Below are 142,214 nucleotides of genomic sequence, written 5' to 3'. Positions count from 1 at the left end.
GGTCATCTAGTCTAGGAGAGAGACTGATGCACATAATTCATATATATGAATATTCAATTCCACCCTATCGTGCCTTCAGACATACTTGAAAGAAGCAAGCTATATGTATATATCCTCTACTATAACCTTTCTGAGGAGTTAAATTTTGTTAGCGACATTCAGACAGAAGAGGAATGCAGACATGATAAATTAGCAACTATAATACAGCACTGTCAAATGAATGTGTAAAGCAGTAGGATCTTTATATTTGTTTCTGTCTTGAACTACTATAAAGTGCCAGGCTGTACAAGTCCTGTATAGCCAGTATGCTTATATAAAGATCATGCTTTTGAGGTCAGCATGAACCTAGTTTTCTTCCCGTAATTTATAGAAATTGCTAAAGTTATTTGTCTTTCAGAATCCAGCCTCTTATATAGGTGCTAATGCTGGAGGCTGAAGTTTGTCTTTGTCATATTAAACCCCACCAAGGTTTTTAGTGACCATGCATGTGAATAAACACACACGTCCACATATTTCTCTCACTTTCCTTTCTGTATACAAATTAACATTTATAGATTATTGTAAGAATATAAGTTTATACACCTACACTAAAATAACCCTAAAAATTCACTGAATGCCACAGTGTTGCTCTCTGTGCATTCTGTTGAACTGGAAGTCAATCAAGCAAACTGCAAAAAATAAAATTTAAAAGATACTGAACAATACAACAAGGTGCTCTGAAATAAAAACATATTTTAAGCGCAAAGAATAACTGTTTTAGAAGTCTCCTGAAAACCAACACATAAATTTTACACATAATAAAACAGAGCAGAATACATACACACAGGTGAGAAGTTTTTGTAGAGAATATCATGCAAATATCCTGACCTTAAAGATACCAAGCATAAGACAATAATTATTATTTTTTTAAGTTTAGGTACAAGCAAGAGCAAATATAGTGGAAAGGTAAATTTTCCTAGAGAAGCGCTTACCGTTTGAGCTTCAGCACCAAAGGTAATACAGCTTTCCAGCTGTATGTTGAGAGACTGGCTGAGCCCTGGAGAATTTATACAGTCTGAATTTGGACCCACCCGCTGGTGCCTTTCAGAAGTTTGACCTTTGACACCATAAAATCATTTGATGGAATTGGGTCAGATTTACTTTCAATGGGTCCATTCTGGGTTGAAGGGAGAGCAAATATTAGTTTTTTATTCTGGGTAACAAAGTGTTTCCTGCCAGTTCTGCTAATCCATCAGGACTGTTGAGTAGGACAGAAGACTGGGAGATACTGGTCACCTTCCTTTAAGTCTTAGTTACAACTAGGTAGCTGGATGTTAATGAAAACAAGAAAAAGAAAAAAAATAAAAGTGAAAAACTTTGCAATGGAAAACATTATTAGCAATTATTAGTTAACCTGCTTGTTATTAGGTTATAGTAACAGAACAGAACTCTATTTCAGTTGGTCTTTCTTGAATGTACAACACACATTTGAGCCATGCTAGACAGGAGATAAGTGAGAACAGGACTTAGCCTAATTTTCTCCTAACAAAACGAAATGAAGTAGTGTGCATGTGAGAAAACCAACTGAGATGAGAATGAAAAGCAGACACATTTTTTTTGGAGAGTTGGAATATTTAGAAAAAGATATTTTGATGGGTGTGAAGGCCTTATAAACAATTTTTATTCTCAGGGAGTAATAGAAAAATATAGCTCCATAGAAAGCAAAAAGTATTCAATTCCAAATGTGTTTACGGTATGCATTTCTCATGTTTCTCATGAATAACTTAATGGCTTGGCAGATGACGGAAGAAGTGTAAAATTTAGCTAAAGGAGTGTTCATGGGCCAAGGGACAATCATAATATACAATAGCAAATATATTTCAGTTATAGAAGCTATTGTCTTCTAAATAATAGAAGACAAACAGTAAAGAAACCATTCTGACCTCTGAAAAGCATTGTGTGATTTAAAAAGAGAAAAAAAAAAAAGTTAGTACAACATAATTCATCAGAATGTATGTGGGGATTGCTGTAATCTCTGTTAAGGAGAAGAGTTAGGTTCCTATACCACTAGCAAAAGTTTAGACCATGCAGTTTTCTTTTCTTTAGTCTGCTTCCTTTTGTCAAAATAAACATACTGTAGAAATCTACATTTTCTTTGCCAAGTCTTAGGACTTAAGCAAGAAAAGATTTTAGTGGAAATGTTATTTTTTGCTAGATATCTACAAGTGCCATCTGAAGCTTTTGTTTCATTTAGTTTGTAAGCAAGACTGCTGCTTCTATTTAAGCCCCTAAGAAAGTCTAAAACCCTTGTCTGTTTTTTCTAATGATAGACCTGCTTCTTAAAGTGTTAACTCTAACTATAAAATATGTATTAGTCTGCTGATAGAGAAAGGAGATTGGGAATAAGTCTCCCCAGATGCACTTTTAATCCAAAATCTCCTCCATCTGGTGTCAATCAAACACCAATAATGAATTGTGTATAGGTATCCTGCTACCATATACCCTACTCTTGCTATGTGTTTCTTAATAGAAAGACATAGACCAAGTAGCCCTGTCACAATAAAACATCCTGGTGAAATAACAAGGAAAAGAGGGTCTGTTTTGTCTCTTACTGAGGCAAGGAACTCAGTAAGGCTGATGCTGGAGAGGACATCCATCTTCAAAAAGATGCTTCCACATTCTTGGAGATACTGGGACAGTGCTACCATAGTTGAGAAGAATGGCTGAAGATCTCCTGAAGAAGGAGGCAGTAAAGAGGCCGTTTTAGTGGGAAAATTTCTTTCTGTTCGGAGGCATGTCATGTAGATATATCCAGAGAAGCAGGCAGCTAAGCCAGTACCTTAGCTGCCAGCTCACCATCCACTGTGTTCAAAGGGAGATCAGCTGTAAGAATTAACAAGCCTTGTGAGACAAGGAGGATAAAGTGCTTTTTAATGAAAACTCTCTAGGAGAAGCTCTATTCTTGACTGAGTTGTCAGGCAGGATCCTTAATAACTTCTGTTTAGAGAAGTTTCTGCTACAGAAAAGGAACCAGGTACCTACCATGGCCAGAACTGTCATCCATTTTGTCTGAGCAAACAGCAGATCAGGTCAGAAAGGGTGAGGTGTTTCCAAAGTAATGCTGGTGTATATAATAAACTGTATGTATTTATATATTTATTTATAATACGTAAAAGTTTTGTGAATAAAAAATGGTATGAATAAATGTGTTTATTAAGGCTTTGCCATAACTTGTCTTAAGAGTAGTGAATAACAGGGTGCTGTTTACCCAGCGGTTTGGTATACTGGGAGCCAGGGCACTGAACGCAAGTAGGCACATTCACTCTTTCGTATCCAATAGCAGAGAGGGTACAGAACTTCATTTCTGTAGCTCAGGAGGTTGTATTGGGTCTGTGTAGCAAGTTTTTGAGAGTGGGAGGGCTGCCTCTATGAGCAGAGACCAGAAGCTGCCCCTACTTAGACAAGTGCAACTCCCATTCCCCACTCCTATGTGCCATGCAGGGAGAGGAGATAGAAGAAGCCAGTGGTGGGAGGACGGCACTCTGTTATCAATAGGCAATCAATAATATTAATCTTCCTTATGCTGAGTCTGCTTTGTCCATGACAGTAACTGGTGAGTGATCTCCCTGTCCTTATCTCAACCCCCAAACTTTTTGCATTATTTTTTCTCCTTGTGTCCTTCTGAGGAGAGAGAGTGAAAGAGTGTGGTGGTGCTTAGCTTCCCATTGTCGCTAAACCACCACAGAGGTGAGGTGATACCCCAAGCATCAGTAAAGGCAGAAGTGATTTCCAGTACTAGGTGTCCAAATGAAAAATTGGCACATAGTAAAATACTGGGACATATGCCTGGACAGTGAGTGTCAGAAGAAGTATATCAGACCTTGCTTTCCTTTTAAGCTATGTGTCCACAAAATTCTGGTCATCGGGAGGCCTTCAAAGCTGAAGATTAGAAGTCTGAAGAGGACATATCAAAGTGGGCAGATGTGTCTACAGCTAATAAGGTGGTGTCTCATATTGTTCATACTGAACCTCAGATCTGTACCACTGTTTTAGCTTCCTATCCCTTTTCTGTTCAGGACCACTTGGTGTTCACAGGTATTTATATTTCCACATATTTGTCTTCCATTTCTTCATATAAGACTTGGCCTGTACATTTTACTCAGTCAAATCTTCCTTCAAACTGTCCCTGAAGCCTCTTTCTTAGATAACCATGATTCCCCTAAGGAAGAACTTAAAAAGTTCTGCCTTGATAGTGGGTGAGAAAGATACTCTACACGTATTCCCAGATGTCTGTTTTGGTTTGCTGTGCTCAAACTGATAGTTAAGTTTGGAAGGCCAGTTGACAGAAGGCCAGTTACAAGCAGCAAAAACTGTCCATGAGCAAATGAAGATAGTGATCAGAACAGGCCATCAGCATAGCATTACCAACACACAACGGGTCTTGCATAGTCTTCTTGGCATGTGGTCTAGAGAGAGTAAGCAAACCTCATAGCAGTTGGAAGGCTACCTGGGGCAGCTGGCAATGGTTTGCCATGTCCAGCACAGCTGTGCAAAGCAGTACAAATAGTTTTGTCACACATCCTTCCCTGACAATGCTTGTACCAAGTAAAAGGTCATCTAAGGCTCTGCTGCCCCTTCCACTGCCAAGCATTTCATTGTGGACCTGTCCCTAAACCAACAGACTCTTGAGTAAGTAAGCCTTGGACACCTGGAAGTATAAAAGACACTTTCTGTGCAAATGCAGAGGAAGTCCAGGTCAGCTCACAGATCAAAGCCTCCTATCCAATCACAAAAACCTATGCAGAACTTGAGATTTTGTTCTCTTTGCTACTGAAATTTTGCCAGCAGGCAGAAACATGTTAATTTATTTATTATTATTTTTTTTTTGTCTTCATCCCACATTATGAATATGGAAACTGCCTTTCCATGAGGGACAGAAGCAGCCATTCACAGAGGGAAATCATCTTGTCCAGATTACAGATGACTGTCTAAGTGGTTGCCATTGCAAATCTTGGTGCTGTAGCTATCAATGATGGTTTCTCTTTCAGTTGTTCTGTGGGATTATGTTGTTTCTCCAAACCACAGAAAATGACATGTCTGGTAATTTTCCTTTGAACAGGAAGTCTCCAGGAAGAGATGGGGAGAAAATACAATGAAAAAGCTTTTCTGAGTTGAGATAAGGACTGGGAGATCACTCACCATGGACAAAACAGACTCAGGATAAGGGAGATTAATATTATTTATTACCTATTGGTAACAGACTAGAGCAGTAAGAACTAAAAGCAAACTACAAGCAACTTCCCCTCATTCACAGATTCACAGAATCATTTAGGCTGGAAGAGACCTCCAAGATCACCAAGTCCAACCTCTGACCTAAAGCTAACAAGTCCTCCACTACCATATCACTAAGCTTTACATCTAAAAGTCTTTTAAAGACCTCCAGGGATGGTGACTCAACCAGTTCCCTGGGCAGCCCATTCCAATGCCTAACAACCCTTTCAGTAAAGAAGGTCTTCCTAATATCCAACCTAAACCTCCCCTGGCACACCTTTATCCCATTCCCCCTTCTCCTGTCACTGGGCACCTGGGAGAACAGACCAATCCCGATCATAGAAGGAGATCAGGTTCGTCAAGCAGGACCTTCCTTTCATAAACCCATGCTGACTGGGCCTGATCGCCTGCTTGCCCTGCAAGTGCCGCGTGATGACACTTAGGATAATCTGCTCCATGAGCTTCCCCAGCACCGAAATCAGACTGACAGGCCTATAGGATTCATGGGACCACCCCCCAGCCCTTGTAGACTGGCATCACGTTTGCTAACCACCAGTCAACTGGGACCTCCCCTGATAGCCAGGTCTGCTGATAAATGATGGAAAGCGGCTTGGTCAGCTCTTCCGCCAGTTCTCTCAATACCCTTGGTACCCACCTTCTACCTCCTCCCTCTGTGTGGCACAGAGGAGTGGGGAATGGGGCTTGAAGTTAGTCCATAATGCTTCATTCCTGGCACTCCTTCCTCACTCTCTTCCCCTGCTCCTGCATGTGGTCCCTCCCACAGGAGGCCATTCTTCCCAAACTGATCCTGTGGGGGCTTCCCACAGACTGCACTTCTTTGAGAACTGCTCCAATATGGGTCTGTACTACAGGGTCCATCCTTCAGGAGTGGACTGCTCCAGCGTGGGTTCCCCAAGAGCAGCAGCTCTCACCAAACCTCATATTCCACCCTGTACTCCTCTCCATGGTCTGCAGCCTCCTTCAGGCCAGATCCACCTTCTCCACCGTGGGCTCCTCCATGGGCTGCAGTGTGGAGATCTGCTCCATGTGGTACACCACGGGATACAGAGGAACAGCCTGCTCCACCAGGGACCGGTCCATGGGCTGTGGGGGATCTTCTGCTCTGGTGCCTGGAGCACGTCTTGCACTTCTTCTGCACTGGCCTTGGGGTCTGCAGGGATTTTCCTCTCACATTTGCCCACACCTCTCTCCCAGATGCTGTGGTGCAGCAGGTTTTTTTTCCTTTCTTAAATGTGCATTCACAGTGACACAACCAGCATCACTTACTGGCTCAGCTCTGGCCAGTGGCACATTCCTTTTGGAGCCAGCAGGAGCTGGCTCTAATCTAACATGGGGCAGCTTCTGATCTCTTCTCACTTCTGATCTCTTCTCACAAAGGCCACACATGCAGCCTCCCTGCTTCCAGAATCCTGCCACGGGAATGTAATGCAACCAGACAGATCCATTGTGACAGGGCAGGGCTGAGGAAATAAGCAGGGAAATAAGTCTGCAAGCTGGGATCAACAGGCCCCACGGACGAGCAGGACAGGGATGTGGGGGTCTGGACACCAGTCCTGCTACCACCTTACTGTGTCAGGGGCTGCCTGACAGGACCGGGGAGGCTGAAGTGGGGTTCTGGGCCATGGGCAGGGGGCAGAACTGACTTTTTGGGTAAAGGATACCCTCTGGGAGGTCAGCACCAGAAGGAGTTGTCAGTGCCCTCAGGGCTCAGACACATCATCCTCCCTTCTCTCTGAGCAAGGTGCATCCTCCCTCCTCACAGAGACCTGTGCCCAGGAGGGGCGTAGTGTAGAGTGATGCTTTGTTTGTGGGTGTTAGCAGGTTATTTAAGGGGACATAGAGCCAAAGCAGAGACAGCAAGCTGTACGGGGACATGGCATGAGTGGCCTTGGGCTGAGTGAGGGAGTCATGCTGTCCTGTGGGGCCCTGCTGGCTGTGGAAAGGAGGACCTGGCAGGGTGGAAGGGGGCTTAATTAGGATCCTGGGCTGAGTAAAGGGTGAGTGCTGTGGGGATGTCACAGCCCACAGCTAGGCCAGTCCCACAGGAAATTTTATAGGAATAAGGCCCTGTATGGCCAGAGACAAATCCTCAGAACTCAGCACAGGGCTCAGAGAGGGAGCAGTGATGGCTAGCTTCTCCCCAGGGCACAACAAGCCAGGAGGCAACAGGGATCACACAGCCAGCAGGGCAGAAGGCTCACCAGACAGGGCCCAGTCCCACAGAAACCTCAGCAAGATCTAGAAAAGAACGGTTGGAGCTAGCTCAGAGAACATGGCCAGCTTCAACCATGAGTCCAAATTATAAGGCAGTATCATGGAACTGGGGCACATCCAAAGTCAAGCCAAGAAGTCCATTCACAGATCAGAGTTAGGATTGAATCCAGTGATGACTGGCAGGTTCTTACTGGCAAGTCATGGCCCAGGTCACACTAGGAGTCCTTGGCCAGCTATTGGCACAGCTGTGTTTGAACTGCAGACTAGTAAACACTGTACTAGAACATCTAACGTAACACAGGGAAGAACCAAAGGCCCAGGGCAGAGTTTAAGTCATAGAATCCTTTAGGTTGGAAAAGACCTCCAAGACCATCAAGTCCGACTGTTAACCTAGCGCTGCCAACTCTACCACCAAACCATGTCCCTATGTACCACATGTATATGTCTTTTAAATACCTCTGGGGATGGTGATTCAACTACTTCCCAGGGGAGTCTGTTCAATGCTTCACGCTGCTAGCTCATATTCAGCTACCTATTGACAAATACCCCCAGGTCCTTTTCCTCCGGACAGCTTTCCACTCTTCCACCAGCCTGTAGCACTCTGTGGGGTTGTTGTGCCCCGCGATGTGCAGGACTCAAAACTCAGGCTTGTTGAACCTCATACAACTGGCCTCAGCCCAGTGATCCAGCCTGTCTGATTCCTCTGTAGGGCCTTACTGCTCTCAAGCAGGTCAACACTCCTACCCAAACACTCTCACCCATCATCTGCAAACTTACTGAGGATGCACAAGATCCCCTCACCCAGATCAGATAGAGCTCCTGGGTGCATAGGTATGGGTAAAGGCTCCACGTGTGACAGACAGCCATTAAAGGCTTGTTAGTGCACGCAGGGCTTTGTCACCCATTCAGGAACAAAGGAGATGGTACTGGAGACATGGCAAGAGCTTGGGGCTGAGGTCCATCAGGAGGCAGGCCTGGAGACAGGCACACCTAGAGTGTACCTGAGGCAGGAGCCTAAGGACTAAGGCTCAGAAGTGGGCTTCTGTTGTAGGCAACGGTCTTGACTGGGGGAGTTTTCACCTAATTTCTTGCTATTTAGCATAATTTTAATTTCTAATTCAGGAATGGACCCCAAAAAATTATCAATGCAACAAGCGATGAAATCGACATTCAAACCTTTCTTCGCCCTTCTTCACAGTCAACTTCAGTTCATCACCTTTCCTTCCTTGCTTCCTAGGTTTTACCCTCCTTCTTTGCACTCTCTTCAGTGAAGCAATGTAAGATGTTGGGGTTAGTATATAATCTTTTCTGTCTGCCAGTAGTTGCTGGTTACTTGTTTATACAGTTTTTCAGTGGCGTCCCTACCCCAGTGTCAGTCACCTGCAGGCTGCTGTCCCTCCAGGGTGTCACTGGCCTAACATGTGTTGCCCATGGCCACAGTGCCTCAGAGGTATGTCTGCCCTCTGTCATGGAGTACCTCCTCCCAAGAGTGTGTCTCTACCTGTGCTCCCAACATCTCCTTCCACGTGTCTCCTCTGTTTTGTTTCTCCAAAATCATCTCACATTTCTCCCCATGTGTCCCCTTTTTCTGACTCTTCAGTCTTCCTTTTTTGTGTCTCTTCATGTCTCCTGTCCCTGGCAGCTACCACCTTTCCTTAGCTATGTTTGAGCAGAGATGCCATATGCTTTTCTGACTGGCAGGGAGTTATTTTCATGAGTTACAGAGACACCTGCTACCGGCTGTGACTGGCCCAGGGCAGTCCATGGCCTCCTCTCACAAAGATCACTTAGTACAGGGTGCATACGTCACAGTCTATGTTCCCCTCACTTGGAAGAAGCATTTAAACTGCACCTTTTGATTGTGCTTCTTGCCCAAGCTACCTTGCATGTCTGTGCCTGGCCATGAACCTCGCTGAGCTGGACTCTGTAATGTACCACTGCAAGAGTTCCTTTTGGGTACCAGTAGGAAAGACACTCAGACTTCATAAGGTATTGATTAAAATACTTTTAGATGAGATTAAACTACTTCTAGCTAATACTTTTAGCTAAGGTGAGGAAAATGGAGATAGTACAGATAACTTCACATCCTTCAGATGCTGGAACTCTAAGCTTTGCAGCACTGGAGGAACCTTTAGTCAGGGCACAGCACATTGTGCAGATCCCATTGATAGAAAGGTTCACTGTCACTGTAAAGAGACAGGGGTTTTTTTTAGGGTGTTCTTAGAAGTAAGCAACATTGTTGATCATTTCTACTGCTGAGCAAGAATGTATTTTGGATGGACACATGCTGTTTCACTTCAGGATGAAGACAAAGATATTCCAGTAGCATCATCAACAGGTGCCAGTCTGGGGACATCTACAGGATCCTCCATTATGATTAGTAGGCTAAAAGTTTATCCTGCAGCCACATGATACTTTCAGCAGAGTATATGCCTGGAGGACAAGCAATGAGGGCAGCATAACACAGCATAGTATAGCACAGGTCTGTGCTTGATCAGGTCAACTTTTATGTGAGCCTCTAACTCTTAAGCATATAACACTTCAGGTTAGGACCACTACAGACCCTGACCCATGGTCTTAACCTTCTGGCTTGATCTTTGACCTACCTCACCATTACAGACTTGATTGGGGATCCCTGACTTGTGGTTGTAGTGTCTCTATGCTTTCTCAAGTATCTTTTGGGAGCCCAGAAGAGCTTTCTCACTTGAGTTCAAGGTGTTCTCTGAGTGCCCTTCTTCTGGTGACTATGACTAGAGCATACTGCCTGCAAAGTCTTGATTTCACCTGTGGATTTGGTTTGCTTACAAGAAGACAGTGAAACGTGCAGAGATGTGGAATGTTCATGGATGGTCTCCAAATGATTTTGTGATGGTCCCTTCTCTAAATGATGTGAGAAGGAAAGGTACACTCAGTCCACAGAGTGCTTCTCATGAGACATTACAAGGAGTGTGATTGCACCTGGCTATTTTCATTCCATTTAGTACTGCATATCTAAAACAACACAGCAAGGAGAGAAAATGGGGTGTTGTGGCACTTGCTGTGCCAGCTCCTTTACAGGATGTCCTGCTGGCCCAGACCAGCAAAGCACAGGTATAGTTCTGGGCCCAGACATTGATACAATGGATAGATTTCTTTCATCTTTTCTGAATCTGTATTTTTACCTCGTTTTAGCCTCAAGAGAGAGAGAGGAAGTTTTCTCTTTCATAATTCTCTCTTCTATATTATTCTACTCTGACGCTCACAGGCTTGTCATCTTAAAATGCCCCTGGACTTTCATCAAATAATACCTCTGACTTCTCCCAAGAAAATCACTTGGTTCCAAGCACAGTTCCACTGATCTACATTTTCAATATACAGACCAATATACAGACCAGAATCACCCACTTGCACAAAAATGAAAATAAGAACAAAATTGGAACCTATATTAAGCACCCAAAAATAGCTTTCAACGGATGTCTGTCTTTCAGAAGTTTGATAAACATTACTTTGTATCCATAATGACACCTAATGGGCCATTTTTAAACAATAGCCAATGCTTCTGTTTCACAGTGAGGGTATTAGGTGGACCGTGTCTTGAAAATCTCTCTTGGGTGTAGTTTTATGAAGCCACTTATCATTTCTGTCATGATGTTCTTTTCCAGGACAATATTTTATGAGTCTTGATTTTTTTGTTTGGTTGTTTTTTGTTTGGAGTATAGCAAAAATGTGTTGTCTGCAGTTATAAGTGAAGAAAAACATAACGTACAAATTAAAACTTAAGAATTCATATCTCTTGAGATACCTTTTGCTTGTTTGTTTGCTTGTTTGTTTTGCTTTAATACTTGTGTTAACCATAGCTAATCCTTTATGACTGTCTTGGGAAGACCAATAATTACAATTCTCCCATAGACTTTGCTAGTGGTTATAAAAATGTGTTTTCCTGCTACTTTTCTCATGATTTTTAAGTTGTATCTTGCAGGCATCTCCTTGATATATTTATTGACACCCTTATGGACTTTCTGTAAAAATTATGCAGAAATAAAATGGTAAATTCAAAGAATTTAGTTACCTGATGTGCTATCTGGAGAGAAGCTCAAAGTAAGACTAGGAGCTGTAGGATTTACCTTGCTTAAGCTCAAAATTAGAAAAGTACCACTCTAAACTACTTCCGTCAATAATCATTACCCACTATAACACATTTTTCAAGTTGTGTGGTGCAGTAACCCAAAATAGGTAATGACATGCTTAGTTTGCAAAGCTTTTATTAGAATAAATAGAAGGACAACCCACGTACATTCAAAAAATCAATGATATGTCACTGAAATGAAAAAGGACAATAATATCAATCAGGAAGATGTTTTGGTTGGAGATTATTTAAGAAGAAATGGTAGACTGTCTGTATGCTCCCTCAGAAAAAGTGGCATGGCCTTACAGTATGTGCAGCACAAAGAAACACAAATGCTGGAAGAAGAATGATCTGCTGAAGTTCAGAATTTCATCTGAAAGTTGTCCAGGCATCAATTCAAGGATGGTTGCCCAGCAAGTTCAACAGAAAGGACAAGGATTATACTGCAAGCAGTGTTTATTTCTCAAAGCTCCTATAGAGAAATCAGATCTCAGTAACAATGGCAGGATTTCTCACAAAAAGTCAAAACATTGGCCCTGTTTCCCAAGTTAGTCAAGGACATTGGGAAATCTTCCTAAGTTACCTGCTGAAATTTTCATTCAGCTCTGGATGTAAGTCCTGAATCCAAGCTGATCAGAAATATCTGCACATAAAGATCTGAAAATTCACATGCTTCTTCAAGAATATCTCCCTAGATATTAAAGGCTTTCCACTTTGATAAAATATTGAGATGAAATTATCCTACCATACTACAGTAAAAGGGTTCAAATTCTGAGGGAGGGGAAGGCATGTGTTATTTCCAACTCTTTCTCTTGTTAGGGGGAACAATATCTACCAAAGACGAGAATAGTGTTGGTTGGGTTGTGTTTGATCAAGAAGAGGAATGGGTGATCAGCCCTAAACTCTTCGAACTCAGGGGAAGTCTTGATGTCTCCCATCACCCCTGTTGAGCCTGCCACCTCTGTGCCTTCTTCATTGACTACCATGTACGCCCCATGCACAGCCTCAGACATCTTCAGGCTCTCTGCGGAAGAGATACCAGACAGGTTGGCTGAAGGGCTGAACAGGTCGGTCATTCCCAAGGCCATGAAAACAGATGTGAGGTTATATTTCTCCTCCATCTTCATGCGAGGGAGGTACACTTTCACTCTCCTCTCTTCCATCATAGTAGGACTGGTCCACTGTGCGAGTTTTTCAAAGCTGATTGTGTTCTCAATCTACAAAAAAAAAAAAAAAAAAAAAAAAAAAGCAGAAAGTGAGATGCCTAAGGTAAGAGTACAATGGACATTATAGCTGTTTTAATACCATTTGATGCTATTTTTTTCATTTATTTTGTGTACAAAATAGAACTGACAATCTTAAATGTATTTGTTTGTCCTGTATGCTTCCTCCTGACTATTGGCTAAATGACATCTGTCTTGATGAAGTTTTCCAAAACTTTGTCATCTGAAAATTTCTCAATGAGATCAAATGTTTTTGTGTAAAAGCAGTTCTTGAAAATATTAAATCAGATATATGACCATTTGAAGATTTATACAGCTAACCTTTCAGTGAGACAAGATCTTTTATAATATCCCTCACGTTTACAAAAATCCAATTCTAAATCTAATCCTTTCACTGTTTTATGAAAAAATCTGGTAATGATTATTAACAGGACAAATGGTCCCTATGACTTGTTAACAGCGTTTGAGCTCTACTTTATCAGTGGAAATTGAAATCTTTCTCAAAAATAAATATATGTTAAAAAAAAATCCTGATAGCATACCTGTCTCTGGTACTTGGTGGAGATCACTGCATGTCCCAACATCCCCTTCTGCAGGGCTACAGCAGCACTGCACTCTGTTTTACCAGATTGAGTATCAGGCCCCTGCTAGCACCTGGGCAGCTGGTGTGCTCCCCTCATGGTGTCAGAGGACAGCACAAGCTCTGATGGCAGCCAGCTGCCACTGCACTGATAACTCCTGTGCTTCCCCTGACAGGGCCATACCTGCTCCAGGCCAGAAACCTCATCAGGCAACAGCACCAACATGCTCAGCTCTCCGCTGGCGTACGGAAGCTCCAGGATCTTCATTTTCTCTGCAGCCACCATGGCCACCTTAAACGTGCTGTTCTGAATCATCATTTGCACAGGCTTGCTGTCTTGCTGCAAAACAGAAGAAGCATAAGATGATGTGAGCAGGGAGCAATTTTCTCTTTAATTGAGTGCAAGCCTTCAAAGGATGTGGGCTCAATCCTCAGGCCGTGCCTCCATTTCATCTCTTGATGGCCGATGGCCGCAGTGCATGGGGCCTGTGGCACGCAGCCTGCTGGCCGTGCGAGCTGACAGCTGTCCTGGCCACACGCTGTGCCTGTGCCCCTACCTTTGTCATGCTGAAGGGCATTTCCTGAGTGTCTTCTTCCTTGAAGGCTCTCTTCCACGTGCCTTTGAAGTAAATGGCATTAACGAGGACCAGCGCAGTATTGAGATCAACGGAGCTTGGTACCAGGAAGTCTTGGATGCGTCCTGTAAGAAGGAAGCAAGGCAGAGAGTGCTGAGACACACCTCTGGTTTTCATGGGTGCTCTGGGGGATTTTGCTTTCATAGCATCCGTCAACCTGGTGTTGCTTGATCTGCTTTTTCTCATTATGAGGAGAGGAAGACAAGGGTCTAGATTATGGTAGGTACAGGCAAACATCCGCTACCACTTCTTTAGTCATTACCATTTGTCTCTTTATCCACCCAGGAATTAATGAGCTGTCTTGCTTCTTCTGTAGCTGTTTTGAAGTCAACTTCTTCCAGCCCTGCCTTATAGAATTTCTTTGCACAATTTAAGTATTCCTGTAAACAGAAGAATTGCATTTGTCAGACTGTTAAGAACTTTAAAGCATATGAATGCAAAATGCAAAATTATTAAATGAAGCAGAATCATTGGTTAAAAGAAATACGAACTTCTATCACATGCTTGAGCATGTCAATCATCTGTCTTCCTGTAACTGAATCTTGAAGCTGGACAAGAAAGGCTACTTCACATATTTAGACTTGGTACTTTTAGGTTTCTAGGTTCAAATTTTGAAATATTTTCTTCATTTTACCATTACACTTCCAGTTCAGTGAGCATTATTAAGGACAGATGATATTTGTTTCCTTCTCTTCGTGCCTGCTTTTTCTTTTGAATTCTGTGTCTGTACATTCCTATTTTTGATTTCAAAACCAAAGCTTTCTTTCACTGGGAATATTTTATATCTGGCTTTGAAAAAAATGATAAAAATATTTTTGACAGTTTTGGTCTTTGTTCTTTCACATCACGTATTCTAGATTCCTCCCTTGAAGGCTGCATTTTTCATTAAAAGGCATTTTTAATGAATAAACAGCAATATGGATTACTCCCTGTAGCTGTTGCAGCATGGGCACATATTTTGCCATTATACCATTGCCTGGCCTCCCCCAAAAAGCTACAGAAAGGTTTGGACTGTTCCTGGGGCCAGAACCAATTCCCCTCGTGGCTAACAGCAACCTCTTCATCAACAGCCAGCAGACTACTGTTGGTGGTGCTTCCCCAGGGGGGATCTTGCTGAAGGTTGTACCACAACTCACCGGAAGAACCGGGTATGTTTTCTCAAGGTAGAGCCTGTCAGCGATCTTGAGTACATACGTAGCATTTGGCATGGCGATGCCTGAGAGAAGATCCTTGAATGAGTCGTGGATGTGTTCAGAAGGGCCACACTGAGGGGATGACATGTAGACAAGGCAATACATCATGTTAGTTTCTTACCTAGAAAATCAGACCCTGAGGGACCGTCTCCACCAGTAGTAACAGCCAGGCCACTGTGAAATCCCTGCCCCAGACCTGGAGCTGTCCCCTTTGTGACAGCAGCTGCCATGATGGTGGTGCACTGAACTGACAAATACACCTTTCTCAAGGTAAATCCCCTGAAACACACTTTTTGCAAGAGTGCTGTCGTTTCCCTGTCACTGAGTCTTCTGGGCTGTTCCTGCTCACCATCTTCTTGCCCTGCTTTGGAGACTCTCCGCTGCAGTCTGCCTGCCATACGCTGGCTCCAGGTGCTGAGCCCCTTCCACATGCTGTCCTCCAGCACTACTTGCAGGCATATACATGCTCCCCTGCATAGGAAGGCATCCTGGTGCCCAAAGCATCCTGCCCCATCCTGTCACTTGTTCTGGTGCAACTTGTGCAACCTTCCTTCTTTCCCTGGCTTTAAACATGAGTTACAGGTGTAACGAGTTACCTCCCTCCACAGACCTGCTTGGTTTGAGAGAATTTCTGTCATTTTTGACATGATCTGAAACTGCCTGGAGCAGCGCAGAGTAATTCTCATTCTGTCTGGAGGAGAAAATAGGGCAGAAAGGGAGATAACCTATTTCTTTACCTGGGAGTCAGTGGTGCCTCCCATTCCTGTGATGTTATCAAAGTGAAGAGCCTGGAAGAGAAAATGTCAGTGGGAGAAATGACAAGCATGACCAAAAATGTTATGCATTTAAAATTTACACATGATGTTTGAGGTAGGCCTGTTGGCTCAGAAAACAAAAACAGAAACAGACAAAAAATGCTGACTGAGAACATAGATGAACTGAAAAGTTACAAGTGATCTTGTAACTGGTTTATACCTCAAGTAGACTTCTGAGAAATTGTGAGTATCACCCTTTTCTTAAGTAACAATTTTTTCAGTGAACATCTAGAAATTAACTTAGTTGCATATTATTTCTCATTTTATTTCTCATTTCATATTATATATATTTATATATAATATTACTTCTCTTCCTTTCTTTTATCTTTTTTTATACCAATAGAAAACCAACCAAGCAAGCAAACAAACAACAACAACAACTAGAAAAAAACACATAATTTGGAAGATGTCAGAATTTAGAAAAAAAAAATATAGTAAAATTTCCTGACTGGTGATCCATTTAGTTACTGTCCTTGATATTTCTTTTTTCTTAGTTGAAACTAATCACCACCTATATTGAAAATACACACACACATCTTTTAGAATGTTCTCCAGCTTTAAATAATCTCCAATCTCCATTTTGTGACTAGCTTATTTCTGGTGCATTAAAATGTGAGAACCTCATCAGTGGATAATGTATTTCAGTGATGTTACTTAGAAGGATCGACAAGCAGAAGTAGAGGCCACTTTACACCCCAAGTAAGTAACTTACCTTCTCCATCTGAGATTCAGTGTTACCTCTTGCTCCCAGGTAGACCATGGCCAGAGCTGAAATGATGCTCAGGGGAGAATAGCAGATGTTCTCGTTGGCATGGTGGACTTTCAGCTCCCTGAATACATCAAAACAGAATTCTGCACTTGCTGCACTGATGGAGCCCATTGTGAAATCTCTGTTGTCTAAAGCAAACAGAAACAGTCTGACTTACTACAGTGAAATAAAATATGAATTGCGATGCAAGAAAGTCAATGCACTTGAACCCCCATACATGGTGCTCAACTTTTTTGAGTAAACAGAATACAGTGGTGTGTATTTAAAAGGCAGGTGTGCGATCAAAACGCTGGATAGCTACCAGTTATGTGTAGGCTGGTGATTCTTTTGTTTGAAACTTGAGTCCTCCTCTGTACGTGTATACTATATTGTTGAAAATATTGCAAAGTCTATTAGTTACCTTGAAAGAAGCACACTGATAATCTTTTCGTATTTTGTAGGGGAAAAATGACACAGAGCTTTGTTTTCAGACTCTTCATTCATGTGAGACTCCAACCAGGTTCTTCACTACAGTTTTTAATGTCACTTTTAAAATCAATGTGTTCTAACACCGGTTACTTCATCAGAGGTCTCAAAAGTTAGCATCATTACTTTTTTTCCTTTTTTTTTTTTTCTTTTTTTTTTTTTTTTTTATAAAAGCCACCTTTTAATTAAAAAGGGCTTGTTTAGTCTGTGTTTAGCTTGCAGATTGTTCACATCTGCAGTGTTTAAACATTTTCTCTGCCTTTTTTCTGATACTATTCTAAAATTGTCCCTGCAACAGCAACACTGTAAAGCCTAATGCAGCAGTAGGGTGTTTATACCATCTATATCTTTCCATATATTGTCACAAGCAGAAAGAACCTTTTAAGGTGAAATTTCTCCATGTGCTGGGAAAATCCAGGATACTCTGCCAAATGCATCACTCTCCATGTGGAATCAGCATAATCATGTGACAGTCATCCCTTAATTTGGGATAATTTGAAGAACAGCATATCCAGCTGTTCCCCTGGATGCATATTCCATCTCACCTTTAAACCACTTGTGTAGGTGATGTAAAGCATATTTTTGGATTATTTACTAGTTCCACAAGGTATTATATTTTAGGTTTTAAGCTCCATTTATGGTCTTGTTGAAGGAATATATTCTTGAAGCAAATAATAGGTCTTTTTTAGTTTCAGAAAATGTAAAATTTAAAGATAACACTGAGTTGCAGTGTGCTGTTGCCACCTTGATTGAGCTGCGTTCCTTAACTTCATTCAGAGAACATGTTCATTAATCCCTGCAACTGAGCTCTGATTCCATTTTCTTGAATTAAAACAAATTCAATATTGTATATAAATTCTAAATTAGAAAGGGATAGAGGAAAAGGGCAGAAAGACTGTTTTAACATAGCACCAGATTTTCAATATGAAAGTGTTAGGAAACAAAGCTTTACTTCATACAAACAAATACTTTGACTTTATGCATATTAGACTGTGAAACAGTACAGTAATGCAGCACAAGGTGAGGTGAGTTTTTTTCAGAAGCCACCCCTTAAATGGTATGTATCTTCAACTGATCTGGAAGATCACAAACATGAAGCTCCATCAATCTTTTTCTAAGTTATAAGATCATTTTTAAAAATTGCAGGCTAGAACATAAATCATAATTGAAAGAAATGCTTACCTTATCAGCTTCGGCTGTGATGGTAAAAGCACAGCTTCTCAGCTGCACTTGGGACAGACTTGTTGAACTCCTTGAATTATATCCTGTGTAATTTCATGACACGCCCCATGCTGCCCATTCTGTGTTTGCCAAATCAAGTGATGGATGGAGCTCAATGTCAGGCACACAGTTTTACTGAGAGTATGCCCATTATTTGTAATAATAATCCCTAAATGAAAGCCTAAAATCTCCAGAATGAAAGATTCCCTTAATAGCATGTAGCACCTTTCAGAAAATGATAGAGCATATTGAAAAGACTGGAGCAAAAATAATGGTAAAAGCTGTTCATTGACATTTGAATACTGAGTATGATTAGGTTACAGAAGCAAATAGCATGGCATAGCTAGTGAAAACAAAGCAAACCCAAACCAAAACAAACAAAAAAACGTGTGAAATTAAATCATACACAATGTCTCTAAGGAATTCTGAGTTACTTTCCTTATCTTTCCTCTGTAAGGAGTACTGGCAGGCCAGATCCCTCTCAGAGTCACCATTCTGTGAACATAAAAAAAATGCAGCTCATGCAGGACTGCTTGCTGTGGTATGCCCACACTACACTTACTGCAAGTTTTCTCTCTTTGGTGTTGGCTGGACAGACTATCACTATCATTAGTCTTCCTTCCCCCAGACAGTCACAGACATCGCATTTCACAGAGCCAAGTTTCATCCTAGAGCAGTCTAGCTCAGGGAACTTACCCAGAGATAAGCTCTGTGCAGATTGTCAGTGGAACTATAAGTGGAAACTATAAGTGTATTGTATAAAAGTAAATTAATTTTGAAAGCAGTATTCAGAGCATCTGCATTGGGAAGATTTAGAGAGCTGAAGAAGTATGTGTTGTGGCAAGAGGGGTTGATCAGGGAAGAGTCTTTTGTTGCTTTTTAAATTCAGACATTAGGAAATTCAGACCCCAGTCAGATGCTGCAAGAGAAGAATTTGAACTCATTGCTAAAATTTCAAAGAGTGATTTAAGATGAGTTGTTCTTTTCCTTCTCCACAGGTCACAGCACCAGATGCTAGGTTCTAAAAGTGCCTTTTGTAAATACATAGACCATTCTTTCAGATCTTCCACCAGTAACTTCATGGCACATCAGGTGAAACATTCATGGTCTGCAGGACAGTCATAATATACAATAGCGAGAATAATGCAATCTCATAATTCCTTTGAAATAAAAGAATGAACAGACAACAAAAAAATTACTTTGACCTCTCTGTATGCCATGTGATTTTACAACAGAAATCCAAAGTCAATACACAAAATGCCTCTGAAATTGTCTAGAACAAATTATGTTTTCTGCAGAGAAGAGGTGGACCTCTTAACCGTTTCAGTTGTCTGTGCAAGTGGAAAGATTCTGAACAGTCCATATCTCTCCGCTTAATCCAGTCCTTATTAGTCTTGTTCAGCCAAAGATGCTAGAGCAATAATAGTAGTGAAGACCTCAATCTTGTCTGGTGCATGTAAGTACAGCTAATACTGTACACGGCACTGTCTATAGCTTAGGCCAATCTGCTACAGCCATTGCTACTCGGTGGCAGTACTTTTGAATCTATTTTAAGCCTATTTTAAAGAGAATGAGCTATTTCCTTGCTTCAACAGTACTTAAAACAGTCACCATTGTTGTGAGCCCCATTTAGGTGAAGATGGTATCACTATGCTGGTGAAAAGACAGGTCAAGTGGGTGAATGCGTCTGTGTATGGTAAACACATTAAATCACACAATTCGGAGTGCTCCTGCTGCAAGGTGTTCCTGTGGCTGCTACCCCTTCTGCCTTTCCTGCTTAAAAATGCTTTGTTTCTGTTCAAGCAGGCTTTAACACTCACTGCCACTATCCATTATGGTATACTTTATAGCTCAGATATCAAAAGATATCCAATATGTTGTACCCTGTCACTTCTAATTTTTGAGTATGCCTTGAACCTTTTTCCTTGACTATCAAATTGTCTAGCAGTATGCTCCAGCTCACCATACAAGAGCCACCTTATCGTTTCTGCACCATCTGCCCGAATCACGTTTGGCTCATCATAGACAGCCTGTAACTCAGGATCTACAAAGACATCCAGTGAGTCACTACAATATATGAGTCACTGCTACTACGTGAGTTAAATATACTCATTGATGAGAGGAATTTTTTGTCTTATGATAAAGAAGGGGCAAGAAATTTCTCCAGAAGCATGTTATTGCACATCCCAGGTTACTGTTGCTGTTAGGTGATGTTTTCCTTTTTTTTTGTTTTGGTTTGTTTGTTTTTGTTTGTTTTTCTGGTCACATGAATGGTTAATTTAAAGGAAGGTGCAGAAACATCAAAATCAGTCCACAGCAAGCAAAAACTTTGATCATGGTCAGCCATCAGCACAGAATCATCAGAATATAAGAGGTCATGCATAGTCCACTCATCAACTTTAGATCTTCCATGAAGACTAGTGAGATGAAGCACACCTTCCTATAGCTGAAATGCTTCCTGGAATAACTGATAATGGATTGCCCTGTCCAGTACAACTGTGTAATGTTCCACAAACACAAAAGGATGTATTTTGTCACATGTCCTTGTTTCGACAATGCTTGTCACAAGAAAGAGGTCAGGTAAGACTTCGCTGCCCTTTGCTCTGCCAGGCATTTCATTGTGGGCCTGTACCTAAACTAACAGATTCTTGGACATTTGATCTTTTCCAAAAGAATATGAAGTCCAGGTCAACTCACACACCAAAGTCTCTCATTCTATCACAAAAACCTATGCAGATAGAGATTTTGTTCTCCTCTATGCTTTCACTCTTTTGCCAGCAAGAAGGAATATATTGGTATTTTTGTGTGTTTTTCATGTCCAGGATGACTGCCAGAGATTTTTTAGCTAGTTGTGGTTGCAAACCTTGGCACTGTAGCTATCAGTGATGGTTTCTCTCTCAGTTGTTCTGTGGGATTATGTTGTTTCCCCAGACCAAAGAAAATGACGTGTCTGGTCAAACTGCTTTGGACATGAGCTCACAGCCCACCTGGCACCTTTCTGCAGCAGCACTGTGCCACTTTGAAGAGACTGAAATTGTTGCCTGCAGTGCTGCCTTTTTCCTTCACAGACGATGTCAAAAGTGTGTATTTCAGTGTTGGCAGCATGGAATTCTCCAGCGAAAGCACCTTCAGAAGGATCCTGTGATGGCCTTGGCCACAAGTATCTCACACCTACTCAATGCGTTTGCTTAATAGCAAGCACACAGTGTCCAGGGGCTGCTGTTACACCAATTCTGGTCTAGGCCACACAGCACCCCCTTTGTTGGTCACCACAGAGTATCCAAAATCCCTCGTCCGTTCCTCAAGTCCCTGGGATCAGCCAACAGCCAGGATGAAGCCATGGGTGGTCTTCCCTCACCAAGTCCTAGGGAGGCAGCGTGGTAACCAGGCCCTTACACCTGCTGTACATGAGCTGGCCACTGGCATCAGGGTCCATCCCCTGCCTGTGTTACCATGCCTGTCACTTCAGCTTCTACCACTCACTGGAAGGCTGCCCAGCATGCTGGTTGTCTTGGAGTATCCTTCTAGAAATAATGGCATTTTTCTTTTGCACAAAATAGGATAAACTAATCTCTTGGATTGTTCCAGCACAGCTATCTTTCCATAAAGCCTTTCTCCTCTTTTTCTGACTGGTAGCCTCCTGAGATTCCTCATAATATTCCTGTCGTGTTTCCTGGCCCCTGCAGGAAAGGACTACTGTAGAAAAGAAGAAATTCCACTGTACAGGACTCAAAACCATCATGTTGCCATTGCAGACAAGAGCCTGGGGGTCCTGGTGGACACCAGGTTGACTTTAAGCCTGGAGGCAAGAAGGCACGGAAGGGATCTTACTCATCTGTATAAATGCTTGATGGGTGTGAGTAAAGAAGATGGAGCCAAACTTTCTCAGTGGTATCCAGTGGACCAGCAAGTGGGAATAGGCACAACTTGAAATACCATGCCTCGTATCACTTCCCGTGTCTTTCCTGCCAACCCTTCTGTCAGGTGCTGCACAACAGTTCCTCAGAGAAACAGGGTCTTAATTCTTCAGAAAGCACAAAAGGCCAGTAGCCTGTTATTTAAGCAGAGACTACTGTGACAGAAATTCCAGTAGCATCAGGTAGGTTTTCAAGATATATTTTTTTTAATTTATCTTTTTTAGTTAACATTTTTGAAACATTCTAACACTGTTAAGACTTCAGCCTTTTTAAAAAACAGAAATACTCTTAGGTGTCTATTGGCATGAGAGCCACAACCAGGCCTGGGAACTGAAACCTGCCAGACTAAAGCACAGAGGTGCTCCAGCAGAGCACGGGGGTCCCTCAGTGCTCCAGGAACACCTGCACTCTGCTCAGCAAGCAAGGTAAAGCAGCTCAACCCGTTTCTCTGGGGCAAGGGAAGGGCTGCTTCTCCCAAATCTCCCCAGAACTTTGCAGAGCTTGGAGGCCACAGCAGGCATTCATCATCCCACCCATCAGGCCTGCCACCCCCTTTCATGAGAAACACTTTTAGCCTGACCTTTAAATATGTGTCTCCTACATGGTCAGTGATGGCCAGGGCCAGGGCCCAGCCATCAGTATTTTGTTGCAGTTGCTGAATTTACACTCTTTCTCATCTTCTGTTTTCCTTCTTGAAAAAGAGGAAGTTTTGTACTTGCTTGTAAGCAAGCAACCTTCATTTTATTTTATTTTTTCCCATTCCTTCATTTTGACCTTTGCTGTCATTCTGGAAACAGTGTAGGTCATTGAGGCATATCTTTGCCCTTCAAGCATTTCCTAGTTTAATAATCATGGAAAGGCTAACTTGCAAATAAAATGCTTGTCAGTGCTCGTATTGTTTATGTATATTGGCTTTTACATTGAGAAGACTGGATCAACTGCATCTGGCTATAAAAGATGAAAAAGGCAAATGCTTATGGTAAACACTGAGATGTTGAAATTTCTCTTCCCTTGCAACTGTTCATATCACTGCTTCCACTTCTAAAGAACAAAAAATAAAGCTTACTTGGTAAAATATTTGTTTTTACCACTGAGAAACAAATGGGTCTGTATTAAGCATATCCTGATAATATACAAATAATGTAGCATCAGCTGGTTTTTTTTTTCTACAGATCTGCTTTTATCACACCCCACTAATGTGGTAATGCTAATGTGGAAATAACCAGACATGGAAATGCTTTGCCTAATAGTTTTCGACCTATTTATTCTTATGCCTTTCAAGTTGTATCATAGAATCATGGAATGGTTTAGGTTGGAAGGGACATCAAAGATCATTTAACTCCAATCCACCTTCCACTAGACCAAGTTACTCAAAGCCCTATCTAACCTGGCCTTGAATCTGGCCACAGTTTTTCAGATGATTTCATCATCTAAAAGGGCAAAACTGCTAAAATAGTTGTTCCTTGAAATATTTTCCGAAGAAATTGTCAGAGCATCTTTAATACCTGTTGGAATTGCATAGAAAAATACACATGAATAAATCAGTATTCCATTGTGTTATTTCTTGTTAATCTGAAATACAGAGAGGAATAAAACGCAGGTTGTAGGACTTCATGGAGTTCTACTTGAAGATCAAAACTCCTAAAAATTTCATAAATACCTAAGAAGCTTCAGATCTACATCCTTTTTTCATTCTCAAAATATGATTTTGTAGTAAATTACATTTTACTCACGGCTGTTCAAATGTAATGGTATTTTTCAGTGTGTTGTTCATAAAGTTAATATCATTCACACGGCAAATATTCATAGTGTCTCTTTTATTATATTAACAAAAACAAAATCAGTTTTATGCATCAAAATCAAAAATGTGCGATTAGAATGAAAACATAATATTGAGCCAATAGATCCATATTTGCAGACGGCAATTTGCACATAGGAAGAAAAGACAGAAAATATTAGGATTCTCATATGTTTCTTCGAAGATGTGATCACAGGAACATAGAAGCCCAGATATATTCATGGAAAAATTTTGTGCTCCAGTTTTGAACTCCACCTGAGGGCTTTCTAGAGAATAAGTGAAGATTACTAGCTAAGAAAACTCAACAGAGACAGGGATAATTTTGAAACGTGTTTTCTTTCATATGACTCCCATGGAGAAATCATATTCTTTTACAGAATCTGCAGGATTTTAGAAACACATACACAAACAGACAAACCACAATTTTCTCAAATTTGAAGTTTCTTCCAAAGTTTTAAACAAAAAATCAGACAGTTCTTTTGCCCAGTGGTTCTCACTAAATTTTGAATTATGAGGATCACTTGGATCTCCATGGTTCAGGCTTTGAATCTACACTCTGTGAAAAGTAATAACTGTACCTATACAAAATTAGATCTAGTTCCATTTTCTGAAGCAGAAGGGAGACTCTTCATGACATTGGATAACCTCTGCAAGAAATTCAAAATTACATGAGGAACTCATGGTTAGAGGACAGCTCTGGTAACAGTGAACATGTACAACATTTCCCAATAGCTAAGTAAAAAACTTAAAATTTACGTAGCCACCAGTCAATAATGTGCACACTAGAAACATTTCCACAAACATCTCCTCCAGACTGGAGATCTCAAAGCCCAACTTTTAGGAGTGGCAACATGGGTTTGTCAGCAGGATTCTGCAGGGGATTGGGATGTCTACAGCCCATGGCTTTCTATGTGATGGGTGCCCAGTGACTTGGGGTCGTGCCTGCAATTTGTTCCTTGAGTGAAAATCACTTGGCCCTTTCCTGGCTGATGAGTGCTTTCATTCTCACCTTCTTTTTGGCTCAGTCTTCGCTTAGCTCAAGCCATTCTGTAACCAGTATGAGAAAAGAAGTAGTAACCATGTTTGCTGCTGTGTCTTCACCTGAGGGTATGTCTTTGCTACGGAAGCTTCCAAAATAGGCATTTCTTAGATCAGGTTTTCCAGTTGGAGAAAATACTGAAGAGAAAAGATTATGATACAATACTACAGTAAAGGGATTTTCTGAGGGAGGGGAAGGCATGTGTTATTTCCAACTCTTTCTCTTGTTAGGGGGAACAATATCTACCAAAGTAGACAATGCTGTTGGTTGGGTTATGTTTGATCAAGAAGAGGAATGGGTGATCAGCCCTAAACTCTTCAAACTCAGAGGAGTCCTTGATGTCTCCCATCACCCCTATTGAGCCTGCCACCTCCATGCCCTCTTCATTGACTTCCATGTACGCCCCATGCACAGCCTCAGACATCTTCAGGTTCTCTGCAGAAGAGATACCAGACAGATTGGCTGAGGGGCTGAACAAGTCTGTCATTCCCAAGGACACTAAGACAGATGTGAGGTTATATTTTTCCTCAATCTTCATGCGAGGGAGGTACACTTTCACTACCCTCCTTTCCATCACACTGGGATTGGTCCACTGTGTCAGCTTTTCAAAGCTGATTTTGTTCTCAATCTGCAAAGAGAGGTAGCAAATGAAATACCTGTGATGACAATGCAACTTCTTCCCACCATTTATTTTAATCAAGAGTATCAACATCATTCTAGTTTATCACTTGCTTCTCTAATACTACCTGTGTCACCGTCCCCTTTTCAGTTCCTTACCCATCTGACACATCCCCTTTTGTACAACTAATCTTGTGTCTGAGGTGGCACAACATAGCAGCCAGCTTGTGAAAAAAGATTGCAAAAAATGCCATGAAAATTTATATACAGTCAATAGTACCAAACAAAAAAGAACACTTACAAAACTTCTACAGTGTTCTGAGAGCATCTTATTTATAATGTCTGATGAGGGTTTTTCAAATAAATCATAAGGGATTCCTGAACCTCATCAGTTCTAACAACATATACTCAACAGTTCATACAGGGGGATGGGTGAAATTACACAGAATCACAGAATCACAGAATTTCTAGGTTGGAAGAGACCTCAAGATCATCGAGTCCAACCTCTGACCTAACGCTAACAGTCCCCACTAAACCATATCCCTAAGCTCTACATCTAAACCTCTCAATGAAAAAAATCTGCCCATACATACATCACCTTCTGCAAGGCTACAACTTAACAACACTCCTTTACCTTTATTTTGTTAGCTATGCTCTTTGTTCTTTCAGATTGAGTGCCAGGCCCTCCTAAGAGGCCAGTGTCTACCTGAGCACCTGCTAGCACCTGGGCAGCTGGTGTGCTCCCCTCATGGTGTCAGAGGACAGCACAAGCTCTGATGGCAGCCAGCTGACACTGCACTGATAACTCCTGTGCTTCCCCTGACAGGGCCATACCTGCTCCAGGCCAGAAACCTCGTCAGGCAACAACACCAACATGCTCAGCTCTCCGCTGGCATATGGAAGCTCCAGGATCTTCATTTTCTCCGCAGCCACCATGGCCACCTTAAACGTGCTGTTCTGAATCATCATTTGCACAGGCTTGCTGTCTTGCTGCAAAACAGAAGCATGAGGTGAGGAGCATGAGCAGGGAGCAATTTTCTCTTTAATTGAGTATATGTTCAAGCTTTCAAAGGAAGTGGGCTCGATCCTCAGGCCGTGTCTCCATTTCATCTCTTGATGGCCAATGGCCACAGCGCATGGGGCCTGTGGCACGCAGCCTGCTGGCCATGGGAGCTGACAGCTGTCCTGGCCACAGGCTGTGCCTGTGCCCCTACCTTTGTCATGCTGAAGGGCATTTCCCGAGTGTCTTCTTCCTTGAAGGCTCTCTTCCACGTGCCTTTGAAGTATATGGCATTAACGAGGACCAGCGCAGTATTGAGATCAACGGAGCTTGGTACCAGGAAGTCTTGGATGCGTCCTGTAAGAAGGAAGCAAGAGTGCTGAAACACACCTCCTCTGGTTTTCCTGGGTGCCTGCAATGAAGGGCATGGGGCTGGAGGGAGCTTCTTTGAGGGGTTTTGTTTTTGTAGCCGTAGTCTTGCATTTTAGAGGTCAACCAACATGCTGTTACTTGAGCTGACTTTCTCCTCTTCAAATGACAGGGTGTGGAATTCAGATTCCTGAGGATGATTTAATACAAAACAACTAACACTTGGTCAGACATTTCTGCAAGAAGACAGGAAGGTTTAAGGATTCGTACACATCCCAGGAATATCTCAAATAAGTGTTTGGAAAAAGACTTGCACAGATAAGAAGGAACAGGAGAGGGAAGTAGGGAGACAGAAAATCTATATCCCACTGCTTCCTTCTCATGTGTCACTCTTATTTTTCCTTTCATCTGAGCCCTGATAAATATATGCACATGCCTTAATCATTCTTCTACTGCCACCACCCTAATGGCTGCATTACTTTCTTCCACGGAAGGCCATATTTTACCCATTCAGCACACACTTGTAAAATGATGCCAATATGTTAGGGAAGCTGGGGCTAGTCTTGCAAGAGTTACACTCTGCAGGCACAGAAACTGTGCATGCCCAGGCACCTCTGCTTTTGCTAGATAGATTTAAAATGCACTGCCACACAGGTGGAATATAGTCTTATATTTTTCCATATTAATGGAAATATTATTTTTTCCGTATTAATCCATATTAACAGATATTTTCACAGGAAATATCCATTAATGCGGATGGAAAGAAGAAATTTCTCCTCTACTGTTTAGTCTTTCCAGAAGTTGTTCAAGCACAGTCGTAATGAGAAATTATATTTCAAACTCTTCTCTGACCTTACCCTCTGTCTGTTTTTCCACCCAGGAATTAATGAGCTGTCTGGCTTGATCTGATGCTTTTTTGAAGTTCACTGTTTCCAGACCTACTCTGTACAGTTTCTTCACACATTTTAAGTATATCTGTAAAGACAGCAGTTGTAGCCACCAAACCAGTCAGTTTGTAAAAAGACTATGATGGTGAAATAAAATACAGATAAACAGACTCAATTTTTGTAGTGATGCCATAGCTAGATTGCTCTCATTGCTTGTTTTCTGGACAAAATAGTTAAAACTGGGCCAGAAAAAAAGTTATTCTGATGCATAACATTTTCATATCTGACATTTTTATTACTTGACCAGTTAAGAGTATGTACTAGAAATGCAGAAATATTTTCTTGAAGAAAGCCTGATCCAAAATCAGCTTCAGGTCCATTGGAGAGTGCTTTGTTATCACTATGTCCACTCTTTCTTTTGAATTATTTTTCCTTATTTTTAAAGATAAGAAATTTATTTGATTTAGAATATTTGTATGCTTTATTTTGAAAATGTCAACTAAATGATTTAGACACTTCAAAAAGGTTTTTTTGAGGTGGGGTTTTCAAATGAAGAAACATACTGAAATCAAATTATTTCCTACAGGGAAAAAATGAGAAGGAGGGAGGGAGAGAAGGAAGGAGAGAGGAAAAGAAGAGAAGGGAGGGAAGAAGGAAGAGAAAGCTGTTACAATGAAAGGAATTTGTGGGGCAGGGAGAGGGAAATATTACATTCCCAGTTAGTTTTCTTTATTAACTCCATTTATTTTTGAATAGGGTCATCTTTTTCCCCTGGAATTGCTTCCCATGCAGGCTATTTTCAGGGGCAAAGGGAAAAGCTGGGGGAGTCCAGTGAGGAGTGTTGGATTAACAGATCCCCTATTCCAGGCAGTACTCCTGGATTGCAGATTTATGCAAGGCTTAGAAATAAATCACTCTGAAGTGCAACTTACCGGTAGGATTGGACATGACTTTTCAGCATAGAGTCTGTTGGCAAGGTAGACTGAATGATTGGCTTTTGGTGTAGTGATATCAGAGAGAAGTTCCTTGAATAGTATGTGGATGTTCATAGACTTTCCACACTGAGTTATTAATGAGAAAGAAAAAGAAAAAAAAAAGTATAGATGTTAGCTTACTTCACTAGAAAGACAGCTACTTATAATCACACATGAAAACACACAGTATTAGGACATTTGCAAACAAATGTATTGGAGTATAAAAGCTCCATGGGAGGGATGTTCTTTTAAGCAATTAATGATGTACAATTCATAGCATCTAGTGATACTTAGCCTAGGTTATAGCAATATATATATATAGCAATTTCAGATGAATCTGAAACCACATGCCTGAGGAGAAAAGTGATAATTGAAGAAAAAATCAGGTGTCTGATTACATTTGGTGAGTTGTCCTGCATACAATGTCTAGTTCCCTCCTTCTGCTTTCATTTTCATGGCACCTTTGTGCTGAAGCTGCAGATAGGAGTAATGATAGGTGACAAGGGAGTTGAGAACTATCTTATAGTATAGTCTTATAGTATAGTCATATAGTCTCCTCGTCCTTCAAGTCCAACCTTGTTTTTGGAGATCCAAAATGGATGGGGACAGGCCTAGGAGAATGGCTCATGTTATCTTTGCAGCTGCAGCAAATGAACATGGAGGAAAGCACACAGGTGTTTCATGTGCTGTCCCCCAGCAGCACCTGCAGGTGTGCAAGCTCTTATTAATCCAGGAAGGTAATACATTCTTCCCTATTCTATCACTTTTTTTCTGGTGCAACATATGCAACCTGCCTTATTTTTCTGTTTGTTTGTTTGTTTGTTTGTTTGTTTGTTTTGGGGAGAGGAGGGATATTTTTTGAACAAACTTGAGTTTTCCACTTGCATGTCTTGGACTGAGAGAACTAGCTAAGATTTGGGAAGGGAATTGACCTATTTGAAGCACACCCAGAACACTTTTATTTTCTATTCTCAGGAGAAAAATTGGAGAGAGAAATTAATGTACCTTAGGTTTCTGTACCTTGGTCTGAACGCTTCCTCCAAGTCCTGCAATGCTGTCAAAGTGAAGAACCTGCAATGGCAAGTAACAGCAGAAGAAATGAAGTATGTGAAGTCCACTCAGAGTCACTGCTATTTGTGTTTAAACTATGGGCTTGGAATAACTGGGTCTGACTAACACTGGGTCTCATGTGAGCTTGAAATATTTTTTTTTTTACTGCATGCACTACTTCAAAAATTTGTGAGTACAATCTTCAGTTTAGATCACTTATTTTCCAGTCTAGAAACCAGCTACACGCATACTTTATTTATAACTGTGACTCTTGCTTTCATCTTTTATATATTACAAATTGTCCATCCCATCTGGAAGGGGGCTAGTTTGTGAGATAATATAAACTGAGGAGATCTGCCTTAACCATTCTTCAAGACTTCTCCTTAATGGAAGTCATTCTTGCCCTACACAGTGAAAAGCAATGATAAGTGAAAAGTTAGTTCCCGATCCAAACATGGTTTGGTTGAATGGCTGAATGCCATTCTTCCACCCAAGTTTGAATCCAGTGGTAAATGTGATTATGGCTGGTCCTGCAACTTGAGAAGTCCCAAAGACGTTGATGGGTGATCTGTTGTTGTGTTGAACAGTATAAAAAGGAACTTGCATCTGTTTTATGTAACTTACCTTTTCCATCTGGTACTCAGTGTTGCCTCTGGCTCCCAGATAGACCATGGCCAAGGCTGCAATGATGCTCAGGGGGGAATACAAGATGTTCTCATTGGCATGGTGAACTTTAAGCTCATTGAATACATCAAAACAGAATTCTGCATTTGCTGCACTGATGGACCCCATTGTGAAATCAGAGTTATCTGAAACAAACAGAAATATGACTGTGTGCTGTTGATATGTGGCTTCAGAAAGAGATACTGGCTCATCATTCAAATACTATCTTGTTCATTTAAGCTCTGCTTTTTTTGTTTGTTTGTGTTGTTTTGTTTTTTGAGAGGGAGAAAAAGCACATGCATATATGCCATAAATACAGGGTTTGGCTGTAAAGCTTGATGCACTATACAGCTGCATTAGTTCAATCAGATAAATGTCCTACCCATGCAAGTTAAGGTTATTCCTTCAGAGTATTTATTGAAATCTACAGTCATTCTCTTTCTTTCTTTTTGAGTCTGAGACCAAGAAAGCTGTATATTGTTTTTCTCTCTCTAGAATAGTTAAAGTTGGAGGAATAGCATATCCATGGTTTCGGGTACGTGTTCCACTATGTGACCTGAGAGGTGTCTTGTGTTAATGACTGTGGAACCACGGGCTGTGTGAATCATCTTACTCTACCTCACCCGAGTTCTCCACAGAGTGGGATTGAGAAAAAAATGCTTTAAGTCAAAAAAAAAAAAAAAAAAAATCTTAAAAAGATAAAAGAACAGCTTTAATGTGACACCAGATTTTTGAACAAAACATAGAGGCATCCCTACTTAAACTATGGTATACAAACACTGATTTTGCACACCTAAAACTATTTGACAGTCAAACAGTATAAAACATATTGACAAGGCAATGTAAAATTACTATATACACTTGTGTTTTTTTCCATATCTGTCTTATACCTACCTTAAAGTTCTTAAACATAATGTTCCTCTTTTTTTTTTTCTTTTTTCTTTTTTTTTTTTCATATAAAAGAATACAAATTAGAAGTTACACTTGGAGAAATACTTACCCCACAATCTTCAAAGAGGCATGTAATAATCCAGCTTGCCAGCTGAATCTACGCAGATTCTCTGAGCTCTTGGTGATATATACAGTACCATTTGGGACACTCCCCCTGTTAGCCTTCAAAGAGTCATCCTTTGAGTTACTACCCTTCGTCACTGCTTTTTGATTCATTGCCCTTCAAACCATTGAGTAGACCAACATTAGACTGGTGTTATATTTGCAGCAAGCCAAACTTTAGTGAAGTATATTAGTGGAGTAAAACCTGATAAAATAATGGAATGATTCAAGCTTTTTCTGTATCTTACAAGGCTGTAACAAGGCAAGTGGAGTTCAAGTCTCAAAGCATGTTTTGTGTTATTCCTTTGAAGTTAAACATTAATTTGATTGAGACGTAGAGGTAACTAGAGACAAATGACTAATGAATTAAAAATAAGGAAAAGAGGAAAAACAGCGTTGCAAAGTTATTTAGCAAAGCATAATACATTTTTAATAAACTTAGCTATAAAACCAGAGTGAAAGATTCTCACGTTCAGATGAATCTAAGGATCCTAAAATATTATGAGAAAATAAGATGTAGTTATCATAGAGTCGTAGAATGGCTTGGGTTGGAAGGGACCCTAAAGGATCAGTTCCAGCTCCTGGAAAGGGACACCGGAGTTCATCATCAACGAACACCTGCAGCTAAAGCTGAGAAAAGACTGTTCTTCACTCCATTTTTCACTTGAAGTAAAACTGTATCAGATATAAGCCCAAGGCTATACAGCATACATGTGTGAGGAGAAAGCACATTTTGCTGAAAATTCATCCTGATGAAAAAAATCAGAGCAGCAGTGTTGAGATGAATTAGAAGACAGTGTAGGCATGGCAGAGGAAGAGATTTGAGGAACAGTCAAAAAGTGTCTGCTGCTTTATGAAGTCAGATCCCAGAGTATTCAGATATTCAGAAATAACCAGCCATTAGAATTTAAAGGATGATTGGAGGTCAGCTTTTAGTTTTCATTCTCCACAGGTCACAGAAACAAGGCCCGTTGTACGTGCATGGGCCATTCTCATATATCTTCTATACCTACCTTTTAACTATGACAGGTAAATAAACTACTGTCTGAAGGTACATTCATGGTCTGTTAGACAATTATAATGCACAATATCAAGTATAACTCAATTGTAAAAGGCTATTACTCTTTATTGAAAAAATAGACTAGATGAGCACTAAAGAAATGAATCCAGCCTCTGTAAAAGCCATGGGAGGGAATAATAGAAGACCCAAATTTTTACATATTAAGGCAGAGAGTTTACATATTAAGGCAGAGGTAGTTGCACCACTGGTGAAGGGGAAAGGAAGTCACTTTACCCTTTGTGGTGTGTTTTGTTTTGCTGGAGTTCAGGCATGTTTGTGCAGACCCTGATAACTGGGGTAGCTTTCAGTTTCTGAGCTCAGAATGAGCTTTTCATCTGAAGATGTTATAGCAATCATGGGATGGGAAAATCTACAGACAGTAAGCGGTTTTCCTCCCATCTTGTTCAATGGTCTCTGTTCTATGGATTTAACTTTGTCCTGTCAAACTTTTCCTGCCTGAGAGCACAAGTTTTGTGTGGAAATAGCTGTAGTGCATAGTGTGTCTTCTCTTATGCTTCCATATTCACATTAGAATTCCAGCCACAGGTTATTCAAACATGTCTTCAAGGCTTCCTTGAGAGCTTTTCTGGGTACCTACACTCCTCTGTATGCTAGGTTTCAGTGTCTGTGTCCTCTGTGGGCATCTGTGGAGCATGCACCTGAAGGACACAACCAGCCCTGCACAGATGGCCAGTGTTTTCACCTCTGACTGATGTCCAAGATTTTCTCCACAAACATTTTGTTGCACCATCTCCTCTAGCATAGAGCATGAGAGTGTTTTTGACGTGTTCTCCCAGCCAGTATATTTGCCTTCTTTGCAAACTCTACCTCTGCAACAGAACAATCACTACAACAGTTTTGCACACACCTAGGATGAGCATCTGATAACGTACCATTTCCCTGTTTGTGAATGACACTAGGTTTCTTCATGTGAAAAACTATTTCATCAAGGCAGGCAAGATAGCTTAAAACACCTAAAGTAAATGAGAGGATGACGGAGATGAAGTTTGGTTCTACAAGTGGTCACAGACAGGGCAGAATACCTTCTCCAGAGAGTAGTCTACCACTACACAGGCTTGGATTTGTTTTGCATTTTTTCTACACTGAATGTTAGTGCAAAACTGGTTGCAGAAGCAGCCTGTGAGTAGCCAAAAATTTTGACCAGAATGGGCTATCCATGTGTAGTCACCAATGGACAAGTGCTTTTTTGTAACTTTAAACAGGGCATTGGGCCAGGGGAAGTCAGAGGTGCCTCCTGAAATGGAAAAGCTATGAGTGTAAGCAAGACAAACAGGTTAAACTCCATTCCGGATCTGTTTTTGTCCCAGGAAAGAGGTCAGCAAGGACTCTGATGCCCTTTCCTCTGTCAGGCAGTCCACTGTGGAGCTGCTCCTAAACCAGATCATAGGGTTTGCCTTTCTTTCCTAATGTTGGCTTCATCAAGGAGATATTAAGCAGCAGAAAAAGCAGCCCTTTCCAACCATTCAGATTTTCACATTTCATTTCCTGTGGTTGCTCAGCAGATACTGTGATGCGCTTGAGAGTAATGTTTGCTTATGCTTGGACTTGTTCATGCCATAACTTGGTCATCTGCGTCACACTTAGCAGAGGCTATTCTGGCATCTCTCAGTGGCCTTTAATGAACCAAGATGTGGCCAGAACAGCCCCATTTACAGGATTTCAGATGCTTTTTACTCTGTCATGGTATTTGTTGTGATGGAGATGATCAGCTCTCTGTTGCACACACACTGTCAGAGGCATCTGGTATTGGTGCTAGAACTTTGAAGTCAACCAGCCCCTTGTATTAAACCTCTCAGACAGTCAGTGTGTCTGGCCTAGGGTAAAATTAATGTCTAAGCTGCCCTTCAGAGCTCATAGTAGCTGGTATGTCAATGTGTATTGTGTTTGCACAGCAACCTGAGGCAAGAGGAGGCCAAGCACATCTACCAGTCCGTTATGCCCCTTCATAGCTGGCTGGCTCTAGAAACAGCTCGGTTTGATGTAATAAAGCCAAGAGTAAAACAGTTTCACATTGTTTCAATGCTTTGTTATTCTTCTTAAATTAAGAAGGCAACTAGAAAAAAAAAAAAAAAAAAAAAAAAAAAAAGATTATGTGAAGAGAAAATATAATTTTTCTTTATATTGTGTTTTGTTCCTGGTTTTGAGATTATCTAGATATACCTGGAGAAGGTTTAAAAGATGCAAAGATCATAAGTGATTACTTCTGCTGTAGTAAAGTGAGTGGCAACCATTGTTTCAGTCATACTTCTCTTTTGTGCACAGAGAAAATTCCTTTTCCTGTTGTGAGACTCATGTTCTTCAAAATAATATTTTACAGCACTTGCCCTCATCATACATGCCACAAATGTTGTTTTCTTTGAAGTTTTATCTGAATTAAAATAGATCTGGTTATACAAACTAGTATATATAGGCAGGCACTTTTTCACCTTTTTTTTTTTTTTTTAGCATAAGTAATACATGTTTGAGTCAAACCAGATATACATTAAATACCTACGGTAGTTGCTGAAAAACACACATGGCTATTTTTCACATACTCTCTTCATCAGAAGAATCCACAGCTTGTATTTGGCATTCTCGTCTTTTACCAGCTAATTAGTATGAAAATTCTGCCTCTGCCAGTAACTTTACTGTAACAGATGGTATTTCATACTGAAATTGCAAGACACCTCATGAGCCTGCTTTATTTAGCAATTTTAAAAGCACATGGCTCTGTAATTTACAGTTTTTCATGCATATCTCAGCATTTGGGAAAGCTTTTCAATCTGCAGTTCTGAAATAACACTAGTATGTTCCCAGTAGTTACCTTTTTCCCAAAAAAAGGGTAAGAGGAAAAGCAAGGTGAGTCATCAGAGGGTTGAAAATTTTTTTCTTAAAAAATATATATTTTTTATGGGTCTGTGGATTCTGGATATTATGTGATGCCAAATTGGATGGGCTGCTTTTTTCTCCACAATCCCTCAGCTATGCCTTCCCACCACCTACTCCACAACATCTGAGGGGTGGTTTAGAGGACTATGTCATCAGCAAGCTTACTTTAGCAAAAATTTTCCACTTGATTTAGGTCCCAGTGAATTGCTCATCACCCAGTAATAATGACAGCATAGGGGAAGGAGCAGAAACACATGGAAGGAAGGAGACAATGGGAGCATCATCATCCCCTTAATTGCCTTAGACTGGCTCATCCATGTCCTAAAACTGCACTCTTAATTTCTTCATAAAATCAAATACAAGAGAGAAATAGGAGGTGAGGCTCAGGTTTTACCTGTCCTAATGTCGAGTCGTCCTGTGCCCATACTCAGAACAATGAATATTTAAAAATGGGAGGTAGACTACAGTGTTACTTAGACACTTTAGAAATGATTGCCATTATTTTTACTTGCTTTAATAGAACATTCGCCTGTCCACTTAGTTCTGCAGACTACTACATTTAATAATTACTTTGCAGTGGTTTTATTATTAAAAATAGAACAAATACAGGCTATCCACCTAAATGCCATCACTATAAAAGTTTTATTTTTATTTTATTCTGATGAGGGATAAAACAAACAAGAAACTTGTGCTACTATGCTACTCCCATACAAAATGGCATTTTTCTTTAGATCTACACAAAGGTCATGTAGGTAAAGCCAAAAGAGATTGAGTACCTAATTACATATAGATATTCTTCTAATGCAGATCCCTATCCTCTTGTCTGCTTCATGCTTGAGAATCTATCACCTGTCTTTAGGGCACTAAAATCACGGCTTTATTGTAGGAATACTACATTAGGGAAGGGGAAAGCTCAACAATAGAAAAGATATGTCAATTGCTTTTTAAGGTAGAGGCTATTTTAGCTTGTCCTTCTGATTTATTAAGTCCCTCCTAAAAGTAAATCATACCTGGAGTTGATATTAAGAATCTATCAGTTAAAACTTCTTAGGTTTTGACCTCCAATGTTTCCCTTACAAAATCTGTGAGCATGGGTCCTCTTTTGTCCTCGGTAATTGCCAATGGGAATGTCAGTGGGGAGAAAGATCTAATTTCCAAAATAACTTTCATTTAAGGAGAGGAGTATCTGCCAAAAAAGAGAATGGTGTTGGTTGGGTTGTGTCTGATGAAGAAAAGAAATGGGTGGTCAGCTTTGAACTCATAAGAAATTGGGCGACTCAAAGGCATTACAACAACCTGTGTGGCAGCAGCCGCTTCAGTGCCCTCTTCATTCACTTCCACAGATGACGTATGAATGGCCTTGGACATAACCAGGCCATCTTTTGTAGAGATTCCTGATAAATCTGCTTTTCCCCAGTCAAAAACATTCATCACTCCCATCTTCTGGAGAGTTTTGTTGAGAACGTAACTCTCGTCCATCTTGAACTGGGGCAGGTATACCTTCACTGTCAGCTGTTGCATCTTATCCAGGCTGGTCCATTCTGCTAGTTTTTCATATGTGAGGGTGTTTTCAAGCTGTAGGGGGTTATTGATAATAATAACAATAACACTGCAATGAATGAAAAGAAAAGATAAAAAGGTTCTGTTTTCCCCATTATTTTTTTGACCATACTGGAGCAATGTTAAAGTATTGCTCTGTATTCATCCCTTTTCATATGTAACTAGAAAGTAAAGAAGGTATTACCTGTTCTAGGCCAGTAAAGTCTTCATGCACAACTTCAGGAAGAAGAATAAGCATGCTTAGTTCATTATTAAAGTAAGGGAGCTCTATCACTTTAATTTTTGGTTCCTCTACGATGGCCAGCTTAAAATAACCTTCCCGAAACATCATCTGCACTGTCTTTCTCTCATTCTGGAACACAAAAAACAGATGAAACAGAAAATACAGAAATGTTCACCCTGGTTGTGATTGCTTTCGGTACTGAAATTAGAGTTCAGTACAGAAAACATTGTTTACTCTGACCAGAGCTTATTGTACTTGTAGAATTGACATGTTCCTCTCTCTGAACTGTAGCTCCAAAGAAGTTATCCAATTTAAACAGTGTAAAAACTACTTTTCCATTTGTACTTGTGACAGTTTACTTTACTTACAACTCTCTTTACTTTCTTCTTTTCTGGCATGTCAAATGAGAAACAAATCCATGAATATTATTGAAAATGTCCTTTGGATTAAAATAAAATAATTAATTGTATCAAATATGAACTGAAATTCTTCATGAATAATTGAAATTCTTCATGAACTCTGAGATTATTTGACTCTAGACATTTATTTTTTCCTGAAAACAAACATTTTGTTGTTTGCAAATAGTAAAAGAAGAATAGATTCATCAAATTCAGTTCCAAAAGCAAGCTATTTTGAAATAGCTTTTAGTTGTGAAATCTCCAACAAAGCCAGAGCATGTACTCAGTGACTTTGACACAGTTGGGATCTCATCTATGCAAGAACCACTTCCGATGTGAATTGATAGAAAAAAATTACATACTTGATTTTCGAACCAGAGAGAAGGCATAGGACTCTAGTGTTTTAGCTGAAGAATAATGTCTTGTCTTGAGAAAACAAAGAGGAGGAAGGATTCCATCTGTTCTTATAGAAGACAGGCATCTGACTTCCATCCCCCAGCTGCTTCATTTCCTGCCCATACTGTACCTTGTTCAGTCTGAAATATGTTTCCTTGGTATCTTCCTTCTTAAATTCTACTGCCCACTTTCCTTTAAAATATATGGCATTGACCAGCACAAGTACAGTGGAGGGATCAATAGAACCAGCAGCAAATAGGTCTTTGATTTTACCTTTAAAAATAATGATTAGGAAGAATTTTTACTTTTTGTTTTTTGTTTGTTTGTTTGTTTCAGGCAATCAGTTGCATTTAACTATTAATTACTCCCATAAAACTGATAAGTGGTATAGTGGCTTCAAATAAATAACAAAAAGTTTATGTAGAGCTCCTGAAGCCAGGAACTCAAGGCATTTTTGTGCTTCTTCCTATATTTATTTCCTATTAAGCAAATAAACAAATAAATAAATTATGCAGTAAGTGTTTAATATATAAAAATATGGCTACCTTGGGGGAAAAAAGATGGAAACTGAAATTTAGATCCAATATTCCTAATGGTTTGTGTGCAACCAAACAACTTGCACACATTCTTTACCTTTTGTCTCATTTTCCACCCAGAAGTTGATTTTCTCTCTGGCTTCTTCCTTAGTATATTTAAAATCAACTGCTTCCAGCTCTGCTCTATAGAATTTCTTTGTGGAATCCAAATATTGCTGGAAAGCAGAAATAGTAGAATTTCATCACGACATGATAATTTTTATAAGATTGATAATTTCATGGCTTCAAGATAATTATGTGTTGTAGATCAACAAGAAATAAATGAGTAAAAAAGGCATATAAATAAAAAAATCTTTGAATTAACTCAAGATACAGTTTTTAGAGAGATATTATTTACAATAAACCATGCTTGCAAATATATTTTTTCTGTATTTTCAATCTGTACTGAGCAGCAGAAATGTCTCATCACAGTAAAAAATACCTAAAACCAAAGCCTGGTACCTTTCCTTAAGCTTATATATCATTGTTATGTTGCCTGTCTTCTCCCACCTCATAAATTAAAAAAAAAAAAAAAGTCTTATTTTGGAAAAATTAACCATGATGTATAACATCACAATGAGATATGCTTTACTCTGCATAGGTATATACATGGTAAAACTTATATCTTGTATTAATTATAAAACTTTTCCAGGCTGCTGGGCACCTTCTTCTGGCTTTGAAATTTCTCCCCATGCCTAGAAAGCAAAAGTTTGGAAGCAAAATAAAGTCTTGACTTGAAAGCAGAAAGGTGGTTACAGAGCTAAAACAGTGCTGTTCCTACCAACACACTCACAAACACCTCAGATCTGGTTTCTTGAGGAAATAAGGTGTATGCAGTTGCACTACTTGGACTGTCAGTGTTCCCCAGTAAATTTCTGGGCTGCTAAAATGGACAGTACAGCTACTCACCTGGAAGAATGGGTAAGTGATTTCTCCAAAGAGCCTGTTGGCAGTGGTGAGAAAGCATCCTGGGCTGGGTTCACCGACTGCAGCTAACAGTGCCTGGAACTGGGAATGGACTCCTCCAGCTTCTTCATACTTCAAACAGGAAAACGTAAGTTTCTTAGTAGGTTTGCACTTCCTAGTGCAGAGCTGCACCTGCGGGTGAGTTATAGCCTCTCCATGTATGAGAAGCCTGATATTGGCATTGGAATAAATGAATCGGGACACCACCTCTAACCCTGTACCTTATTTACAGAGTGACAAAATGATGCCTCCTCAGGCCCATGCTAGTCCACTTCCAAATCACATTGTATTGTACAGTGATCGCTCTGTGCACACTGAGCAAAAATCTGATAGCTTAGAGCCTGAGAGGAGGAAGTTCCAATGTGCCTCTGGCATGCCCTGTAGACAAACCTTTGCAGCTGGCTATTTAAGCACTTATATATATATATATTGTTGTTGTTGTTGTTAGAAACCTGTAATGAGTAGGCTTAACTGTTGAAAAGTGTGATTTCACAAGGCCTCTTATATAAATAATGAAAGAACTTTAATAAGCAGCTCTGAGAATCCAGACAGAGGCTGGTCAGCCCTGCTGTGCTTTCTGATTAAGAGATGGGTTGCATGGAAGACACCTGACAAACCAGCACCTGTAGTTTCATCTCAGAGCCACCACTGTCTTACCTTCTCAGAAGGATATCTGGTTCTCTGGGTTGTATCACTCAAAACTTCACCAAAATGAAATACCTGCCAAGTAAATGTTGGGTGAATGCAACTGCAGGATGGTACCTCAAAGTTGAGAGAGAGTTGCAGACCTATCCCAGACACATTAAGTGGGGAAAGTCCAGTTCATCCCTTATGATGAGATCCTTGCAAATGAACAATATTTTTAGAGGGTGAACTCATGACATTTCACAATCTTTCTTCTTGGGAAAGAAGAACTTGGGTCTTCTTGGGCAGAGAAGTTAGAAGGTCATACCAAAGGGAACCATCACTTCTGAGCCTTGGACAGCTGAGTGATACATTCAAAACACTTTTGAGATGTTCTATGATTCTATGTTGTTTTTGTTTTATCACTAATATATTCATTGACTGAGCAGTTGCTATAACAGAGTTTAGTTGGAAAAAATAAAAATACTATTAGGAATACCACAAGATTTATATATATATATATATATATATTTTAAGGCACTGTGTGTGCTTGCACATTGTGTCTTTGGAAGCTTAGGAACTGTATCAGACTGCACTATCAGCCAAGAGTGCCAGGAGTGCAAAGCAAACCCACCTTCTCTATCTGTTTGAGTGTGTTGCCCCTGGCACCGAGGAGAACCATTCCAAAGGCAGCTGAGAGACTCAGTGGTGAGAAAAAGATGTTTTCATTTCTTTTCATTTTGCTCAGCTCTTTGAAAAAGTCCAGACAGAACTTGGCATTGGCTGCACAAAGCGAGCCCATCATGATGTTGTCAATGCCTGCAACAAGGGAAACAAATATTTAGTTTTCTAGTCCTTATGCCTGTTAATGTTAGATACTGTGGTACAGCATAGAAGGGTTTTCTGGAGTAGCTTGGCTGAATTGCTCACAGAAGATTCCTGACTAGCCATGTCTGGGATTTCACAGTGAAATTGAGTTTGAAGCAGTTTATCTGAAAATCAGCAGCCTGAATGGCAGAAGAAACATATTTATAGAAACAGTATTCTAGGTTCAGCTGTTTCTTATCCCAGGCAATAGTTATAACTCTTTTAATTAAGCCTAACCTTGTCATAACCACAGTGCCAGCTCACTTTATGGCCTGAGCTTTCTTGCCTCAAGTCATGTAGGCATAGTACTTACCAATTACTCTCCTTAATGACACCTTATGCTCTGTATCTCTCTAAAAACTTTGTGCATATTAATCAACTGTGCCTCACATGCTGTGTCTTTACGAGAATGGTTGCTCAAAAAGCATTCCACAGAAAACTGAACTACAGAAAAGCTGACTTAGCAATATTTTCAACAAAGGCATATTATGCACTATTGGAAAATCCCAGTCATATACTTTATTTCATCTGACGCTTTAACATTTTTCCTTGATATATAGTTCAGTTACAATCAAACTTATTACTAGGAGGAACTCTTGAATGTACTCTTTGCTTCACATTCTTAGACCCAGGATAGAGTAGATCCCATTTTTATGAAAGTCTTTTCCCTCTGTTTTCATACAGTAATGTGATTTAGAGATATCTGATCACTGAGAAATTCAGTCCAGCATTTTATAGATTCCAGCTATTCTAGGTCCCTTTGTTTTCATTGTTATTGCATCTGAATAACTTTCTCCACCCATGCAGAAGATACCTTTCCCCTCTTCCACAGGAAAAATTAAGTTATCAGTGTATATATTTATAATATAGCCCAGTATAGAAAGATTATACTTTCATAAATTACCAACCTGGGTCATGCAGAAAAAGTGAGAAATGGTTTGGTTTTAATCTTCTTTAGAAACACACCTGGTACAAGTTAAGCATAGCTTTATCACACAACTCATAAATTTTAATACAATCCAAAGCATTGCATAGCATCTTGAAAATATTCTTACTTCTTCAAGGTGATACATACAATATATTTATGCTAGGCAGATGTGTACATCACTAATGTATATATTAATCTTTAGACACGTCCTCGACATATCATCTGTAATGTGAAGGTTAGAATTAAAGGTCAGGGAGATAGTTACCTTCTCCTCAGGAGTGATGGTGTCAATTTGACTGTAAGGCTTGATGTCAGGGTTGCTAGAGCAATAGAATATAAAGCCATTGCCACTCCCAGTGGCAGCATAATTTCCATTCATGACAAATCACATTCCTGTCTGTTGCAAATGGTTAGGATAATTAGGGGACCTTTAGTGGGATCTTGAACTTTTTCTTGTCTCCAGGAATTCAGAAAGAAGTCACCATTTTAAATGCATAGTTACATAAATTGAAAATAAAATAAAATAAAATACCTACTTGTTCAAAGAAAACTACTAGAAACAAAGGAATTTTCAGACGTTTTACTTGTAAAAATAAATTCTAAAAACTTTGATGCATGTTGCTATTAAAAATCACACTACCAAATTCAAACACAGATGTTTGTGTAATGGAAATTAATTATTAAAGTTTCTGCAGGTGGAACAGTAGGAAGGGAAACAAAAATACAGAATATGAATTACTGAAGTACCTATTTGGCCAATTGTGGCATAAGGCAATGATTCTAGAAGAGAGGTAGGGGAATTCCCTTTGCTTGCTCCAGTTCCATGCTTCTGAAGACTTCTTTCTTGAAGATGCCTTCCAGGGAATTTTACCTACCTGTTCTCTTTTTCAACTGGAAATTCCTTCTTCCTTGTCCTTCATGGAGAAGAGGAATGTAGCCATTTGTTCCAGAATTTTTTGAATGCCTAACAGGTTGGAAAACAGTAGTTTGCTTTCATTTGCATGATACCCTAGAAGAATGGGTATGGTGTGTGCAGAGAATGACAATGCCACATGAGCATGTTACATATGCTGCAGCCGAGCACTCTGCAGTTGTTGCAGTGATGTGGCTCAGACCATGTGTGTTCATGTCACATGCAGACTAACCCAGGCACACCTGGGATGCTGTGCTTCCTGCAGAGACACTGCAGCAGGAACTCCCCATGTATCAACTGCTCTTCCTTATTTTTTCCAGGTCTGTTCCTCTGCTGGGGATTCCTGATGTTTCTGCTGTAAATGGGGAAGGCTTTCATGGCATGAGAGGCAAAACATAGGAAAGCTCTCTCTGTCTGCACAGTTGTCTTTCAAACCTTTGCATGCTGCCGATGTGCTTACAAAAAAGCTGGACTAGTTTTGTCCAGGCAGGCTTTCCACAAAATACTGATGTGTCAGCCAAGCTTAACCCAGGACTTCTCATTGCTCCTCATTTTCATCAGTGACTGAGGAATTCTGGTCCTTACCTTACAATGCTTCAGCAAGGCATATGCAGCACGGACAGAGCAACATAATTATAAGAAGTAGTACATTTCTGGGGTTATTTTCCTGAAAAAAATGTCTTCCTTCACATTTATGTTGATATGGCGTGTGGGTGGGTAAGTATTTGCATGTGTGTGTGCAAGCACAGGTGCTTACAACAGTGTTTTCTAAGAAGTGCTTAGTTATCACTACTAACATATACTTAGGTATCAACCCAATCAGATAGTAGGCTTCTCTGTTTAGGAAGCTCTGAAGGCAGTTTCAAATCAGTTGTAAAATTTTCATGAGTTTATTTCCTTTACAGTTTGAATTGCTCCATGTAGTGACGGATCATTTTAAGTGGACCACTTTCTGTCAGTGCTTACAATTATAATTAATGAAAGAGATGAACTGGAATTAGTTCCCAGAAAGGAATATTTTTTTGCTATTTTTGTAGTCTCCTGATACTTCCTGTTCCTTCTAGGTAAGTAAAATGCAGCTTAGAGAGTGGGTTAGTATAGTATATTCCTGTGCTTTTTCTAAAATACAGTAATAGAGGGGGAAAAAATATAACAAAGCAGGTAATAAACCCCATGGGACCAACCTGTTTGAAATGTCTTGCTCTTTTTCCGTGAATGCTCCTCAAACCACAGCATACTTCTGCTCAGGGCATTGGTTCAAGCTCATTGAAAGATGTAACAGACGCTCTAAGGCCTTCTTGTTCTCTGCACTCTAGTTTTTGCTGCTTCTTTTACTCTTTGCTAGATGATAATGACTATCTCCACTGCCAGATTCAGCAAAGGCTGGTGTGCCCTCAGCAAAATCTTCTCTCTAACTTGGCCTCTTTAAGGAGGTACCAAAGCTTGCCTTCACATGACTTCTGTCATGGAGATGCCTGGGAAGAAGATGCTTATTTCCCACTCTGTCCACAGGGTAAAGGGGTCCTGTCTTGGATAAACAGGGCCCCCATGCCCTGAAGTGATCTGCAGCTTTTGTGGAGTCAAATCTCCCAGGAACTAGGGACCTTCTTATGCCCCAAGCTGGTTTTATGGTAGCCACAAGCAAAATGAATCACTCCACAGCATTTCTGAATGTTTCTTGATTCAGGAAGAGGGAGACATAAGCAAAATGGATGTCTCCAGAAAAGGGAGAGAATCAGACACCAGTTAGTGACTTCCCGCTCACTCCTGATGCACCCTGCCCAGGCAGCCAAGCATGGGCCTTCTCCTTGCCACTTGTTTGCTTTTCCATCCAAGAGTTCATCTTCCCTCTAGAGGCTTCAGCAGCACAAATGAAGTCCACAGCTTCCAGCTCTGCATGGTACAGGGCCCTAGTGAACTCCAGGTATTGCTACAAACCAGGGAAGACAAGCTTTCTCCCAATCATAAAAACTTGTGCTGAGTAGTTGTCACTTACCTGAAGGAACCAAAAAGTCACTAGAGAAGTGGTTGATGCCCAATGCCTGTCAGTGTTCAAGATTTATTTGGATAATGCCCTCATGAATATCTGTTTTAACTTTTGGTTACCCCTGCTCTGATCACGCAGGTGGACTTGATGATATTTGAAGGTCCCTCCCAGCTGAACTAGTCTAGTCTAGTCTAGTCTATGCTTCCAATATTATCTCACATTTCCAGTGTAGTTCTTGGTTCCTGGACTGGCTGTGCCTAGCATCTGATGAAGATGAAGCACCTACAATGTAAATGTAGTGTAAATCTATGTAATCAGATAAAAGAACACACAGAGAAGGTATCAAGGCTACACAGACGCTTCACAGATGCTGCAGATCACACAAGTGTGTATGGAAAGAAAAGCTTTGAGACCCGTAGCTGCCACCTGCCTCTTTTGCTTCACTCTGTTTGAAGAGTATGGTCTGGAGATATCTACCACAGAAAGAAGGCTCCAGGCCTTTTTTCATTTCTACATGGAACCCCCCACTAGCAAGTCCTGGAAGAAAGGCAAAGAACCTACCTTCTCCATCTCTTTTGCTGTGTTGTCTCCAGCACCCATCTGGACTATGCTCAGGGCAGCTGAGATGTTCAGTGGGGAGAAGAAGATATTCTCATTTCTTTTTACTTTGATCAGTTCTTTGAAGAAGTCCAGGCAGAACATGGCATTGGCTGCACTGAGTGTGCCCACTGTGACAAGGCCAAGGCCTGCAACAGCACAGCCATGGAATTAATTTCACAACAGAGTCCAAAGCCACCATGCTGGAAATGGGGAGCCTCTCCCAGGCACCTCAAGCACCCACGTGCTTCCAGAAGCAGGTTTCAGACCACACTTAGCACTTCAGAGCAAAGTGCAAACCACCCCCTGACCCCAACATCCATCTCTGGACAAATCTCCCTCCTAGGTGTAACCTGACCTACCCTGGTCTGCTCTATACCCACATACATGCCCTTAATTTTTCTTCTAAAGGCTGAACACTCTGGTCATATGGCTTTGTACACAACACCTTTTTCTTTGAGGACTACTACACAGTTTAGTAGCATTACTCAGCCTTCAGACACTGTACTTCTTTGAAGTTGATTGTGTAAAACCTTTTCCCCTTTGATTATTGCATAAAACATGAAGCATGTTGTATAAAAAGAAGCAACAGAGAGGCCAGAAAATTGCATTTTCAATCTCAGCCATACAATAATATGGAAAGGCCTTCTTCTGCCTCCCACGGCTGAGGTGGCAATTTCATAAGCTGCCTGGCAATTCTAAGATTGCTGCCTTGCCATTTATCTCCTTTTGCCTTTTAAGGGAAAGAAATTACCAAATTCCTTTCTGCTGATGGATGAAGTTATTCACTGAAGCAGATCATTTGGCTTCCTACAGCCTGGACTTTCCACACGCACAAAACGTAGAAGTTGTCCCTGTGAGAACAAGTCCTGCAGCCTGCACCCGTGCATCACTATGACACGCTTTGATCCTGTCCCAGGTCTCCTTCCAGTCCTGACCCTACCCCGAGGAGAGTGAGAGCTGAGAGAGCTACCTTCTCCTGGGAAGAACTGACTCTGGCTGCTTCTTTGGTGAGGAGGGCGGTGGCCTGTCTCATACTAGGTGGAAAACAACACCACGTAGTCAGGCTCCCTGCGCAGGTTTTTCTGAGTAAGGAGAGTGCCTGGGGAAATAAAGGGCTGGCAGCCAGGGTACCAGGAGCCTGGCTTCTCCTGTACCACAACAGAGTGGAAGTCATGATCCAGAATCTTCTGGTTTTCACCCTCTGAAACATGTGGGGAGAGAAGGAAAATGTTTTTCTCCTCCCAGGGATGACGCACCCTATAGATGTGGCTGCATCTCATTAGTGTGCACTGCTGAATCGTCTCAAAGATGTGCCAAGTATCTGCAGGAAGCATACAATAACAGGAAGAGAGAAACCGAATGTATATATATACATGTATGTGTGTCTATATATATATATATATATATATATATATATATATATATACATATAAAAGTGACTCACAGCATTCAGAGGGGCACTTCTCCCTCTCACTGAAGGATTTGTGTGTTTATGGTAACCTTGTCTCCAGGAAGCCCTGATCCTCTTGTGGCAGATGATGGAACTATAAGTACAACATGCTTTTCCTCTTTAGCCCCAACCTTCCCAGAGAGGTGCAACATTCCCAATGGTGATCCAGCAGCTTCTCTGCCTGAAGACAGTGAGAGCACTGTGCTGAAGCAGCTCTTAAATTCAGACCAGTGCTCCAGGCCCCTCCAAGGATGCACATGGGTTTTCCCCATGACGCCAAAGAGTGGTGGACACTGCAATCAGAGCACTTGCAGCTGGGGAGCTCAGCTCTGGAAATATGCTGCTGTACTCCAGCTATGGATCTAGACTTGTACCCACTAGATTTTCACCACAGTTTTCAGCAGAAGTGTGTGGGGAGCTTGAGGCACATGTGGTTTTGCCTTGGGCTTGAAATGCATCAGGCTCTTATTGATCTACATGGTCATTGTCGCTGCACTTTTCACAGAATCACAGAATCATCTAGGTTGGAAGAGACCTCCAAGATCATCTAGTCCAACCTCTGACCTAACACTAACAAGTCCTCCACTAAACCATATCACTAATCTCTAAATCTAAACGTCTTGGATGGCTTGCACAAAACAACGAGCCAAAAAGGCATCAAGGAGGAGTTGCTCCTGGCTGGAGGCACAGGAGATACACCAAAGGCCCCTGGGTATGTCTTCCAGGATCCTTCCTAATCATTGTCATTCATAAGCAGGGAAACAAACACCACACTAGCAAAACAATTCCTCTTAGCTTTCAGTCCCAGAGGCTGTTCTGCTTCAGGAGCAGCAAAAGTGGTATTTATACTATCCCCTCCACCAGGTGTCCGGAGGCTGGTTGTGGTCTGAGTGTTGCATTTATTTTAGGCCAACATGCATTTGTGCTCAGCAGTGCTCCAGGCGTAGTAGTGTATTTCGCACAGGGGACCAGCAGCTGACTTAACTGAGCAAAATGCAGCTAATTTCCAGTATAGATATCACATGGTCATCACACTGATGTATTCAGAAAATAGGAGCTGGTGGATATGGTACTAAGAGGGAACTTCCCCCGTCATGAAATTCTGGATTGAGAAAGCATTTCCCCTCAGTGGTCAGCCCTCTGTCACTCACTAAGAGAATTTCTCCCTCTGTAGAATGAGGGCTGTAGGAATGGAAGCAGGAGGCATTACAGACATAGAAAAATCTTTCTCCAAGCCAAACATTTTACAGTCTTGAAGGAGTGTGGCTGTTCATCCACATTTCAAACACTAGTGCTTTGGGGAAGAGCTTTCCTTGAAAAGTTTTTCAGCAATACTAAGAAACAAAACAAAAACACCACCCACAAAAAGCCCCACAACTTTCCATCTGATACTATTTTTAGAAGGCAGATTGAGATAAATAAACCTGTAGGACAAGTAAGTTCCTGGTGGGGGTGCTGCATTACCCTGCCCTGTGCTTTTAGTTCATGAATGACATATAACGCACTAGAATGGCAAGGCACAAGACATATGGCAAGAGATGGAAAAGCACTGAGATACTTTAGTATCTTGTGTACCTAGGGCATGTGCTCAGCACAGCTTCTTCGCAAGGCATTGCTCAAGATAAGAAGACGTTAATGAGAATATGCAAAAGAGCACCTTCTGTAGGACCTTTCCCATCATGTTTAAAATAGATAGGACATGTTTGGAAAAGCTGGACTCTCTAAACTGTATCAGTCAAGTGAGGGAGTGGTGTGAAACAATGTGGGAGCTGTGTAGATAACAGTGCTCTTACACAAAAGCAGTGACATGCTGTCTCAGAATTAAGAACACATCATTTCATGCCTGAGGATTTGGTTGAAAAAGTAGTACCACAGCACCCTCTGAAGAGTATAAAAGAAGCTCATAATAGAAGTATTATGAGTGTTATTAAGAAGTTAAGGCAAGATTCATGCTATCAGAAAGATATAGAGCAAAATAGCAGGGCTAGGGAGTCATGCTATCAGGGTTAGGGAGGTGATCGTCCCCCTGTACTCAGCTCTGGTGAGGCCGCACCTCGAGTACTGTGTTCAGTTTTGGGCCCCTCGCTACAAGAAGGACATCGAGGTGCTTGAGCGGGTGCAGAGAAGGGCGACGAAGCTGGTGAGGGGCCTGGAGAACAAGTCCTACGAGGAGCGGCTGAGGGAGCTGGGCTTGTTCAGCCTGGAGAAGAGGAGGCTCAGGGGTGACCTTATCGCTCTTTTTAGGTACCTCAAGGGAGGCTGTAGCGAGGTGGGGGTTGGCCTGTTCTCCCACGTGCCTGGTGACAGGACGAGGGGGAATGGGCTTAAGTTGAGCCAGGGGAGTTTTAGGTTAGATGTTAGGAAGAACTTCTTCACTGAAAGGGTTGTGAGGCACTGGAACAGGCTGCCCAGGGAAGTGGTGGAGTCACCATCCCTGGAAGTCTTCAAAAGACGTTTAGATGTAGAGCTTAGGGATATGGTTTAGTGGAGGGCTGTTAGCGTTAGGTTGGAGGTTGGACTCGATGACCTTGAGGTCTCTTCCAACCTAGAAAATTCTGTGATTCTGTGATTCTGTGAAATAGTACTCTATTATTGTTAGGATATTGACCTATATGGATACTTTTTTTCTGTTAAAGTATTACTGGATTACAACAATGGTCCTAGGAGCAGAGACTGGAAACCAGAACTCACATAGAAGATGTCCTAGTTGCTGAACTGTAAAGTTATCAGTCCTTGAATTTCCCACTTGTGTCATTAAGTTTCATTCATTCAAGTTAGAGCAGAACTTCAAAAGCAGGGTGTGTATTTCTATGTATTTTTTCCACTGAGTCTACGCTAAAACCCAGTGCCTGACAGTGCTTGGTGCATTCCTCTGGAAGATGCAGGCTTGAATTCTATCAAGGATATGGGATTCACTGAAGATAGGTCATTCACCTCCTGAGCCACGTGATTTCTCCACTGTAGAAGTTATGTACCACTTTCACTTAAAAACATGAAGTCTGATCTAATGGCATTTTCAGGGAGCCTTCTTTGAATAGGTATGCTTTGAATTCATTTACTAGATGCTCTCCAGAGACCTGTGCTTCAGTCCATTTTGTTCCTGGATTTCAGCATGGGGAAAGCACCTCATTGCTCACATCAAGGCAGTTCAGAGCAAGCAAAGGAAAACGCCAGCTGCTAGAGAATTTACAAAAGGTGAAAATAAAATGCCTACAAATTTTGGATACTTACACATGCACGGTAAAAGAGAAATTTTCATTTAGATGGGTTTTTGGAGATATACGCTTAAAGCCAGCCTATGTTTTGTTTAGGACAGCCACATTCTTATTTTGAGTATTCAGATTCTCCTTTCTGAAGTCATCCATAATTCTGCATATTAAACATGTTCTTCACTAATTCTCCATTACATATACCTGGAAAACTACAGTCAGGAAGTGTGATTTCTGAATCTGGTTTTCATAAAATACTATGAATACTATGATGTAGTACCTGCTAGAAACAATTATAATACCATATAGAAAACAAGTGCACTTTATCAAGAAAATAGAATCAAGGATTTACTAAGAGACAAATTTTTAATAAATATGGAAAATATAAGTCAAGGTTACCTCAATGCCTTTCCTGTGTGATTAACTCTACAGATGGAGCAGAATAGCACCTTGTAACAGGGCAGAAGGTACATTTGCAGGCTCAGTTTTTTATACCATCACTTCCACAAATAAACAATGCAAAATGCACATTGCAAAGCAACATGTTCGATTTGCAGAAACACAAGTAGGTTGTTTCACACTAATCAATCATTTGCGTACAGAAAGCAATAACTGCTTGCAGAAAACTACGTGCAATCAAAATGCAACACATCACCATGGCAGATCAATGTATATTCAAGCAAAATGGAGTAGCTTAACTTAAATACCTAAGAGACTTCTTAAATAATGCTTTGCTGTCTGCCCAGCAGTGAGATGCTTTGCCTCAAGAAAGATAAACCTACACCTGGCACTGGATACCTTGTTTGACAAAAAGACATTCCTTTCCATTCCCTCACCTTTTGCCTTTAGAAGCTACAGGTGCCAGACTAAGCAAGTATTTGTTTGGGGTGGTGGTAGCATTGATCTAACATGAAGAATTAGTGAAATGTGATCACAGGAGGTCAGGGTTCTGTGGGGGCCAGGACCTCCGCTGGTGGACCAGGCAGGGCCTGGCAGCCAGACCCCGTCCTAGCACCCCAGACAGGATTAGGGCAGCAGGGGCACCAGGGCAGGGGTTTCCCTTCTGTTTTGCTCAAACCACAGTTTTGGCCACCTCGGCCCCCACCATGTGACTTTTGTGGCTGTGTTTTTGAATTAATGTGTATTTGGCTGCACATGCTGAGTGAAAGGATGGGCCCCCTGCTCAAGAGGTTTTGTGGGGACCTGGGGCTGAGGGGTGGCATGCTGATCCACAGCGTGGGGCTCAGGGCAGGGCAGCAAACAGGCCAGAGCCCAGCTGTTTGCAAAGGGGACGCCTGCCCCTCTGGATCCTGCTCTGTGCCCCTCGCCCAGCGCAGAGCCCATTCCTGCAGCTGCAGAAAGGCTTCAGGGCTAGGGTCTCCTGGCAGCAGCCAGCCCAGGCCAGGCACACTATATAGAGGGACTACAGGCCAGGCACTGTATAGAGGGACTTTGTCATCCCAAACAGATGGTTTCAAGCTGCCAAAAGGCTATAAAGTGTTTTTTTTTCTTCAGGGAATTAGCCTTCCTCTCCAAATTCATGAGATTGTGGCAGCAGTAAAATGGCTGCTACTGCAGGTAGCAGGAACAGCCCAGCTGCAGACCCTTGCTTCAACAGGCTCGCCCCACTGCCCAGCCCAGAAATGCACCTGCTTAGTTGGTACTAAAAGGAATCTTATTGCAAAGTCCCTCTCTATTTCTTTCACTTTTATTACTAAGCTCCTGTGTTTTCAAATAGCAGCGAACACAGATCCATTCCCTCTGCCCACATACAGGGTTGTTGGAAACTTCAGCTTAATTTCTTGAAAATCAAGGATGCTGAAAAAGGTTATGCTGGGGGCTTAAAACTGTGCTCATTTCTGAGAAAAGACTGGAATAAAGGGATTTATTTTTTTTTCTCCCTGTGGCATTTGACACTTCATCATGGGAATCCCTGCCCCTGCCTTTTCAGAAACATCATCAATGTTTGAGGCTGTGGTGCTCAGAACTTCCTCAGGGTATGTAAATACTCCATGATGACAACTTTAGGTAATAAAAACATAGTTTAGTAGGCGATCTGTGCCATCAGCCTCCTGAACAGAAACGTGAATGCAACCTGGGGAACCACTGCTTACGTTGTACCACACCTTCAGATTATACAGTAAGGATAGTTTGTTTATTTAACTCTATTATTGGCCTGTTCTTGCTCAAACATCACTCACTCCTATTTCCTAGACTTTCTTGTCCAAAGAGCCCCAGGTAATTCATGGTACGTAAACTGTGGTAATCGTGAATGCAGAACGTTAGAGTGCTGTACGCTCAATTATATGACTAATGGCTAATGCATACTTTCCTTTTTATGGGTCATAAAGCAAGTTGCAAATGGTAATTTGTTAAACCTCATATAGAAACTTTCTGAGGAAGATGTTACTCATCTTAAATGAGCACATTAACAGTTATGTCTCCCTATCAGTCATCAGCAAATTCTGTTTTTCTGTAGTTGTCCCACAAACTAAATTTTTTTTCCAGGTTAAGTTTAACTGTGATTTCTTGGATTTACATTGCTCTTCACAAAACTTGATTCCTCAGAGCAGGAGAGGAACTTCTCTATAAATGAATCATTAAAATTCACCAGACAGCAGTACACAAGGAAGAAAACAAATTTCTCAACAGTTCCAGGCTACAGCTTTCCACATCAGTAACTTCAGGGAGGTGCTTTAGACTGTTTTTATCCTATTTTTTGGTACTGAAATCACTTGATATTTCTCCAAATAGAATGCAGTCTTCTTTACTATGGAAATAATTAATCCTCTTCAGAAATGTGTGTGTTTTCATACCTCATTCCTGTAGACACTATGCTCTTTGGTGTCATTTCAGGACATGGGGAACTTAGGAGATGTTGTCCAGAGGGGTTGTGGAGTCTCTGTGCTTGGAGATTTTCAAAAGCCCTCTCTGGACATGGACCCCAGCAGCCTGCTCTAGGTAGGTGACCCTGCATGAGCAGGAGGGTTGGACAAGATGACCTCCAGAGGACATTTGCAACTTCAACCATGTTGCAATTCTGTAAGGGTGTGTTCTGTTTTGTTTTGTTTTTCAAAAAAGAGTACAGAAAAAGTCCTGTAAAAAGAGGAACCGAGTTTTGCCTTCCTGCATACACGATTGCCATTGTAATCATCTCTCTTCTAGAGGTATCCATGATGGCGTAATCCTGTCTTTTCCCTGAGTATTCCTACTGTTATAAAAAAGCAATGATCCTAATAGAAACACACATGATAAAATCCAGGGCTTGTGTAAGCTGTCCGTGTCACATACCATCATTCTAATTGGTAAGATGGCACTATAGGTGTAGGCTTATATCTAAATAAATAAATGAAGCCAAAGCTGCTTCTAGCATGACATTTTTATATAGCACAGAATAGCACAAAGATAGATCCAGCATACATCACAGGGGAGAAAGTGGTACTGTTATCAGTAAATATGTATATTTGCTGTAAATAAGTATCTCTTAGTTGTTTGTGACTGTTGTGGAAAGGTAGTTATCAAAGTGAGATCTCCATTGTGCAAAGGATTCACCACAGTGTGTAGGTAAGAAAAAAGCATCTTCAAAGCACCTCTCTGCTCACAAGGACCCACCAGGACAGGAATTAAAAATATAGAGCAAGGCTACTCTGTTTTTAATGGCAGTTACTGATAATCGTTACAGACAATTCTCAGGCAGCAGCATACCAATCCCACCTTTGCCAGGCAGGTGCTGTACTACACCACACGGCTGTGCTGGAGAACTCTAACGTATACAGGAGCTTTATATGTGGACTTTGAGGAAACAAATTGTTCGTGATATCCAGTGAGGTTAAGGGAAAATTTACTCCTACTCTGGATTCAGATCAGTATTTGCCATTCATTAAGAGTAGCAGTAGAGCAGCCAGTTGCCAGTTGTAAGATAAACTGGTCTGGTTGCAGTAATTACTTTGAAATACAAGCTAGCTGTCATAGGATTAAGAACACATTGGGGAAAAAATAGTATTTCTGATTTTCATCCAGGTGTTTCTTGCAATGTTAGAAAAAGGTCCTGGTTTTAAGGTGAGCAGAGTTTACCAAAGAAAAGAATAGTATTGGTGGGATTGTGCCTAATAAAGAATAAGAAAGGGTGGTCAGCCATAAACACCTCTGTGAGGGGAAGAGACCTGTTCACAATGACCGCTCCTGTAGCAGCAGCTGCTACGGTGCCTTCCTCATTGACTTCCACATACGTCTTGTGGACAACATTTGACAGCACCAGAGATTTCACAGGTGACAATGCAGAAAGATCAGCTTTTACATCGAAGATGTCAGTCATTCCCATCGCTTGTAATACCTCATTGAGGTTAAAGGTGCCTTCGAGCTTGAAACGGGGAAGGTACACCTCCACTGTTGTCTCAAACATATGCTCTGAAGAAGACCACAGCATTAAATTTTCATAGGTCATTGCGCTTTCAATCTAGAAGACAAGGAAATTAAAGAGTTTAGAGTAGGTAAGCAGCTTTGAAAAGTTTAGATTCTTGCCCAGCTTTAATCCAGACAACCAAATTTTGGGCCAGTTTAGCCATAGTCCACAGCCTTACCTGTTCCAGCCCACCAGCAGATCCATCAGCCATGTCTCCTGGCAGAAGGATGATCATACTCAGTGACTTCTGAGCATAAGGCAGTTCAAGCACCTGAGTGCCCAGCTCCTCGATATAACCTAATTTAAACATGCCTTTCTGATACATCATCTGCACAGGCTTCCTCTCATTCTGTTTAAAAGAAAAATAATTCTATTTAAAAGAAAGCTTAAGTCTTTGTTTGCAGCAGTAATTGTTAGGCACAATGTTTTTCTTTATTTTCTTGCATCTACAATGTCACACAAAACATCAGCTTTGACATGTATATATAAAGGGGTAATTCTCCTGGGGGGAAAAAAGGAAAGAAAAAAAAAAAGAAAAAAAAAAAGAAAACAAGAAAACACATTTTTCTGCAATTGATCAGCTACTGAAGTGGCTTAATATAGTCACTGTATGGCCAGCCAAACAAGCTGATGCTAACTGGATTTGCAAGTCTTAGTTTGGAATGGGATAAAGAAGAAATAGCACTACAAGAATCAGGCTGGCATTTATCAGGTAGGTTGTTTAGGCAGGAAGTAGGAAGTAATAGGTTAAGAGCAAAATCATAGGTTTTTTTGTTTGTTTGTTTGTTTTATTATTTGTGCATATGTGTGTGTGTGTGCATGTGTGTGATGGGGTTGTTCAAAAGGTGTATAAAGGTTCAGGTATCATTTTACTATTAGTTAACTTCTTATCTAGCTTCTAAAGCAGTCAAAGAAGCATATGAGTAGATGACATTTTCAGAAGAAAATCCTGTTAATATTGATTAGCATATGAAGAAAAATACATAGAGCTTCTCTCTATCTCATAGTTCCTCTAACTACAGCAGTGCTCCACATGTTCTCAGCTATATGCCATTTTCAGTTTCTGTATTTAAAGCCACATCTTAAATATTTCCAAATATGTCACAAATGTAAGTCGCCAATATTACGGTTTCTTACTGGTCTCTTAACAATGCTGCGCAACACTATAGCAATATGTGTTTTCCTGGCCTTTTGTTTTGATAAGTAAGGAACACATGAAAGACACTTTTAACCATACAAAGCTCTTCAACATAAGATCAAAACTAAATGTGTGTTCTTTGTTGGTTTGTTTGGTTTGGGGTTTTTTTTGTTTGTGTTTGTTGGGGATGAGAACTAACAAAATATTAGTGAGACATATGGAAAGAATTAAAACTGAATGAAATGAAAGGAAAAGGGCTGAATGTCTTTTTTGAAGACATCTGTTAGACTTAACTTGCACAATACTTGGAAGAATGTGCTTGTTAAGGAGTTTGCTTGGCAATCATATTGACAATACCTGAGTTAAACAGCAAATGCTTTGATGACATACATAAGGAACTAAAAAATGGAAAAGGGGACTAAAAATTAAAATATATTGAAAATAAACTTTTAAACATTGCAAATACAATAAATGAAATACTCTAGGAGAATTTTTCCTATTTTTAAATTCAGTCTGCATATTTGTTGCTTCTTAATATCTGGCCTATTTTTTTTTTTTTTGGTTTGTTTTAACCTATCAAATGCATAGCTCATGTTAAAATGTATTGAACCAGGATGGCCAATCCTTGTTAAAGCCAGGACGACCCCTTGGAGCCAGTATGAAAAAGGATTTTAGAACTGGCTTCCATCCATGTAATGACTACTTGGTTCAAAATTGCTGATCAGGGCTTACACATGTGTTTTGCCAGCTGTTGAAGCAAAATCCTGAGTTGTTGCAATTTCTGAGGCTTGCACATTTTTTTCAGTAAAGGTTTTGTTTTACTGTGAAAATCCTTCCTGCTATCTCTGCCCAACAGGAGAGGCAGGTTAAGTTCTCAGCACACTCACACCTTCCTCACAGCACAGCTGAACCCCCTGGAAGTTGTGTGTCTTGGTTATGCTTACGACAATGCTCACAGTATTTAGGGTAAATAAAGTTGAGATTTACAGGAGGCAGATGTACCTGATTTAGTTTAAAGTCTCTCTGAACTGTATTTTTTCCTTCAAACTTGTGTTCCCAGGATGCTTTGAAGTAGATTACATTCACCAGCACCAGAACTGCATCCACATCAATCATTCCAGAAGCAAAGAGTTCCTTGATTTTACCTAAAGGAAATTTTGGAAAACACAAGTATTTGTTAGCCATTGTTAAGACTATGGATTGAGATTTAATTACTTGTCTGTGAAGTTAGCTTTGGAGAAGCTTAGAAAACCAACTGTTTGTTTGTTTAAAGGACTGGGACAACATAGGCAAACAAATGGCAAATTCCTCAGCAACATTACCTGGCAGTGGCCTGTTTGGAGCAGGAAGGGGCATGGGACCACCGTCCTGCCCAAATCTGTGCCATCAGTAACAATATATACATACCAGGTGGCACCCTTCCATTGGAAAGAAGACATCACTGATTTCTGTTTACATGAGGGTATCTTTCCCTTTGCACTAAGCTCAGCTGTGGAGTTTTGACTCTCTGCACAGACGTTGATAGCATAGCTTTTGGTCTTGCTTTGTTTTACCTTGTGTCTTATTTTCAACCCAAGCATTAATTTTTAGTATGGCTGCTTCAAGATGCATTTGAAAGTCCACTGTTTGCAGATCTGCTCCATACAATTTCTTGCTGCACATTAGATATTCCTTTAAAACAAAATAAAAGTTAGTCAAATCTGTTCAGCATTTTTTCCCTTTCCAAACAAATCAATGATTAAGAACTATTTTAGAAATGGGGCCAGTCTTGTGGACTCCATACAACAAAATTTTGCTTTGGAAACTTCAATTATCAGAAGTTTATTCAGAAAATCTTTGAAGAAGAGATAATTATTCTAATGCATAGGCAAAAAAATGCAAATAGATAAAAAGAAAGCCATGAGAAGTCTTCCCATGGAAAACTGCATAGCTAAGGTCCAGAAAAAAAAAATAGAGAAAGTGCAAGATGTGTTGTCTGATGCTCTGTATCCAAATCATTTAGCAGAAAGCAACAACAAAAAACAATGAAGCAAAGATATAAAGAGCAAAGAGCAAGATATCCCCTAAGCAGCTCACAGATAGCTTGAAAAGGCCATTTTGGGCCATAGTCATACCTCTGGCCGAGTGTAGACATATGTCAAAAGTGAAAAGCCTCCTGCTCTATTTTATTTTATTTTATTTTATTTTATTTTATTTTATTTTATTTTATTTTATTTTATTTTATTTTATTTTATTTTATTTTATTTTATTTTTTAAACAGAAGCCTTGCAAACTGACACTCTCGTCTCTTCCTTCCCCAACAGCCCTAAGGGGCACAGCTCCAAAAGCACACCGGGTGCTCAAAAATACGCATGAGGGAGCAACAGTGAGGCTTATGGTTACAGGGAAGCTGGAGGTCAGGCCACAGCAGTCATGAGATGTAGGTAACTTACCTGCTTCAGTTCAAAATTTTCTTGTAGAAAGAGATTGCTGGCCAGGTTTAGCACGTAGTTTTTGCCAAGGCTTTGTAGTTGTAGAAGCAGTGCATGGAAAGCTTCGTGGTTAAGATTCCCGTCTGTGTTACACTAGGAATATTTCAAACACAGTAATTGTAAAGATTCCTCAATATAGCTTTGGTTGTTAATTTGCATCCTAGTTAGGTTACATTATAGGGCCAATTACTGTTATATCGATTTTTAAATCCAGCTAATCTATACTCAGCTAATCTAAACTTTGAAGCCTGATCCTCCTTTGTCCAGAGGCTCTTGTATTGACTTCATGGCAGGCCTGGCCCGTAAGAAGGAAACACCTTGTGTCAGCCATTTCCAAGCGGATCAGACAGACTTTCTGCGTGTGATCTTGACTCCCTCCAGTGGAAGTCTCTGGTGCTTTATATCTAGTTACCATGAAGTGAAGAAAAGGCTCCTGTGATACACATCTCGGGACTTACCTGGGAGGAGAGGGAAGACCGTCTTTCCTGGCTTCGTTTTGGCTTGTTTTCTGGGACTGCACTCTGAGGCTCAGACCCAAGGCTCGTTCTTCCCGCAGCATTGCTGAAGTGGAGCACCTACAGTTGAAGAGGCCAAATTAAGGCAATTGTAACTGGGGTAAATGCTTTGTCCTTGTTTGAAAGATTTGCTGTGCTGTCACGGTGATTTATGAAAGATATTTTCTCAGCTTCAGTCAGGCTGAAAAGACAGACTTGAAATTGTCCATTTATTCATATTCAAATTCACATGTCTAGTAATGAACCAACAAAAACATGCATGTAGTCCCCCCAAATGCTACTGTCCTCCACTTCAAAATGTTTACGTGTGATTTGCATTTTTATTGCTACAGTTACCTAAAATTTCAAAATGAAAAATTGCCTCAGGCAGAGAGACAAAGCTGCTTTGCTTTGCACACAAAACTGGCCTATTACAATCATTTATACTCTTTTCATCAGCTTAGGAAATGTACCGAAGCCATAGTGCTCTTGATGGAAACCGCTCCTTGTTTCTACTGTGCAAACATCTAACTGAAAAATTTCCAGGTACTTCTCCGTAATAATAACGTTGCAGCATACAAAGTCTGAAGCTTTTTATGGGGAATACTCGATCTCCATTGATTTCCTAAACATTTAAGCAGAAGTTTCTGGGAACCTCATAAGGAGGACACATCTCCCTTAGCTGCGGGTGACCCAGTGGTCAGACTGTGCCTGCCTGCCTGCACCCACACTTCCAGGGATCTCACAGCAACCACAAGAGAAAACACCTGCCCGAAATTTTGAAACCAAGGCTGGGGAAAGACCAAAGTGTCCAGCTGTGGTGTACCACCTCCTCTCTTACCCCACACTCCTGAATTTGCACAGGAGCATGCGGCAACTCATACAGGCAGATGGCAGGGATCGTGGCACTTCAAGACAACACCTGAGCTTGTATTCATGCTTCTTTCCTAAGCACACGTCATGCTGCAGTGCCCAGCATTTCCATTAAGAGAACAGCAAGCCATGTGGAAGCATTTCAGAGTGTTTCATTGGTACTTACTTTTTCTATCTGAGCGGCAGTGTTGTTTCTTGTCCCCAGATGGATCAGGGCAAGGGCTACAGAGATGCTTGTTGGAGAGAAGAGGATGTTTTGGCCTTCTTCTGTTTTGTTGAATTTATCGTAGAGATCAAGGCAAAATTCAGTAATTGGTCTAGAAATGGAGCTCATTGTGAAGCCAGCAGCTGACTGGGAATGAAAGAAAAAAAAAAAAAAAAAGGAAAAAAAGAGAAAGGAGAAATGTAATGCACTTGTTGCTTAGCTAGATCTTCGCTAGATCACACCGCAAAGCATCTGTCTGCCCTAAGATCATCCCATAGCTGGTTGCTACATAACAGAAGTTTGCTAAATTCTGAAACAGGTAACTTTTCACACATCTGCCAGCCCATGCTCACACGGACACACCAGGGTCTGGGAAAGGGATCCACACTTAGAAAGGACTGTTTTTCTCTCCTATCCCCTGGTGTATCTTATTTCTTCTGTAAGAGAGAGGTTGCAGTATTGAAATCAGTCAGCTGTGGATTGTCCTTCTACAGACTGGTTTGATGTATACAGTCCTATCAACTCTTTCCTCTTGTAACAACAAATGATTAGTGATATATTAGGGTGACAGAAATTATCCAGGTGTATAACCATGTCTTTTTACCTGAGCTGCAGTATGACAGATTCAAACAACAGATCTATAAAAATAAAATTGCTGTGAATTAAAGGTTTTCATATGTGGAGTCCTTAACAGCTATGGAGACTATACTACATATGGAAACATGAACAGTTTGCAATACACTTTTTCTGTCCTTATAGATTTGACAGGAACCACAGTTTCAGACAGATAAATGATGGAGGTTTTAGAAATGAGGGTTTTAGAAAGCGCTTATTAGTCCTTTGGGGAAAGAACTGAGAAGCTTTTGTGTGGATACCAGTGGGAGCACACAAGTTTTCTCAAAATACTACTGAAAAAAAAAAAAAAAAAAAAAAGAACCACATCAGTTTTAGAGTCCAGCAAGTGATATTCTGGACAGCACACCAGAAAAATGTGGAAAGCAAAGTATCTTCATGCCTGCTTGCAGACATAGAGATAAGTAGCTGTGGCCTGTGTTACAGAAAGATACGTTATTTAGGGGAAAGTACCCAGCCACAGTATGGAGAGAAAGCCCTCGCGTCTCCCACAACACGGGTCTGGCTGGCTTTAGCTTTCAGCCTGCTTTGGGACAAGCTGGGTATGGGTCCACAGCAAGTTGCCAGAGCTCCTCTCAGCTGCAAAGGTGGGTGAGTGCACAGCCAGCTGATTGTGCCCACTCCCTGCAGAAAGCCATGGCACAGCAGGTGCTCCTTCTCAGTCCTGTGCCAAGGATGCAGACCGCATGCTGACTCTACCTCAGTCATGAGCCAGACACAAACTTTTCATCAGAGGCCAGGGCTCAGGCACCAGGAGAAGTTACCGGGGTGTAACAATTTGCTGTGGCTCAGCTGAGCTGCAGCAATTGTCTGCACAAACTATCTTAGCTCGCAGCAAGTGCCAGACAAGGGGAAAGAACTCAGCCGCAAAGAAAATTGCTGTGGTGGCTTGGAAGAGCTGAAAAGTCAAGTTGCTGAATATGTGAAGGTGCCACATGTGGCAAATGTGGAGATAATAAGCACTTCTCCATGTTTCTGACTGGTGCTCTGTGGAAGGAACCTGTGATGTTGAAATAAAAAGTTTACACATTTCATACTGAGACATTTGGTTTACCCCGAAGTCCAGAAGTGTTTTGTATGAAGACCTAATACAAATGGCCAAAACAGAGGAGAAACACTAAACAGATACTCTGAACAAGAAAATTAAAGATGAGTTATATCTCATTAAGTCTAAAAACAGCTGTTGTAGAGCACTAGCTCTGTTTGCTGCCTAGGATGAAATGCTGTTTTCATTTTCCTTTTAACAGCATAGTCATCTTACCACAAGAAAAAGGCACTGCAGCAATAATATCTCTTTTCTTCCACCTTCATTAACTATTACCTGTAACCTTCTGAAAACAAAACTCAGCACTTCTTTGGTGTTGAAGTTTGCATTGCTCCGCTTTCACAGCCGGTGAAAGATCTAAAATGGACCTGTGAAAATGTTTGCTGTGAATGTAGGTCATGATGCATACCGTAGGTGTGTCCAGACCTCAGGAGGAGTCAAGAAGACAACAAGAGTTAATGAACTTCCTCAGCAGGAGGGAGGTACCTCCACCCCACCCTGCAGGGAGAACACCGACTGCCAAGCACAGAGGGAGAGCCTAGGAGCTGGAAACAGGTTTTAAAAGCAAGCACCTGGCACACAGAGGTGTCTGTCTGTTCATTTAGAAAGAGCAGCAGACTGTCTTGAGAGTGATGTCCAGGTACAAACATTACAGCCAACTGCACATCTTTGAGCTGTGAACTCCTTGCAGGGCTGCCCTGGAAAGCCAACACAACAGTGTGGGGTGAGGGCTGGAGGAGGTGCTTTCTTACTAGAGAACTTTCCTAATGTAAATTTGGGGAGGGTGCAATTTCACATCATTAAGCCATGTGCATAGTCTGTGTAATCATTCAGTCAGTGAGAGCTTTGGAGCTACCACAAGGACGGTGGAGTTTGGAGAACACCTATGTGTTGGGCAACTGATGGAAATGTTACCCCGAAAAGCTCTTGGAGTAGGAAGGAGAGAAAATGTAAGATCAAAAGAAATGTTCCAGGAAAATCATAGCTGCAGTTCTGCAAAAAGTTTGCACAGGACAATAGTGATAGTGCAGAGACAGCAAGCAGGGCTGCAGCTTTACAGCTGATGAAGGGAGATGCTTTGCATGATGGCTCATTAGCGTTAGCATAGTCCAGCAGATGGAAATTGCTGGCGCTGTTATACGTGACAAAAATCTACCCAGGAAAAGAGCCTCCATCTGAAGAAACAACCACACACCAGAAGCTTTGCAAAGGTGACAAAAGTTCTTCCATGGCTCTGAAATGGAGAACACTCCTTTTCTACAGCTATTCACACTCTGTTCTCTCTTTAGAGTTTGTTTTAAGCTAAGAGTAGATGAAATCAAGAAAAAAATAAAATCCTCAAAGAATGAAAAGCTGTGCTCAAAACTGTCATAATTAACAGGTATATTGGAGTATATTATGCAGTCAGCAGGAGGAGGCAGTAAATAAGGTGTGGATGCTAGAAGAGTGGTAGCCTGTTGTTTTTTTTAAGGTAATTCTATATTTAATACAAGGTAAAGAAAGAAGGAACCTGTTTTCCCTGGCGCTGCATGATAATTCCCATTGCGTGCTTATTTTCTCTGCCTCCCATGAAGGTGCTTTAATGCACATTTATTTCTCATAAGCAAAGGAAGAGAGAATTGGCAGAAATTACGTGTCTCTCCTAGAAAAGGAGAACATGAGAGAGAATACAGACTCCTCACTTGCAAAATCTATGATTGGTAGAAGTTACTTTATAATTTTTCATGACCATTCATACAAAGTATATGTCTGCTCATTTGGAGTTAAAGGGACAAACAACACACAAGAAAAATGAAATTTCCTGTAATACAGAAATTATAATCATCCACATGCAACGCAAAACATTCCCAAAGTAACATGCTTTAAATTATAAACCAACACATTTCAGCAAAAAAAAAAAAACTTTTCAAGGGAAATGTTACCAAGTCCATTTTCCAAGCATCTTAGCCCATAACACTGCTGCTTTTATACCTGAAAGGGCTTTTTTTTTTTTTTTTTTTTCTGTCTGCTTCTATTATTTTACGTCTGTACCTCCAGGATGTGTCTTTTCTACTTCTTTCTAGGCCAATGATTCCTGTATGTTATGGGCCTGTTATGGGCCAGTGGCAAGCTGTTTGCTATGCCTGTGTGCAGTTGCATAGCTTCTCAGCAGGCTTTTAAACACCACCGCCAAAGCCAGGAGTGAATATGTTGATAGTGGAGACTAGCATCCCCATTACCAAAACACACAAACACTCCACCCTCCCTATTTTATGTAGTCATTGTTTAAGAACATAAACAACCCTGTCAGCAGGGACCAGGGTACAGAGGAAACACCCAAGCACCCAGCCAAAGACTTGCATGCCCTCTCTTGTCTAGTGAACGTTTCAAGGCTTTTTCTCGTGCCACGGAAACCCGAGCAAAGAGGGAAAATTCATCTGTTCCTCTTAATTTGCAGGTGAGGTTGCTCAGGTCATCAGTGCCATCATTTCCTGGGAAGCCTATTCCTACCAGAGCGGGCAGGGGTGCTCTGAAACAGCCTGCTCCTCAGCCCTTCTGGAGACCTAGGCAGAAAAGCACCTGCTCCTGGTATAAACCACTTAGCTGTTCGGTCCCATGGCAATTATAGCTCTCTGACCAGGCAGAGAGGCCCTGGGGAAATTTTATATTCAAAAGTCTGTGAAATTGAAGCAGGCAGCTCTACATTCATAGCTTTGGGAATATGTTTCTGAATTCCCAGCTACCACCCACTGAGGACCACCTCCTTTGGTGGTAGCTCTTAAGTCACCTGAATTTTAGCACTGGCTTTTTGCTGCCTCTAGCCTGTAAAAATATCTCCTTCTTTGTCCCATCTGTAAACGTTATGCTTACTTTACCAACCTTTAGGCTGCTTTGGATCTGCCAAAGGAAAAAAAAATCACAAGTTATTGAAGCAAAAATAATTTTTTACCTTCTTGCCAAAGAGGTTAAATGAAGAGCACGACAGCTGAGATCTGGAGCACGTCCCTGTGAATATCGTATTATAAACTTCTCCCACTCTCTTGTGGGAAAGTTCAGCCTCTAACCAATTGTTGATAAATGCAGCGTGTTGCAATTTAATGCAAATGTCATTGTGCAGTTTCCTGCAGAAGACCAGGAAACCTATCTCTAGCAATATGCTAACAGCACTCCTCTTGAAGCTGCCCGACGAGTTTGGCAGGAGATATCTATGGGCAACATCTCCTGACTGCAGAGCCGAGTCATCTGCAGCTGGCACACTGAGCATTAGTGCTAGAGATCCATGTCTGTAATGCTGCATAGAATCCCCTGTGGATGTGGTGGGGTCTGGGCTGGACGCTGGGATGTGCAGGGTTCGTGGCAGGATTCAGAGAACCCGTGTTTGGAGCTGAGCTCACTGGCAGACACAGAGCACATGAATGGGAAACACGTGAGCTTTATGTTGCCTGCAGCCATTTCTCTCTCTCAGGTACAGAGCCAGCTTTATGTGTTTGGAAGGATTTTAATTAGAGAGGGGAAGAAGTATTTCCTTGAACTGTAACAGGAATCCCCAGCCAGGGGGTATTCTTTTAAATCTCTGGAGCTAAGAACGAAAGCAAGCCAGGAGAGGCTGATCACATAGGTTATGTCCCCAGCATGCAGTGAGACGCAAGCAAAGAGATGGGAAGCATGGAGCTGCACAAGTATTTGATGTCTCCTCACCAGCACCACTGAGCTCTGCTGCAGCACTGGGTTAGGGCAGCAGGATTCAGGGATCAAGATGAAGTCCTCTCAGGCTGTATGTGGCTTTGCAACCCCAATTTTTTTCTCTCTTTCCTTTCTCACCCTTTTTCCTATCAAGCATAAAATTGTTTCCAGATTCGTAAGATATATGAGGGATCAGACATGGTAAGGGAAAGGAGAAATAAGGAAGAAGATCTCCCAGCCCTGTCTTGCCCTTCCCATACTGCCCTTCCAGGTGCAGGGCTGAAGCTGGACCACTCTCTCCCTCCAGCCCAGCTCCCACCAGCTTTGCTCCTCCCTGCTTCTCTGCCAAGGTCTCAGCCCAGCTGCCAAGGCTCCACTGCCCAACAGAAAAGAAGGCTTCATAAATAATGTGAAATATGGTAATAAAATGGGCATTCTTTCTCTTGTATTATTTTCCACACTTTTTTATTTGATTCCATTTGGTATGCACTTCTTTGCTTGCTTTTCCAAAATTCATGTTTCTGTAGTGTTTTTCTTTGTTGTTGTTTGTTGTTTTCTTTTGGTCTTCTTGCTCATTTCTTTTTCTTTTTTTTTTTTTTTTTTTGAATTTATTTATATTTCTTTCCATATATTGCCTTACCCCTTCTGTTCTCCACATCCCTTATCTTCTGCCTTTATGAGTCCTAGCTATTTTCCAGTGACTAACTATTTTTGAGTCTTGTTCACTACTTTCCTTCTTCCAGCCCCTATGCTTTCTCCGTCCCTCTTCTAATAACACTGTTCCTCCACTTGTTGCTTTTATTTACTGTGTATATTCCCTCAGAACTCCCTTGCCATCTGCTTAACCACTTTGACATGTCACCGTATGAACAAATTCTGTCTTTTCTAAGCCCTTGGGAGTTCAAAACTGCACGGCCTTTCCAGTAAGGAAACTCCAGTTGTTTGTACACAGCATTTTTCAAGTTCCCAAACCCACTGCCCTTCCCCGTAGACAATTCCTGCTACCGCAACACACTGAAATGTATCGGCTCTCTTCTACAAAACGCTGGGAGCAGGAAGTGAGCAATGACTATGCAGCTGAGCAAGTGGTGAGGTGACTAGACACATAACACCGCAGTTTGCAACTGCCTGCAAAAGCCAGCTGTGGCTTGCTTTTTTCCATCAGGCCAGCCACCCATCATTGGATAGCAATGCTGTGTTGAAAGGTAAGGTGGAGTAACTTGGCAACCTGAGCAAGCCCTCACCTATGTTCACTTTCTCCATCGTAGCCAACGCCTTCCAGCACGTAAGCATTTCTATACACAAGCTCCCACACACGTTTTCCCATGTCCTCCCATGCAGTTTCTTGCCCGTGGCCCAGAGGCCAGAATGGGCAGAACTGAGCAATGCTCCATAATGGCATTTTTCACATCAGCAGGAGCCCTTCTGATACCTCCCCCTCACATAAATACGTTTTACCTTGGGTCTCCTAAATTTCCATAGGACAGGAAGGGTCTAGGAAACAGGACTGGTACACCAGAGTGCAATTTCTAAATAGAACAAGGATTGCACAGCTCTTCTTTTTGGCTATACGAGGTCCAGTACACTAAAAGCATGAGGCTTCGGGGGCTCGTGAACACAGATTACATCACATCTCTACCTGCAACTGCACTTTCTGGCCCACCATGGGCTTTTTGGCCCTAGTTTGTGTTGCAGCTCATCTGGTCACTGTCTATGCTTAAGACAGTGCTGTGGTGCAAGCCTAACATCTTATCCAAATACATTTACTAGGCATTAGCATATTATATAGTATTAACAAAGCATGATTAAACATTAATCTAGGCCCCTTTGGGCCTGCTAGTAGGAAAAAGGAAATATGGAAAGACGTAGAGAGAAGAAGCAGAATGGAAAATGAGCCAGAGCTTTTCATGACCAATAAATGGGTTTGCCTTCTGTAGGCTAAGACAGCTTATTATCTGAAATATCTGCTTGCCTTGCATAGGCTGGGATACCTTGGCATTAGTCAGGAGCTGAAGAAAGATAGGCCACACCTTGAGGCAGCGCTCCTGTGTGCTTTCATGGGATAGCCCTTCCTGGCAAAGGCATCGACAAGGAGCTCTCTGAGATATGCTTACGTAAATGTGAGTGGATGCAGTAAGCGATCTGATCAGCTGTTAAACAGAGTATGAGCTGCACTGAATGAAGACTGGCTCCTGCGCTGGAATATTTTCAGAATCTGGAAAAGCTGAGAGAGTGATATCTGGGCTTTTCTCCTTCAGGAAATCTCATCCAGGCAGAAAAAGAGGGATGGGGAGATCTGCCAGAGGTTTTCATCAGTCTCGCAATAGTAGCAGTAAGTGGGATACAGCCTGCTGGATACCTGGAACTACTAGACCACAGGTCACTGTCCAAATACAGACAAACTGTACAGATGGCAGGCAAGTAGTCCACCTTACCTACGTACAGACTGCCCGTGAAGCTGCTAGTCAACTGCCAACCCCACGCGTGATGCCCTGACCTATGGGAGAATCAGTAGACACCACAGTGATGACAACTCTACATAACTTCAATCCCATCCTCTAAAAGAGATCAGACTATGATGGATCATATAAAACATTTTCCAGACACCCAGTTATCACTGAAGCTATTGAGCTAGTAAAGATATTTGCAGACAATTCCCTCTTAGACAGAATGGACTGAAAACTAATTGTTATTTATTGGATTCTGCCTCTGATTTCTATCCATGTTTTGGAACACTTGATAAACATCAGTGAAGACCCCCAAATGTCTGCATGGACTCAATTCCCATTGTTTTTGGTAGGAATTAGTCCCCTCAGTACCTTCAAAGATACAGGTTAATGACTCCAGTTAACCCTCCAATATTAAAATGTGTTAGATCCCATTAAAGGCCTGCAGGAAGCAAACTGGTGAAAGCGTTTAATCATTGTCACTAAAGGCTACTCATGGTTTGGTAGGGTCAAACAGCAAACAGAACTCTCTCCAAATTCATAATAGCCACTGTGCTGCTCTCTGGTGAGAGAATAGAGGAATATGTACTAGAGGTTGCATGTTCCCATTTAGAAATCTCTTTCTAGTTTCTTTCAAAAGAACCAAGAGGAATACCCAGTTAAAATGACCCCTTTTGGAGGAAACGTAATTGAATTCACTATATATTTTGACCAGTTAGTAACATACTCCTTACTGTGAGCTATTATCATGTGGTCCAAAAGGGCAATCCAGACACAGATTTATTTTTCTTTCTTTTTTTTTTTTTTTGTTTTTTTTTATCTTGACTTGGTGTGCTAAGCAAGTCTGTTCATTTCAGTTCCTATTATTTATTTAAGGTCAAAAGTAAATGACAACAGGCTGACACTGGAGGTACTGCAGACATTTGACACAGGTTTTGTAGTGCTTTATTCTGAGCAGTGGTTAGGTAAATCAGTACTGAACATATGCAGCAGGAAGTCTTTAGATAGAAATGAAATCTAATTACCATGATATCATGTGGAATTTGTAGACTGGTAATTACCATGTTAATCTCACTCAGGTCGATGTCCTTATTTCTTGTACCTCTGAGGTTAAGTAATTGTGTGGAGCCTCCTTTAATGCTGAATCCAGAACTAGAACTGACAGATAATCTGTGCCTGAAAATTGTGGCACTTCTAGTATTAATCCATCCAATTTCTATGCTAGAATTGCATAACTTTCTTTTTCTCAGGATATATATAACAGGGCTCCTCTTAGCTGCAGTGAACAGGTCCCCTCTGCCATGTCTGAAGGAGAATGAGTGAAAAAGTCCCACAAAGTAGAGTCCAACCTCTCCAGCCTATAAACAGATGGAGCTCATGCAGAAGAGTCTTCTGGGTGTACATTCTCATTGCCTCTTGCATCCATAGGTGCAGCTGCTGTTTCACAGATGCCATCTCTGGTGCTAGCTGCACTGCTTCACTGTATGTTAGCAGGGTCCAGCAGGGCACCCTGGACCACCAGACTGTAGCCAGGTACAAGAGGAGGGCTATCACACCATGTGTCCACGTTTTCCCCTTTTTGGCAGTAGGAATCCACAGTGTGGGTCTCAAGGGAGAGTGGAATGAAGCTCTTCCTCCCAGAGCCCCTTCCAACTCTCAGTCTTTCAAAAGTAGGCTCTCAGTTCACTTTGTTTTGAGAGAAAGATGTCAGAGGAACAGAATATAATTATGGCTGAGGCTGGGATACCTGGTAAAATATCATGTGTTCTCCACAGTGGGAATCCTTCAGCTTAAGGGGATGAAGCAAAAATAGAGAAACGAGTTGTGCTGCATATGTAGAGTACATAGCATTACCCTGCTGATATATAAACCTCTTAGATTTCCTTTCAAAGGTGATAGTCAGGACACCAAGCTTTACAGGAACATGCATCACCATAAATGTAATTGTGCTTTTTCATAATTAAAATGCCCTCCTTAAGGGGAACAGAATCTGCCTGAAAGAATCACGTTGCGAGTTTTGTTGTGCCTGAACAGAAAGATAAACGGATGGTCAGCTTTGAATTCATCTTTGTGTTGCAGAATCCGATATCCTGGTACCTCGAGAGACTCGCCACCTTGTTCATTTACTTCTAAGGAGACTTTGTGGATGATCTTTGACAAAACCACACCTTTGGTCTCACACATCTCAGAGAAATCTGATGCACTCTCATTAAAGACATTTGTCATGCCTAGACTTTCCAGAAGTGGCTTCAGGTCATAATCACCTTCCACGCTAAATTTTGGAAGAAATACATTCACTTTGGTGTTGGCCATCATGCTGGGATTGGTCCACTGTAATAGTGTCTCAGGGGTGAGTGCCTTTTCCAGCTGAAGACATAAAGGAACAAAAGAAATTAATATGCAGCCTAAGGAAAATGAGAACAAAAAGACCATTCTTGAACTCACCATTCCTATCACACACACAAACCAAACCAAACCAAACACACACACGCACACACACACACACACACACACACAAAATAAATGATAACAAAAAAAAGCAACTTTTGTTTTTGAATTCGCAATGGTAGCACTCAGGATTAATTTATACTCTCAGTTATATTATTGTAAATATGATTTAATTCATAGGATGGGCTTCCAGAGCAACTCTATTGAATGTGCCCCATACAAACTTTTGCTATGCAATCATCTCAACAGCCACATGAAGGAATCCAAGAAAGACAGTCCCTACCCAGGTTACACACAGCAGACTGGCAGATCCAAAAGTCTCAGTTTATGACCCTACAGAGTAATGAAATTTCTGGTATTTGGGACAGAAAATGAGTCCAAACACAGAGCCTGCTCTTGATCTATGATGCTTCTGACTGAACAATTTTTAAAGCTGGGGAAAGAGGAGGCAGAATTTGGGGCCACAACAAATTGCTATCAGGAAAGGTCTCACTTGGATTTTAAAATATGCATAATCTGTAATTTATTCCTATATATAAAAGTATCTTACAGCTCTAAAGACAGATTCCTCCTGCCTTGAAAATGCATGGACTGTTGTAGCAACTTACAAAGGAGCTTTGTGCAATCATCTGTCTTGCTCCTTAAACTTTGAAGAAAGATGAAAATATGTTCTATGATATTCACAGAGAAATGATACATGAAATATTTGTTCTTTAGGGAATGACTTGTTCTCTTTCAAATTTATTGTGCAATTGTAATTAAAAGGGCTCCATTAAAGACACCTCTGCTCAAACTAAAATTTAGAAAAGTGTAAGGTCTTAGTAAAATAAATCACTGATACATGGCAGCTGAAAAAATGAGGACAGTGAAGTAAATAAAGACAGCACTACTGAATACCTAGTAAATATGACTTAAAGCACTGTAAGAAAAAAAAAAATCTTTAAAATTAAATCTTTAGGCCAGATTTTCAAGGAATCTGTATTTATGTAAAGTTCATCATGTGCAACTTCTGTACTTTATATTGTCTTCTCTGCATGCTCTATCTAAAACAAAGCCTTCGTCATGGTCTCACACTTGTCCAAAGCAGAAATGATGATATTACAAATATGATATCAGGGAAGACGAAGCAGAATGAGAAGGTAAATTCTGGGGAAACTTAGTTTTGGTTTCCTTCTACATAGCTTTCTTTATTATTCATTTTTTTTACAAGCATTTTATCAGTACTGTTTTTTATTCTCACCTGTTCCAAGCCAGTTGTCTCGTCTTCAATGTCTTTGGGCAGCAGAATGAGCATGCTTATATGTTTGTTAAGGCATGGAAGTTCAAGAATAGCAACATTTAATTCTTTTACATAGCCCAGGCAAAAAGTAGCTTCCAGATTCATCATTTGAACTGGTTTAGTTTCAGTCTGTAAAACACAGAGGAGACAATCTAGCACTCCTTTTAATTTACAGAGAAGACCGTGACAGAGGAAAGTTTGCAAGCTTGCATGGAAGAGGTACATTGAATCACCATCAAGGAATCTGTTGACTATCATAAGTAATGATATCAGCTTTATGAAACCCTTCCAGTAAAAGCTGCTGTCTCTGTAAAGGTGACAGCTTTCCAAAGCAAAGTGGAACAGAATTCTACTTAATACAACAACAACAAATAGGGGATGTGCCTTAAAAGATAAATCTACCTAATATCAGTGGCCCTTCCTGCCTGTTTCACTGAAAGCTACAAATTACGCTGCCTACAGGGTACAAAGCAGCGGGCACTTCTTAACAGTGAAGGTCAGGCTGTTCAATACAAGTAATTGATATTTTTGTTTAGGGGCTGAAACACAATAAGAAAAAATTTCAGGCTTACCTAAAGCCAAATGCTTTTGTTTTCGATGAATGAAACAAAACAAAACAAAAACAAAACTTTATTTCACAAGGAAGATTTGCAAACTGTTTTGTTTCTGGAGACTCATTTTAAAATTCAAATTCAATAGGAAAAAAAAATAAAATGTTTTAGAAAAAAAAATAAGATGTTTCACTTTTAAAATTTATTGTTAATTTTATCATCTGAAAAACTTTTTTTGGTTGAAGCTGTTGTCTGATGTGGAAACATATGAATGTTTTCAGTGAAACTGAAACTAACTCTTCTCATGCATATAATATATATATATTATTGGAACCGTCTCTTTGTCTCATAAATGTTGTCCAGTTTTATATCCTGGTTTCAAGCTGCCTGATCAAAATGTTCATTGCTGCTCACAGATTCTTAAATGCAAGAGCCCCGTGTGCTGCACCCATTTGGACCTAGGCTAAGCAGGGCTGACATGCAGAGGGCTGCAGTCCTGAGCCTGACTGGAAAGAGGGAGGTTGATGAGGATCTATCCCTGTAGAGGTGGGCATGCAGCCACACACCTAAGAGATGCACTTAAGAAGGCCTATGCTGTGTGTACATTTTTCACTAACTCTGTGGCCATGAGAAATGAAATGTTTAGTGCTTTTCCCCTGATAGTTTGGGGTTGCAGCATCTGGTACAGGCTACAGGCTCTAGGGAGCATCTACCTGTGAGAACATGCATCTCCTTGTTGCAAGCAGTGGCTGCTTCTGATCACTTGTACTTGGCAGCTATTGTTTAAATGCACTAACAGGATGGTCTGTTTTCACATTATGCTTTTGAAAGATGGATGTAAAAGCATCAGCAAACTTTTAAAGCAACATGACTAGAAAACTGGTTTAGCTACTCTTAGAACATCCTATAGGTTTTGATAGAAAGTCTAGGAATGCCATGGTGATAATCAACATTTCTCATTTTCTCTTGCTGGGATTTCCTTAGCTCAAGGTTGGCAAACATTTATTTGAGTGGAAACAGTAGTCTTTATTTTTTTGGAACATACCTTGTTGATTTTAAAAGGACATTCTTTGATCTCTGCTTCTGGGAACTTCTTCATCCAGTTTGTGACAAAATAAGCTGCATTAACTAGGAGGATCTGAGTCTGGTCACTCACACTATCCTCATTCAAAATATTCTCCATCTTGCCTGTGAACATGTTTAAGCTTGTTGTTAATACAATACATTATCAACATATAAGTTGCTTTGCCTGAATATGAAAACACTTTACTGAATTAAATTGTTTGTGTACTGCACCTTGCAGATAAGAACTTTAATGCAAACAGAAATCCCCCAAAAAAGCACCTAGTCCTCCCACTGCAGCTGAATGCATAAAGTGGAATTTTGGATCAAGACAGATCTTCCAAATCATTTTTTTTTCTTGGCTTATGTAGCATGGAATCAGAAATATATCTATTGCTTTTGCTTAGTACTTAGCAATTGTTCCCCTCCTTGCTCTGTTTTAGTTTGTTTTGTTTTCAAACACTGACACAAAAGACACTGAATTCAGAGCACTGGGGATGCAAGTCCTGCTTGACGCATGAATTGCACAGGCAGTGCAACGTACTTCCCCATGGCCACCTGTGCCAGTTTGTGACAGACCAAACGTGGCCCACACACCAATGTTTTCAGTTTTGCACCACACGAGGGCAATAGGCAGCAACCGCCCCTGGAGCTACCTGCGAACAGGCTGTGCACAGGCACTGGTGTCAGATGTTTGCAAAGGTCCACAGCCAGGAGCTGTTGTTCTCCCAAACTGTCCTGCTGAAGTAGCATATGAGCAGTAGCTTTGCCCAAAGCTAATGCAAGTTCTGTCTCACATTTTTGCCTTCAGAAATGCTGCAGCAGTAAAGTTAATGATTTCAAAACACGGTAACATGGCTAATCCTCATTAATCCAAATAATAGGTGTAGGCCCACTGCTTTCACTATATATTTATTTCTAAAAGCATTAGTCAAGAGATGTCACAAGGATAAGGATCTCTTTGTTCAAAGAGGTAAGCAGCATCCCTGAGGTTAAGCCATACTCACCATCAGTTAGCTCTGAGAGAGATTTGTTGATCTTCTGTCGGGTTTCCTCAGTTTTTTCTTTGAACTCCACTAGTTCCAGCTCAGATGGAAAAGGCCTCTTTGTAGAGTTGACGAAGTCCTGAAAGAGACAAGGTATCAAAGCCAACCTTGGTTAAATGCTGTTTATTCAACAGCTCTTTACACAGCCCACCACATCAGCATCCTGAGCTTCACCATGGGGTAGTTGGAGAGTTTACTAGAAAGGACACCTAATAAATAACAGTGGGTGACAACCAGGATGCACAGACACATCCAGCAGATTGCTCCCAAGATTGTCTTTAGTCCTGCATTACAGCAGCTGCTAAAGTAACTGATACTGCAGGAGAGAGCACGATGCCCAAGTTTGAAAGGACAGGGCAGCCTTCAGTCCAGACCTAAGCAAGAGAAAGTGTTGAGATAAAGGCCAAAGGCTGCTCACATCGTGCCTGTCCTTGTCGGGTAAGACATTTATTGCAGTGGATGGGAATTGACCTTTGCTGTAGCAGGGACTGAAGGACAGGCAATCTGATTATAGCATCATTTAAGCAGGTTGCAAGTTTCCTGAAACATCTCTTTTAGGCTGAAGTCACCCTTGCTTGGGGCCCTACTCAACCCTGAGAAAACAGACATGACATTCTTCTCAGTTGTTTGCAAGGTTCTTAAGTTACAAGGTCAAATAACACCTTCATCACTTGTGCTGTTTCAGTAGCCAGTCTTCTGCCTCCTCGGACAGATTAAAACTACAGTTTATGTGGTAATTACTTGGGTGTGTGAAGTAGACACACACTTGCACCATCACCTTCCTTTTAAACTCCTTTTCAGTCATACTTACAATGTAAAGACCTTGATGTGGCATAGAAGTTATATTGCATTCAAAACCTACTGCGCCTACTGACCTAAAGCATATTAATGAAAGCATTGCAAGTGTGGTAATAGTTGCGTAGCTTGAAGTCAAGCAGCTCACTCACCCTCCTACAAACTTTTATGGTAGCAGAGAATATTATGTTGTTCATCATCTGAGTTTAGTAAAGTAACAGACAAAAGTGAGATAATTTATTCTGAATGAGATTGAAGCCTGACACCATAGTGCCTCAACACGTTGGCCAGGCAATTCAAGTTCTTTTCTGCAGTACTTACTGTGGTTGGACCGAGAGACTTGTCTACAAAGAGCCGTTTGACCATTTTCAGTGCAAAGAAAGAGCTGAGCTTGGAAACATCTGAAGTTACTGTTTGAAACCCGAAAGAAACATCTTTGACATCTTGTAAATGGAGCACCTGTTAATGAACATAATAAAACACTGAGCATTTTTATTTTTATTTTATTTTATTTTATTTTTTTGGTGACCTCTAAACTTTCCTAACAGCTTGGCAATGATCAATGCCAGTTTGTGACCAGAGCTGTGGCTTTTTGTATTTAAGTGAACAACACAGGCTTCTCACTGTTATTTATTACTCACCATTCATTTAGTTGACGTCCTCACAATATCTAAAAACTTGAACCTACCAAAGCTTTAACCAAACATGCTTCTCTCCTGCCAGCAGTCCAAAGAAATCCATAGAGCTGTTCATGCTAGCAATGTGACTTAGTTGATCAAACAACTGCAGAGTGGAGTCATAATGTTTTCACCAATCTCACATTCCTATCCAAAACTCTGGAGGTTATAGGCCAGACAAATAAGGGTCCTAGTTAGTCTCCTTTTTCGAAGTAAATGACCCCTTTAAAAAATGCTCACCAGATCACCAGATTTTCTGATATCTGTGACTACCACATGACATCACATGATATTTCAGCAAAAACTGATCAGATATCTGTGTGTGTGTTGGCAGACAGAAAATGAGATGGAGGTGGGGCTGCTGACCCACACTTGGCCACCTGCCAGCTCCTGGGGATTGCAGGGCCAGTTCTAGGAAGCTCTGGGATGACCTAGAACTCTCTGCTTTCAGGTGCCTGCTTGTTGCAAGGTCCTCAATGGTGGCTGTGCCTTGGCCACCACTCAGTGTCCTCTCCTCACCTGGCTCATGGGAGCAGAAGGAAATAAGTTCCCAAGCACACAGCAACAGCCAAACTCCACGAAAATTTTCTCATAAATGACTTTCTCAACTTACTTCCCTCTCCTCCAACACTTTTGTTTCTTCATATGTTACGTGCAGAAAGCCTTTAGGTCTTTAAAAGACTTTCAGATGTAGAGCTTAGTGATATGGTTTAGTGGAGGACTTGTTAGTATTAGGTCAGAGGTTGGACTCGGTGATTTTGGAGATCTCTTCCAACCTAGATGACTCTGTGACTCTGAGTCTGGTAACTATGTCTGGGAAGACATCTTTGCTACTGAAACTTGTCTGCCTGGCAGAGCTTTTAGCACAAGTTTGTTCACTGATACTCCAGAGTGAGACTGCCAATCTCACTGCTTCTGTATCCAGTGTTTAAAACCCAAGCATAATCTCATGGACAGGCAGAAGCTAGAATACACGTGGAAAATAGAAGATAATACATAATAAAATAAAATAAAATAAAATAAAATAAAATAAAATAAAATAAAATAAAATAAAATAAAATAAAATAAAATAAAATAAAATAAAATAAAATAAAATAAAATAAAATAAAATAACGTAACGTAAAATACATGTTCTCATCTGTATCTGTAGTCAGCACTTTTTATATACCACTTGAGAAATGTGAAACAAAAATGCACTTGTGTAACAGAACAGCATTTGTAGACATGGATATTAAGTTATTACGAGATGGTTCAAAGCAAATTGCAGACACAAGTGAAAACGAAATTAAGCAAAGGTTAATATTTTGAACTCTCCCATTATAAAGACAGTGCTTGAATTTTGAAATAGTGAGAAAGATGTGGTGTGTCATTAAATTAAAAACTAGAAAAGAAAAAAAAAATCCAGAGTTCTTTTTTAATATATTAAAAAAAAAAAAAAAAAAAGTTTGGAAAAATCTGCAATACTCTTAGACCTTTGCAGGTCTATTGCTGTGCAGCTGTGCAAATAGGACAAGGCTCATTGTAATCTGTGGGATGTGAGGGGGCACATGAGGCTGCACTCAGGCTAGGTGCCATCAGTGAATGAGAAAGCACAGGGAGAAATTCCTAAAGGAGGGAAAATATATTCAAATATGTAGAACGTCCCTCAGAGCCAGGTGATAATCAGAGTATAAATGCACGCTGAATTTGCTTCTCATTCACCTCTGGCTAACTGCACAGACTGTGGGCACCCTCACTGGGATAAAAAGTAGCTATGTAAATCCCAGCTCTCGCAAAGGCAGCCGTGCAGTCTTCCTGCATCACAGGGCGACCTCGATCAAGTGATTGCCTCATCACCATGATGCTGCTTCATCGTGTTGTAAACCCCTCGAGCACCACAAGCTGCTTGCAAGGCAAAACACGGCTCAAGTTGTGCCTTCTTCGACTACATTTGTTTCCTCGTAGCTGTGTGGCAGGACAAAGGGGAAATGTCACAGACAGGGCTGCTAAGAATGCTTGGTAATGGCAAAATTATTTCCGATTCTGTTAAGCTTAAGCGTTCCTGAATAATCACCAAAAAAAATTATCCAGAAAATGCAGTGATCTTGGCAGTGACCTGCAGCCTCAATCAATAATGCGCTGAAAGGAGTCAAGGCTTTAACAAAACTGCTGAGGGCTCTACCATGTCACTTTCCACCTTGTACATGCTTGAGAAAGCCTTTCTCTTTACCCCAGTGATTTTCAATCTTTTTGATTGTGTGGGACCATACAGTGTGGGACCATTCAGGAATTTCAAGTGAACAGTTTGCAGCCTGTTTCTGTACTACAGTCTCAAGAATAATTAAAAAAAACCATCTTCATCAGCCACATAATTTTGCAGCCACAGAGCGGGATGCCAGTGTCTCACCTGTTTCATCTGGTCTGCAGTGTCACCTTTCGTAGCTTTGTACGCCAGAGCCAGGGACGTTGAGGTACACAGGGGGGCAAAAATAATATTGGCTGTTTTGTCCTTGTCACATAGCTTTTTGAACATGTCAACTGCAAAGGCAGTGTTTGCTAGTTGCAGAGCATCCATCGTCATCCTGAAACAGAAAAAGACAAAGATGACTTAGAGTCAGCTCCTGCCGGCCAGGTCACTGGTTTCTTTGCTGAAGGAAGTTGGACACCAGTACAGGGATGGGGCAGCTTGAGCCTACAGGGAGAATTAAAAACGGCCTGACCAAGCCTGCCCAGTTTCAGCAGCTCCTGAGGAGCTGGGAAAGTCTCATCCATGATGAACTGAAGTAATACAAGTGCTTCAGTAAAAGCTGCCACCACCAAGTGACAACTGGCAATGCCACGTGTTATGTGGAGCCTGTATTACCAGACGCACCTGGTTAGGGTGACCCACGCACATGGAGTCAAATTGGATCGCATATGAATTTAATCTGTTTTTAATTGATACTCTTAAAATGTGCCGACCTACAAGGTACTTTGCCTATGCTCTGGGCTCTCCTGGCACACAGGCAGGCCTTTAATAGTCTTTCTTAATAGTCATAATCTTTCCTGTCTCTTGCTTCATGGCTAATTGTTCATTAAGCTTTAGCTTTGGTACTTGTCCTTCCTCCAAGGGATGATTCCCCATTCTCCCTAGCCTCGCTAGAAGTCTCCAGAAAGCTGTCTGGTCCTGTAGGATGAGATTGCCCCAGAAACTTCAGGGATTTGGCCTCCTACACAAATACTGCTATGTGCCCACTCATCACTTACAATGTTTTAACTGCAAATTCTTTCCTAGCATGTCTTAGTAACTGCAGTTGCCACAGGGCTGTTCGCTGATCTGTGCAGGCAGGAATGGAAAGGGTGGTGCCCAAGGGACAGTCATAGTAGTCCATGTTGTGGGAAAGCCATGAAGTATTCCCATCTTCCAGACTGCTTTCAGATATCTGAAATCGTACTTTGGTGTAAGTCGATTTGTGTAGATTCAAGATAACAACCTAATCACCTAATTCCAGTCAATAGCATGTCTGGATTTAGACCAGCAAGTACACACATAATGACTCCTTTGGCATAGTGAGATTGACAGTGTCCTGCCCCCAATATCATGTGTCCCTAAAGAAAGGTAATCTGATAAGTTGGTGTTGAACAACTTTGTCAAAGCTACTGAAAGGACAGGAAGGAAAAGACAAATACTGGGAAATGCTTCAAAAGAGCAAAGATTTCACAAGGAATCCAGAAAGAGTCTTCAGCACTTGCTCTCTCCAGGAAAAATGGTAAACCATTGGAATTAATATGGCACAGAAGGATGATTTAGAAGGTTCCGTTCTTATCTAAACACGTATATATGCTCATACATGTATTTCAGAGTCTGACCCTGAAGATCTAGGGGCTCCATTTTATCCTACTGTGAACAGGAAAGTCAGTTATTTCTTTGAAGCATTACCTTGCTAAGAGGTTTACTGATCTTTTGAGAAACACCTTAAGGTCAGGTATTTCTCTCAAATGACTGACTACTTAATACTGTGGTTTCAAACATTTACTTACCTAGTTTGTATCCTTTGCTTCCTAGGCAGGAAAGATCTCACCAAATGAAAACAGTGAGGTATGAGAAGACAGAAATGGGAAAAGGGGACACGTGGGCAGGAAACTGTCTCCATAAGTTACCTTTTCTGACCAGTCACTCTTGTGCCTGTTTGGAGTGGCATTTTGAATGAGAAAAATCTCCTATTTAGGTGCACGTGTCATACTACCCAAACTTTGCTGAATATTTGACAGTATTGAACAGTTTTGCTAGTTGACAGCAGTGACTTCTGAAATAATCTCTGGTATCTATAAATTTTTATGAAAATAACAGAACATGTTAGTATTTGCCTGCAACGTGGTACATAAAACTTTGATTAGAAAACTTCTTTTACAAAATGAATGTCTTTAATTTTATTTTAATTAATTCTTTATGCATCTATTCTATTGGTAAAGTTTCTAAAGTTTTCTAAAGTTTATTTGGGGCTGAAAGTTCCTGTACAAAAGGTTATTGAAATGCACTGCACAACCTAATTAAGTGACAAAAAGACACTGGCATAACACTAAGGCTTTTTAAATCCATGTTTGCAGAGCAACTTACCCAGCACTGCACTCTCACGAAGTGCTCTGATTTTTGGTATTAGCAACAAACTATTCGCTAATCCTCTCCCAATATGAAAAAAATAATTTTCATCTTGAGGAGGGAAAACAGTAAATATATATCACTGAAGAACATTCTCCTCACACAAAAATGAGGTGGAGGATGCTTTGCAACATGTGGAGGTTTTGCAAGGACCCTGCTTTGAGGCTTTTCATTCAGAAAGGGTCTGCTCATTTTCCAGGAGCCTGGCAGCATCTAGAGCTGCTTCTTAGTGAGAGATTACCCACGTGAGATCCCATTTTACAGTCTCACCAGGCATCAAGCAGGTATCAGAGTGAGGTTTGGAAAATGTGTCTCAGAGAATTTATGGGTGTAAAGTAGAGAACTAAGTGCCATCCCAGCACTGAAAGCACCCATCTCATTCCCATAGTCACAACTTCTCACACATAAAAGCGGCTGATTACCAGAAAAGTCAAGCTTGCTAGAAACTATGGGCTCAGTGCATACTCTAAAGGAGGAGAGAGCTTTGGGGAGAACAGTGTCAAAAGACAGGTTAAAACAAATATGAAGGCCTGGGACTGGTGCTGAGGGAGTCACTTGGAAGAGGGGCAAAGGAATAAATATAAAATCATCCTTTGAATGCCTTTCTGCACTTGCTCATCACTGATATGCACCTTCATGTCTCCATATGTCTTAAACTCGCTTGGATAGTCTGCATCTTTTATTTTTCCCCTTTAACTCAACCTTTTTAAGGGCCCACAAATGGGCCATGAGTACAAAATCCACGCATACACTTTCTCGGTCTCCTTTCTCGGTCTCCTTCTCTCTCTCTCTCTCTTCACCCTCCCTCCTCAACCTCAGGTAAGAATTGAAGAACTGGGACAAGTACCAGCTTCCCAGTCACTTCTTACTGAGGAGACACTGGAAAATTACGCAAAGAACCAGGAATGTGTCATTCAACATCTACCACTCTCGTGAAGACAAACAATGCAGAGTTTCACAATGCAGAATTATGCATGCAATGTACCTGAGAAATATTTTGGTTGCTAGTGGGGTAGAATACCATTCTTCAGTGGTGACTGGACTGATACTACTTTATTTTGGCTCCCAGATCTTCCTTGCAGACTAAGTAACAATATGCAATCATAACCATTTTAACACTGCATGTTCCGTTCTCACCTCATATTACAAATGCAATCCCGCCATTCTAACATTAACATTTTCAGTTATATCGGCAAACAAGCCTCCTGTGATATTAAAATGTGCGTGTGCTACCTGTGTTTCACTCTCTTGTGTTGCAAGAGATTGAGAGTACGGAAATCAAACAGAAATCTTGAAAAAATAGATGATATTCTTCTTTATATGAGTGAAAATCTGTACCAGGACTTAGAAGCTCATGTCTTCTGTCCTCATTGGTAACTCCAATACTGCTCAAGCTGGATCCTTTTCTACAAAGTGTCTATGCTCCTTTTCAGTGAGGAAAGGCAGAGGTATCCTGTGGTGAACCTCTTGTTCACCCAGTAACTGCTGATAATCTCAAAGCTTCTGTTGTGCTGAGTGAAACTATTCCTGGTAGCAAAGTGTCAAGGCTCTCCATTTTACCATTTCCTTCTTTTAGCAGTACTACTGAAATAATGCATATTCAGGGGATTTTGGTGGAAAAAAATCTCAGTTTCACACTTATGCTTGAATGAGGGCTGGATAGCAAAGAATAATCTCTATCTCACCATCTTTCCAAACTGCACCTACTCTTTATTTTATTTTATTTTATTTTATTTTATTTTATTTTATTTTATTTTATTTTATTTTATTTTATTTTATTTTATTTTATTTTATTTTATTTTATTTTATTTTATTTTATTTTATTTTATTTCATTTTATTTTATTTTATTTCATTTCATTTCATTTCATTTCATTTGTTAATGATGTATGATATTTAGGAGCTCATGACATTCATACTCTTGAAAGAAATTCACTGTATTAAATATTACAAAATCCAGAATCTCTTTAAAGCCCTGTGCATCCCAAGCCGTGTTAGTGAGGCCATTAAAGCAAGTTCCAGCCAGGTGAGAAGGGCTGAGGCTCCCATCAGGAGGAAAGCCCATTAGCTGCCCAATGAGCAGTCCCAGAAACCAGACACAGCTCCTGAGTCAGTAATCACAGGGAACCCTCACACAGGGAGGAGTCAAAAAAAAAAAAAAAAAATCGGAGATGAAATTTTCAGAAGGCCTGCTGCATGGATTCTGCCAGAGTCCCTCCTTTCCCAGGAAAGCGGTATGTCAGCATTTTGACAGAGGCCCGCGGCACTGTGGCACCTTCTAAGCACAGGTAGCCTGTGATCCACCCAGCTTTGCTTAAAACTGTGACGAGGCCACGGCGTTAGAGAAATGCACTCTGATGCAGAAGGGAGCTGAAAGGTTCTAGAACCAGCTTGGAAAAAAAAAAAAAATGTTTATTGGTAAGAGACACCATTTTTACTTAGTTTTTCTTGAATGCAACCAAAAATAAAAAATCTAGAGAAAAAGGCTTTGTTTACTATTTGCTTGCTAAGAGAAAAGCTAAATATAGCTTATCTTCTAAAAAAAAAAAATCAGGAGAGTAGCAATGCCTGTGTGGGAACCCAACAAGTCACGTCAGCTATATGGCAGGTACAATCTGATAAAGCAGCACAAGTACTTATTTTAGTCTTGTCTCGGTTAAGGAGTCCCTGCAGGAGAGCACGCCCGTGGCAGACAGAGAGTGAGAAGTGGTGGCTGTGCAGTGCTGGGCTGGTCTCAAGGCTGTGCACCGGGAAGATAAATGATGTGAAACAACCCAAAGGTGAGGCATTCACCCTTGAAACCTGCTCTTTCAATATTTAATATGACCCCATGTCAGCTCTTGCTTGGAAAACACAAAACATAAATGATCTAAAAGATTCCAGTGAGCCTTTTCCTCCTATTTGTACACAAATGACAACTCTCCACTGATCAGGCTACCCAGCTATGTAACAAGGACATGATTTCCTCTGAACAGACGTTTCTTTGAGGAGCACACAACGCCAGACTGATGCTTTACTTCAGTGGGATCAGAGCATCCATAGGGTTGTGGAAAAGCACGGTCAGCAGCGCAGCCCGGAAAGACACGCCAAGAATTAAAGAGAGAAACAAGCCACCACAATATACTTTGTTGTGCCTCAACAGCCAGTGAATTCTTCAAATTGAATGGTCACGCTGAAGATGAATTGGTAATTAGTAGACTTAAGCTCCCATCCTTCACTTTAAACAAGTAAGGATTAGTCACTTGATTAATAAGTCAAAGCAAACAGAGCAGAGCATACACACCCCTGCAGAAAATGAGAGGAATATTCCTTTGCAAATTTCCAAAACAGCCTAGGTACTACTGAGAGACATGGAGCATTTTCATGGCATCGTATACGACCTGCTTTTTCTGACACAAGAACAGCCTTTTGCAATGGACAGCAGGAGATACACATACTCTAATAATCCCTAATGTCTCTGCAGCCTCACCTGCCAGAGACCCTACTCACCATTTGCAACGAATCTTTCCAGGGAGAGGAAACGTAGCTTGACAAATACAGCAACATCAGGATGAAACCAAAATGTTTTAATCTGGGAGGGCTTTTTCCCACCTTCAATTTCACATGCTATCTTTTTGAATGAGCTCCCTTTTCCCATTCCCTCTACGCAACCATGTTCCACATTAGCTATTAGTTAGGCATCAGTTTTGGCATCAGAGGAAGAAAAAGTGCTGTACTTACTTTTCAAGGGTATAATCCTGGTAATCAATGAAATGGGAACAGCACGAAGAACTAGCAACCTGTAGTGAAACCTTGCCGAGCAGAAGAGTCTGTTAGCTTGCCTGCTCGCTGTCACCACTCCCACTTTCCCAACCGTAATTGCGCACACACACTACCTCTTACTCTCGCTTTCTTTCTTCTTTTTTTTTTTTTTTTCCCTCCCCTTAATCATTCTTCATTGGAGGAGCAATATGATTCACACCAGAGTTGTCTTTGCCTGCCCGGCTACTGAGCAAACAACATGCTCCGGCAGGAAACAGCAGCCTCGGCATGTTGCCTTCAGCAAGTGCCCTGCAAAAGGCACAAGACAAGAAAGAGTGAAGGCTCCAAAACAGAAGGTAGAGAGAAGGAGCAACTGAAAGACCTTCTGACTAAAACCAGTGCTCCAGGTTACATGGGGATTGTTGCTATCTGTAGAAAATTTTAATTGTGAAAAAGACACCGAGGGAAGGTAAAAAAACGTGTAGTAGTGCATGGCTGGACACCTTGTCTATGTGTGCACTAAAACAGTGCTTTAATGTTGTCTTTGTCTCTGCACAGGAGCAGACATCCCTGCTCAGTTTGCTGCACCACTGCTTGCTGTCCCCAGAGGTGGGAGGAAAAAGAAAGCCATGGCTCCTTTCCATCACCTCCAGGGCCCTGCATGGCTTTAGACCACTAGTGTGCTCCCAAAAAAAAAAGGCAAATACAAGATAGTTGAGCTTGCTTTCAAGTTTGACATGCTGGCATGCCCGGCTGCCCAAATGAAAAGGCTAGGAAACCAAAGGATGTGTTTTTCCTGACATTGTGTCTCCTTGGTGACAGTGGCAACTGGGAGTTGTTATCTTCTTCTGGAACGACACATTCCTGTTCTGTTTTGGACATGAATCTCACCACGCCTTCCTGATCAGATCCCACTGATGTTTTCCAAAAGGCTCTTCACCTCTTATTACCCTAAAGAAATCATATTTTCTTTTCTGCTGTGATGCAGATGGGGATCACCTTCACTCATTTACCAGACGGTGAATGCAATATTTGTATGCTTTGCCATAAGTGAATTCATAACAAACGTAGGGTGTGGATACGTTTAAGTAATTAAAAGATACAGGGTAGCTGGATAAAATGTATGATCCATGCAATTGTTGTTATGTATCTAATTATGCTATAAGAGAAATTTTGATGAAAATCCACAGTAGTGTTTGCTGCCAAACTCTTCTCAGATGTCTGTGGGTAATCTAAAGCCATAACTTCTCTTTGATAGCTGAGGTCTGGCACTTTGTAGCTGGGCAGAATCCCTCAGCCTGACCTAGTTGCTGCTGAGAAATGAATGATTTCTGGTCGTGGTGCCATGAAAGTAATAAACACTGGTGAGTTGTCATGCTTCAAATGAAGGAGACCACGCTGGCACTGGTAACTGAGTGGCTCACAGGGCAGTCCCGCTTCCCCTGAGAACAAATATTTAAGATTCATTTGCTGTTGGAGATAATGTTAAAATAATTTTAAATGTTATTTTATGTTTATGTTACATGTATCTTCATAATATTTATGGGTGTGCCTGGCACACGACCTAGGTCTTACTTATGGACCAACCAGGAAGAAATGGAAAAGCAAAAGAAGCAGATTTGAAAAGTAGGAGATGCTTAACTTCAAGTACCTGAGGTTTGCAAGGGACAAGCAGTGAAGCTTGGCCCCCCAGTCCAAAGACAGTCTTTCTCAGCCTGACTGAATGACAACTAACTGCATCAGCTCATATATCTCCTGCATTTACCTGGCACTAAATTAGACTTGTTCAATTTGATCTCCCAGATTTTTTACACACACCTATCGCGACCTGTATTTGTATCACTGAGTTCAAAAATAATAGAACCAGTAACAGGATTTTTCCTCCTCAAAAATAAATAAATAGATGGATGAATGAACAGATAAACAAACAAACAAATAAATAAATAAACCACCTATTTTAAAGCCCCCCATGGGTTGGACACCTCCTGTCATGTCATGGTCTCGGAAAATGGACAGGGACTAAATAAAAGTAGGAACAAGGAGGGTGTGATGTGTAACACTCTCATTATTAAAGTCCAAAGCCTCCTAACACAGCCAAGTTACAGCATATTGACAAAGCAACAGATGAGCTTAGTCCCTCCTTTTCCAGGCCACCAACATTTTCAGGCCTTTAACAGCCGAAGGGAAAACACGAGCAAAGACCTTGCTGGACAGGGGGACGCAGCAGTCACACACGGCTGCCTTCACCCGTGTCTGGGCAAGCTGGCCAGGCTCCGCTGAGAAGGGACGCAGCTGGACGGGTGACGCTCCCATTGCTCAGCCTGCTTTTTGTCCCAGATCCTGCGTCTCTCCCTGCCACTCCCGCCGAGTGCCTCCCAGGAGCATTGCTCCTACTTGCTGCTGGAAAGAGAAAACAAACAGCCTCCTTCCCTCCCCTCTTTGAACGTACTCATTCAGGGCAGGGAACGCTCCTGCTGCTTAATACAGCGTTGTGAACTCGTTCAGCTCTTTCTCAGAGTCTGCTGTAGTATTTTGTCTTGCCTTTTTTTTTTTTTTCCTCAAGAAATGCTAGTAAAGATCAGACTGACACTTACAAACCACAAGATAAACTGCAACTAAAATAGCACTTAAAATAATAAAGTGTTACTCTATGGTTCCATTGAAAGAGACAAAACTGAACAGTACCAAGCTGGCCCCCTCTTTTTTTCTCTTTCTTCCCAAGGCATTCACACTGATGTGCAGAAAGGAGGGTGTCACATGCCAACACACTGCTTCAACATGCACAGTGACAAATCCAGCTTTCTGCAGGCATGTCTGCTGACGTAGGAGTATTGCTCACCAGTGACTACTTCCAATAACGGACAGGAAATTAATTTCTCATACTTGCCTATTCCCACTTTTTTTTTTTTTTTAATTGAAACTGTTCTTGATTGGAGCATACACTTCATCAGGAAAAATAAATAAATAAATAAATAAAAATAGAAATAAAAATAAAAATTAGGTGACCAAACAGCTGTCAGCTTTTGGAAAGAAAAAAGCCTTTATCGTGGTGAACAGGAAATGGATGACCCTGTGTGCTGGAATCAGGTCATTTAGTGTCTGACCATTTTCCCTAAAAACATTGCTCCCAACACTTATCATGATGCTTGGTGCAACACAAATAAATCATCAGCAGAGAGAGGCAATGTTTTGGATTAATTACTTCTCAGTGAAGGACCCGTGATCCAGTCCTTCCAGGAAGAAAGCATTGTGAACCCACCCCTGTGTGTACTGGTGGTTCAGGGTGCTATCTCATGGGGACAGGGACAATATTTTTTCCTTCATCGCTGGTGCTTGCAGTTATCACGCCTGCTTCCTTTTGCCAGGCTGTAACTGAGACTTGAAACAATCTGCCTGACACTTGTCCTAGAAAAAAAATGCAAGCACACTCTGGTTTGTCATGTTTCCTCAGCTTTTTTTTTTTTTTTTTTTTTTTTTTTAACCTGTTAGTGATACTTTCAAATCTTTCTTTGCCCTGAAGTTTCAAGGCACATTACATTGGCATAAGGTAAATGAGCAGAAGTACCTTTCCCTTGAGCAGCAAGGAGACCGTCAGATCTCTCCCTCAACCACTAAACTAGTTTCAGGTCAGAGCATGAGCAGCTGACACTACCAGGAATTACATGAGCTTCACAGCCTGCAGTAGCAGACCTGGGCTCGGACACATGGCTTCCCTTCCAGCTCTGTGTTTGTATTCCTCTCCTAAGCACCTCTTCATCATGTACAGAGGAAGGAGGTGTGAGAATTAGGGATTTTTTTTTCCCCTCTTTGTTTTATCTAGTGTCATCAGTAGATGAGTCACCTTCTTCTGTAATCCAAGTCGTTACAATATGTCTGGGTGATTAATTTGGGTGAAGGCACACGCCTTCCCAGAGTTGTTTAGTGCAGTTTCGCAGCCTGAATACATGCATATTAAAGGACAAAAAAGGCTTAGAATCAATATATGCTGACGATTTCACTGGCCACAGGCCTGCCTGCATGATCTGAATTTTCTCCTGTTGTGTGTTTTCAGAGGAAGAGAGAGTGAAGGCCTTAGTTTGTCCCTGAATGCAGCTAAAATGAGGCATGAACATGTTAATTCTTGCTTCTCCAGTTGGTATTTGGCAGGTCTGTTAAAGGCAACAAAATCAGAGTGCATTCTTATTCATTGCTTGAAGTAACACACCCTGCCCTATGCTTTCTCTGTATCATCAGTCATTTATAGAAGTTATACCTGCAAACCCATCTTGACTTCCAGCTGTAAAATTCACAAATAATCGCCCTGAACCTCAGCTAAAGTAAGCTGATTAGCACCCACGAAAGCAAGGGAGCTCTTCCCATACTTGTCAGTTGATTCAGCTCATGTCACCACTAACCCAGGACCACTAGACTTGCATGATAAAACACACAGAAAAGAATATATTAGCTCTAAAAAGGAAAAGTATGAAAAAAATTGAATTATAAAAAATTATATTTTACAAAAGAAAGTGCTAGGAATTGATAATAGAATACTTCTTTTTCTCTTTCCTAGGTACATTCACCCAGGCAATAGGTAACCTACTCAGAAAACTCTTTCTTCAGTCCTTCTAAGATCTAATGGTCCCATTAAGCTTGATGGGGAAACTACATGCATATTCCAGTGAGCTAATAAACTTCACAATAACATTAACATTTATATAACAGGAATAGGTGACCTAGAAAGTTGTAATTAGGTCTACAGGAACTTGTGACACGGCAAATACCTCTCCATCTGTCTGTCTCAGGTCCAGATCCAAAGGCCACTGCAAAGGTGGCTACCAACTTCGGTCGGTTTTGGATAAAATACAGCAACAGACTTGTTCGTGAGATATGTATTAAAAGATGTGGACACAGTATTGCACATGTACAAGAACTATAGACAGCTTACAGTAGAATAATAGCCTGGCTCAAAGAGCTTCCTGCTTAAAATTAAAATTATTCTGCTAAGAGTGGCTTGGATGAAAAGAAAGATAAATGACTTCTCTATCCAGTTTCTGCTACTTTCCATACAAGAGCTAATTAAAAGGCTTTGGGATTAATAAGGAGGGATCTGGGAGGGAAATGCTAGCCTAGAAATCTAGTGCAGACGAGATTGCAGTAGTTGCACAGCCTGCTGCTCCTAGTATAGTCACTGGCCTTTGGTTGTTGCAGGACTTCTTTGTGTTCTCCCTGGCCTGCATAAGGGAGAAATCCAACAGCAAGTTGGACATCTGTGGTGTTTACCCCCAACACCAACACTGCATCTTCTGCACAGTGGAAAGAAGGAATATCTTGGTTGGAAGACACCTTGAATGGCCCCAATTCCACCTTCCCTCACATGAATTAAAGAACAGTGAGGGTTTTGTGTTAATTTCTTCTGCAGTTCTGAAGCAGAGGGCACATTTAAACTCTTATTGCTTAAAATAACATTTAGAAGAAAATGACAGAACAAACTGCAATTCAGAAATTAAAATAAAAAATACAGGAGTTGCACTATCACCTAATGCCAGGTCAGTTCTCTTCCCTTCATCTCCTGCTCCACTCAGACTGCACAGCATTCAGTTATGTTGTGAACACTGCTCCCTACAGTCACACAGGCAAAAAAAACACTGAATCTAACAAGAACACAAGTGTCAGCTGGAAGCGTCAGAGGTAAGCAAGTCAGTTTTAAAACTTGCTCATGCAGTGTGACTCTTTGTTTTGCAACAGCAAAGTTCAGTTATTCTATTGTGTATTGGAATAACAAAAGTTATTCCCCTGTCATCTGTCTTGAAGAATCTGGAAATCCTTTCAAACATACCTACTTGAACAGAACTGCTTTTCTGCTTCTCACTATCTAACTCCACACTTTAAATTTCTGGTACTCTGACAACAAGCAAAAATTACAGGCTTTCTTTTGCACAGGAAAGCAGATTGACAAAAAGAAAAGCTGTGTCAGCTCACAGATGTGTGTCTTTTTATGTGTGAGACACAAGTCATGACAACCAGCTAGCTTGAACCCTCACAGACTGTAGAACCTGATCTACTGATTCCATTAGACCCACAATTTCTGTTTGGATTGCAGCATACATTTTTGGAAAATCTGGCAGTGATTAAAAAAGACCCTCGGGAGATGAGAGCATCTACCATATCCTTAGGAGTTGTTCCAAGTATTCTATAGGTCATCCAAATCTTAAATGAAGTCCGTGTGAAGCCATCAAAAGTGTATGGTCCAAACTCAAAGCTTTTTACATTTGAAGAAACACTGGCTGAGGAACAGATTTTTTTATTATTATTATTATTATTATTATTATTATTATTATTATTATTATTATTATTATTATTATTATTATTATTATTATAATACAATAAAATCTCTGAAGTGAGTAGGGCTGTAGGCCTTTTAAGCATTGCAGCTGTAATTACATTTTTTTAAAAATGCTGCTACACCAAACTCAGCAATGCATAGCACAAAACTCCTTCCTGAACTCATATTTGGGTAGAGGACTTGTGAGTTGCAGTTGGCAAAATTGGATGGTATGAATCAAACAATACAGCCCTGAAGCCACATTTACTCAGTCATGCATGAAGTCAACATTTAACAGCTTTTATTCCATTTAATCTCGATGCATTAGCAAGACCTAATATATGAAATGCTATGAAGAGAAAACTTAGGTGCAAATTTTGTCCTTGGCCTGTACAGACTGTCAATACGAGTGTCCCTGCCTGGTGAGTTCGTGATGAAGAAAGGCTCAGAAATCACCAGACTTATGTTGTTTAGGGCAGCTATTACCCTTGAAGATAACACAGGCGAAGCTAAGAAAAATATTGTTTCAGATTTAATTTTCTTTCCTGACAATTTCTGCTGCTACTCACACAGCAGTAGAAAAATCCTCAGACTCACTCACTATGCTAAATTATGTTCAAAAATACATAAAAGTAGTGGACCACGTATTGCACAATTTAAGAAAAGCTACATTTTTATTTCTGTGTTTTTTCAAAAGATCAAAGTCAAAGTTTCAAAATCCATCCTCAGCAATAACAGCAATCATTTTCTCAGGCTATTTTCCTGACATACTGGATTAATCTCACTGTGAACTACAGGAGTATAAATCTGGAGTCATCCCATTTCTAGAGTAAGGTAACTTGGTCCAGAAGATAACACATTTCATACATACAAACACCTGAATAAAAATCATAGTGAATTTTTGAGCATTTACATACTTTGAGTTTCTCAGGTTGAAAGTGAATCCATTCATACAGAAGTAGAAAGAAAAATTAACAAAACAAATAAATCCAATGCTCAGAATGCATGAACTTATTTTTTTCTTTCCAGACAGGTACAGCCAGGCCCTTGTACTATGTACTTGTTCTTGTATTATGTCAGAAAACATATTGCCACCATCCACCACAGACCATGAATGTTTTCCAAGTAAAATGGATCAATAAGACCAATCTACACATCGGGCTTCATGTTCTCTTGAGCCAGGGTGTAAAAGTAGGAGAAGGAAGACGAAATATTAATTTCTGAGTGTCAGTTTTGCCAAGGTAGATGATTCATCAAAGGTCAAATTCTCAATAGCATTTAAAGACAGGTATGGGCTTTGGTAGCATGTGGCCACTAGGTAGCACCAGAGACACTCAGGCTGGGGATGAGCAGAGCCTGAAGTAAATCACTGCCTCCAAGCCACTTCTCCTCCTCTGTGCCTGTACCGTGCCTGAAGGCTCTTCCGGCAGGGCTGGGTTTGTCCAAGAAAGCCTCTGCCACCCTCACCCACTGATGGTACTGCCACAGGAACAGGGTGGGAAGGCTCCAGTCACAGCTGGAAGGGGCTTCTTCCAAGCAGGACCCCATTTTCCTTTCATTGCTGCTGCTGCAGAAGAAAGGGCTGCAAGGACCAAGAGCTTTGAGAGGAGAGTGACTAAGCCATGCTGGAGACACTTGCACTGACACCTCAGGCCATGGGGTGGGACACAGCAGGATTGTGGCATACACACTGGCTGTAGAGCCTGATGCTTGGATCAGCAGGTTCAAAACAGCAAAAGAGCATGTGTTTGTACTAAATTGTTTGCTCTGATTGCCTACTACACTGTTTGAACTGTTAGAGCAGTGCTAAGTTTCTTGGGGAGAGATAAGAAAGAAGAGACTGTGAGATTGTAAAAGGAAAAAGTGGGATTCGCTATTTCAGGAAATCATAGTAACTGGAAATAGAGATTGGAAGAGTGCTTTAAGCCAAGACAGACACGTTTTAAAACTAAAACCTAAGAGTTGAATGAACCAAGAAATGAATCCATTTTGATTATGGAGTTGTGTCCAGGGTTATCTTGGGAGATACGGTTTCCACATAAAACGTATCTGGTGCTTGAAGTTCTGCTAACGCCCTTCTCTGTGTATTCCCTACTGTTTGGTAAGCGCTGAGGTCACACTGCAGACAGCAGCACGTCCTCTCCCCACTACTGAGCTGTCTGTTCTCACAACACGTCTAGGAACAGAATGGCTTGGACACAACCGCGCCTATGACCGAGTTCATGCAAGCTGGTGGACGAGGTAAAAGCTCTGGACAAGCGAAGGGGAGGGAGGGAGGGATGGACATACAATATGATCACTTTAATTTCTCTAAGAATCCTTCCTGAGAAAACAAAACACAACTGAATGGAACAGAACAGAACAAATGAAGCAAGCAGCTAGCTTGCTGGAGACATTGTCTGGGAAACAGTGAAAACACTTGCAGACAAAAACACGTCAAAGGACTAACTCTTTGAGCTTAATTCGAATCAAACAGCATGACCTCAAAGTCCTGTTTCTGTTCGTAAAAGGCTGGTACAGTAACATGTCACATTGGATGACTTTGCAGCATAGATGTCAGGAATGCGGCTTGGGATCCCCTACTTCTGCTACTCAGAGTTCAGCTTGAAGGGATGAGCAAGTAATTTTTCCGGGGTTGACGGAAATCTAAAGTCTGTTTTCTAACACTCTTCCAGACGCTTCTCTGTCCATCGGCCTGCCTGCCAACTCTGGTGTGAGTGTGAAGTTGTGGCAAGAGGGATTTCCCAGTCCTATTTGACCTGATGGACACCGTCTTTCCTCGGAAATTGCTGATGTTGCTGAGGAGGCAGCAGTATCAAAGCCCTTGTTGATGAAGCTACAGCAAGCTGGGGAGGCTTTGGCATTTCTGCACAATGCTGCTCCCTGATTGTCACTCCAGACTCAGATTCTGAAGGAAGCAAAGCAAGCTAGAGGAAAACGGTACGTCCTGGTAATTTTCTTTCTTTTTATTTTTTCGTTCTTCACTTGTAAGAAAATCTAAGTCTTTAAGCCCTTTGTTTGAAAACACAGCTTTATGGAAATGCTTATGGGTGTGCTCCTTCACCTTGTGTGGAACCTGCTTCACCTCGCTTCAGCTATAGGACCCCTATGCTCCAATTTATGCTTCCCATGATAAAGCGGTGCTCTTTCGGTATTCTTTTCTGTGATGGTTGCAGGTGAGGTTGACAAGAGTTGTCAGTACGATTCTTTGTTTCCTTTGCAGTTTCCTTCCAAAGCTCTGTATTACAGCGGATCTTCTCCTCTGATCTGGAAAGCTTCACAGGCCAAAAGAGAATTGAGATGAAGAAGGAAATAGAGAATGCTGACCAATATTTCCAAGTACCACCCGTAAGTTTTGTGGAAGAATCCGGTGCATTTCTGTAGCGGTAGAAAGTTAATAAAATCATGATCGTGCACTTGAAGGCAAGCAATGCTGTAAAAATGGAGAATGCAAGGCCCTGCTTAAGGACAATCTTCAGGCTGCTTCTAGATCAACAGCTTATTTGGTTCTTCCACAACCTCATCTCCACTTGCTTAGAAGTTGTGAAGGTCGGAAGCACACTCCATCTTTTTCATCCCCTCTGTGTGTCTTTTCCCTGACAGCAACTTCTGTCTTGGCTCTTCACAGCCAGCCAGAGCAGTTTCTTTGCCTCCGCAACCTGCAGGCTGTCCTCTCGTGTGTACCTCTGGTGGACTGAGGGTAATGCTTGTAACGCACACAGATGCTGTATTCACTGTGACTTTTAGAAAAGAGAGCAAGAAGCTAACCTGCACAGCAGTTTCTTAGGTTTCTGTATATTTCTCTCTCTCTCTCTCTCTATCTGCACATATATTTCACTACTTATTTACTTCTTTAAAGATACCTTGAATAGAATAGATACTTTAAGAAAGCTGACTTGTTCTTCCCCTTTCCTTGTTTTTAACGTTTGCTTTTCTAACCAATCCTTAATGTTACAACATTGGATTGATTCAGTACTCAGTTCTTAGAAGTTCTCAAAGCACATCAGGGATTTCTCTAGTTCTCAACCTTTCCATCTTCACTGAGATCTCTCATCTTAATTTAGGTACGAGGTGAAGAAGAACGCTGAAACCAGCTGAAGCCGTATCGGACACATGCTTCTGCTAGGAAGTAATTCCGAGTCATTCCACGGTGTACTTTAGACAGGTTTGCTCTGGTCCTCTGGACTCAGCATCCCCAAGGGATATTTCAAAGCTCTCTGAAGGACCTGTCGTTATCTCTGACACTGCAGCCTCCAGTAGGAAGGGGTAAATATTCCTCGCCCTTGTGGAAAGGAACTACTCAGTTAGCTGTTTCTAACCCAAAGCTCGTTGTTGTCTTCTATTGACAGACACCACCCGGCTAGCCAAGCTAAACCATTGAAAAGGGAAGGAGTGGGACTACTTCCAAACCCTGCTGCTGCTTCTAAGCAGAACTGCGCTGTAGGTGGGGACCCAGCAAGAGCACACGTCCAGGCCACGGTGGAACTGAAAGGCATCTGTCTGAGCCACAGAACGAAGTCAGCAATTCCCACTTGGAGACTGTTGCTCACCTCCTGACACAGCAGCTGGAGCGCTTCTGGTTGCTGCTGATGGGTTCCCGTGAATCAGCCAGGGATAGGAGCTACGAGAACGGCTGAAGCGATTTGAAGCTACCTGAAAGAAAGAAGAGAGGAGAGAAGAAGACAAGAGGGGAGGGAAGGGGAGGGAATAAAGGGAAGGGAGGGGAGGGGAGGGGAAGGAAGGGAAGGGGACGGGGACGGGGACGGGGACGGGGACGGGGACGGGGATGGGGACGGGGACGGGGACGGGGACGGGGACGGGCACGGGGACGGGGACGGGGACGGGGACGGGGACGGGGACGGGGACGGGGACGGGGACGGGGATGGGGTTGGGATGGGGATGGGGACGGGGACGGGGACGGGGACGGGGATGGGGATGGGGATGGGGGTGGGGATGGGGATGGGGAGGGGAGGGAGGAGAGGGGAGGGCAGAAGAGGGGAGGGGAAGATAGTGTAGGGGAGGTTAGGGGAGAGTAGGATAGGGTAGTGTAGCATAGTGTAGGGGAGTGGAGTTTAGGGGAGTGTAGGGTAGGATAGGGGAGGGGAGTGTAGGGGAGCATAAGGGAGGGGATCGTAAGGGAGGGGAGCATAGGGTAGTGTAGGGTAGTGTGGACAAGGGGAGTGTAGCGAAGGGGAGTGTAGGGTAGTATAGGGAAGGGGAGTGTAGGGGTGTGTAGGGACAGGGAGCATAGGGGAGGGGAGTGGGGGGATGGGAAAAGAGGGGATGGGAGGGGTGGGGAATGCTACCATAAATAAATAAAATTGCCAAATACATGACATTTTGGATCTGGAGCCAAATCTTTGTGTTGCTGAAGGGACGCAAGACACAGACTCCTGATAGCTCTTGAACAGGAGGCGTTTATTGCCCTTTTTCACTCCTACAAGTCCTCTCCCCGTAGCCCCACGTGCTGTCCACGTGCCCGAATCTATCATACAGTTGGTCAGAGACCCTCAGACACGCGCCTGGAGCCAGCCAGCAATTGCCCACTGCCCAAAGGTCCTCTTTAACACTGTAGCCAATTCTTGATCTCAGCCTTGCTCAAGGTTTTGTTTCTCCCGCTCCTTTCCTCATTATCTCTAATTCAGGGACCTGCGAAACAGCGCAAAGCCACCTGCAAATGCCTTCCCCACACGTTGCCATTCATTCCACAACCTGATTTATCGCTGCCATCCGCGCATTGCACGGTGCCATGAAAGGGTTGGCGTGCACAGAGGTGGCTGAGGATTTTCAGAAGTAACTTTCCTTAAGAACTGCATCAAGACTTTTGCTGGAAGGCCAAAGATCGGGTGACTGATTAACATAGGGATGGCAGCTGAGCAAGGGAAGCATCTGCAAAACTTGCAAATATTGCCTCAGAGGTTGGACTCGATGATCTTGAGGTCTCTTCCAACCTAGAAATTCTGTGATTCTGTGGTTCTGTATACAGGACTACAACTCCTCCGCTCTCCGGTTAGGAGTTTCTGTCACCTGCTTAGGAAGCAGAAGCAGTAAAATGGGATTTAGAGGGTCCAGCTGAAGCGTCAGTGCAAGTTAGAGGAAATCATCAATTTATGGAGTTTGAAGAGAGTTTGACCGGTTTTCCAAGGAACATGTACTAGTGCTGCATATATATGCACATAAATAGATATACACCTGGCTTGTATCAGACACAGAGTGGCCATCAGGACTAGGGAAGCGGTTGTCCCTCTGTGCTCGGCTCTGGTGAGGCCGCGCCTCGAGCACTGTGTTCAGCGAAGACCTCGAGGTGCTGGAGCGTGTCCGGAGAAGGGCTCTGAAGCTTGTTAAGGGTTTAGAGAACAAGTCTGGTGAGGAGCGGCTGAGGGAGCTGGGGTTGTTCAGCCTGGAGCAAAGGAGGCTCAGGGGAGACCTTCCTGTGCTCTACAGTAAGCTGAAAGGAGGCTCCAGAGAGGTGGGGATCGTTCTCTTCTCCCAAGCCCCAAGTGACAGGACAAGAACAAAAAACCTGAAGTTGTACCGGGGACGTTTCGGTTGGTTATTACGAAAAATTTCTTCACCGAAAGACTTGCTCTGGTGGGTTTCCGTGGCAAGGTTTTGGTAGCAGGGGGCCATAGGGGTGGCTTCTGTGAGAAGAATCTAGAAGCTGCCCCATGTTAGACAAGGGCTCCACTGCTGGCCAGAGCCAAGCCAAGAAACTATGTCGTTTGTTCCTCTGTGAGAGCATATTTAAGAAAGGAGAAAAAAAATAACAAAAAAAAAGCTGCTTCACAGGGAGAAAGAGAGGAGAAGCAGCCCTGCAGCCCCCCCAGGTGAGTGCAGCAGGAGGGCAGGAGGTGCTGCAGGCAGGCAGCAGCAGTTCCCCTGCGGGCTGTGCAGGGAGAGGCCCCCGGTGGAGCAGGCTGTCCCCCTGCAGCCCATGGGTCCCCCATGGAGCAGATCTCCACGCTGCAGCCCCCCCGTGGGTGGAGGAGCCCCCGGTGGAGCAGGTGGATGTGGCCTGGAGGAGGCTGCGGCCCATGGAGAGCCCCCGCAGGAGCAGGGGGTCTGGGGGGAGCTGCCGCCCAGCCGTGGGGGACCCGTGCTGGAGCAGTTTGCTCCTGGGGGATGGATGGATGGACCCCGTGGGACGGAGCCGTGTGGGAGCAGTGCTTGAGGAGCTGCTGCCTGTGGGCAGCCCGTGTGGGATCAGCTGGGGAAGGACGGCATGCCGTGGGAGGGACCCCGTGGGGAGCAGGGGCAGGGAGGGACCCTGAGGGTCACTCTGCTGAGTCTGCTTTGCCCGTCACGATAATTGTTGAGCGATCTCCCCGTCCTTATCTCAGCCCTTGAGCCCTTTGCATCGTATTTTCTCCCCCTTTGTCTTTGAGGAGGGGGAGTGAGAGAGCGGCCGTGGTGGAACTCGGCTGCCCACCCGATTCAGACCACCACAGTTGCAAAGTCCTGGGAAAGATTTCTTTAAAGGAATTAAACAAGGTGTTTAACAAAGAAATGCACAGTTTCCTTTTTCAGGCTTCCTGGAGAATTGGGGTTCTTTCCTATTCCCAAAGCAGAGGAAGGGAACTTGTTGATTTCACCTTCTTTTTTCTTACATGGAAATAAAAGGTGAGCTGCTCTACAAGTACGGGCAACGTATCAGAATCAAGCTCTTTTTGTCTGTAGTCCTTTCTCAAGGAAAAGATTGATCACACACCTTCCACAGATGTATGGGTCCAGAGAATAATTTCGGAACTACTCTAATTAAAGTCAGTTTGGGCACAGTGGTGCTTCTCCAGCTGTTTCTGAGACATACGCATTAGCAACTGAGAGTGTTGTGCTGTCATTGCGAGGCGCCTGCGGTGATGACTTCAGAAACAGAACTGAATCATGTCACCACAGCACTTGGGGAACAGCTGCCTCTGTGCACGTTTAGCTGGGAGGGACAGAGAAGGGTGCTGGATGCGATGAAACCACGTGAGGACTTGTGGATCTCCCCTTGAGGCGCACGGAGAGGGCCCATGCCCTTCTGTAAGTGATGCTTGGCTGAGGAAAAAAATGTGGTTTTGTTGTGAATGCCTCATTTTAGTATTCTGTAGTTTGTGTAAAGTCCTTACAGAAGCCTCAAGTTTGGTACTTTGCTCAATGATGGAGCTGCACAGAGTGAGAACAGACCCAATGTACGGGTGAGGGCCTCTGCACGTTCTCTTCTTCCTACAGACGACCAACAAATAAGGGTAGACAGAGAAGAGTGTGCTGTGGTCCTCCCATAGACCGCAAGTACTAAAGCATAAACAAGAGGCTTAAGTGTCCCCGTCACGTTAAAATTCAGGACAGCAATGGACTTCATCACATGGGCTGGCCTGTCGAGTAGTGTCTCAGGCTGTGGTGTATGAAGATGCACTCCATCTGCTTTCAGGGTAGCAATGGCAGTGGGCAAGCTGCCTGACCTTAACATTTTTCATTTCATTTGTCACCTGAGTTTTGCTGGTTCTCCACGATTCATTCTTGGTCTAGAATAAAACAAACAAACAAACAAAAAACAAAACAAAACAAAACAAACAAACAAACAAAAAAAAAAACCACAAAAGTGAACTGGGATCCAAATAAAAGGATTTCCTTTCCATTAATTACATGTTCTTAACTTTGTAACAGATCTGGTTATTGACTTAGAAGGCAAATATCTGGCCAGACTGCAAGACTTATGCTCACAGCGTGGGACAGCTCTCGTAAAGGTGATTCAGGGCAGCTTCTGGAAAACAAGACATCAGATCTCCAAAACAGCTGTCTTTGTGCTAATGTAGGAAGGGCGAGTAAGAGTACAGGTAAGAGCCCAGATACCGTAAGAAGCGGAAGGTGTGAAGGAACCTTCCTTCTGCTTGATACAGCTCCATATCTAGTTGTCAAGTATGAAGAGAGCAGTGCTAAGTTTCTTGGGGAGAGATAAGAAAGAAGAGACTGTGAGATTGTAAAAGGAAAAAGTGGGATTCGCTATTTCAGGAAATCATAGTAACTGGAAATAGAGATTGGAAGAGTGCTTTAAGCCAAGACAGACACGTTTTAAAACTAAAACCTAAGAGTTGAATGAACCAAGAAATGAATCCATTTTGATTATGGAGTTGTGTCCAGGGTTATCTTGGGAGATACGGTTTCCACATAAAACGTATCTGGTGCTTGAAGTTCTGCTAACGCCCTTCTCTGTGTATTCCCTACTGTTTGGTAAGCGCTGAGGTCACACTGCAGACAGCAGCACGTCCTCTCCCCACTACTGAGCTGTCTGTTCTCACAACACGTCTAGGAACAGAATGGCTTGGACACAACCGCGCCTATGACCGAGTTCATGCAAGCTGGTGGACGAGGTAAAAGCTCTGGACAAGCTATGGGGTGGGTGGGTGGTATGGACATACAATATGATCACTTTAATTTCTCTAAGAATCCTTCCTGAGAAAACAAAACACAACTGAATGGAACAGAACAGAACAAATGAAGCAAGCAGCTAGCTTGCTGGAGACATTGTCTGGGAAACAGTGAAAACACTTGCAGACAAAAACACGTCAAAGGACTAACTCTTTGAGCTTAATTCGAATCAAACAGCATGACCTCAAAGTCCTGTTTCTGTTCGTAACAGGCTGGTACAGTAACATGTCACACTTGGATGACTTTGCAGCATAGATGTCAGGAATGCTGGCTTGGGATCCCCTACTTCTGCTACTCAGAGTTCAGTTTGAAGGGATGAGCAAGTAATTTTTCCGGGGTTGACGGAAATCTAAAGTCTGTTTTCTAACACTCTTCCAGACGCTTCTCTGTCCATCGGCCTGCCTGCCAACTCTGGTGTGAGTGTGAAGTTGTGGCAAGAGGGATTTCCCAGTCCTATTTGACCTGATGGACACCGTCTTTCCTCGGAAATTGCTGATGTTGCTGAGGAGGCAGCAGTATCAAAGCCCTTGTTGATGAAGCTACAGCAAGCTGGGGAGGCTTTGGCATTTCTGCACAATGCTGCTCCCTGATTGTCACTCCAGACTCAGATTCTGAAGGAAGCAAAGCAAGCTAGAGGAAAACGGTACGTCCTGGTAATTTTCTTTCTTTTTATTTTTTCGTTCTTCACTTGTAAGAAAATCTAAGTCTTTAAGCCCTTTGTTTGAAAACACAGCTTTATGGAAATGCTTATGGGTGTGCTCCTTCACCTTGTGTGGAACCTGCTTCACCTCGCTTCAGCTATAGGACCCCTATGCTCCAATTTATGCTTCCCATGATAAAGCGGTGCTCTTTCGGTATTCTTTTCTGTGATGGTTGCAGGTGAGGTTGACAAGAGTTGTCAGTACGATTCTTCGTTTCCTTTGCAGTTTCCTTCCAAAGCTCTGTATTACAGCGGATCTTCTCCTCTGATCTGGAAAGCTTCACAGGCCAAAAGAGAATTGAGATGAAGAAGGAAATAGAGAATGCTGACCAATATTTCCAAGTACCACCCGTAAGTTTTGTGGAAGAATCCGGTGCATTTCTGTAGCGGTAGAAAGTTAATAAAATCATGATCGTGCACTTGAAGGCAAGCAATGCTGTAAAAATGGAGAATGCAAGGCCCTGCTTAAGGACAATCTTCAGGCTGCTTCTAGATCAACAGCTTATTTGGTTCTTCCACAACCTCATCTCCACTTGCTTAGAAGTTGTGAAGGTCGGAAGCACACTCCATCTTTTTCATCCCCTCTGTGTGTCTTTTCCCTGACAGCAACTTCTGTCTTGGCTCTTCACAGCCAGCCAGAGCAGTTTCTTTGCCTCCGCAACCTGCAGGCTGTCCTCTCGTGTGTACCTCTGGTGGACTGAGGGTAATGCTTGTAACGCACACAGATGCTGTATTCACTGTGACTTTTAGAAAAGAGAGCAAGAAGCTAACCTGCACAGCAGTTTCTTAGGTTTCTGTATATTTCTCTCTCTCTCTCTCTCTATCTGCACATATATTTCACTACTTATTTACTTCTTTAAAGATACCTTGAATAGAATAGATACTTTAAGAAAGCTGACTTGTTCTTCCCCTTTCCTTGTTTTTAACGTTTGCTTTTCTAACCAATCCTTAATGTTACAACATTGGATTGATTCAGTACTCAGTTCTTAGAAGTTCTCAAAGCACATCAGGGATTTCTCTAGTTCTCAACCTTTCCATCTTCACTGAGATCTCTCATCTTAATTTAGGTACGAGGTGAAGAAGAACGCTGAAACCAGCTGAAGCCGTATCGGACACATGCTTCTGCTAGGAAGTAATTCCGAGTCATTCCACGGTGTACTTTAGACAGGTTTGCTCTGGTCCTCTGGACTCAGCATCCCCAAGGGATATTTCAAAGCTCTCTGAAGGACCTGTCGTTATCTCTGACACTGCAGCCTCCAGTAGGAAGGGGTAAATATTCCTCGCCCTTGTGGAAAGGAACTACTCAGTTAGCTGTTTCTAACCCAAAGCTCGTTGTTGTCTTCTATTGACAGACACCACCCGGCTAGCCAAGCTAAACCATTGAAAAGGGAAGGAGTGGGACTACTTCCAAACCCTGCTGCTGCTTCTAAGCAGAACTGCGCTGTAGGTGGGGACCCAGCAAGAGCACACGTCCAGGCCACGGTGGAACTGAAAGGCACCTGTCTGAGCCACAGAACGAAGTCAGCAATTCCCACTTGGAGACTGTTGCTCACCTCCTGACACAGCAGCTGGAGCGCTTCTGGTTGCTGCTGATGGGTTCCCGTGAATCAGCCAGGGATAGGAGCTACGAGAACGGCTGAAGCGATTTGAAGCTACCTGAAAGAAAGAAGAGAGGAGAGAAGAAGACAAGAGGGGAGGGAAGGGGAGGGAATAAAGGGAAGGGAGGGGAGGGAAGGGGACGGGGACGGGGACGGGGACGGGGACGGGGACCGGGGACGGGGACGGGGACGGGGACGGGGATGGGGTTGGGACGGGGATGGGGACGGGGACGGGGACGGGGACGGGGATGGGGATGGGGATGGGGGTGGGGATGGGGATGGGGAGGGGAGGGAGGAGAGGGGAGGGCAGAAGAGGGGAGGGGAAGATAGTGTAGGGGAGGTTAGGGGAGAGTAGGATAGGGTAGTGTAGCATAGTGTAGGGGAGTGGAGTTTAGGGGAGTGTAGGGTAGGATAGGGGAGGGGAGTGTAGGGGAGCATAAGGGAGGGGATCGTAAGGGAGGGGAGCATAGGGTAGTGTAGGGTAGTGTGGACAAGGGGAGTGTAGCGAAGGGGAGTGTAGGGTAGTATAGGGAAGGGGAGTGTAGGGGTGTGTAGGGACAGGGAGCATAGGGGAGGGGAGTGGGGGGATGGGAAAAGAGGGGATGGGAGGGGTGGGGAATGCTACCATAAATAAATAAAATTGCCAAATACATGACATTTTGGATCTGGAGCCAAATCTTTGTGTTGCTGAAGGGACGCAAGACACAGACTCCTGATAGCTCTTGAACAGGAGGCGTTTATTGCCCTTTTTCACTCCTACAAGTCCTCTCCCCGTAGCCCCACGTGCTGTCCACGTGCCCGAATCTATCATACAGTTGGTCAGAGACCCTCAGACACGCGCCTGGAGCCAGCCAGCAATTGCCCACTGCCCAAAGGTCCTCTTTAACACTGTAGCCAATTCTTGATCTCAGCCTTGCTCAAGGTTTTGTTTCTCCCGCTCCTTTCCTCATTATCTCTAATTCAGGGACCTGCGAAACAGCGCGAAGCCACCTGCAAATGCCTTCCCCACACGTTGCCATTCATTCCACAACCTGATTTATCGCTGCCATCCGCGCATTGCACGGTGCCATGAAAGGGTTGGCGTGCACAGAGGTGGCTGAGGATTTTCAGAAGTAACTTTCCTTAAGAACTGCATCAAGACTTTTGCTGGAAGGCCAAAGATCGGGTGACTGATTAACATAGGGATGGCAGCTGAGCAAGGGAAGCATCTGCAAAACTTGCAAATATTGCCTCAGAGGTTGGACTCGATGATCTTGAGGTCTCTTCCAACCTAGAAATTCTGTGATTCTGTGGTTCTGTATACAGGACTACAACTCCTCCGCTCTCCGGTTAGGAGTTTCTGTCACCTGCTTAGGAAGCAGAAGCAGTAAAATGGGATTTAGAGGGTCCAGCTGAAGCGTCAGTGCAAGTTAGAGGAAATCATCAATTTATGGAGTTTGAAGAGAGTTTGACCGGTTTTCCAAGGAACATGTACTAGTGCTGCATATATATGCACATAAATAGATATACACCTGGCTTGTATCAGACACAGAGTGGCCATCAGGACTAGGGAAGCGGTTGTCCCTCTGTGCTCGGCTCTGGTGAGGCCGCGCCTCGAGCACTGTGTTCAGCGAAGACCTCGAGGTGCTGGAGCGTGTCCGGAGAAGGGCTCTGAAGCTTGTTAAGGGTTTAGAGAACAAGTCTGGTGAGGAGCGGCTGAGGGAGCTGGGGTTGTTCAGCCTGGAGCAAAGGAGGCTCAGGGGAGACCTTCCTGTGCTCTACAGTAAGCTGAAAGGAGGCTCCAGAGAGGTGGGGATCGTTCTCTTCTCCCAAGCCCCAAGTGACAGGACAAGAACAAAAAACCTGAAGTTGTACCGGGGACGTTTCGGTTGGTTATTACGAAAAATTTCTTCACCGAAAGACTTGCTCTGGTGGGTTTCCGTGGCAAGGTTTTGGTAGCAGGGGGCCATAGGGGTGGCTTCTGTGAGAAGAATCTAGAAGCTGCCCCATGTTAGACAAGGGCTCCACTGCTGGCCAGAGCCAAGCCAAGAAACTATGTCGTTTGTTCCTCTGTGAGAGCATATTTAAGAAAGGAGAAAAAAAATAACAAAAAAAAAGCTGCTTCACAGGGAGAAAGAGAGGAGAAGCAGCCCTGCAGCCCCCCCAGGTGAGTGCAGCAGGAGGGCAGGAGGTGCTGCAGGCAGGCAGCAGCAGTTCCCCTGCGGGCTGTGCAGGGAGAGGCCCCCGGTGGAGCAGGCTGTCCCCCTGCAGCCCATGGGTCCCCCATGGAGCAGATCTCCACGCTGCAGCCCCCCCGTGGGTGGAGGAGCCCCCGGTGGAGCAGGTGGATGTGGCCTGGAGGAGGCTGCGGCCCATGGAGAGCCCCCGCAGGAGCAGGGGGTCTGGGGGGAGCTGCCGCCCAGCCGTGGGGGACCCGTGCTGGAGCAGTTTGCTCCTGGGGGATGGATGGATGGACCCCGTGGGACGGAGCCGTGTGGGAGCAGTGCTTGAGGAGCTGCTGCCTGTGGGCAGCCCGTGTGGGATCAGCTGGGGAAGGACGGCATGCCGTGGGAGGGACCCCGTGGGGAGCAGGGGCAGGGAGGGACCCTGAGGGTCACTCTGCTGAGTCTGCTTTGCCCGTCACGATAATTGTTGAGCGATCTCCCCGTCCTTATCTCAGCCCTTGAGCCCTTTGCATCGTATTTTCTCCCCCTTTGTCTTTGAGGAGGGGGAGTGAGAGAGCGGCCGTGGTGGAACTCGGCTGCCCACCCGATTCAGACCACCACAGTTGCAAAGTCCTGGGAAAGATTTCTTTAAAGGAATTAAACAAGGTGTTTAACAAAGAAATGCACAGTTTCCTTTTTCAGGCTTCCTGGAGAATTGGGGTTCTTTCCTATTCCCAAAGCAGAGGAAGGGAACTGTTGATTTCACCTTCTTTTTTCTTACATGGAAATAAAAGGTGAGCTGCTCTACAAGTACGGGCAACGTATCAGAATCAAGCTCTTTTTGTCTGTAGTCCTTTCTCAAGGAAAAGATTGATCACACACCTTCCACAGATGTATGGGTCCAGAGAATAATTTCGGAACTACTCTAATTAAAGTCAGTTTGGGCACAGTGGTGCTTCTCCAGCTGTTTCTGAGACATACGCATTAGCAACTGAGAGTGTTGTGCTGTCATTGCGAGGCGCCTGCGGTGATGACTTCAGAAACAGAACTGAATCATGTCACCACAGCACTTGGGGAACAGCTGCCTCTGTGCACGTTTAGCTGGGAGGGACAGAGAAGGGTGCTGGATGCGATGAAACCACGTGAGGACTTGTGGATCTCCCCTTGAGGCGCACGGAGAGGGCCCATGCCCTTCTGTAAGTGATGCTTGGCTGAGGAAAAAAATGTGGTTTTGTTGTGAATGCCTCATTTTAGTATTCTGTAGTTTGTGTAAAGTCCTTACAGAAGCCTCAAGTTTGGTACTTTGCTCAATGATGGAGCTGCACAGAGTGAGAACAGACCCAATGTACGGGTGAGGGCCTCTGCACGTTCTCTTCTTCCTACAGACGACCAACAAATAAGGGTAGACAGAGAAGAGTGTGCTGTGGTCCTCCCATAGACCGCAAGTACTAAAGCATAAACAAGAGGCTTAAGTGTCCCCGTCACGTTAAAATTCAGGACAGCAATGGACTTCATCACATGGGCTGGCCTGTCGAGTAGTGTCTCAGGCTGTGGTGTATGAAGATGCACTCCATCTGCTTTCAGGGTAGCAATGGCAGTGGGCAAGCTGCCTGACCTTAACATTTTTCATTTCATTTGTCACCTGAGTTTTGCTGGTTCTCCACGATTCATTCTTGGTCTAGAATAAACAAACAAACAAACAAAAACAAAACAAAACAAAACAAACAAACAAACAAAAAAAAAACACAAAAGTGAACTGGGATCCAAATAAAAGGATTTCCTTTCCATTAATTACATGTTCTTAACTTTGTAACAGATCTGGTTATTGACTTAGAAGGCAAATATCTGGCCAGACTGCAAGACTTATGCTCACAGCGTGGGACAGCTCTCGTAAAGGTGATTCAGGGCAGCTTCTGGAAAACAAGACATCAGATCTCCAAAACAGCTGTCTTTGTGCTAATGTAGGAAGGGCGAGTAAGAGTACAGGTAAGAGCCCAGATACCGTAAGAAGCGGAAGGTGTGAAGGAACCTTCCTTCTGCTTGATACAGCTCCATATCTAGTTGTCAAGTATGAAGAGAGCAGTGCTAAGTTTCTTGGGGAGAGGTCAAAAAGAAGAGACTGTGAGATTGTAAAAGGAAAAAGTGGGATTCGCTATTTCAGGAAATCATAGTAACTGGAAATAGAGATTGGAAGAGTGCTTTAAGCCAAGACAGACACGTTTTAAAACTAAAACCTAAGAGTTGAATGAACCAAGAAATGAATCCATTTTGATTATGGAGTTGTGTCCAGGGTTATCTTGGGAGATACGGTTTCCACATAAAACGTATCTGGTGCTTGAAGTTCTGCTAACGCCCTTCTCTGTGTATTCCCTACTGTTTGGTAAGCGCTGAGGTCACACTGCAGACAGCAGCACGTCCTCTCCCCACTACTGAGCTGTCTGTTCTCACAACACGTCTAGGAACAGAATGGCTTGGACACAACCGCGCCTATGACCGAGTTCATGCAAGCTGGTGGACGAGGTAAAAGCTCTGGACAAGCGAAGGGGAGGGAGGGAGGGATGGACATACAATATGATCACTTTAATTTCTCTAAGAATCCTTCCTGAGAAAACAAAACACAACTGAATGGAACAGAACAGAACAAATGAAGCAAGCAGCTAGCTTGCTGGAGACATTGTCTGGGAAACAGTGAAAACACTTGCAGACAAAAACACGTCAAAGGACTAACTCTTTGAGCTTAATTCGAATCAAACAGCATGACCTCAAAGTCCTGTTTCTGTTCGTAACAGGCTGGTACAGTAACATGTCACATTGGATGACTTTGCAGCATAGATGTCAGGAATGTGGCTTGGGATCCCCTACTTCTGCTACTCAGAGTTCAGTTTGAAGGGATGAGCAAGTAATTTTTCCGGGGTTGACGGAAATCTAAAGTCTGTTTTCTAACACTCTTCCAGACGCTTCTCTGTCCATCGGCCTGCCTGCCAACTCTGGTGTGAGTGTGAAGTTGTGGCAAGAGGGATTTCCCAGTCCTATTTGACCTGATGGACACCGTCTTTCCTCGGAAATTGCTGATGTTGCTGAGGAGGCAGCAGTATCAAAGCCCTTGTTGATGAAGCTACAGCAAGCTGGGGAGGCTTTGGCATTTCTGCACAATGCTGCTCCCTGATTGTCACTCCAGACTCAGATTCTGAAGGAAGCAAAGCAAGCTAGAGGAAAACGGTACGTCCTGGTAATTTTCTTTCTTTTTATTTTTTCGTTCTTCACTTGTAAGAAAATCTAAGTCTTTAAGCCCTTTGTTTGAAAACACAGCTTTATGGAAATGCTTATGGGTGTGCTCCTTCACCTTGTGTGGAACCTGCTTCACCTCGCTTCAGCTATAGGACCCCTATGCTCCAATTTATGCTTCCCATGATAAAGCGGTGCTCTTTCGGTATTCTTTTCTGTGATGGTTGCAGGTGAGGTTGACAAGAGTTGTCAGTACGATTCTTTGTTTCCTTTGCAGTTTCCTTCCAAAGCTCTGTATTACAGCGGATCTTCTCCTCTGATCTGGAAAGCTTCACGGGCCAAAAGAGAATTGAGATGAAGAAGGAAATAGAGAATGCTGACCAATATTTCCAAGTACCACCCGTAAGTTTTGTGGAAGAATCCGGTGCATTTCTGTAGCGGTAGAAAGTTAATAAAATCATGATCGTGCACTTGAAGGCAAGCAATGCTGTAAAAATGGAGAATGCAAGGCCCTGCTTAAGGACAATCTTCAGGCTGCTTCTAGATCAACAGCTTATTTGGTTCTTCCACAACCTCATCTCCACTTGCTTAGAAGTTGTGAAGGTCGGAAGCACACTCCATCTTTTTCATCCCCTCTGTGTGTCTTTTCCCTGACAGCAACTTCTGTCTTGGCTCTTCACAGCCAGCCAGAGCAGTTTCTTTGCCTCCGCAACCTGCAGGCTGTCCTCTCGTGTGTACCTCTGGTGGACTGAGGGTAATGCTTGTAACGCACACAGATGCTGTATTCACTGTGACTTTTAGAAAAGAGAGCAAGAAGCTAACCTGCACAGCAGTTTCTTAGGTTTCTGTATATTTCTCTCTCTCTCTCTCTCTATCTGCACATATATTTCACTACTTATTTACTTCTTTAAAGATACCTTGAATAGAATAGATACTTTAAGAAAGCTGACTTGTTCTTCCCCTTTCCTTGTTTTTAACGTTTGCTTTTCTAACCAATCCTTAATGTTACAACATTGGATTGATTCAGTACTCAGTTCTTAGAAGTTCTCAAAGCACATCAGGGATTTCTCTAGTTCTCAACCTTTCCATCTTCACTGAGATCTCTCATCTTAATTTAGGTACGAGGTGAAGAAGAACGCTGAAACCAGCTGAAGCCGTATCGGACACATGCTTCTGCTAGGAAGTAATTCCGAGTCATTCCACGGTGTACTTTAGACAGGTTTGCTCTGGTCCTCTGGACTCAGCATCCCCAAGGGATATTTCAAAGCTCTCTGAAGGACCTGTCGTTATCTCTGACACTGCAGCCTCCAGTAGGAAGGGGTAAATATTCCTCGCCCTTGTGGAAAGGAACTACTCAGTTAGCTGTTTCTAACCCAAAGCTCGTTGTTGTCTTCTATTGACAGACACCACCCGGCTAGCCAAGCTAAACCATTGAAAAGGGAAGGAGTGGGACTACTTCCAAACCCTGCTGCTGCTTCTAAGCAGAACTGCGCTGTAGGTGGGGACCCAGCAAGAGCACACGTCCAGGCCACGGTGGAACTGAAAGGCACCTGTCTGAGCCACAGAACGAAGTCAGCAATTCCCACTTGGAGACTGTTGCTCACCTCCTGACACAGCAGCTGGAGCGCTTCTGGTTGCTGCTGATGGGTTCCCGTGAATCAGCCAGGGATAGGAGCTACGAGAACGGCTGAAGCGATTTGAAGCTACCTGAAAGAAAGAAGAGAGGAGAGAAGAAGACAAGAGGGGAGGGAAGGGGAGGGAATAAAGGGAAGGGAGGGGAGGGGAGGGGAAGGAAGGGAAGGGGACGGGGACGGGGACGGGGACGGGGACGGGGATGGGGACGGGGATGGGGACGGGGACGGGGACGGGGACGGGGACGGGGACGGGCACGGGGACGGGGACGGGGACGGGGACGGGGACGGGGATGGGTTGGGACGGGGATGGGGACGGGGACGGGGACGGGGACGGGGATGGGGATGGGGATGGGGGTGGGGATGGGGATGGGGAGGGGAGGGAGGAGAGGGGAGGGCAGAAGAGGGGAGGGGAAGATAGTGTAGGGGAGGTTAGGGGAGAGTAGGATAGGGTAGTGTAGCATAGTGTAGGGGAGTGGAGTTTAGGGGAGTGTAGGGTAGGATAGGGGAGGGGAGTGTAGGGGAGCATAAGGGAGGGGATCGTAAGGGAGGGGAGCATAGGGTAGTGTAGGGTAGTGTGGACAAGGGGAGTGTAGCGAAGGGGAGTGTAGGGTAGTATAGGGAAGGGGAGTGTAGGGGTGTGTAGGGACAGGGAGCATAGGGGAGGGGAGTGGGGGGATGGGAAAAGAGGGGATGGGAGGGGTGGGGAATGCTACCATAAATAAATAAAATTGCCAAATACATGACATTTTGGATCTGGAGCCAAATCTTTGTGTTGCTGAAGGGACGCAAGACACAGACTCCTGATAGCTCTTGAACAGGAGGCGTTTATTGCCCTTTTTCACTCCTACAAGTCCTCTCCCCGTAGCCCCACGTGCTGTCCACGTGCCCGAATCTATCATACAGTTGGTCAGAGACCCTCAGACACGCGCCTGGAGCCAGCCAGCAATTGCCCACTGCCCAAAGGTCCTCTTTAACACTGTAGCCAATTCTTGATCTCAGCCTTGCTCAAGGTTTTGTTTCTCCCGCTCCTTTCCTCATTATCTCTAATTCAGGGACCTGCGAAACAGCGCGAAGCCACCTGCAAATGCCTTCCCCACACGTTGCCATTCATTCCACAACCTGATTTATCGCTGCCATCCGCGCATTGCACGGTGCCATGAAAGGGTTGGCGTGCACAGAGGTGGCTGAGGATTTTCAGAAGTAACTTTCCTTAAGAACTGCATCAAGACTTTTGCTGGAAGGCCAAAGATCGGGTGACTGATTAACATAGGGATGGCAGCTGAGCAAGGGAAGCATCTGCAAAACTTGCAAATATTGCCTCAGAGGTTGGACTCGATGATCTTGAGGTCTCTTCCAACCTAGAAATTCTGTGATTCTGTGGTTCTGTATACAGGACTACAACTCCTCCGCTCTCCGGTTAGGAGTTTCTGTCACCTGCTTAGGAAGCAGAAGCAGTAAAATGGGATTTAGAGGGTCCAGCTGAAGCGTCAGTGCAAGTTAGAGGAAATCATCAATTTATGGAGTTTGAAGAGAGTTTGACCGGTTTTCCAAGGAACATGTACTAGTGCTGCATATATATGCACATAAATAGATATACACCTGGCTTGTATCAGACACAGAGTGGCCATCAGGACTAGGGAAGCGGTTGTCCCTCTGTGCTCGGCTCTGGTGAGGCCGCGCCTCGAGCACTGTGTTCAGCGAAGACCTCGAGGTGCTGGAGCGTGTCCGGAGAAGGGCTCTGAAGCTTGTTAAGGGTTTAGAGAACAAGTCTGGTGAGGAGCGGCTGAGGGAGCTGGGGTTGTTCAGCCTGGAGCAAAGGAGGCTCAGGGGAGACCTTCCTGTGCTCTACAGTAAGCTGAAAGGAGGCTCCAGAGAGGTGGGGATCGTTCTCTTCTCCCAAGCCCCAAGTGACAGGACAAGAACAAAAAACCTGAAGTTGTACCGGGGACGTTTCGGTTGGTTATTACGAAAAATTTCTTCACCGAAAGACTTGCTCTGGTGGGTTTCCGTGGCAAGGTTTTGGTAGCAGGGGGCCATAGGGGTGGCTTCTGTGAGAAGAATCTAGAAGCTGCCCCATGTTAGACAAGGGCTCCACTGCTGGCCAGAGCCAAGCCAAGAAACTATGTCGTTTGTTCCTCTGTGAGAGCATATTTAAGAAAGGAGAAAAAAAATAACAAAAAAAAAGCTGCTTCACAGGGAGAAAGAGAGGAGAAGCAGCCCTGCAGCCCCCCCAGGTGAGTGCAGCAGGAGGGCAGGAGGTGCTGCAGGCAGGCAGCAGCAGTTCCCCTGCGGGCTGTGCAGGGAGAGGCCCCCGGTGGAGCAGGCTGTCCCCCTGCAGCCCATGGGTCCCCCATGGAGCAGATCTCCACGCTGCAGCCCCCCCGTGGGTGGAGGAGCCCCCGGTGGAGCAGGTGGATGTGGCCTGGAGGAGGCTGCGGCCCATGGAGAGCCCCCGCAGGAGCAGGGGGTCTGGGGGGAGCTGCCGCCCAGCCGTGGGGGACCCGTGCTGGAGCAGTTTGCTCCTGGGGGATGGATGGATGGACCCCGTGGGACGGAGCCGTGTGGGAGCAGTGCTTGAGGAGCTGCTGCCTGTGGGCAGCCCGTGTGGGATCAGCTGGGGAAGGACGGCATGCCGTGGGAGGGACCCCGTGGGGAGCAGGGGCAGGGAGGGACCCTGAGGGTCACTCTGCTGAGTCTGCTTTGCCCGTCACGATAATTGTTGAGCGATCTCCCCGTCCTTATCTCAGCCCTTGAGCCCTTTGCATCGTATTTTCTCCCCCTTTGTCTTTGAGGAGGGGGAGTGAGAGAGCGGCCGTGGTGGAACTCGGCTGCCCACCCGATTCAGACCACCACAGTTGCAAAGTCCTGGGAAAGATTTCTTTAAAGGAATTAAACAAGGTGTTTAACAAAGAAATGCACAGTTTCCTTTTTCAGGCTTCCTGGAGAATTGGGGTTCTTTCCTATTCCCAAAGCAGAGGAAGGGAACTGTTGATTTCACCTTCTTTTTTCTTACATGGAAATAAAAGGTGAGCTGCTCTACAAGTACGGGCAACGTATCAGAATCAAGCTCTTTTTGTCTGTAGTCCTTTCTCAAGGAAAAGATTGATCACACACCTTCCACAGATGTATGGGTCCAGAGAATAATTTCGGAACTACTCTAATTAAAGTCAGTTTGGGCACAGTGGTGCTTCTCCAGCTGTTTCTGAGACATACGCATTAGCAACTGAGAGTGTTGTGCTGTCATTGCGAGGCGCCTGCGGTGATGACTTCAGAAACAGAACTGAATCATGTCACCACAGCACTTGGGGAACAGCTGCCTCTGTGCACGTTTAGCTGGGAGGGACAGAGAAGGGTGCTGGATGCGATGAAACCACGTGAGGACTTGTGGATCTCCCCTTGAGGCGCACGGAGAGGGCCCATGCCCTTCTGTAAGTGATGCTTGGCTGAGGAAAAAAATGTGGTTTTGTTGTGAATGCCTCATTTTAGTATTCTGTAGTTTGTGTAAAGTCCTTACAGAAGCCTCAAGTTTGGTACTTTGCTCAATGATGGAGCTGCACAGAGTGAGAACAGACCCAATGTACGGGTGAGGGCCTCTGCACGTTCTCTTCTTCCTACAGACGACCAACAAATAAGGGTAGACAGAGAAGAGTGTGCTGTGGTCCTCCCATAGACCGCAAGTACTAAAGCATAAACAAGAGGCTTAAGTGTCCCCCGTCACGTTAAAATTCAGGACAGCAATGGACTTCATCACATGGGCTGGCCTGTCGAGTAGTGTCTCAGGCTGTGGTGTATGAAGATGCACTCCATCTGCTTTCAGGGTAGCAATGGCAGTGGGCAAGCTGCCTGACCTTAACATTTTTCATTTCATTTGTCACCTGAGTTTTGCTGGTTCTCCACGATTCATTCTTGGTCTAGAATAAAACAAACAAACAAACAAAAACAAACAAAACAAAACAAACAAACAAACAAAAAAAAACCACAAAAGTGAACTGGGATCCAAATAAAAGGATTTCCTTTCCATTAATTACATGTTCTTAACTTTGTAACAGATCTGGTTATTGACTTAGAAGGCAAATATCTGGCCAGACTGCAAGACTTATGCTCACAGCGTGGGACAGCTCTCGTAAAGGTGATTCAGGGCAGCTTCTGGAAAACAAGACATCAGATCTCCAAAACAGCTGTCTTTGTGCTAATGTAGGAAGGGCGAGTAAGAGTACAGGTAAGAGCCCAGATACCGTAAGAAGCGGAAGGTGTGAAGGAACCTTCCTTCTGCTTGATACAGCTCCATATCTAGTTGTCAAGTATGAAGAGAGCAGTGCTAAGTTTCTTGGGGAGAGGTCAAAAAGAAGAGACTGTGAGATTGTAAAAGGAAAAAGTGGGATTCGCTATTTCAGGAAATCATAGTAACTGGAAATAGAGATTGGAAGAGTGCTTTAAGCCAAGACAGACACGTTTTAAAACTAAAACCTAAGAGTTGAATGAACCAAGAAATGAATCCATTTTGATTATGGAGTTGTGTCCAGGGTTATCTTGGGAGATACGGTTTCCACATAAAACGTATCTGGTGCTTGAAGTTCTGCTAACGCCCTTCTCTGTGTATTCCCTACTGTTTGGTAAGCGCTGAGGTCACACTGCAGACAGCAGCACGTCCTCTCCCCACTACTGAGCTGTCTGTTCTCACAACACGTCTAGGAACAGAATGGCTTGGACACAACCGCGCCTATGACCGAGTTCATGCAAGCTGGTGGACGAGGTAAAAGCTCTGGACAAGCGAAGGGGAGGGAGGGAGGGATGGACATACAATATGATCACTTTAATTTCTCTAAGAATCCTTCCTGAGAAAACAAAACACAACTGAATGGAACAGAACAGAACAAATGAAGCAAGCAGCTAGCTTGCTGGAGACATTGTCTGGGAAACAGTGAAAACACTTGCAGACAAAAACACGTCAAAGGACTAACTCTTTGAGCTTAATTCGAATCAAACAGCATGACCTCAAAGTCCTGTTTCTGTTCGTAACAGGCTGGTACAGTAACATGTCACACTTGGATGACTTTGCAGCATAGATGTCAGGAATGTGGCTTGGGATCCCCTACTTCTGCTACTCAGAGTTCAGTTTGAAGGGATGAGCAAGTAATTTTTCCGGGGTTGACGGAAATCTAAAGTCTGTTTTCTAACACTCTTCCAGACGCTTCTCTGTCCATCGGCCTGCCTGCCAACTCTGGTGTGAGTGTGAAGTTGTGGCAAGAGGGATTTCCCAGTCCTATTTGACCTGATGGACACCGTCTTTCCTCGGAAATTGCTGATGTTGCTGAGGAGGCAGCAGTATCAAAGCCCTTGTTGATGAAGCTACAGCAAGCTGGGGAGGCTTTGGCATTTCTGCACAATGCTGCTCCCTGATTGTCACTCCAGACTCAGATTCTGAAGGAAGCAAAGCAAGCTAGAGGAAAACGGTACGTCCTGGTAATTTTCTTTCTTTTTATTTTTTCGTTCTTCACTTGTAAGAAAATCTAAGTCTTTAAGCCCTTTGTTTGAAAACACAGCTTTATGGAAATGCTTATGGGTGTGCTCCTTCACCTTGTGTGGAACCTGCTTCACCTCGCTTCAGCTATAGGACCCCTATGCTCCAATTTATGCTTCCCATGATAAAGCGGTGCTCTTTCGGTATTCTTTTCTGTGATGGTTGCAGGTGAGGTTGACAAGAGTTGTCAGTACGATTCTTCGTTTCCTTTGCAGTTTCCTTCCAAAGCTCTGTATTACAGCGGATCTTCTCCTCTGATCTGGAAAGCTTCACAGGCCAAAAGAGAATTGAGATGAAGAAGGAAATAGAGAATGCTGACCAATATTTCCAAGTACCACCCGTAAGTTTTGTGGAAGAATCCGGTGCATTTCTGTAGCGGTAGAAAGTTAATAAAATCATGATCGTGCACTTGAAGGCAAGCAATGCTGTAAAAATGGAGAATGCAAGGCCCTGCTTAAGGACAATCTTCAGGCTGCTTCTAGATCAACAGCTTATTTGGTTCTTCCACAACCTCATCTCCACTTGCTTAGAAGTTGTGAAGGTCGGAAGCACACTCCATCTTTTTCATCCCCTCTGTGTGTCTTTTCCCTGACAGCAACTTCTGTCTTGGCTCTTCACATCCAGCCAGAGCAGTTTCTTTGCCTCCGCAACCTGCAGGCTGTCCTCTCGTGTGTACCTGTGCTGGACTGAGGGTAATGCTTGTAACGCACACAGATGCTGTATTCACTGTGACTTTTAGAAAAGAGAGCAAGAAGCTAACCTGCACAGCAGTTTCTTAGGTTTCTGTATATTTCTCTCTCTCTCTCTCTCTATCTGCACATATATTTCACTACTTATTTACTTCTTTAAAGATACCTTGAATAGAATAGATACTTTAAGAAAGCTGACTTGTTCTTCCCCTTTCCTTGTTTTTAACGTTTGCTTTTCTAACCAATCCTTAATGTTACAACATTGGATTGATTCAGTACTCAGTTCTTAGAAGTTCTCAAAGCACATCAGGGATTTCTCTAGTTCTCAACCTTTCCATCTTCACTGAGATCTCTCATCTTAATTTAGGTACGAGGTGAAGAAGAACGCTGAAACCAGCTGAAGCCGTATCGGACACATGCTTCTGCTAGGAAGTAATTCCGAGTCATTCCACGGTGTACTTTAGACAGGTTTGCTCTGGTCCTCTGGACTCAGCATCCCCAAGGGATATTTCAAAGCTCTCTGAAGGACCTGTCGTTATCTCTGACACTGCAGCCTCCAGTAGGAAGGGGTAAATATTCCTCGCCCTTGTGGAAAGGAACTACTCAGTTAGCTGTTTCTAACCCAAAGCTCGTTGTTGTCTTCTATTGACAGACACCACCCGGCTAGCCAAGCTAAACCATTGAAAAGGGAAGGAGTGGGACTACTTCCAAACCCTGCTGCTGCTTCTAAGCAGAACTGCGCTGTAGGTGGGGACCCAGCAAGAGCACACGTCCAGGCCACGGTGGAACTGAAAGGCACCTGTCTGAGCCACAGAACGAAGTCAGCAATTCCCACTTGGAGACTGTTGCTCACCTCCTGACACAGCAGCTGGAGCGCTTCTGGTTGCTGCTGATGGGTTCCCGTGAATCAGCCAGGGATAGGAGCTACGAGAACGGCTGAAGCGATTTGAAGCTACCTGAAAGAAAGAAGAGAGGAGAGAAGAAGACAAGAGGGGAGGGAAGGGGAGGGAATAAAGGGAAGGGAGGGGAGGGGAGGGGAAGGAAGGGAAGGGGACGGGGACGGGGACGGGGACGGGGACGGGGACGGGGATGGGGACGGGGACGGGGACGGGGACGGGGACGGGCACGGGGACGGGGACGGGGACGGGGACGGGGACGGGGACGGGGACGGGGTTGGGACGGGGATGGGGACGGGGACGGGGACGGGGACGGGGATGGGGATGGGGGTGGGGATGGGGATGGGGAGGGGAGGGAGGAGAGGGGAGGGCAGAAGTGGGGAGGGGAAGATAGTGTAGGGGAGGTTAGGGGAGAGTAGGATAGGGTAGTGTAGCATAGTGTAGGGGAGTGGAGTTTAGGGGAGTGTAGGGTAGGATAGGGGAGGGGAGTGTAGGGGAGCATAAGGGAGGGGATCGTAAGGGAGGGGAGCATAGGGTAGTGTAGGGTAGTGTGGACAAGGGGAGTGTAGCGAAGGGGAGTGTAGGGTAGTATAGGGAAGGGGAGTGTAGGGGTGTGTAGGGACAGGGAGCATAGGGGAGGGGAGTGGGGGGATGGGAAAAGAGGGGATGGGAGGGGTGGGGAATGCTACCATAAATAAATAAAATTGCCAAATACATGACATTTTGGATCTGGAGCCAAATCTTTGTGTTGCTGAAGGGACGCAAGACACAGACTCCTGATAGCTCTTGAACAGGAGGCGTTTATTGCCCTTTTTCACTCCTACAAGTCCTCTCCCCGTAGCCCCACGTGCTGTCCACGTGCCCGAATCTATCATACAGTTGGTCAGAGACCCTCAGACACGCGCCTGGAGCCAGCCAGCAATTGCCCACTGCCCAAAGGTCCTCTTTAACACTGTAGCCAATTCTTGATCTCAGCCTTGCTCAAGGTTTTGTTTCTCCCGCTCCTTTCCTCATTATCTCTAATTCAGGGACCTGCGAAACAGCGCGAAGCCACCTGCAAATGCCTTCCCCACACGTTGCCATTCATTCCACAACCTGATTTATCGCTGCCATCCGCGCATTGCACGGTGCCATGAAAGGGTTGGCGTGCACAGAGGTGGCTGAGGATTTTCAGAAGTAACTTTCCTTAAGAACTGCATCAAGACTTTTGCTGGAAGGCCAAAGATCGGGTGACTGATTAACATAGGGATGGCAGCTGAGCAAGGGAAGCATCTGCAAAACTTGCAAATATTGCCTCAGAGGTTGGACTCGATGATCTTGAGGTCTCTTCCAACCTAGAAATTCTGTGATTCTGTGGTTCTGTATACAGGACTACAACTCCTCCGCTCTCCGGTTAGGAGTTTCTGTCACCTGCTTAGGAAGCAGAAGCAGTAAAATGGGATTTAGAGGGTCCAGCTGAAGCGTCAGTGCAAGTTAGAGGAAATCATCAATTTATGGAGTTTGAAGAGAGTTTGACCGGTTTTCCAAGGAACATGTACTAGTGCTGCATATATATGCACATAAATAGATATACACCTGGCTTGTATCAGACACTAGAGTGGCCATCAGGACTAGGGAAGCGGTTGTCCCTCTGTGCTCGGCTCTGGTGAGGCCGCGCCTCGAGCACTGTGTTCAGCGAAGACCTCGAGGTGCTGGAGCGTGTCCGGAGAAGGGCTCTGAAGCTTGTTAAGGGTTTAGAGAACAAGTCTGGTGAGGAGCGGCTGAGGGAGCTGGGGTTGTTCAGCCTGGAGCAAAGGAGGCTCAGGGGAGACCTTCCTGTGCTCTACAGTAAGCTGAAAGGAGGCTCCAGAGAGGTGGGGATCGTTCTCTTCTCCCAAGCCCCAAGTGACAGGACAAGAACAAAAAACCTGAAGTTGTACCGGGGACGTTTCGGTTGGTTATTACGAAAAATTTCTTCACCGAAAGACTTGCTCTGGTGGGTTTCCGTGGCAAGGTTTTGGTAGCAGGGGGCCATAGGGGTGGCTTCTGTGAGAAGAATCTAGAAGCTGCCCCATGTTAGACAAGGGCTCCACTGCTGGCCAGAGCCAAGCCAAGAAACTATGTCGTTTGTTCCTCTGTGAGAGCATATTTAAGAAAGGAGAAAAAAAATAACAAAAAAAAAGCTGCTTCACAGGGAGAAAGAGAGGAGAAGCAGCCCTGCAGCCCCCCCAGGTGAGTGCAGCAGGAGGGCAGGAGGTGCTGCAGGCAGGCAGCAGCAGTTCCCCTGCGGGCTGTGCAGGGAGAGGCCCCCGGTGGAGCAGGCTGTCCCCCCTGCAGCCCATGGGTCCCCCATGGAGCAGATCTCCACGCTGCAGCCCCCCCCGTGGGTGGAGGAGCCCCCGGTGGAGCAGGTGGATGTGGCCTGGAGGAGGCTGCGGCCCATGGAGAGCCCCCGCAGGAGCAGGGGGTCTGGGGGGAGCTGCCGCCCAGCCGTGGGGGACCCGTGCTGGAGCAGTTTGCTCCTGGGGGATGGATGGATGGACCCCGTGGGACGGAGCCGTGTGGGAGCAGTGCTTGAGGAGCTGCTGCCTGTGGGCAGCCCGTGTGGGATCAGCTGGGGAAGGACGGCATGCCGTGGGAGGGACCCCGTGGGGAGCAGGGGCAGGGAGGGACCCTGAGGGTCACTCTGCTGAGTCTGCTTTGCCCGTCACGATAATTGTTGAGCGATCTCCCCGTCCTTATCTCAGCCCTTGAGCCCTTTGCATCGTATTTTCTCCCCCTTTGTCTTTGAGGAGGGGGAGTGAGAGAGCGGCCGTGGTGGAACTCGGCTGCCCACCCGATTCAGACCACCACAGTTGCAAAGTCCTGGGAAAGATTTCTTTAAAGGAATTAAACAAGGTGTTTAACAAAGAAATGCACAGTTTCCTTTTTCAGGCTTCCTGGAGAATTGGGGTTCTTTCCTATTCCCAAAGCAGAGGAAGGGAACTGTTGATTTCACCTTCTTTTTTCTTACATGGAAATAAAAGGTGAGCTGCTCTACAAGTACGGGCAACGTATCAGAATCAAGCTCTTTTTGTCTGTAGTCCTTTCTCAAGGAAAAGATTGATCACACACCTTCCACAGATGTATGGGTCCAGAGAATAATTTCGGAACTACTCTAATTAAAGTCAGTTTGGGCACAGTGGTGCTTCTCCAGCTGTTTCTGAGACATACGCATTAGCAACTGAGAGTGTTGTGCTGTCATTGCGAGGCGCCTGCGGTGATGACTTCAGAAACAGAACTGAATCATGTCACCACAGCACTTTGGGAACAGCTGCCTCTGTGCACGTTTAGCTGGGAGGGACAGAGAAGGGTGCTGGATGCGATGAAACCACGTGAGGACTTGTGGATCTCCCCTTGAGGCGCACGGAGAGGGCCCATGCCCTTCTGTAAGTGATGCTTGGCTGAGGAAAAAAATGTGGTTTTGTTGTGAATGCCTCATTTTAGTATTCTGTAGTTTGTGTAAAGTCCTTACAGAAGCCTCAAGTTTGGTACTTTGCTCAATGATGGAGCTGCACAGAGTGAGAACAGACCCAATGTACGGGTGAGGGCCTCTGCACGTTCTCTTCTTCCTACAGACGACCAACAAATAAGGGTAGACAGAGAAGAGTGTGCTGTGGTCCTCCCATAGACCGCAAGTACTAAAGCATAAACAAGAGGCTTAAGTGTCCCCGTCACGTTAAAATTCAGGACAGCAATGGACTTCATCACATGGGCTGGCCTGTCGAGTAGTGTCTCAGGCTGTGGTGTATGAAGATGCACTCCATCTGCTTTCAGGGTAGCAATGGCAGTGGGCAAGCTGCCTGACCTTAACATTTTTCATTTCATTTGTCACCTGAGTTTTGCTGGTTCTCCACGATTCATTCTTGGTCTAGAATAAAACAAACAAACAAACAAAAACAAAACAAACAAAACAAACAACAAACAAAAAAAAAACACAAAAGTGAACTGGGATCCAAATAAAAGGATTTCCTTTCCATTAATTACATGTTCTTAACTTTGTAACAGATCTGGTTATTGACTTAGAAGGCAAATATCTGGCCAGACTGCAAGACTTATGCTCACAGCGTGGGACAGCTCTCGTAAAGGTGATTCAGGGCAGCTTCTGGAAACAAGACATCAGATCTCCAAAACAGCTGTCTTTGTGCTAATGTAGGAAGGGCGAGTAAGAGTACAGGTAAGAGCCCAGATACCGTAAGAAGCGGAAGGTGTGAAGGAACCTTCCTTCTGCTTGATACAGCTCCATATCTAGTTGTCAAGTATGAAGAGAGCAGTGCTAAGTTTCTTGGGGAGAGGTCAAAAAGAAGAGACTGTGAGATTGTAAAAGGAAAAAGTGGGATTCGCTATTTCAGGAAATCATAGTAACTGGAAATAGAGATTGGAAGAGTGCTTTAAGCCAAGACAGACACGTTTTAAAACTAAAACCTAAGAGTTGAATGAACCAAGAAATGAATCCATTTTGATTATGGAGTTGTGTCCAGGGTTATCTTGGGAGATACGGTTTCCACATAAAACGTATCTGGTGCTTGAAGTTCTGCTAACGCCCTTCTCTGTGTATTCCCTACTGTTTGGTAAGCGCTGAGGTCACACTGCAGACAGCAGCACGTCCTCTCCCCACTACTGAGCTGTCTGTTCTCACAACACGTCTAGGAACAGAATGGCTTGGACACAACCGCGCCTATGACCGAGTTCATGCAAGCTGGTGGACGAGGTAAAAGCTCTGGACAAGCGAAGGGGAGGGAGGGAGGGATGGACATACAATATGATCACTTTAATTTCTCTAAGAATCCTTCCTGAGAAAACAAAACACAACTGAATGGAACAGAACAGAACAAATGAAGCAAGCAGCTAGCTTGCTGGAGACATTGTCTGGGAAACAGTGAAAACACTTGCAGACAAAAACACGTCAAAGGACTAACTCTTTGAGCTTAATTCGAATCAAACAGCATGACCTCAAAGTCCTGTTTCTGTTCGTAACAGGCTGGTACAGTAACATGTCACATTGGATGACTTTGCAGCATAGATGTCAGGAATGCTGGCTTGGGATCCCCTACTTCTGCTACTCAGAGTTCAGTTTGAAGGGATGAGCAAGTAATTTTTCCGGGGTTGACGGAAATCTAAAGTCTGTTTTCTAACACTCTTCCAGACGCTTCTCTGTCCATCGGCCTGCCTGCCAACTCTGGTGTGAGTGTGAAGTTGTGGCAAGAGGGATTTCCCAGTCCTATTTGACCTGATGGACACCGTCTTTCCTCGGAAATTGCTGATGTTGCTGAGGAGGCAGCAGTATCAAAGCCCTTGTTGATGAAGCTACAGCAAGCTGGGGAGGCTTTGGCATTTCTGCACAATGCTGCTCCCTGATTGTCACTCCAGACTCAGATTCTGAAGGAAGCAAAGCAAGCTAGAGGAAAACGGTACGTCCTGGTAATTTTCTTTCTTTTTATTTTTTCGTTCTTCACTTGTAAGAAAATCTAAGTCTTTAAGCACTTTGTTTGAAAACACAGCTTTATGGAAATGCTTATGGGTGTGCTCCTTCACCTTGTGTGGAACCTGCTTCACCTCGCTTCAGCTATAGGACCCCTATGCTCCAATTTATGCTTCCCATGATAAAGCGGTGCTCTTTCGGTATTCTTTTCTGTGATGGTTGCAGGTGAGGTTGACAAGAGTTGTCAGTACGATTCTTTGTTTCCTTTGCAGTTTCCTTCCAAAGCTCTGTATTACAGCGGATCTTCTCCTCTGATCTGGAAAGCTTCACGGGCCAAAAGAGAATTGAGATGAAGAAGGAAATAGAGAATGCTGACCAATATTTCCAAGTACCACCCGTAAGTTTTGTGGAAGAATCCGGTGCATTTCTGTAGCGGTAGAAAGTTAATAAAATCATGATCGTGCACTTGAAGGCAAGCAATGCTGTAAAAATGGAGAATGCAAGGCCCTGCTTAAGGACAATCTTCAGGCTGCTTCTAGATCAACAGCTTATTTGGTTCTTCCACAACCTCATCTCCACTTGCTTAGAAGTTGTGAAGGTCGGAAGCACACTCCATCTTTTTCATCCCCTCTGTGTGTCTTTTCCCTGACAGCAACTTCTGTCTTGGCTCTTCACATCCAGCCAGAGCAGTTTCTTTGCCTCCGCAACCTGCAGGCTGTCCTCTCGTGTGTACCTCTGGTGGACTGAGGGTAATGCTTGTAACGCACACAGATGCTGTATTCACTGTGACTTTTAGAAAAGAGAGCAAGAAGCTAACCTGCACAGCAGTTTCTTAGGTTTCTGTATATTTCTCTCTCTCTCTCTCTCTCTATCTGCACATATATTTCACTACTTATTTACTTCTTTAAAGATACCTTGAATAGAATAGATACTTTAAGAAAGCTGACTTGTTCTTCCCCTTTCCTTGTTTTTAACGTTTGCTTTTCTAACCAATCCTTAATGTTACAACATTGGATTGATTCAGTACTCAGTTCTTAGAAGTTCTCAAAGCACATCAGGGATTTCTCTAGTTCTCAACCTTTCCATCTTCACTGAGATCTCTCATCTTAATTTAGGTACGAGGTGAAGAAGAACGCTGAAACCAGCTGAAGCCGTATCGGACACATGCTTCTGCTAGGAAGTAATTCCGAGTCATTCCACGGTGTACTTTAGACAGGTTTGCTCTGGTCCTCTGGACTCAGCATCCCCAAGGGATATTTCAAAGCTCTCTGAAGGACCTGTCGTTATCTCTGACACTGCAGCCTCCAGTAGGAAGGGGTAAATATTCCTCGCCCTTGTGGAAAGGAACTACTCAGTTAGCTGTTTCTAACCCAAAGCTCGTTGTTGTCTTCTATTGACAGACACCACCCGGCTAGCCAAGCTAAACCATTGAAAAGGGAAGGAGTGGGACTACTTCCAAACCCTGCTGCTGCTTCTAAGCAGAACTGCGCTGTAGGTGGGGACCCAGCAAGAGCACACGTCCAGGCCACGGTGGAACTGAAAGGCACCTGTCTGAGCCACAGAACGAAGTCAGCAATTCCCACTTGGAGACTGTTGCTCACCTCCTGACACAGCAGCTGGAGCGCTTCTGGTTGCTGCTGATGGGTTCCCGTGAATCAGCCAGGGATAGGAGCTACGAGAACGGCTGAAGCGATTTGAAGCTACCTGAAAGAAAGAAGAGAGGAGAGAAGAAGACAAGAGGGGAGGGAAGGGGAGGGAATAAAGGGAAGGGAGGGGAGGGGAGGGGAAGGAAGGGAAGGGGACGGGGACGGGGACGGGGACGGGGACGGGGACGGGGATGGGGACGGGGACGGGGATGGGGATGGGGACGGGGACGGGGACGGGGACGGGGACGGGGACGGGGACGGGGACGGGGACGGGGACAGGGACGGGGACGGGGACGGGGATGGGGTTGGGACGGGGATGGGGACGGGGACGGGGACGGGGACGGGGATGGGGATGGGGGTGGGGATGGGGATGGGGAGGGGAGGGAGGAGAGGGGAGGGCAGAAGAGGGGAGGGGAAGATAGTGTAGGGGAGGTTAGGGGAGAGTAGGATAGGGTAGTGTAGCATAGTGTAGGGGAGTGGAGTTTAGGGGAGTGTAGGGTAGGATAGGGGAGGGGAGTGTAGGGGAGCATAAGGGAGGGGATCGTAAGGGAGGGGAGCATAGGGTAGTGTAGGGTAGTGTGGACAAGGGGAGTGTAGCGAAGGGGAGTGTAGGGTAGTATAGGGAAGGGGAGTGTAGGGGTGTGTAGGGACAGGGAGCATAGGGGAGGGGAGTGGGGGGATGGGAAAAGAGGGGATGGGAGGGGTGGGGAATGCTACCATAAATAAATAAAATTGCCAAATACATGACATTTTGGATCTGGAGCCAAATCTTTGTGTTGCTGAAGGGACGCAAGACACAGACTCCTGATAGCTCTTGAACAGGAGGCGTTTATTGCCCTTTTTCACTCCTACAAGTCCTCTCCCCGTAGCCCCACGTGCTGTCCACGTGCCCGAATCTATCATACAGTTGGTCAGAGACCCTCAGACACGCGCCTGGAGCCAGCCAGCAATTGCCCACTGCCCAAAGGTCCTCTTTAACACTGTAGCCAATTCTTGATCTCAGCCTTGCTCAAGGTTTTGTTTCTCCCGCTCCTTTCCTCATTATCTCTAATTCAGGGACCTGCGAAACAGCGCGAAGCCACCTGCAAATGCCTTCCCCACACGTTGCCATTCATTCCACAACCTGATTTATCGCTGCCATCCGCGCATTGCACGGTGCCATGAAAGGGTTGGCGTGCACAGAGGTGGCTGAGGATTTTCAGAAGTAACTTTCCTTAAGAACTGCATCAAGACTTTTGCTGGAAGGCCAAAGATCGGGTGACTGATTAACATAGGGATGGCAGCTGAGCAAGGGAAGCATCTGCAAAACTTGCAAATATTGCCTCAGAGGTTGGACTCGATGATCTTGAGGTCTCTTCCAACCTAGAAATTCTGTGATTCTGTGGTTCTGTATACAGGACTACAACTCCTCCGCTCTCCGGTTAGGAGTTTCTGTCACCTGCTTAGGAAGCAGAAGCAGTAAAATGGGATTTAGAGGGTCCAGCTGAAGCGTCAGTGCAAGTTAGAGGAAATCATCAATTTATGGAGTTTGAAGAGAGTTTGACCGGTTTTCCAAGGAACATGTACTAGTGCTGCATATATATGCACATAAATAGATATACACCTGGCTTGTATCAGACACAGAGTGGCCATCAGGACTAGGGAAGCGGTTGTCCCTCTGTGCTCGGCTCTGGTGAGGCCGCGCCTCGAGCACTGTGTTCAGCGAAGACCTCGAGGTGCTGGAGCGTGTCCGGAGAAGGGCTCTGAAGCTTGTTAAGGGTTTAGAGAACAAGTCTGGTGAGGAGCGGCTGAGGGAGCTGGGGTTGTTCAGCCTGGAGCAAAGGAGGCTCAGGGGAGACCTTCCTGTGCTCTACAGTAAGCTGAAAGGAGGCTCCAGAGAGGTGGGGATCGTTCTCTTCTCCCAAGCCCCAAGTGACAGGACAAGAACAAAAAACCTGAAGTTGTACTGGGGACGTTTCGGTTGGTTATTACGAAAAATTTCTTCACCGAAAGACTTGCTCTGGTGGGTTTCCGTGGCAAGGTTTTGGTAGCAGGGGGCCATAGGGGTGGCTTCTGTGAGAAGAATCTAGAAGCTGCCCCATGTTAGACAAGGGCTCCACTGCTGGCCAGAGCCAAGCCAAGAAACTATGTCGTTTGTTCCTCTGTGAGAGCATATTTAAGAAAGGAGAAAAAAAATAACAAAAAAAAGCTGCTTCACAGGGAGAAAGAGAGGAGAAGCAGCCCTGCAGCCCCCCCAGGTGAGTGCAGCAGGAGGGCAGGAGGTGCTGCAGGCAGGCAGCAGCAGTTCCCCTGCGGGCTGTGCAGGGAGAGGCCCCCGGTGGAGCAGGCTGACCCCCTGCAGCCCATGGGTCCCCCATGGAGCAGATCTCCACGCTGCAGCCCCCCCGTGGGTGGAGGAGCCCCCGGTGGAGCAGGTGGATGTGGCCTGGAGGAGGCTGCGGCCCATGGAGAGCCCCCGCAGGAGCAGGGGGTCTGGGGGGAGCTGCCGCCCAGCCGTGGGGGACCCGTGCTGGAGCAGTTTGCTCCTGGGGGATGGATGGATGGACCCCGTGGGACGGAGCCGTGTGGGAGCAGTGCTTGAGGAGCTGCTGCCTGTGGGCAGCCCGTGTGGGATCAGCTGGGGAAGGACGGCATGCCGTGGGAGGGACCCCGTGGGGAGCAGGGGCAGGGAGGGACCCTGAGGGTCACTCTGCTGAGTCTGCTTTGCCCGTCACGATAATTGTTGAGCGATCTCCCCGTCCTTATCTCAGCCCTTGAGCCCTTTGCATCGTATTTTCTCCCCCTTTGTCTTTGAGGAGGGGGAGTGAGAGAGCGGCCGTGGTGGAACTCGGCTGCCCACCCGATTCAGACCACCACAGTTGCAAAGTCCTGGGAAAGATTTCTTTAAAGGAATTAAACAAGGTGTTTAACAAAGAAATGCACAGTTTCCTTTTTCAGGCTTCCTGGAGAATTGGGGTTCTTTCCTATTCCCAAAGCAGAGGAAGGGAACTGTTGATTTCACCTTCTTTTTTCTTACATGGAAATAAAAGGTGAGCTGCTCTACAAGTACGGGCAACGTATCAGAATCAAGCTCTTTTTGTCTGTAGTCCTTTCTCAAGGAAAAGATTGATCACACACCTTCCACAGATGTATGGGTCCAGAGAATAATTTCGGAACTACTCTAATTAAAGTCAGTTTGGGCACAGTGGTGCTTCTCCAGCTGTTTCTGAGACATACGCATTAGCAACTGAGAGTGTTGTGCTGTCATTGCGAGGCGCCTGCGGTGATGACTTCAGAAACAGAACTGAATCATGTCACCACAGCACTTTGGGAACAGCTGCCTCTGTGCACGTTTAGCTGGGAGGGACAGAGAAGGGTGCTGGATGCGATGAAACCACGTGAGGACTTGTGGATCTCCCCTTGAGGCGCACGGAGAGGGCCCATGCCCTTCTGTAAGTGATGCTTGGCTGAGGAAAAAAATGTGGTTTTGTTGTGAATGCCTCATTTTAGTATTCTGTAGTTTGTGTAAAGTCCTTACAGAAGCCTCAAGTTTGGTACTTTGCTCAATGATGGAGCTGCACAGAGTGAGAACAGACCCAATGTACGGGTGAGGGCCTCTGCACGTTCTCTTCTTCCTACAGACGACCAACAAATAAGGGTAGACAGAGAAGAGTGTGCTGTGGTCCTCCCATAGACCGCAAGTACTAAAGCATAAACAAGAGGCTTAAGTGTCCCCGTCACGTTAAAATTCAGGACAGCAATGGACTTCATCACATGGGCTGGCCTGTCGAGTAGTGTCTCAGGCTGTGGTGTATGAAGATGCACTCCATCTGCTTTCAGGGTAGCAATGGCAGTGGGCAAGCTGCCTGACCTTAACATTTTTCATTTCATTTGTCACCTGAGTTTTGCTGGTTCTCCACGATTCATTCTTGGTCTAGAATAAAACAAACAAACAAACAAAAAACAAAACAAAACAAAACAAACAAACAAACAAAAAAAAAACACAAAAGTGAACTGGGATCCAAATAAAAGGATTTCCTTTCCATTAATTACATGTTCTTAACTTTGTAACAGATCTGGTTATTGACTTAGAAGGCAAATATCTGGCCAGACTGCAAGACTTATGCTCACAGCGTGGGACAGCTCTCGTAAAGGTGATTCAGGGCAGCTTCTGGAAAACAAGACATCAGATCTCCAAAACAGCTGTCTTTGTGCTAATGTAGGAAGGGCGAGTAAGAGTACAGGTAAGAGCCCAGATACCGTAAGAAGCGGAAGGTGTGAAGGAACCTTCCTTCTGCTTGATACAGCTCCATATCTAGTTGTCAAGTATGAAGAGAGCAGTGCTAAGTTTCTTGGGGAGAGGTCAAAAAGAAGAGACTGTGAGATTGTAAAAGGAAAAAGTGGGATTCGCTATTTCAGGAAATCATAGTAACTGGAAATAGAGATTGGAAGAGTGCTTTAAGCCAAGACAGACACGTTTTAAAACTAAAACCTAAGAGTTGAATGAACCAAGAAATGAATCCATTTTGATTATGGAGTTGTGTCCAGGGTTATCTTGGGAGATACGGTTTCCACATAAAACGTATCTGGTGCTTGAAGTTCTGCTAACGCCCTTCCCTGTGTATTCCCTACTGTTTGGTAAGCGCTGAGGTCACACTGCAGACAGCAGCACGTCCTCTCCCCACTACTGAGCTGTCTGTTCTCACAACACGTCTAGGAACAGAATGGCTTGGACACAACCGCGCCTATGACCGAGTTCATGCAAGCTGGTGGACGAGGTAAAAGCTCTGGACAAGCGAAGGGGAGGGAGGGAGGGATGGACATACAATATGATCACTTTAATTTCTCTAAGAATCCTTCCTGAGAAAACAAAACACAACTGAATGGAACAGAACAGAACAAATGAAGCAAGCAGCTAGCTTGCTGGAGACATTGTCTGGGAAACAGTGAAAACACTTGCAGACAAAAACACGTCAAAGGACTAACTCTTTGAGCTTAATTCGAATCAAACAGCATGACCTCAAAGTCCTGTTTCTGTTCGTAACAGGCTGGTACAGTAACATGTCACATTGGATGACTTTGCAGCATAGATGTCAGGAATGTGGCTTGGGATCCCCTACTTCTGCTACTCAGAGTTCAGTTTGAAGGGATGAGCAAGTAATTTTTCCGGGGTTGACGGAAATCTAAAGTCTGTTTTCTAACACTCTTCCAGACGCTTCTCTGTCCATCGGCCTGCCTGCCAACTCTGGTGTGAGTGTGAAGTTGTGGCAAGAGGGATTTCCCAGTCCTATTTGACCTGATGGACACCGTCTTTCCTCGGAAATTGCTGATGTTGCTGAGGAGGCAGCAGTATCAAAGCCCTTGTTGATGAAGCTACAGCAAGCTGGGGAGGCTTTGGCATTTCTGCACAATGCTGCTCCCTGATTGTCACTCCAGACTCAGATTCTGAAGGAAGCAAAGCAAGCTAGAGGAAAACGGTACGTCCTGGTAATTTTCTTTCTTTTTATTTTTTCGTTCTTCACTTGTAAGAAAATCTAAGTCTTTAAGCCCTTTGTTTGAAAACACAGCTTTATGGAAATGCTTATGGGTGTGCTCCTTCACCTTGTGTGGAACCTGCTTCACCTCGCTTCAGCTATAGGACCCCTATGCTCCAATTTATGCTTCCCATGATAAAGCGGTGCTCTTTCGGTATTCTTTTCTGTGATGGTTGCAGGTGAGGTTGACAAGAGTTGTCAGTACGATTCTTTGTTTCCTTTGCAGTTTCCTTCCAAAGCTCTGTATTACAGCGGATCTTCTCCTCTGATCTGGAAAGCTTCACGGGCCAAAAGAGAATTGAGATGAAGAAGGAAATAGAGAATGCTGACCAATATTTCCAAGTACCACCCGTAAGTTTTGTGGAAGAATCCGGTGCATTTCTGTAGCGGTAGAAAGTTAATAAAATCATGATCGTGCACTTGAAGGCAAGCAATGCTGTAAAAATGGAGAATGCAAGGCCCTGCTTAAGGACAATCTTCAGGCTGCTTCTAGATCAACAGCTTATTTGGTTCTTCCACAACCTCATCTCCACTTGCTTAGAAGTTGTGAAGGTCGGAAGCACACTCCATCTTTTTCATCCCCTCTGTGTGTCTTTTCCCTGACAGCAACTTCTGTCTTGGCTCTTCACAGCCAGCCAGAGCAGTTTCTTTGCCTCCGCAACCTGCAGGCTGTCCTCTCGTGTGTACCTCTGGTGGACTGAGGGTAATGCTTGTAACGCACACAGATGCTGTATTCACTGTGACTTTTAGAAAAGAGAGCAAGAAGCTAACCTGCACAGCAGTTTCTTAGGTTTCTGTATATTTCTCTCTCTCTCTCTCTCTATCTGCACATATATTTCACTACTTATTTACTTCTTTAAAGATACCTTGAATAGAATAGATACTTTAAGAAAGCTGACTTGTTCTTCCCCTTTCCTTGTTTTTAACGTTTGCTTTTCTAACCAATCCTTAATGTTACAACATTGGATTGATTCAGTACTCAGTTCTTAGAAGTTCTCAAAGCACATCAGGGATTTCTCTAGTTCTCAACCTTTCCATCTTCACTGAGATCTCTCATCTTAATTTAGGTACGAGGTGAAGAAGAACGCTGAAACCAGCTGAAGCCGTATCGGACACATGCTTCTGCTAGGAAGTAATTCCGAGTCATTCCACGGTGTACTTTAGACAGGTTTGCTCTGGTCCTCTGGACTCAGCATCCCCAAGGGATATTTCAAAGCTCTCTGAAGGACCTGTCGTTATCTCTGACACTGCAGCCTCCAGTAGGAAGGGGTAAATATTCCTCGCCCTTGTGGAAAGGAACTACTCAGTTAGCTGTTTCTAACCCAAAGCTCGTTGTTGTCTTCTATTGACAGACACCACCCGGCTAGCCAAGCTAAACCATTGAAAAGGGAAGGAGTGGGACTACTTCCAAACCCTGCTGCTGCTTCTAAGCAGAACTGCGCTGTAGGTGGGGACCCAGCAAGAGCACACGTCCAGGCCACGGTGGAACTGAAAGGCACCTGTCTGAGCCACAGAACGAAGTCAGCAATTCCCACTTGGAGACTGTTGCTCACCTCCTGACACAGCAGCTGGAGCGCTTCTGGTTGCTGCTGATGGGTTCCCGTGAATCAGCCAGGGATAGGAGCTACGAGAACGGCTGAAGCGATTTGAAGCTACCTGAAAGAAAGAAGAGAGGAGAGAAGAAGACAAGAGGGGAGGGAAGGGGAGGGAATAAAGGGAAGGGAGGGGAGGGGAGGGGAAGGAAGGGAAGGGGACGGGGACGGGGACGGGGACGGGGACGGGGACGGGGACGGGGATGGGGACGGGGACGGGGATGGGGACGGGGACGGGGACGGGGACGGGGACGGGCACGGGGACGGGGACGGGGACGGGGACGGGGACGGGGATGGGGTTGGGACGGGGATGGGGACGGGGACGGGGACGGGGACGGGGATGGGGATGGGGATGGGGGTGGGGATGGGGATGGGGAGGGGAGGGAGGAGAGGGGAGGGCAGAAGAGGGGAGGGGAAGATAGTGTAGGGGAGGTTAGGGGAGAGTAGGATAGGGTAGTGTAGCATAGTGTAGGGGAGTGGAGTTTAGGGGAGTGTAGGGTAGGATAGGGGAGGGGAGTGTAGGGGAGCATAAGGGAGGGGATCGTAAGGGAGGGGAGCATAGGGTAGTGTAGGGTAGTGTGGACAAGGGGAGTGTAGCGAAGGGGAGTGTAGGGTAGTATAGGGAAGGGGAGTGTAGGGGTGTGTAGGGACAGGGAGCATAGGGGAGGGGAGTGGGGGGATGGGAAAAGAGGGGATGGGAGGGGTGGGGAATGCTACCATAAATAAATAAAATTGCCAAATACATGACATTTTGGATCTGGAGCCAAATCTTTGTGTTGCTGAAGGGACGCAAGACACAGACTCCTGATAGCTCTTGAACAGGAGGCGTTTATTGCCCTTTTTCACTCCTACAAGTCCTCTCCCCGTAGCCCCACGTGCTGTCCACGTGCCCGAATCTATCATACAGTTGGTCAGAGACCCTCAGACACGCGCCTGGAGCCAGCCAGCAATTGCCCACTGCCCAAAGGTCCTCTTTAACACTGTAGCCAATTCTTGATCTCAGCCTTGCTCAAGGTTTTGTTTCTCCCGCTCCTTTCCTCATTATCTCTAATTCAGGGACCTGCGAAACAGCGCGAAGCCACCTGCAAATGCCTTCCCCACACGTTGCCATTCATTCCACAACCTGATTTATCGCTGCCATCCGCGCATTGCACGGTGCCATGAAAGGGTTGGCGTGCACAGAGGTGGCTGAGGATTTTCAGAAGTAACTTTCCTTAAGAACTGCATCAAGACTTTTGCTGGAAGGCCAAAGATCGGGTGACTGATTAACATAGGGATGGCAGCTGAGCAAGGGAAGCATCTGCAAAACTTGCAAATATTGCCTCAGAGGTTGGACTCGATGATCTTGAGGTCTCTTCCAACCTAGAAATTCTGTGATTCTGTGGTTCTGTATACAGGACTACAACTCCTCTGCTCTCCGGTTAGGAGTTTCTGTCACCTGCTTAGGAAGCAGAAGCAGTAAAATGGGATTTAGAGGGTCCAGCTGAAGCGTCAGTGCAAGTTAGAGGAAATCATCAATTTATGGAGTTTGAAGAGAGTTTGACCGGTTTTCCAAGGAACATGTACTAGTGCTGCATATATATGCACATAAATAGATATACACCTGGCTTGTATCAGACACAGAGTGGCCATCAGGACTAGGGAAGCGGTTGTCCCTCTGTGCTCGGCTCTGGTGAGGCCGCGCCTCGAGCACTGTGTTCAGCGAAGACCTCGAGGTGCTGGAGCGTGTCCGGAGAAGGGCTCTGAAGCTTGTTAAGGGTTTAGAGAACAAGTCTGGTGAGGAGCGGCTGAGGGAGCTGGGGTTGTTCAGCCTGGAGCAAAGGAGGCTCAGGGGAGACCTTCCTGTGCTCTACAGTAAGTTGAAAGGAGGCTCCAGAGAGGTGGGGATCGTTCTCTTCTCCCAAGCCCCAAGTGACAGGACAAGAACAAAAAACCTGAAGTTGTACCGGGGACGTTTCGGTTGGTTATTACGAAAAATTTCTTCACCGAAAGACTTGCTCTGGTGGGTTTCCGTGGCAAGGTTTTGGTAGCAGGGGGCCATAGGGGTGGCTTCTGTGAGAAGAATCTAGAAGCTGCCCCATGTTAGACAAGGGCTCCACTGCTGGCCAGAGCCAAGCCAAGAAACTATGTCGTTTGTTCCTCTGTGAGAGCATATTTAAGAAAGGAGAAAAAAAATAACAAAAAAAAAGCTGCTTCACAGGGAGAAAGAGAGGAGAAGCAGCCCTGCAGCCCCCCCAGGTGAGTGCAGCAGGAGGGCAGGAGGTGCTGCAGGCAGGCAGCAGCAGTTCCCCTGCGGGCTGTGCAGGGAGAGGCCCCCGGTGGAGCAGGCTGTCCCCCTGCAGCCCATGGGTCCCCCATGGAGCAGATCTCCACGCTGCAGCCCCCCCGTGGGTGGAGGAGCCCCCGGTGGAGCAGGTGGATGTGGCCTGGAGGAGGCTGCGGCCCATGGAGAGCCCCCGCAGGAGCAGGGGGTCTGGGGGGAGTGACAATGAAGGAGCAGCAGAGACAAAGTGTTGTAGACTGACTGCAACCTCCATTCCCCGACATCCTCCAACCACCCCCCACTGCTCTGTGGGAAATAGATAGAAGAATCAAGACTGAGGTTTAGCCTGGGATTGAGGTAGTGTGGGGAGGTGGTTTTCTGTTTGTTTGGTTGGTTTGTTTGTTTTAAAGTTTTTAAATTCTCACTGTTCTGCTTAGTGATCAGTTGGCAATAAATTCAATTACTCTTCCCCAAGCCAAGTCTGTTTTGTCCATGAAGCCGTCTTCCAGTCCTCTTCCAGTCCTGAAATAAGAAAGGAAACAGACCTGCAAGCAACTGTCACAGAAGTGCAGGAAGAGTGACAGAGGAGGGTTTTGAGGCATGAAGTTACTGCAAGGATGCTATGCTCTTTCCTCACTTCAGTATGTAAAGCATGGTATCAGCGGTCTGGGTGGTCTGTGGTGGTAGTTTTTTGTTTTGTTTTGGTTTGGTTTTGTTTTGTTTTTGTTTTTGTTTGTTTTTTTTTTTTTTTTTTTTTTTTTGTTTTTTTTTGTTTGTTTTTTTTTTTTTTTTTTTTTTTTTGTGTGCTCCACCCCACAGTATTTTGCTTGTTCTACTTGTTTTAGTTTGCCCCCATTCCCTCCCTCAAGGTAAAACATCCCTAGGGGCCATAACTTGCTGTTAGCAAGCAGGATCTTGCAAAAGAATGAAGTTAACATGGCACCACCTTCACTGGTGTATAAATAGTTCAAATATTTTCCCTCACTTTCCTGTAACTTAGTCAATTGCTGGTCAGGAGATAACAAGTGGAGAAATTTATAATAAGAGAGATAAAGTTGTTTACTATTGCCCTGGAGTTTCTGTTGGTCTGGCCATGGAAATGGAGTACTCAGAATCCTCAGGACACTCACTTTATACCAGATTTATTCTAAAACTGCATTATTTCTAGCCCCTCGGGATTCTTAGCTTGTACCGTGCCTTGAGGCTCTTCTAGCAGGGCTGGGTTTGTCCGAGAAAGACACTGCCTCCCCCACTTGCTGATGGTACCCCACAGGAACAGGGTGGGAAGGGTCCAGTCACAGCTGGAAGGGTCTGGCTTTCAAAGCAGGACCTCAATTTCCTTTGGTTGCTGCCACAGCTGCAGAAGAAAGGGGTGCAAACACCAAGGGCTTTGGGAGGAGGATGCCTAACCCATCCTGGAGACACTTGCACTGACACCTCAGGCCATGGGGTAGGACACAGCAGGACTACAGCACACCCCCTTGACACGGAGTCTGAGGACCGCTTACTCCTTAAAACCCACATGCAGCAGGTCCTGCCCTGAGGCTCACCCTTGCATGTAGTACTATAGGTGCATCATGGCTTTATTTTGGCTTCAGTCTCCCTGGTACTGAGTACGGCTTTAACCTTTTTCCTCCTGGGCTCTGTAGCCACAACACCCTGCCTCTGCATCCAGAGTCCTGAGTGCATTCAGAACAAGGGCTCTAGGGATACAGCCCTCCTCCACAACGCTGGCTTGCTTCCAGCGCAATTAAAAGCAATTTCAGAGGGAAGGTACCCATCTGGGACTACTGCATGAGCAGTGTTCCCCAAGGCACCACACTACGGAGAGACATGTTCCTGAGGACAGCTTGTGGCCAGGGTCTCTGACAGCAGCAGCACTCGTGCTTTTTGGCACACCGCGTTTCCCACTGCAGAGGCGGGGGACTGGCAGGCTACGTGGCCAGACTGACCGAGCAGAGTGGCCACTGGAGGACCTGTCTTGGGCAGGTGAGCTCATTGAACAAAATCTGAACAGGATCAAGGTAGTGCAATGGGATTTGGACAGTCTGAATTTTACCTTCTAGCCTTCTTACTGACAGCCTTTTTTACCTAGGTCAAAACGACCTTTCTGCAGCAGTTCATCAGGTAGAAAAATAAAGAAAAACAGAGGTTGTGTTCTCCCACCTTTCTTCTTGCCTATCTGCACTGTTAGGATCTCTACAGCAGTGATTTCCCTTCACTGCGTGGCTCTTGTGTCGTCTAATCCCAAAGTCTCGCTCTCACACTAATATTAGCCATATCTATAGCCAGTTACCACAGTGGAGGAGTATCACTGATATGAGGCCTACCTGTGTTGTAGACATGACTCATTTTGATGACACATCCATCTATTGGAGGTGTTCAGCCAACATGTGGTTTGGCCCCCTTCTTTCCATGCCAAAAGACAATAACAGGAAACATTCTCCAAGACGATTTGCTCAGCCTTCAGGATCATGGAGATCATGTGTGCCTGTGCCACCTAGTGTCATAGCGATGTGATTTAACAGTACCCTGGACAATTAGCAGATGTGGCTAAGGCCAATAGGTACTTACATTCATCATTAATATATTTTATTTTCATTACACTTAGTTGTACTAAGTACAGCTATGATATGGATTCTGAGAACATGGTGACACAAGAACTTCAGCAATGGGAAGCATTCGATAATGTGGCCACACTTGTCTTTCAAATCAGGGTATCCTTGGCATGACGCTTCATTTGCTTCTCAGGAGTTAGCCTGGACATCATTACTCAGCATTCAGACAGTATTTCCTCAGGCAAAACTAGCTGCAAAGTCACATCATAGTAGAAATACTCTATGAGTAAGGCTTAAGTAAGAAGTACAAGATTGTGCCTGTTATCTATAAAGTTACACATGCCTTTCCTGATTTTCTATCTAGCTCACGTTCACATAACGCAGTTTTTATCTGGAGCTTCAGAAGCCTGTTCAGTGTGACTGCTGAGGCATTTGTTACTTACACACCTGTGAACGTACTGTTTTAGACCAAGGTTTAAAAGCTAAATGTAGCATTACAGATTTGAAAATCATTGGTACAGATGACACAGACAGAAATATTACTAGCAGAGATGTATCTAAGAATACTCTGATACAGCAATCAGAATAAGAGGGTAAATTGAGAGAATAGAAATGACATCTGCAAGAAATTAAAGTGTTGTAAATAGAAAGGAGGTAAACAGTATACCAAAGGCTCCAAGATGACATAATCCATAGTGAAAAGGTAAAAATGTTTTTATCTCATGGTTTGAGAAATGACACTTGGAAGAAGAAAGAAATGGATATATGTGATTTAACTGAGTTTTCTTGAGCACTTCACACCACAGTATGCTATGCCTGCATCCTGATTACAGCACAAGAGGCTGAGTATTTAGAAATACTCAGCTCTCCCATCACTTGCCCAATCAGTTGCCTTTTGTGACAGAGTCATTGGTGGATGTTTAATAAACCACACTTCCTGTAACATCTCTCTTAGGTCCAATGTTCCCTCTACCATCTCATTTCACAGAGCCTGATTACTTGCCTTAATCTTTGCTACATCACTTTTTTTTTTTTTTTTTTTTTTTTTTTTTTTTTTTTTTTTTGGATGTATGAAGACACTTAGCAAAACAAACTGCCGACCAAAGGGTCTGGGGGAGAGATTACTGCAACATCCCTAGGCATAGGGGTGACTGTGTTAGTGCCTTTTACCTTCTGCCCCGAACAGCCTGCCTGCTGGCTGTATTGAAAAGGTTCAGTGAAGTAGTTTATTAAAAACAATAAGAACAATAATAATGAAGTGACACTGAAATTACCATTCAGATAGGCCAAACTTGCAGTGGGGGTAGTTGGAAAAATGGGGTTTATGAATCTAAGGAAGAGTTTCTCAGATATTCCTTTTGTACCTGATGGAATTACAGAAACACAGGGGAGGATATGGCACTAATTTAGCAGAAGCACTGCACTGACTTAGCAGAAATTCATAAATCTGAGGTCCATACAGCAAGGGAACTCTACAAAACTGGTTTATAACTTGCTGTGCATTGAGTCACTTCCTCCTTCATTCACTGCAGGCATTGCACGTTACCCGGGTTTTATTGCTAAACCTCAGGTGACCAACACTGGTGACACCTGCGTGTGACGGGTGTCAGAACTCATTAAGGCTCGGCTCTGCAAATTAAAGCACTCGGCACTGATATGACAGGAAAGGGGGCACATGACTGATACGGGGACAAGCGAGCCACGGGACAGAGCAGGGCAAAGGTGTTGAGACTTTATTTCGGTCTGCAGTGTGAGGCACAGGGGAAAAAACATTTATATATATATATACATATATATATATATATAAGCAACCATTTAATGTTTTCAAGAAACGATGTGAAGATGAAGCCAGAAGCTGAAACTTTTATTTGGCGGTGACAAAGACACACTTTGAGCAACACGGAGGAGTTTTATGAAGCAAAACCCCTCATAGCTCCCCAGCCGCGGGCGCTGCCCTCAGGGTGCCGCGGCCGCCATTTTGTCCCCCCCGCCCCCTCCCGCCAAAACGGGTGGGGGGGGGGGGGGGCGGCCGCCATTACCCGCAGCCACCCCCTCAGAGGCGGCGGGGCGGGTGACGTCACGGATGGGGGGCGCTGGCGTCACGGGGACGCGCTGACGTCACGCGAGGCGCTGCCGGAAGCGGAAGCGGCGCTGTAGTGCGGAAGCAGCCGGCGGAGGGGCTGCGGTTTCGGTTGGTGCTCGGGGCGGCTGCGGCCGGCGGCACCCCCACACACACACACAAACCCCTCACACCCCCGTCAGCGCCCCGCCATGGCGGGCAACGCCGGCAACCTGCAGGTAGGGCCCCGAGGGAAAGGCCCGGCCCGGGCACTGGGGAGGCCTGGGCCGCTCGGGCGGTGCCGGGCCGGGTGTCGGCTGGGCCGCGGGGGGAAGGCGGTTTCGGTGTGACTGGGGACTGGTGAGTGTACGTGCACGGGAATGGCTGTGGAAAGGTCTTCTGGACGCCTCCGCCTTGCTGCCTGAGGTTAGTTAGTATGCTCACAGGGGTTGTGTTATGCTTAGGAGAAGAAATGGACTGTACGTGGAAAAATGCGTACGGGGCTAGAGGAGATTTGGGTAGTGTTAGCGACCTCTGTTTTTTTTTTTAACTGGTCCTTTTTGGGCTTCCATAAGCCCGGCGTTCAGACTGTCATTTATAGCTGCCCTGAAGTGGGATAGGCCACGGCCAAGGAGCCAAGCATGATAGGAGGTAATAAACAGTTGAGAGCACAGGAATAACAGTGGTGTCAATAAATCCACAGGTCAGTGTTTGCAGTATGGTGGCTTGGATTACAGCCAGTTCTGTTTGAAACTAGTTCAGCAAACAAGTTAAAAATTCAGCCCTAAATTCTCCTTAATAGAACTCTTCCAGTGCTCATAACTTAGCTGATTTCTGCCTAGTGGGCTCCTTTCACCCTGCTCCCTCCCAGAGCAGTGATTAGAATTTCTTAATTGGATATCAAGAACCTAAATCCTTCGAGAGCAGCCAAACAAATAATCAGTCTTTGAACTAACTCCCGGCTTTGGGTTGGAGCAGCGATAGTGCTGGTTTCAGCGCTCTGTACTTCCTATATGGGCTCTGCTGTCAGTAGGTTTTCTGATGTCATGACTCATGGATGAAATCGTCTGTGACGAAAAAACATGAAATGTATTTCTAAACTTTTCCATAATAAATGCAAGAGATTGGTGATTAAACTTGCATAGACAAATCAGTAATAGTTGCTACACCGAAAATTAATCTTGTCACTTACTGCTTGTTTGTGTGCTGGTAAGTTGTGCTTATCACTGTTCATGAAAGGATGGGAATGTCCTGTATAGATGTCCTGTACATAATGTGCCATCAAAGGCTTGCAATCAATTGCTTTCAGCCTTTTGGGGTAAACATTAAAGAGCAGAAAAGCTACACATCAAAAATAAGCCAGAGCAACAGTTTAAAATCTCTCTGATTATGCAAAATGCTGCCAGACAGCACTTACTTTAATTATTTTTTTCTGTTACAGAAAGCAATAGACCTTGCTAGCAAGGCAGCACAGGAAGACAAAGCAGGCAACTACGAGGAAGCTTTCCGCTTGTACCAGCATGCTGTCCAGTATTTTCTTCACGTTATTAAATGTAAGTGCAATGTGTTAGGTCATGACGTAGGGTTTTATAGCCAATTTGTCAGAGTAATCTCTTATGGTGACATCAGTATTTAAAATCTGACTTTCATTACCAGCTGACACTTGCTATCTGTAGTTTGACTGAGGTCATGCGTTATTCAGCTTTTGCCTTCGCTACATGCTGCTCCTTTCTTGTAAGAAAACAGATTTTCTTTTTCTCTTGAGTCTTTATTAGTTTTTTTTTTTAAGAGAGGGACAGAGGGTTTTACTGTCTGCCCTCTGGGTTTCTGTTGTAGTGTCTCAGGCTGGCCACTGCAAATGAGGAAACGTGACAGAAGTACGGGGATTCCTGTACTTCTCTTGTGCAGATAACCATATCATACGCAAGAACTCTTTGTGGTATCCACGGAGCACTTCTTCCTTATTTACTCATGCCGCTCGCTTTCCTGTGTTTCTGCTGGCATCTTTGCTCCTTGCTGTCTGTTTTGCTCATCGCCTTGACCAACAAAATGTATGCGATGGATTTTTACGTTCTCATTTTCCTTCGGTTTCCATACCCTCATAATTATTTTATGCTTTCTCTTTCACAGTTCTTTGTACTTTCTGTCTTGTGTCCAGTGTTTATATGCAGAGTGGATTCTCTTAATGTACAGTCATAAACTGAGCAGGTTAGGGTTGCTAGCCAGAGATAAGTGCACTCACATATCTCTGTAATTTGGGGGAAGAAACCACTGAGCCAAGCGAAAAAGTCACTAAGGAATTGATAAAAACAGAGATTGACTTGACTTAAATCTTACGGACTTCGACAGATTATGACTTTGAGCTTTTCCAAAATTATATTGGCATTGTTAAACCTAGCATCTAAACCGAATATTTTAAATTTTGATTGCTGATTTAAACTACAATAATAATGACTACGAGAACAGTGTGGCTGTTGAAACACACCTGTCTTTTACAGTTGTTTTATGTCATTTTTCTTTGATGAGAACGACTTCTAAAATTAGCAGGCTATGGAAAAGCAAAGCATTTCCAGACTAAAAAAAAAATTGCTCAGCACAAGCATCTTCTTGATGAGCTAATTTAGAAAATAAATTATTAAAATAATGGACAATAGCTTGATAGGCTGACAGAAAAAACTTCCAGTGCCATTGTCCTTAACCCTGTTCAGCTGGATTTTAAGCCAAAGCAATACTCAGGTGTGTGTTTGATCTTTGGTAGATGATTCTTCCTGTCACTCCTTCTTTCCAGGGTATAGAGGAAAAAATAAGTAGTTGAAGAACTTGGTTATGTGGTGAGCGCTAAGAGAGGTGTATGCATAAGACGTAAAGATGACAGATCTAGTCTTGTTTTCTGATTGATGCATGTGTTTGCTGTTAACAAAACTTTGTTTCTCTTCAAACTCTTAGATGAAGCGCAGGGCGATAAAGCAAAACAGAGCATTAGATTGAGATGTGCGGAATACTTGGACAGAGCAGAAAAACTGAAAGAGTATCTGAAAAAGAAAGAAAATTCTCCACCAAAACCAGTTAAAGAGTCTGGTCCTGCTGATGGAAAAGGGTATGTTTTGGGAGAAGGTAAAGCAAAATACTTCCTGAATTCAACTTATGCTAAAATTCAGCTTTTCACAGATCATTTTCACTAGTGTTTTGAAATGCTTCAGGTGACTACTAATGTTGAAGTACAGTGGGCTAATAAAAGAAAAATAGCGTGAATTAGTATCACAGGCTTTTCTGTGCTTGCTTACTAAGATGATTGAATATTTGCATGGGAAATTCACTGAAGAATGAAAGCTGGTTCAGACTAACACATTCTTATCAGATTTAAAATATCAGTGAGCACAATGACGCAATACTTCTGCATGTGAATGCTTGCCAAGTAGAAAATAAATTCAAATTGACGATTACTGTGGCCTACATTTTATCTGTCTCACATGGTAAGGAGGTGCAAAAGGCCTTGTTGTAGGGTGATGTTCAATAAGGTGGCCTGAATCACTGCAGTGCCTTGTTGCTGCCTAGCCTCTCCACTGCTTTCCTTTTATTAGATCTGTGTTTCATTTTACATATCAGAGAGCTGAATCAGACCTCCTGAACAAGCAGAGTCTCTTGTGCATTTGCTGATGGCTTTATGGGGACAGGGGAGAGGAAGGGTTCAGGAAGGTATCTCCAGGTGAGATTGCCCTTTTTCACAGCGCTGAACACCAAGCATTGCTCACTTGTCTCTTGAAACTTCACCTGCCTTTCAGTCTCCTTCATTGTCTACTCATCTCATTAGTTTTATTTTTTGGAGCTCCGCTGCGTTCTGATGGTTTATAATAAAAGGGATCGTTACTGTCACAGAGGCTACATGGCTCTATGACCTCCACCCCCGTTGTTCTCTCCCTAGTCTACTTTTTTCCTTCTGTAACTTCCTGTTCCCTTTATTCTGACAAGACGTGGGTGTAGAGTTTTTATAGTACCAGACGGAATTGACCAAGCCCAACTGCAGTTCCAGGTAGGGGATAAGTGCCAACATCCACAGCTGAACCGTTTTGGTGCTTCCATGTTGCTCAATGCAAGGGGTTTTGTTTCCTAGAGGATGGCTCAAGGCATGTAAAGTGTGTTAAGTGGAGGAGGGATCAGACCTGTAAGAGGAAGTTGAAATGGTTAGGAGAGGGGATTAGAAAGAGTGTGGTGTGGAAAAACAGAACTACAATGATCTAAGCTTGTAGAGATCTGAAAGAGCCTAAAATCTTAAGGTTTTTTTTCTCCTCAAAGTGCTGTCTTTCTGCTTTTTGCCTTTTAATCTAAGACAGCAGTGTCTCAATGTATTTCAGTATTTTATTTCTTGTTTCCAAGGAACGAAAGTGATGGGGAAGGAGAGTCAGAGAATCCGGAGAAAAAGAAGCTACAGAATCAACTTCAAGGTAACTTTGAAGCCTCCCTTTCTTTAAATAGAGATGACTTCAGTCAAGTGAATTTCTAGATTACTGGCACATATATGTTATGGATTAGTTTGTTGTCTTTAAGTGGCTCAGTTAGTGTATACTGTTCATATACAAAAGTGTAGTCTTTGTGGAGCTATGTGTTTGTGTGCTGTGAATATGTTGAAGTTCATCTCCTGTCCTTTGTGTTTCCTGCTTGAATTCTGTCATTTTTCAAGAAAGCTTTTTCCAAAGGGAACAGTTGCAACACTTCAGGTAGTTACTTGCTAAACTGTATCACTATTTTACTCTTGTGCATTGGGGTATTATTGCCTTAGGTAACAGACATCATACAAATACAAAAAGCTTGCGCTGGAGTTTAGAAGTCAAGAAGATGGATTCTTGTTCTTGTAGCGTTTCCTCACATTGCTGTGAGAAGTGATACTCAGCTGAGTAACAGAATTGGGTTTTTGAACTCAAATGCTTGGTATGTTCAGT

The 142,214-nt window shown here is 43.6% G+C and overlaps 6 protein-coding genes across 6 annotated transcripts in view; 1 reads left to right on the top strand and 5 right to left on the bottom strand.

Annotated features, from left to right (window-relative positions):
• Window positions 1-12,405: 12,405 nt before the first annotated feature.
• Window positions 12,406-16,916, bottom strand: LOC116486353 (ovalbumin-related protein Y-like). The gene is made up of 7 exons (XM_032182516.1): window positions 16,749-16,916; window positions 15,959-16,009; window positions 15,165-15,293; window positions 14,291-14,408; window positions 13,951-14,093; window positions 13,578-13,733; window positions 12,406-12,807 (listed from the first exon to the last, which is right to left on the bottom strand). Exons 1-7 carry the CDS (start codon window positions 16,914-16,916, stop codon window positions 12,406-12,408), a joined length of 1,167 nt encoding a protein of 388 aa, XP_032038407.1.
• An 8,555-nt stretch (window positions 16,917-25,471) lies between these two features.
• LOC116486316 (ovalbumin-related protein X-like) lies at window positions 25,472-30,947 on the bottom strand. The gene is made up of 7 exons (XM_032182444.1): window positions 30,768-30,947; window positions 30,114-30,164; window positions 29,052-29,180; window positions 28,090-28,207; window positions 27,078-27,220; window positions 26,698-26,853; window positions 25,472-25,873 (listed from the first exon to the last, which is right to left on the bottom strand). The coding sequence occupies exons 1-7, from the start codon at window positions 30,933-30,935 to the stop codon at window positions 25,472-25,474; spliced, it is 1,167 nt and encodes a 388-aa protein (XP_032038335.1). The 5' UTR covers window positions 30,936-30,947.
• A 6,031-nt stretch (window positions 30,948-36,978) lies between these two features.
• On the bottom strand, window positions 36,979-41,352 carry LOC116485601 (serpin B4-like). Its single transcript, XM_032181093.1, has 6 exons — window positions 41,185-41,352; window positions 39,870-39,998; window positions 39,019-39,136; window positions 38,516-38,658; window positions 37,553-37,720; window positions 36,979-37,383 (listed from the first exon to the last, which is right to left on the bottom strand). The coding sequence occupies exons 1-6, from the start codon at window positions 41,350-41,352 to the stop codon at window positions 36,979-36,981; spliced, it is 1,131 nt and encodes a 376-aa protein (XP_032036984.1).
• A 13,109-nt stretch (window positions 41,353-54,461) lies between these two features.
• LOC116486083 (serpin B12-like) lies at window positions 54,462-55,258 on the bottom strand. The gene is made up of 2 exons (XM_032182035.1): window positions 55,085-55,258; window positions 54,462-54,960 (listed from the first exon to the last, which is right to left on the bottom strand). The coding sequence occupies exons 1-2, from the start codon at window positions 55,232-55,234 to the stop codon at window positions 54,559-54,561; spliced, it is 552 nt and encodes a 183-aa protein (XP_032037926.1). The 5' UTR covers window positions 55,235-55,258; the 3' UTR covers window positions 54,462-54,558.
• A 14,591-nt stretch (window positions 55,259-69,849) lies between these two features.
• Window positions 69,850-86,839, bottom strand: SERPINB5 (serpin family B member 5). The gene is made up of 7 exons (XM_032182034.1): window positions 86,776-86,839; window positions 78,120-78,294; window positions 75,378-75,515; window positions 74,223-74,340; window positions 73,199-73,341; window positions 71,564-71,731; window positions 69,850-70,242 (listed from the first exon to the last, which is right to left on the bottom strand). Exons 1-7 carry the CDS (start codon window positions 86,814-86,816, stop codon window positions 69,850-69,852), a joined length of 1,176 nt encoding a protein of 391 aa, XP_032037925.1. The 5' UTR covers window positions 86,817-86,839.
• A 50,524-nt stretch (window positions 86,840-137,363) lies between these two features.
• The window catches only part of LOC116486144 (vacuolar protein sorting-associated protein 4B-like), a 16,580-nt gene continuing 11,729 nt past the window's right edge, over window positions 137,364-142,214 (top strand). Inside the window, exons 1-4 of the mRNA XM_032182151.1 lie at window positions 137,364-137,516; window positions 138,719-138,830; window positions 140,224-140,374; window positions 141,652-141,719. Coding sequence (XP_032038042.1) covers window positions 137,490-137,516; window positions 138,719-138,830; window positions 140,224-140,374; window positions 141,652-141,719 — 358 coding nt within the window. The 5' untranslated portion in view covers window positions 137,364-137,489. The remainder of the gene's footprint in view (window positions 137,517-138,718; window positions 138,831-140,223; window positions 140,375-141,651; window positions 141,720-142,214) is intronic.

The sequence above is a fragment of the Aythya fuligula genome, chromosome 2 (genome assembly GCF_009819795.1).
Source record: "Aythya fuligula isolate bAytFul2 chromosome 2, bAytFul2.pri, whole genome shotgun sequence".
In the NCBI taxonomy this organism is placed as follows: domain Eukaryota; kingdom Metazoa; phylum Chordata; class Aves; order Anseriformes; family Anatidae; genus Aythya; species Aythya fuligula.
This window is presented reverse-complemented; position numbering and strand designations above follow the sequence as displayed.

Excerpts from the sequence above, each read along its gene's own strand:
- LOC116486353 (XM_032182516.1), bottom strand. The coding sequence starts at position 16,916 with ATGGGCTCCATCAGTGCAGCAAGTGCAGAATTCTGTTTTGATGTATTC. Across the intron at positions 13,734-13,950 it reads TGCCCTTCAGCATGACAAAG|CAAGACAGCAAGCCTGTGCA; the intron begins GTAGGGGCACAG and ends TCTGTTTTGCAG. Across the intron at positions 12,808-13,577 it reads AGGTTTCTGGCCTGGAGCAG|ATTGAGAACACAATCAGCTT; the intron begins GTATGGCCCTGT and ends TTTTTTTTGTAG.
- LOC116486316 (XM_032182444.1), bottom strand. The coding sequence starts at position 30,935 with ATGGGGTCCATCAGTGCAGCAAATGCAGAATTCTGTTTTGATGTATTC. Across the intron at positions 30,165-30,767 it reads CTGAGTACCAGATGGAAAAG|GTTCTTCACTTTGACAGCAT; the intron begins GTAAGTTACATA and ends TTGCCATTGCAG. Across the intron at positions 28,208-29,051 it reads AGTCATGTCCAATCCTACCG|ATATACTTAAAATGTGTGAA; the intron begins GTAAGTTGCACT and ends CTGTCTTTACAG.
- LOC116485601 (XM_032181093.1), bottom strand. The coding sequence starts at position 41,352 with ATGGGCTCGCTTTGTGCAGCCAATGCCAAGTTCTGTCTGGACTTTTTC. Across the intron at positions 39,137-39,869 it reads TCACTTACCCATTCTTCCAG|CAATATTTGGATTCCACAAA; the intron begins GTGAGTAGCTGT and ends TCTGCTTTCCAG. Across the intron at positions 38,659-39,018 it reads GGTGGAAAATGAGACAAAAG|GTAAAATCAAAGACCTATTT; the intron begins GTAAAGAATGTG and ends TTATTTTTAAAG.
- LOC116486083 (XM_032182035.1), bottom strand. The coding sequence starts at position 55,234 with ATGATGTATCAGAAAGGCATGTTTAAATTAGGTTATATCGAGGAGCTG. Across the intron at positions 54,961-55,084 it reads CTGCTGGTGGGCTGGAACAG|ATTGAAAGCGCAATGACCTA; the intron begins GTAAGGCTGTGG and ends CTTGTCTTCTAG.
- SERPINB5 (XM_032182034.1), bottom strand. The coding sequence starts at position 86,816 with ATGCCTTGGGAAGAAAGAGAAAAAAAGAGGGGGCCAGCTTG. Across the intron at positions 78,295-86,775 it reads AAAAAGAGGGGGCCAGCTTG|GATGACGATGGATGCTCTGC; the intron begins GTACTGTTCAGT and ends TTTCTGTTTCAG. Across the intron at positions 73,342-74,222 it reads TCTCTCAGAGCTAACTGATG|GCAAGATGGAGAATATTTTG; the intron begins GTGAGTATGGCT and ends ACATGTTCACAG.